The sequence below is a fragment of the Aedes albopictus genome, chromosome 1 (genome assembly GCF_035046485.1).
Source record: "Aedes albopictus strain Foshan chromosome 1, AalbF5, whole genome shotgun sequence".
NCBI classification, from domain to species: domain Eukaryota; kingdom Metazoa; phylum Arthropoda; class Insecta; order Diptera; family Culicidae; genus Aedes; species Aedes albopictus.
The window spans coordinates 282,397,518-282,529,925 of NC_085136.1; the positions used below are offsets into that span (position 1 = coordinate 282,397,518).

At 41.4% G+C, this 132,408-nt stretch overlaps 6 protein-coding genes across 50 annotated transcripts in view; 1 reads left to right on the forward strand and 5 right to left on the reverse strand.

Annotated features, from left to right (window-relative positions):
* Nucleotides 1-18,659, reverse strand: part of LOC109398458 (calcium-activated potassium channel slowpoke) — a gene marked incomplete at its 3' end in the record, with an annotated part of 197,830 nt that extends 179,171 nt beyond the window's left edge. For 6 of the 39 annotated variants that reach the window (XM_062846896.1, XM_062846895.1, XM_062846877.1 and 3 more), the window contains 1 exon segment: nt 18,449-18,656. 39 annotated transcript variants of the gene reach the window in all.
* Nucleotides 18,660-36,199: 17,540 nt separating this feature from the next.
* On the reverse strand, nt 36,200-36,882 carry LOC134285667 (transcription elongation factor 1 homolog). The gene is made up of 2 exons (XM_062846905.1): nt 36,789-36,882; nt 36,200-36,731 (listed from the first exon to the last, which is right to left on the reverse strand). The coding sequence occupies exon 2, from the start codon at nt 36,700-36,702 to the stop codon at nt 36,454-36,456; it is 249 nt and encodes an 82-aa protein (XP_062702889.1). The 5' UTR covers nt 36,703-36,731; nt 36,789-36,882; the 3' UTR covers nt 36,200-36,453.
* Nucleotides 36,883-36,930: 48 nt separating this feature from the next.
* On the forward strand, nt 36,931-62,040 carry LOC134285665 (bolA-like protein DDB_G0274169). 3 transcript variants are annotated; one of them, XM_062846903.1, is made up of 3 exons: nt 36,931-37,061; nt 61,494-61,738; nt 61,824-62,040. In XM_062846903.1, exons 1-3 carry the CDS (start codon nt 37,037-37,039, stop codon nt 61,971-61,973), a joined length of 420 nt encoding a protein of 139 aa, XP_062702887.1. In that variant the 5' UTR covers nt 36,931-37,036; the 3' UTR covers nt 61,974-62,040. The 3 variants fall into 3 exon arrangements, with proteins under 3 accessions (XP_062702887.1, XP_062702886.1, XP_062702888.1); XM_062846902.1 differs by having other exon boundaries at nt 36,936-37,061; nt 61,491-61,738; XM_062846904.1 differs by lacking the exon at nt 36,931-37,061 and adding an exon at nt 37,174-37,195.
* On the reverse strand, nt 62,005-75,124 carry LOC134285664 (set1/Ash2 histone methyltransferase complex subunit ASH2). Of its 2 annotated transcripts, XM_062846900.1 has the most exons (5): nt 74,848-75,124; nt 74,165-74,649; nt 62,857-63,246; nt 62,244-62,782; nt 62,005-62,181 (listed from the first exon to the last, which is right to left on the reverse strand). In XM_062846900.1, exons 1-5 carry the CDS (start codon nt 74,916-74,918, stop codon nt 62,077-62,079), a joined length of 1,590 nt encoding a protein of 529 aa, XP_062702884.1. In that variant the 5' UTR covers nt 74,919-75,124; the 3' UTR covers nt 62,005-62,076. The 2 variants fall into 2 exon arrangements, with proteins under 2 accessions (XP_062702884.1, XP_062702885.1); XM_062846901.1 differs by lacking the exons at nt 74,165-74,649; nt 74,848-75,124 and adding an exon at nt 63,312-63,785.
* A 14,631-nt stretch (nt 75,125-89,755) lies between these two features.
* Nucleotides 89,756-103,933, reverse strand: LOC134285668 (catenin alpha). 4 transcript variants are annotated; one of them, XM_062846908.1, is made up of 9 exons: nt 103,273-103,933; nt 102,296-103,194; nt 101,390-102,226; nt 100,660-100,732; nt 100,442-100,509; nt 100,195-100,376; nt 99,897-100,137; nt 99,698-99,814; nt 89,756-90,303 (listed from the first exon to the last, which is right to left on the reverse strand). In XM_062846908.1, the coding sequence occupies exons 1-9, from the start codon at nt 103,424-103,426 to the stop codon at nt 90,139-90,141; spliced, it is 2,736 nt and encodes a 911-aa protein (XP_062702892.1). In that variant the 5' UTR covers nt 103,427-103,933; the 3' UTR covers nt 89,756-90,138. The 4 variants fall into 4 exon arrangements, with proteins under 4 accessions (XP_062702892.1, XP_062702890.1, XP_062702893.1 ...); XM_062846906.1 differs by having other exon boundaries at nt 99,891-100,137; XM_062846909.1 differs by lacking the exon at nt 100,660-100,732 and adding an exon at nt 101,179-101,245.
* A 13,815-nt stretch (nt 103,934-117,748) lies between these two features.
* LOC134285670 (uncharacterized) lies at nt 117,749-121,554 on the reverse strand. The gene is made up of 3 exons (XM_062846910.1): nt 120,996-121,554; nt 120,864-120,934; nt 117,749-120,763 (listed from the first exon to the last, which is right to left on the reverse strand). Exon 3 carries the CDS (start codon nt 119,661-119,663, stop codon nt 117,759-117,761), a length of 1,905 nt encoding a protein of 634 aa, XP_062702894.1. The 5' UTR covers nt 119,664-120,763; nt 120,864-120,934; nt 120,996-121,554; the 3' UTR covers nt 117,749-117,758.
* Nucleotides 121,555-132,408: the final 10,854 nt, after the last annotated feature.

The window sequence follows — 132,408 nt, forward strand, 5'->3', positions numbered from 1 at the left end:
CTATGTGAGTCAACTAACACACAATTATCAAGGATAGAAAGACGAGGTAGGGTATTGGTTCCCTTATTAAGCATGTGGCTCCCATTTTCATCCTACGAAAAACAAAGGATTGAAGCGTTGTTTGTTTTGTTTCTTATTTTTGTATTTTTTGTTAGAAGTGAGCACCCATGAAAACAAAAAGAACGGAATCAATCGGTGCCGTAATCGCTTGTTTTCGAATAGGATGAATATGGGAGCGTGAGATTACTGATGGCACACATACCCTACATAACAAAAAAAAATCCCACAGCAGCCGCCGTAACCGAAAATCGAAGCTCTTGTTACCTTTCGTAGAGGCATAGCAAATAGCTGAAGCTTGAGATTTATCGCAGCAGGCGATAGTAGGTAGCGGAGCTATTAGGGTGAATAAGGTGGGTGGGGTGCCACAGCAATGCCTTCACTACACTACCAAAGTACAATGCCATTCCAGCTCGTCGTCAGCGGATTTTCCTTTCCATTCTCCGAGGGAGCTCGTCTCAGAAAACAGCGAAAAAATGGATGCACGCTGGCGATGGAAAGTAAGGTTATTTATCGATTAGCGATAAACCGATGGAAACAGAGCCATTTTCGTAACACTATGCAGCCATTCAAAAGACTTGTGAAAAACATGCACTAGGATAAATTCGATGGAAAATTTGCTTATTTGCAAGCTCACTAACAGGCACCATGCCCCCAACCAGCTCGAAATGAGGGCGTGAAAATGTTTGTTCACTCTTTTTTCTCCTCTGTAGCCTTCTACCAGACCTGTCATAATCGTTCCTACTTACAGACAGCTTAAACTTGCACTTTTACAAACGGAAAACACCGTTCGCACTTTTCCTTCCGAACATTTCGACCCTTGAAGAGCGCGACCCCGGAAAAGACTAATTTTCACTTGTTCCAGCAGGAAAAAATCACTGACATTTCAAGAGTTCTCCATTGTTTCACAGGAGGTCGAGGCAAAAACGGCAAACTCACCTCCACTCGCAAGTACAGCAATCACTCGTCTGTCCGATCCGAAGTTGCCCAACTTTCCGACACTTCCTGTGCTTTTATTTTATGCGATGGTTATGGCGCAGGGTTACACACAACCCCGATACGAATCGGAACTTGAGTGCGGAGTGCGAGAGGCTCACTCACCGATGCTCTCGCTCGCGCGCCGAGATTCCAGCTCCAAGATAGCGGGTGAGGAAAATTCGCGGACGACGAGACGAATTTGCTCTCCTCGCAAGGACCCACACGGTCGCAGTAGGTCAGTCAATTTCGTATGATGATGACTCTCCAACGCGGTTGCTTTGCTTTGCTCAGGTGTTGATCCTGGACCCGATATTGTTTCATATCACTGGCATCCATCACATCGTGTGCATAGTGTGCACAGGCATAACCCCAAATCAAAACGAGTGAATATTGGTGGCGGCCTCCCAACAATGGCAAAAGGGGAGAATCTCCATCGATTGAAGATGCTCTCTTCTCGGTTTTTCTGAACGCGCTTATCTGGCTGTGGGAAATTCGATCCGATACGGGAAAATCGCGTTTACTCACATCTGTTCTGGTGTGGACCCTCCGTCATGCTGCATCCATCTGATGCTCTCGCATCGACATCGGAATCTCCAAAGCTATTGTGGTGAACATGGAGAAACATGGGGAAATCCCATGACGAAGATAAAGGACAGTAGGATACATATTGGGACACGATAACATGACAACAGTTGAGTGTGGCTTCTCTGTATAGTCTGCTCTGCACTGTCGCTTGATTGTCACGTGGTTCAAGATGTATACGGATATGGGAAACAAAATTAATTAATGGTCCACTGCACGAATTTATGCTGGCCTGCTTACTCTCACAGAAAATTTGACGTTTGAGAGGTGCCGACACCGCTCAAACGTCAAATTTCGTGTGAGAGTAAGCAGGCCAGTATAAATTCGTGCAGTAATCCATTTGACCGACCCAAAAACCATGGATTGCTTTAGACAATAATTGTTTAGACAATAACTATTTGTGGACGATAAAACTGAATCGATGTGTATTGTTGACCCATTTGTGGCGCATGAGAAGCACATTATGTACTGTTCTGTACCTTACTGCACTGTTGAAGTTCAACTGCATAAGAATCCTGATACATAGGGTCTAGGACCATTTGGGCAGGAGCACCTATTTTGGGCACTTGCTCAGTCAATTTAAAACCGATTGACTTGATTTTTCAGACACGGTCAGATAAGCAAAGTATCTAGCCACGTTCAGAAATTCAAGTCAATCGGTTTGAAGTTGACTTAGTTATATGTAACAGCAAGTGCCCAAAATAGGTGCTCCTGCCCAAATAGTCCCAGACCATATATTCAATCTCGGCAAATAAACGCTTTTCGATTCTATTTTTGCTCCATTGCTGAGCAAGCTAAGTTTTAATTAAATTTTCCCTGAGAACCATGTCATAAAATATTACTAATTGAATCTTTGGTGTAGCTCTTAGTGTAACATCGACTGAAATTTAAGAGAATAAAATAAAATAAAACGGAAGCTGATTCAGTCATTGAACGGTTGAACGAACTTAGGCCTAGGCACTAATAGAAATATCTCGATTTAGTGAACCCTCGATTTTATGTACATTTTCCAATTGTATTTTTTTTAAAACTTGCAGTTTGTATTATGATAACTTGTAATACAGGATTCTTCAGCATTTTGTCACGCGGAGCACTTCATTTCAATTGTTTTGTGAAGCACCCATAGTAGCTCCAAAGCATACCTCATGACATACTTAGTTTTATAACTGATAATTGTAATTTATTCTTGATATTTTTGGTAGATGCCTCATACTATCTTGGCTGATTGAATTCCAAAATTTGTAGCAAATTCCATAAAAAGGACATTGTGATGCTTCGGCAGATTACTGCCAAGATGGGGTCTCCAGTTAGCCTAGTGGTGAAGGCTATGGATCGCCAATCCGAAGACGGGGTGTTCGATTCCCGTTCCGGTCGGGAAAATTTTCTTGACTCCCTGGGCAGGGCATTGTGTATCATTGTACTTGCCACACAATGTACAAATTCATGCAATGGCAGGCAAAGAAAGCCCTTCAATTAATAACTGTGGAAGTGCTCTAAGAACACTAATTTGAAGAGAGGCTGGCCAAGTTCCAAGGCGAACGTCGAGCCATAAAGAAGAAGAAGAAGAACGTGTGATTAATTATTTCCAGCGCTGTCATGGTAAAATCAACTTCAGCACCCATTCACCGGTACATTCCCATTAGACCTGTTCACTTTTTTTGACCTACCCGTGTCACATCAAATTATCAATCCACATGCAAAAAAAGGCTTCAGTCCAAAAATGAGCCAAATTGATAAAGGTTTAGAGGTGTACCAAATCGATTTTGTATTTTTTCGAGCATTTTCAGGAAAATGTACTTCAATATCCAGAAAATTGCCCCAAAAGGTACCGAAAATACCGTTAAAATATAGTTAGAACAATACTCTACAACTTTGCCGAAGACACTACGGTGTTTGAAGTGCGTATTTCAAAGTTATTCAACAATTTTCGTTAAAAAATCACGAAAAAATACAATATTTTTACGATTTTTCATGTAAAAGTCATGTAATTTTACATTGTTTTACGTGACTAATTTAATGAGCTATTGCCCCTATGTGTTACGAACATTTCGTCCATACATCATTTTAGTGTAGAAATTCGCTTTCATTGACTAATTATCAAAAGTTTGTCACGTTGATAACAAAAATTGTACAGAGTTACCAGCATAAAATAAAACAAAGTTACCCATGATTTAAACGCCATTCTTTGTCTCTCTGCATCAGTTTAAACACGGTGTACAACATTTAGAAGATGATATCTTTCGGAAAACTGACAGTTTTTTGATGACGTAATTCAAATCGTTCAGAGGCGATCTAGTACTCCACATCAATTTGATCATGGGAAGAACGATTAGAATGACGTCACATGTTTACATTCAAAATGTATGTTTACATAGGTTACTAGCCTGCCTTGTGATATTTATGCCGTGAGTTTAAATTTGGTGCAGATGGTTGAGCATGAGATTGTCGATTCGAAGATTCAAGGTTCGTGTCCTGGAATAGGATTTTTTTTTTGCGTCTCGATCCAGCTATAAGTTGATGAAACTACGCACTGTATCTCATTGCAATTTGGCATCATAGCATTGTTTCGAAACCGTAGAGTGCATAGTAAGAATGAAGTTTCCCTTCATCGTGTAGTTGTGATGAATTGTGGGTAGATAGATAACAAGTAAGCTCCACCTACAGTTGTCTAATGTTGCATCCAGAAGCAGTTCCATCATCGTATTGAATTGTTTTAGCTAAATTGATCATTATCAAACAGATGCTCAATATTTCGCCCAGCTGATCTCGTCGATACGATTTATTGTCAACAAGTATAAACTAAATATCTACCTATTCAAACACCGTAGTGTCTTCGGCAAAGTTGTAGAGTATTGTTCTAACTATATCCTAACGGTATCTCCGACATCTTTTCGGAGCAATTTTGTGAATTTCTGAATAAATTTCTGCGAAAACGGCTGAAAAAAACACAAAATTGATTTGATACACCTTTAAATGTTCATCAATTTGGCTCAATTCAGACCAAACATTTCAATAGGTCCTATCTGCATTTGAGAGGCTCTCTTTGATCACTTTCTCTTTCAATTATTGCAATGTAATGGTACACTTTTCAACTATTTTTGCAGTACAAATCAAAAGACGATTGTTTTGACCATCATTCAATGCAAGGAGACATTCATAATAGAAATAAACAGTTAAGATATCAACAAAAGAGAGGGAAACCAAAGAGAGCCTTTCTTCTGCAGATAGGACTCTTAGACATGTTTGGCCTGAATTTTGGACTGAAGACTTGGTTTTGCATGTGGATTGATAATTTGATGTGTCACGGAGAATCGGAGAAAAAAAGTTTCAAAGTGAACAGGTCTAATTCCCATGGATGATTTCCTGGAGGAATCTCTGAAGGAACCGGCTAAGCAATTCCTGAATGAACTGCTGGAACGACTTCTGAAGGAATCTATGGAACAACTTTTGAAAAAATTCCTGCTGAAATTTATGAAGTAGGTAATTCTAGAAAGACTAGTTTGGGAATGTACCATGCTACTGCAGCAATTGTCCTATCGCAATAAGGTTAATCTGTACTGGGTTCCTGGACATTGCGGAATAGAAGAAAATGAAAAAGCTGATCAGTTAGCAAAAATAGGGTCATCCATACAATTCATTGGGCCTGAGCCATTTTTTGGAATAGCTCCTTGTGCCCTAAAAATGGAATTAAGGAACATTGAAAAAACAAAAATAAAACTTATCTGGTCGAATACTTCAGATTGTCGTCAATCTAAACGATTCATAGAACCAGATGCATCTAAAACACTAAGGATAATGAACCTGAACAAACATGATTTAAGTATTTACACTGGACTAGTAACAGGCCACTGCCCTTGTAAATATTACTTAAGTATAAATGGGAAATTACAAGATATTGCGGATTTTTTGAAAAATTTCCACTCTGCGGTAGCCGCCGAGTTCTACCGCAGCTGTCAAAGTCCTACCGCAGCCCTGAAAATCATCATATCATTGAAACAGATGGTTTAATCAAAGTATGCTTGCAATGTGAATTGCTCTGGGATGCAACAACAAACAATCATCATCGGCGTCGTATCCAAGGCATCCTTGACCCGATTGATGATAACTTGGTGAAAATCAGTAGTCTGACAGCTGCGGTAGCTTCCTCAATCTTCCGTAAAACGGAAATTTTTCTCTAAATTAGCAATAACAAATGTCGTTTCTGTAAATTTGAGAGCGAAAGCTCTGAGCATTTATTGTGTGAGTGTGCTGCACTTTACCAAAAGCGCCGCGGTTATCTTGATAAGGGCTTGATGGAGCCTTGGGAAATCTGGGCCTCTCATCCCAAGCAGATATTGGATTTCATACGAAATGCAGTACCTGATTGGGAAACACGCCAATAGCTGTGAGGATGATCATTTCTCCATAGTGATGAGTCTTTTCAGTACAGCAAAAATAAGGAAAATGACACCACAATAGATCAAATTAACGGTCGCAGTGGTACTATGTCCCCATCAGGAGAAAAAAAAATTCTAGAAATATTGAAGAAGTCTCTAAAGATATTTCCTAAAGTATCACTGAAAAAAATCTAAAGCAAATCCTAATTGAATTCCAGAAATAATTTCTAAAAAAACATGTATATTTTAAGAATCCATAGATGAATAATTTAACCTCTTCAGATTTTTTTGGAGAAAATCGTGGAGAAATCCCCTAATAAAAATACTAAACATTTTTTAAATGAATTCCTGGGGGAAATCCTATAGGAATTGAGGAGAAAATACACAAATAGGCGGCTGAATTTCTGATTAAATCTCTGTGTGAATTTGCGTAGGAATGTCTTCCAGCCTTTCCATAAGAATTCTTATAAGAATCTCTGAAAGAATCTGTAGAAAAAATTATGAAGGAATCCTTGGAGGGTTTTATAAGACATTCTTAAGAACTCCTTGGATGAATTTCTGGAAGAGAAATGTTTTGAAGGAATATCTTAAGGAATGTGAAGAAATCTTTGAGGATTTTCTTGGTAATCTCTTGAAGAACTTCTGAAGCAATCCTTGGAGAAAATTCGTTAGAATGCTTCTGAGAATTTTTTTGAAAAATTTCTGAATTTCTTAGCCTTAATGTATCCGTGAATCGTATTCTAAAAAACCATAAGGTATTTTTGAGAAATTTCATGGCAGATTTTCAAGATGAATGCTTTGAAAAAGTCGCTGGTGGAGCTGCTAAAGAAATCCCTAGATTTTTTTTTTTTGACAGAAATTCGGATTAAAAAAATAAACCAGGAGCAATACCTAAAGCAAATGTCGGTGAACTTTTTGGAATGAATCATTGAAAAATGGTTTAAGAGAATGCTTAAAAGAATTTTCGAAGGATTTTTCGGAAAAAATCTAGAAAAGTCCAGAAAACAAAACAGGGTAAATCTCTGTAGGATTTTCTAAATAAATCTCTGGAGGAATTTCTGCAGAAACTCATACACAACTTTCTTATACAACTTTTTGCGAAACTTTTAGAGGCATCCCTAGTGGGATTTCTGAAGAAATCTTTGGAATAATTTCCAAAGTAACCCCATTATAAATTTCTGAAATAACTTTTGAAAAAAAAAAATCCGAAAAACTCTGGAATATATTCTAGCATCGCTGGAAGCTTAATTAAAGAAATCTCCGGTGAAATGTCTAAAGAAATTTCTGAAGGAAACTCTGAACGAACTTTTGAAAGCATCCCTGGAGGAATTTCTGCTCAAATTCATGGATACTTTTTTGAAAAAAAAAATAGAATGGGAATTTCATAAAAAAAATCATGCAGGATGCTTTGAAAGTAGCAAATAGCCGAACCTTTTAGGGAACGTTCAAAAAATTACGTCACGCTTTGAGGGGGATCGGGGGTTCAGTAAAGTGTGACGACCCATACAAAAATGTCAGAGGTCCCATACAAAAAGTGTGACATAGGGGGAGGGGGTTGAAAATGGACGATTTTTGCGTGGCGTAATTTATTGACGTTCCTTTAACAGATACACGTATTTCGACTTTTAACGTTCCCGAGCGTGTCGCTTCACGATTTGTTACTGTAGCAAAAGCTGAGCATAGACCACTCAGTTACTCACCATAAAATTCCAAACACTGAATTACACAGCGCAACATTTTTTTTGTCTCAAGAGCAAACTTATGTGTCTCCGAAGGATTTTGGGCCGCTGAACCCGAATCCGGGCTCAGATTTGCTCTAACACCTCACAATTTTGAGCTATACCTCAATTTATAGGGCAAAATATGCGATTTTGGACTTTTTTGACTGCAAGCCATAAAGCAAGGAAATATTTTTTTTAAGCAATCAAAAGGTTAATTGGTCAATTTACATCTAAATTAACGACACATGCAAAATATTTCGGTGTACCTAATCAAATTTGATAGATTTAAGCATTTTATGTGAGTATGAAAACTTGCATGCAACTTTTGGAGGGTGACTTGTATGGGAAATATCGTACCTAACATAAATCGCTTAAAACTATCAAATTCGATTTGATAAAACAAAATATTTTGCATGAGTCGTTAATTTAGATGTTAATTGACCAATTAACCTTTTGATTGTTTAAAAATAATATTTCCTTGCTTTATGGCTTGCAGTCAAAAAAGTCCAAAATCGCATATTTTGCCCTATAAATTGAGGTATAGCTCAAAATTGTGACGTGTTAGAGTAAATCTGAGCCCGGATTCGGATTCAGCGGCCCAAAATCCTTCGGAGACACATAAGTTTGCTCTTGAGACAGACAAAGGGTAAATTTTTGTTACGCTGTGTTATTAGTAAGGTACAAAACTAATTAAAAAAGTACTGCATGATCATTAAAAATATCGAAATTTGAAATACCGACGACAACTGCTTAAAGGTTTTCGTGTAGTGTTTGGCGTAGCAGTCTCTCGGGGATCACAAACAACTATACTTCCTGTGCAACTCTACTTCCATCATTACGATTTAACAAAATCGTCAAAATATCAGTTCAGTTACAACGATAGTGATCTGGAGTACTGGTCAGCATCAAGTCGTTGCCTGTCATTATCATCTTGACATTGATTAGCGTACAGTAATAAGGAAGGTGATGCCACATCAGTAGTCAACTGACATTGCGATACTCTGAGACTGAGTAGGTTCTCGAACCAGATGACTGAAAGGTCTAGTCCTGTCACGGTCGCCATGAGGTAAACCGGGCTTTGAATGAGTAAATCGCACAAAATCGTTGCAGGACTGAAATCAAGAAACAAGATGATCAATTCCTTTATGGATAGAGATATCGCTTCTTCTTTACGTATTCACTCGAATTAGAATGGACAGTTGAAAAAGTCATACTGGAACCTTAGTGAATCCAAAACAGTGTAAAAAATTGTCAGACAATAGAGGCATGAAACAAGCAATAAAGAATGCGCGGCGATTACTCTTTATCGCAACTGGTAAAAGATAATGACATGATCTCGAAAGTTTTTGTTGCAGACAAAACGAACGCATAATTTGATGCGTACTTTTCAACTAGTGAATAATCGATTACTAACCCAAAATCAAAACTGTTTGATGATAGATCTTCAAAGCGTTGTAGTGTTTACCGTCTCGAAGTTACCACTGGAAAATCTCAATGCAAGCCTTAAAAATCTCTATACTTTGGTGTATGGTTTTCATTCTATTCTGTACATGTTGGGACAAACCTATGTCGCATTAGGTGGATTGTCTCAACAAATGCAGGTTACGACATTGTCATTATTGTTGGTTGAATTTTGATTCAGTAATAAAAAAAAATGAAATAAAAAAAAAACAATTTGCAATACATCGTTAAGGACAAACGTCTTGAAATCCAGCTTCAGCAGTGCATCAGAACTTCAGACGCACAAATCTCGAGAAGCAAGCTTAACACAACAGAGCATTTTATTATACTCTTCTTGCTCACTTGTAAGAGGCTTTAAATGATAAGCTCAGGTGTACTGGTTTTGTTTACGAACCGTTTTGTGCCATTTTTTTTGTTTACGATCGTGAGTCGGTGCCAAAGTCGGCCATTTTGGAATTCTAACAAGTCTGTCCTTAACGCCGTACAATAAATATCGCCCCGAATGATCCATTAATAGGTTTCCTATAATCCATAAGAATTCTGGAAATCCATAAACAGTTCTGTGGATTCATATAAACTTTTCGAATTAATATTACAAAACTACATTCCGATAACATGTCATACCGTTATTATTCACGAAAATCACAAAACACGACTACCAATTTAATGGGCAATTTGATATAACTGGCGAAAGTAAATAATTACGTGAAGGTCACCTTTCATTAAATTTACTGAATTTCAAACGAATACCATACCATGTTCTTTGCAATCACTATTTTCCTCTATTATGGCTTCATTAGACACGCATCGCGAAACAACTGCTCCAATTTTCAAGTTTGGCTTTTCCTGCATGAACCAAGTGTTTGTTCCATTCCACCACTACAAAAAGGACTGGCGAACAGTTCCTCCTCCTCTCACATATTCCACAAGGTATACAATCGTTCCGTTCACAAAACACAACACTTTTACTTGTTTTTTTTTCACTTTTCATTAAACGTTGCATGGTAGCTTGCTTCCTTACGCTCCTACGGGAGCAACACGCGACGACACACATTGCAGCAGGTGATGGCCCCGTTTTACTGCCCTGCTTTTCGAGCATGCCCACACACAAACCACCACACAACACAAAACAGTTTCTTCCTCCGTGTGATAATTATTCATAACTTCCCGAACAGGAACACAGAACACGCTTCCCCATTATTGTTGGGGCCGTCCATTTCTTTTTGGGCTTCCTCTCAGCAGTTAGACTAGCTACTCTCAAAACTGAATGGACGAAAATTTTCCCGTTCGAACGGTTGCGTTTTTGAACAGCTATAACTTCTTTATTTGATATGTAAAATTTCCTTAAATTTTATCAGATAATAGAGACTACAATATATGTAATACATACCCGAAGCAACACACATGTCATAAAGAGCTAGGACAGCGCAGATTTTGGTTGTGTAGAAGTTAATTTGACGTTATTTTAGCGTTGTGTTGAAATAACGTCAAATTAACTTCTATACAACCAAAACTCTTATATGACATGCGTGTTGCTTGGGACGTATATATATTACGTACTAGCTTTCCCGGCAAACTTTGTCTTGCCAATCTTGTGGTGGATTGTCAGACTGCGCTCATTTAGCACCGCACTCTAGATTGATTTCATTTCGATCATGTTGATTTTCTTCCCAGATCATCAAAAATCAGCACTTTTTCAATTTTCTTACTGTTTTTGATGATTTTCGTAACTTTTACTATTTATAAACACAGCCACCATGAGTACGAATCAAACCATGCAAGAGTCATCCTGACCGGTTCACCCGTTCGTGAGTTTTGTTGCCTCAAAGGAACTTCAAACTCATTTTTATATATATAGATATGATCCATCCGCACTTTATAGCTAGTCAAGTTAGACGCCCTTAAACATGGAACAACACTCCAAATCAATTGCATCATACAGTCGAGTCTCCTATTAGACGTTGCCACCCACTTTACGCCCACTGCAATTTCCCAGCTATCTTGTAACCGATCAAGCTGATTTTTTGACTGTGATTATAGAGTATACTACAAGCTTGTCACATTCCAAAAATGAACTGAATTGGTTGGAAGACAACCTGGAAATTACGGTGGGTGTAAAGTGGCTGGCAGCGCCTTATAGGAGAGCCGACTGTACTTAATGAAATCCTTATTATTCCTATTTTCAGTAATTTTATATTCTTTTCATTATAATTTCGTGTATCGACTTTTCGGACCCTAGAACAGCATACCCAAAAACCTTATTTGCCTTATTAGCCTACAACTCATTCTACGAGCCTAATATCAAAACATGACAGTCGACAAGGTTGTAGCGTTAAGACTCACGCGTAAAATATATGAAAATTCATGAAATAGGGTATGTGTGCCCAGGCTTGTCCGCACTGAGCGCATGAAAATTCTGCTCTTTTGATTTACATTATCAAAACCATTGTATTTATGTAATCTTCCTATTTTACCTGATAGAAGGATGTTTGAATATCCTAAATGTCACTTTGAACTGTCAAAATATCGCACCGCAGTGCCGCACTGAGCGTGCAAAGAGAAATTCACTGGGGTGAATTCACCCGGGTGAAATTCTCTTTGCGCGCACAGTGTGGCACTGCGGTGTGGTTTTTTGACAGTTCGAAATGACATTTAGGATATTCAAACATCCTTCTATCAGGCAAAATAGGAAGATTACATAACTACGATGGTTTTGGTGGTGTAAATCAAAAGAGCAGAATTTTCATGCGTTCAGTGCGGACAAGCCTGTGTGTGCCATCAGTAATCTCACGATCCCATATTCATCCTAGTCGAAAACAAGCGATAACGGCACCGATTGATTCCGTTCTTTTTGTTTTCATGGGTGCTCATTTCTAACAAAAAATACAAAAATAAGAAACAAAAACAAACAGCGCTTTAATCCTTAGTTTTTCGTAGGATGAAAATGGGAGCCACATGCTTAGTAAGGGAACCAATACCCTATATTACAAATTGGATGGTCGGATGTTTTGAATTCCAAACAATTTTTAAAACACTAATACTCCATTGCCATTCGGATGTTCACATACATTATGGGCTGTTCATAAACCACGTGGACTTTTTGGACGGAGGGGGGTCTGTCCAAAGTCTACGCTCCATACAAGTTAGTTTCAAAATTTTTGTATGGACAAAAGTCTACGAGGGCGGAGGGGGGTCTAAGATGACCAAATTTTAGTCTACATAATATAAACGGTCAAATGTTTTCCCAAAGTAATGAATTAACGCTGAACTTTAGAGGGTTAATTTGTTTATGAAAATCAAGGCAACATTCATTTCTTGAAGAAATTCCTTGTTTCCGATATTCTTTCGGAACGGACTCTAAATACAAATCTTTCCAAGCAAACATTGGATTGGACAGAATAATACTCTTTAACGACATCCTCTAGTAATATTTCCAGAAAGTTCTACAAAATAGGTTTAGGTACGTAAACTTACTGAGCAAACTCCCGTGACCTTGCAAAAAACGTGCTTAGGAGTTATATTAAGATTTTTTTAGGGATTTACTCAGGCTTTTATCTGAAGCAGTTTCAAATTAAACATGCAATTATTTTGAGAAATCCATTTAAATTTCCTCTGACTTCTCTTTCCTGAAACTGTCTGAAAAATACTACACATAACAACATTGTGTTCAGTCAGACATTCCTCCAGGATTTCAATACGGAATTTCACTATGAATACCATTTTTTATAGACATTTCACAGAAAATCATGTCTACAGATTTTCAGGGACCATCTTCATTACCTTACTAGAAAGCACCACAAAAAAAGACAAAACTCCACAACAGTATCTTCAAAGAAATTTTAGGGAAATTCTTCCAAGAGCTCTGAAAATCCACCAATAAACTAAAGACTGGACTCGAAAAAAATGAGACGCTCAAAATAATGTATAACTTTTGATTGCGTTCACAAAAATAGCTGATTTTTTAACCAGGAATAGCATGTTATGTGTAGTTAATGCCCTAAAAATTTCATCAAAATCGGTTCAGTATTGGCGCAAATATTGTCGATACAATAAAATGTGATTTTGGAAATTTTGGGCTTCCATTTTAAAAATTGTTTATGCTATAACTTGGTTGTCAAAACATCTGAAAATTAGACTGTAAGTTCTTCAAGTGAGTCATAACAAGTGGTGAAAATTTCATTATAATCGGTTTAGTACTTTTTTTAACAATTCAAAAAACGGGGTTTTCAAATTTTGGGCACTTTTTAACATTTAAAAATCAGTGTGCATTATTTTTACTGTAGTATTGGCAACACTGTCCCGATTTTTTTTTTTGAAACTTTGACAGTGTAAAATCGTTGTGTTAATCTGTTCTCAGTGAAAATTTCAGCCATTTTGATTGAACATTTTAAAAGTTAGAGCAGTTTGAATGTCACTATACCAAAAACCACATCTGCTTATTGTGACATAGTGCTACATATATGGATATAACTTTTTAAAGGTCAAATCAAATTGAATGAAATTTTGACACAATACATCTACATACATACTTTTTGTACAAAAAAATTTTCATTGAAATCGGTTCAGTAATTTTGGCTCTACAGTTTTAGGTAAAAAATGTGATATTTTTAAAGTGTTTGTTTGGTCTAAGATTCTCAAATGGTAAGTCTTTTGTTTCGACCTGGGACGGGACGTGACAGCTCATTGGTACAAGCCCTCTTATTCTTTTTGTTACTGTTCATACGGGGGTTGCTCTAGTGTTGCCAACACTTTTCATATGCAAATCAATCAAAACTTGTTGACTAGTTTTATTTAGCATTCTACTTCAAAGAATGAGTTTGAAAACAATCTGATCTTCCTCGTTTGGATCTCACACACAGACTTCCATCCCTTGCCTGCAAACCTTCGGATTCATCGAAAATTAGTAAAAATGAAGCCCAGAATGATACACATCACTGCGCCCATAATGTATCGTTTTGCACTTCATTTCACCATGTCAAGTTCCGGATAAAAACAGCACAGAAAGTGAGAAAAACGATTAATGTTGTTAGTTATTAATTATCAATCATACGAGGTTTAAAAAACCCGTGACTACTAGCAACACGGCTAACTCAATAACAGAGTGCCCTCTTGTAAACGAACGTAACGCGGCGCAACGCTGCTTTTGTCAAATCAAACAATCAGAAGTGGTCTTTTTTGACAGGCAAATGGTTTCATATTTGCACTAGCACCTGACGGGTCCCGTCCCAGGTTTCGACGATATCTCCGCCAACCAGTGTACGCAAAATATGCCACCGCAAGCGAAAAATAGGCAACAAAGAAGGCACGGCAACAACGCTTTGTTTTTTCGTTAGCAGATAATGACAAAATCGCTCCCGAGTTTGTTCACAACAAAAACGGTAGGAATATTTGTCTCGTTCTATTCACATCGTGATTTTCGCATTGTTTTGCAACTGAAACTCGACTCTGAGGTTTGCGAGAGTCTTAATTCGTCCAAATGCTTATGAATTCGATGATGTGGGTCGAAAATTTCAGCAGAAAAGCCGGAATATCAGCAAACGCACGGCAAGCGATGTTTATTTTATTGCTCTCATCGCCTGACATGCGCTTGTTGCGGAGCGCCTTTGTTACCAACATGCACCGCTTAGGACAAAGCGTTTGTTTTTCGGCGTGATCCGTTTTACATACCCTGCCGCCAACACTTACCCGATTTTGATGAAATTTTTATGGTATTAGCTACACATAATGTACTATTCCTGGTCAAAAAATCAGCTATTTTTGTGCACGGAATCAAAAGTTATACATTATTCTTTGCGTCTCATTTTTTTCGAGTCCAGTCTTTATTCAGAGATCCCTCTGAAAATTATTCAAGACATACCATCAATTACAAAACAATCTCAAAGAGTTTCTACGATTTTTTAAGACTTCGAAAAACTTTGCAGGAACATTGCATACAACATATGTACTTGATATAATTATCGGTAATGTATATTTGTTTGTACGACTTTTAACTTATTAGTCTGAGATAATTTGCTCAGCATTGTAAATACAATGAACTAGAAAACCTAAATAACATGAGACACATATTTTTTTTTTAATTCCCTGACGATTCCAGCATTTTTCAAGTGAAATCTCTTGATAATTTCTCACATTTCTGCCTTTCTCGTACACCAAAGTGTACTGAAAGGCATTACGTTTACTCAAAAAACGAATTTTCGATAGAAGGCTTGGAGGGTCAAGTCACATACACCAATCAATGATGGCGGTATGGTATTCACGAGGGTGGATCATAAATCAAGATAGCTCTAAAAAAATGCATGATTTTGCCCGGAGTTCTTCACGGCGACCGGAACAATAAAGATGGCGGCCCAAAATCCAAGATGCCGGTTGTTTCATGGAGTTTAAGGCTATAAACATAAGTCAATATTGGTGTATTTCGACCAGAAAAACCAATATGGCGGTCTAAATCCAAGGTGGCAACCCGAAATTGAAGATGGCAGCATTTTAATGGAGTTTTTGGCTCTAAAACCATGCAATATGGGTATATTTGGAATGGCGGAGATGTGTGGAGTCCAAAAATGGCGAAAATAATATCCAAGATGGCGATCTAAAATCAAATATGGCGACTCAAAATTCAAGTTGGAGATTGTTTTTTTTGAGTTATGGGTATATTTGGTATGGGGAAGATGTCTGAAAATCGCGACCAGAATATTCAATATGGTGGTCTAATATCCAAGATGGCGACACACAATTCAAAATGAATCAAGAGCCAGATAAACTATATGATTTCTGGTGCAATAATATGGATTTTTTAACGGATGAAAGTTGGATTTTCATCAGCATGTCATTTGAGTTTTGTTGAGATGGGTTTTCGAAGACACGAGAAAGGCGCCATCACCGCTAGGTAGATTAATTAGGGATTTCTTTTTTCAAATAGTAGGCATCCTGCTTTAGCTTCTTACTAAAATTGGAAAAAATAAAATAATTTTTTTTCTGCTCCATGCACTAGTTTTCGAGTGAATATTCCTGAATCAGATGAACTGCGTATTTTGAGTACCAAGTGTGTTATGAACTTCTGAGAATTCCAATAAAGATTTCCATACTCTTCACGGCGTGTGTATGGGAAAAGTTTATAACAAAAAAATGGGCATCGTCAAACTTTTCGCTATTCAAAAATAGAGGCTTTCAGCTTTCATTTGCAGGGTCCCTCAAAAAAATCCACAGAGGGATCCCGAACAACTTTTTCAGAATACTGTTTTTCCCCATACAAAATGCACGGTTCCAAATTAATCCCTATTTCTACTTAACAAACATACCCAATTTTTGTATGAAAAAGTTCCCCCGATGAAATATTTCGATGTTGGGCTTGAATGAAAGCTGGTAGCGTCAACTTTCACGTAGCGTAAAAATTAGCGATGCCCATTTTTTTGTAATAAATTTGTTCTACCAGACACACCGTGTCTTTACTTTAATTTCTAAAAGGTCAATCAAATCTATCAGTCTTTTCACCAGAATATTAATTACAAGATTCTTCAAATTGCACTACGATTCACTTTAATTGCAATTACTCAACGTCAACAGCAGAGTCATGTTTGCGAAACTGATGCAAGTTTGTTAAATAAAATCGTTTCAATTTTTTTGAAGAATTAAGCTTTGAAATGCAAAGTTTGGGTACCTATACATATTCAACTTAAGTTCTTAAGGCAATCTGCTAAAATGTGTCAAGTTCGATATATAAATTAAGAAGTTATAGCTGCTAAAAACATACTTAGCCACTTTTTGATGAAAAAAGAACACTGAACTTTCAATTTTGAGAGTAGCTGTCTCTTGAGTCTTAAAATTCCACTGCACGAAATTTGACACAACACACCATACCGATGACGACGCATAGCACACTTTGTGTTCCTGTTTTTCCGAAACGTGCATCAAACTAACGACCCACCCGACACCTTTCCACACCTCCTGCCGGAAGGCAGACAGGGTGCGGGCTATGTGGAGCAGGACCTAGCAGAGCACAGGCTCTCGCATCGCTCTCAGGTCCTTTTGTGGCTCTCTCTTCGAGCCCGACCCGATTCTCTCGTGTACTCCCAAACTGTTCGCGCTGGCTAGCCCCAACTTTTGCTGCTGCTGCTGCTGTTCAACACTGTTCGGGTTCTTCAAAGGTCTCACCAGCCCTCTGTCCCCCACACTGCACTCCCGTACGCCACTTTTGCTCCACCAAGGGTCACAGTGTTCCAGAGAAGTACACTTTTGATGAAAAACTCAATAATTCTTCTGAATGAGGAGATATCAATGCGGTGCCATCGACTACTTGTTTTATGCATTTTTGATCTTGTAAAAGAGTTGTCACTTTTTTGTACCATTTTTTTAGCATTTCAGTTCAATTTTCGAAAGTAAAATGTTTTAACTGTAGATTTAAGCGAATAGAAAACATTACTGAAGAAGGACGTGTCGTAAGCTCACTTTATATCTGTTCAACGACCCTAAAAATTAGCAGCGTCTATTCACAACGTTTTTGAATTACAAGAAAATATGTTTTCAAAATTCTAGAATTGAAACTTATTAAAAAGGTACACTTGATGTTAAATGACTGAAAGAATTTTGAATTTTTGTTTTCCCTGAGGGCTAAAGCATTCAACGTTTGCAAAGCATTTGAACGTTCACTACATTTTGTTTTTAATTAAAAGTTGGTTTTATACCACTGTTCTTAAACAAAGTATGGACAACGTTGTCAAAAAGACTTATATGCTAGCTTATATGCGATACATGAGTTACTCAGATCCACAATTTGCACAACAATTTGCTTTCAAAAACCGAATCAGAAAACTTTTTTATGATGAAAATAGCACAAAACCTATAGCATGACGACCCTTTTACAAAGTGCACATTGAAAACCAGAAGACGATGACACTCTACTGAACTGTCCTTATAGAAGAAAAATCAACATTCACCAAAACTACACCTCCCCGAACCACTGCGCGACGGTTCAACTTTTCATCCATTAATCGAAGAAAAAGAACAAGACCACCAGTAGGGCAGAACAAAGGCGAAGAAGTGGAAAAATCCATTTTTCCCGGATTTTTCACTAAATCCGTCGGAAATTCCGCACTTTCAAACCGGAAAAGCGTAGCCCACCCGGCGGGGCACCGCAGAACGATGGAATCCACACGAATTTCGACCCGCCCGTGGCCAAAATCGGCCAGTGAAAATTTCACACACACACAATTTTCCCTTTTGGAGTGGCCCCACTCGAGCAGTCCCACGGGTGACACGGGAGCTCACGGAAAAACGTACCTTTCGGGACGAGATCACACACTATTCTGACCGAGGCAGCTCGCCCGAGTCGATAGAATTTTCCTTCCTTCGCGATGCCTTAGCAGAAAATGAGCGAATGCGTACGACTAGGGCGGCACTATGGAACGAAGCTGCGCGTCGGGCAGGGCTGGGCGGCTATTTTCGGGTGCGAATGTCACCGTTACCTGAGCCTCCCGCCGAATGTATGGCGTTATTTATAGACGACCACGCCGCGGCGTGTCTCGTCCGAGCGTTGTTTGATGTTTACGCGGCGACGGCAGTGCTGCATTCATGGGACAAGTTTATTGGCTCGCTGAAGCTTGTTGTTTCCATGTGCGGTGAAAAAAGCATTACTGAAACGATGAATGGAGGCGCATGGTATGTTGTACTATACTAGCACGAACGTGGAAGCATAACATGTGTGTAGGGGTGATCGGGGCAATATGGGCCACCTAAGGAAATCGTTCTAAAATGCACAGAAAAACTCAATAAATAATTATTATGCAATTCAGTATCATAATTTCTATTTTATACTACTCATTTTAGTATCATAATGACCAACTTTTCCGTACCGATTCATTATGCAACTGAAATGAGTTGTATAATGAAAAATAGTTGCATAATGTTCATTATGCAACTCATTTGAGTTGCATTATGAACATTATGCAACTCAAATGAGTTGTATAATGAAAAAAACATTGCATAAAATTTTGTATGGAACTCGTTGCAAAACTCGATATTTTCAGCACTCTTCGTATTTATCCAACTCGGCAAGCCTCGTTGGATAAATGTACGACTCGTGCTGGAAAAATCAACTTTTTGCAACTCGTTACATAAATATCTATTATGCAATTTAGTATCATAATTTACATTTTATATAACTCATTTTGATATCATAATGGCCAATTTTTCAGAACTGGCTCATTATACAACTGAAATGAGTTGCATAATGAAAAATAGTTGTATAATGTTCATAATGCAACTCATTTGAGTTGCATTATGAACATTATGTAACTCAAACGGGTTGCATTATGAAAAAAATCATTGCATAAAATTTTGTATGGAACTCGTTGCAAAACTCGATTTTTTAAGCACTCTTCGTATTTATCCAACTCGGCAAGCCTCGTTGGATAAATGTACGACTCGTGCTGAAAAAATCAACTTTTTGCAACTCGTTACATAAATATCTATTTGAATGTAATTGAACCATGCTTAGGAGTGTTTCCCTTCATATTGCGTCGATAAATTATGAAAACAACTTTTTGTTAATTGTTGGGAAATATTTTTGAAAACCATTGATTTGTTTGTGTTTCCCAGCTATACGGGGCAATATGAGCCACCATTTAAAACTTTTTTTGTTTTTTTAGACAATGTTTCGTAACAAATGAGAAATATAAAAATATGATTATTTAACAACAATTCAGTGTATTTTATACGAGTTCGATTGTTTTCGTTTCAAAATAATAAAGAAACATAAGCAAATTTTATCGCATTTTACTTTTAAACGCTACTTTTGATTCAACATAGGCACATGTTTCCATCACAGCCATGAATCCAAGAATGGCAACGCTGGCATTGGTTCCATCTCTCACACTCTGAGGATGAACGGGCGAAGAGAGACACGGGAGACACAGTAAGTGAGCACTTACAAATTACGTAGCATTTTTGGCCAATTTTCTGTACTCCCTCCCACCCGTAATTTGTTTTCCCATACCTAAAACATGGCTCGTAGCAATATCAAGAACTCCCCCCTCCCCCTCCAATGCTACGTCATTTATGGCCGTTGCCAAAGAGGATATCTTGGAGGTGTCTTGGTGGCGTTCAGGCTGCTATGTGACCAATTTTTTCGTTCCGATCGCCGCTTGTAACCTGAAACCAGCAATGAACCATGGTTCTGCAGATAATGTTTATATTTTGACAGCAAAATTTGGAGGTTAGGTTACAAAATAAAACCGATTACCGTTTTACCCCGCTGGTTCGACACGTTTTAATACGACACTTTCTAATTCGTACCCCGCTTATTCGACATATGTCGAATAAAAAGTGTTCAAATGTCACAGCGATGTACACTCTAAATGTAAAACAGTTTGATATTGGGCTTATACTCGCACCCGCAGCAGCTCCTCTTGCAGTCACTAATTCCGGAAGTTCTGATTTGGTGCTATTCGACATCCAAATTGGCTGGAGACCAACCGGAATGTACAGATGATGGCAACAATCGTAGAAAGAACAAGCTTTTTATTCGCAGCACCACAATATCTGTTGAAATTATGTTTCATAACAAATCCGGAAATCAAAACAAAAACAAAAATAGAGTTGCCAAATTTCAATGAGCATGGTGGTGTAGGGTGACCAGTTTGTCGAATTAAAAGTTTACCCCGGTTATTCGACAACAGTGGGTCGTATTAGCGGGGTAATACGGTGTGTTGGTCCGAACAGGTATGACCATATTGCCCCGTAGAGACTAGTTTCGGAAAATTCTTGTTTTATTGTAATTTCAGTTTCGAAAAAATGCAGGATTGTTCACAAACTGCTCAGTAATAGTAGGAGTATCAACTGTAATGGATTATTTACCTGGGCAGTAGTGAGTTATCTGTTAAAAGCTTATTTTGGAGTTTTGAATCTTATAACATTTTTGCGTTAGTAGCAAAAACACATTTTCATTATAATTTGCATTTCAGAATCGAATTTTGGTACGGTTTTTGCAGTGAGACATGATTGAAGCATTCTACAAAAGGTCCTAAGGCTTGAACAGAACAAAACTTGATAATAAGGCCAAATTCAGGGTGGCTCATATTGCCCCGTATGGTCATATTGTCCTTACTACCCCTACATATGAAACATTCCGGTTTTGGAACTTCATTGAACAATATTTCAGTGCTCCTGCTGTCGATTTTGATTCTTTTTACACTAGAATGAAGATAATTACCTATATTATTCTTATAGTCCTTAAAACTTTTTATATCTGTTTCGAGAAAGTAGCAAATTTCTTGGAGTTAATCCAATATTTGTCTTTTTTTTGCGATGGTGTCCCGTTACACACTACCTATTTTTTGATTTTTCTTGAAGTATAAATTTCCAATTTTCATCTAATCTAATCTAATCTAAGCCAGTACGAGAAAGCATCCTGGAAAGTAATCGCGTTAGATCACGCCCAATTGGGTTGTTTAGTCAATAAAATATTGCTATTTTCTATAGCCTAATCGAAAGAGCTCATTTTTCTGAGTATAACGTGATTTTATTGGATTCCAATACCTTTGTTTTGATTGTTAAATTAACAAAACAGTTTTATTTTCGTGGATAGAATGACAGTTTAATCGATAAAGTGACAGTTCGACCCGAACAAAAAATTTCCCCCATACAAACTTTAAATGCATTTTAAAAATAGTTCCCGGGCTCCAAAAATTATGAAATTTTGGATTTCGAATAATTTTTGGGCGCAGAATCCGATTATGAAATAATCTGAATACCCCTAAAGAACCCAATTACTTTTTTTGTGAATATTGAGGCTTACGGCATATCAAAGATATGACGCAAGCGTCAAAGCGGCCGGGCCTACTGCGTTGTATTTGCCGCAGAAATGATCTTTCGAATTAACTCGAATATTGAACAATATTTTTGTTCTTTTGTCGTAGTAATTCTCGAATCTACAGGGGAGGAAGAATGTATGGACATACCGTACCAAACGCTCCAGACATTATGTAGTTAAGAGTAATTGAAGATGTGAATGTTTATGTAAACATTATGAAATAGAATGTCATATAATGCATATTGGAAAGTTCTCACCCATTTCTTGAACAGCTTTTGTAGAAAATTCCTTTCTCCAGTTTTGAATAATCGGCACCTTCCTTGCAGAGTCTTGAGTCAGAGTTCCGTCTTTTTCTTATTCTTTCATTGATTCTATCATTGAGAAGTGAAATACACACACCAGTTCGGAAAAGTTCGTTCTTTTGCAAGACTCTACCGCTATTTCCCGATCGAATCACAGTTGGGCCAACAGCCCGCAATTCACATAATGGTCTCACTAAAATCTTCTAAAAGGCATAGTTTTGACTGGCGTCACCCATAATTCACTGAAACACTAATTGCAGTCCCGGCATATCGCCCTGTACTTGGGAAACGCGAAAAGTAAGGCGAATTCCGACAGCCTGATAGGAAAACTACAAACTACATTACGCGAATCAGAGTCGTAGCGTGGTCCCATGGCGCCCTTGGCAAATTATACGAGTATAAGAACGAACACATTTCGCATTTCAAAAATCTCACTAAGACTAGCACAATGACTAGAAAGGACATTTCATGTTCGTGATATTATTTAAGCGTATCGTCCTTGAACCACCGACGAACCGACGTGACAGCTAGAACAAATAAATTCAAATTTGTTGTCCGCGACGCCATGATGAAAAATAAGCGAACACTATCGCCACCTCTATAACGGCCCGCGATGGTTTGGTAGCTCGACACCGAACCCCCGTGTGTTCATATAAGAAACGGTTCGCGTCTGCGCTGATTTGACAGAAGCGATCGCTCGCTTCGGTGGTCGACCGTTAAATTTGGGGGGGACACTTTTGAATCACCACTGTCACGTCGGTTCGTCGGTGCTTGAACCCTCGAGCGTAGGGTTACCATCCGTCCTAATTTAGCAGGACATGTCCTGATTTTGGATAAATTCTGGCCAAAATTTCTTAACAAATCCGATGTGTTTTACTCATTTTCGAGAAAATACATGAAATGTCCTGATTTTCAATGCTGTGTAGGTGGGAGCCCTACTCGAGCGATCGCGCTGTTGTATTTTGTACAACACGTTGAAAAAATCTCGCTTTTTGTACTCAGTATTAGTGTGGTGCTGACGCTGACTAACCGCACGAGTTACGGAAGGTTAAGAAGTCAGTGGTTTTCAGCAATTCTCAAACGATCTATGTTATCAATTTTCGGTGATTAATTCAATTAGTTTTACCAAAATTTTCCTATGGGCTTCGTGGCCGAGCGGTTAGCGGCGTCAGTCGTTTAGGTGTCTCGTAAGCCTCGGAGTGTGGGTTCGATTCCCACTCCAGTCGGGGAAAACTTTTCGTCAAACGAAAAATTCTCCACTGGGCCACTGGGTGTTATATGTGTTGTCCGTTGCACAGTGGTCCACGAACCAGATTTACGAGGAGAGATGCATTCAACGCCTTCAAATGAGTTTTAGGCAAATATGGTCTTCTACAAAGTTGTCCCTAATAATAAGGCCCTCTTTAAGATGTGCATGAAAATTAGGGTGGTCCATATTTTCGAAGAAATTGGGAACCAAACTTTTTTATTTGCAAGAATAACTGTATACATTCTTCGGGAAAGTTGTAGATCTATCAATTTTGAGCAAGTTTGCTGAACACACTTTTTATGTAGCTTTAAAATTGACCGATCTAGAGGTATTTTTCTGAATAAGCTTAGGGTGGTTCAAGAAAAACCGGTTTTCTGGCGTTAACTTTTTTCAGTTTCGATTTTCCATCAAAGTAGCCCAAGAAACACTTGTAGAGCATTTGAAGACGAGTCGCTTCGTGCGCTGAGATGGTCGTTATCTCTTTTGGTTCAAAAGTTACAGGCATTTTTCTTAAAAAATCATAGTTTTTTTAAAGGGTTTTAGGACGGGTTGGGGCAAACATAAAATAGTTATTTATGCAACAAGTTGCAAAATGGTGATTTTTTCAGCACGAGTCATACATTTATCCAACGAGGCTTGCCGAGTTGGACAAATATGACGAGTGCTAAAAAATCGAGTTTTGCAACGAGTTGCATACAACATTTTTTGCAATTATAAAAAAAACCAATGGGTTGGATCATTTCTAGCTACACCACCATGTTGCAAGAGATACCACGTGTGAGCATCTTGGTGAGCATCCATGCCGCGCTGGAGCACGTTTTTCAATCAGGTAGGCTGTGCTACAGTTGGTTGTCAAAAGTTTTCAGGCAGCCGTTGGAAATCAGTGCGACAAATTTTCATGAAAGAATTTGGATTTTCCGGTAGTAGGTCAACTATAACAGTTTCTTCCGCTGCTCAATGAACGTGAAAGTACCAGTAGAATGTGGTCCCGGCGTAATGTTCCCTTAGAATTCTCAAGAATTTCACGGAAGCTTGACAAAAGTGTATACGAACAAAAGTGCCGAAAAGTGGTACTTTTCGGCACTTTTAAGGGTGCCGAAAAGTAGTACTTTTCGGCACACTTGTTTTAGTATCGAAAAATCTACCATTTTAGTGTTATTCTCGCGTGTGAAAAGTTAGATATTTTGATACTTAATTGCAAAAAATATCTTTTGCCCGCATTCAAAAGAAGAAATGTTGTTATAAAACATATCAAAAATTAGAGGGGTGTTATTTTTGTAACTCAAGTGAAAAATACTTGAAAAGTGCCTATTTTTTCTAGAAAATCATCAATATCTTTTGAACGGAATGACGTTGCAACATTTGAGTTACAAAAATAACACCCCTCTAATTTTTTGATATGTTTTATAACAACATTTCTTCTTTTGAATGCGGGCAAAAGATATGTTATATGTTTGCCCCCACTCATCATGAACCCTTTTTAAAAGAACTATGACTTTTTAAGGAAAACGCCTGTAATTTTTAAACCAAAAGAGATAACGACCATCTCAGCGCACGAAACGACGCGTCTTCAAATGCTCTACAAGTGTTTCTTGGGCTACTTTGATGGAAAATCGAAACTGAAAAAGTTAACGCCAGAAAACCGCCAGAACCCTAAGCTTATTCAGAAAAATACCTCTAGATCGGTCAATTTTAAAGCTACATAAAAAGTGTCTTAAGCAAACTTGCTCAAAATTGATAGATCTACAACTTTCCCGAAGAATGTATATAGTTTTTCTTGCAAATAAAAAAGTTTGATTCCCAATTTCTTTGAAAATATGGACCACCCTAATTTTCATGTATATTAAAAAGAGGGCTTAATTTTTTGGAACAACTTTGTAGAAGACCATATTAATCTAGAAAATCATTTGAAGGCGCTGAATGCATCTTTCCTCGTAAGTGTCTTTTTTATAACTCTACCAAAGGTTTTTTTTTCCGAAGTTTAATCAAAATGTTTCCCAGAAGATCTGTAAGAAAATTTTCTGTGATCATTAGACGAACCATGGACTCCATTCCTCCATACCAGGATGAATTTCTAAAGAAATCTCTATATGAGTTTTTGTTGGAATCTCTGGAAGATTTTCTGCTGGAATCACTGAATGCATTTATGCAAGAATGTCTGCAGAAATATCCGGGGGAATACTGCCCCCATTCGCACAACAGTCCCATGTGAATAGGAAACCCAGCAAACATGGGACTGTTATGCGAATAGGGGCAGAATACCTGATGAAAATTTAGGAGACATTTCAGCAAGAATTTTTAATTCATGTAGTAATTCTTGCAGGAGTTTCTGAAGTAGTTCGTGAAGAAATGCTTGGAAGATCGTTTCATCATGGAGAAATTTCTGAAGGAATTTCAAATTTAAAGATTTTCTAGAGAAATTCTCAGAAATATTTAGATAACATGGTACAATTTCGGAAGGAGTCAATGGAAGATTTGCTAAGCGAAATGAGAGATCTTTTCTTTCGGTAGAAGACTTTCTGCAGGAAACTTTGGTCGAATTTCTAAAGAAACGTTCAGAAGATTTACTTTAAAAAACCCTGGAAGATTTTCTTAAGGAATTCTCCCAGGCATTTCTGAAGGAATCCCTGGAGGGATTACTGAAACAATCTGTGCTGGATTTCCATGGTGGAATTACTATGGAAATCTATTGAAGAGTTTCTATATAATCCATAGATAAATTTTTGTTGGAATCTCTATAAGAATTTCCAAAGAAAACACTGGAAAACTTCTAAAGAAATTCATTGAAGATTTCCCAGAAGAAACACAGGAAAAAAATATGAAATAGACGTATTGAGAAAGAGAAGTATCAACCCATAGAAAAACTTTTGAAGGAATCTGTGGAGGAATTTCTGAAGATGTCCTTGAAGAAAATTTCCAAATTATTAACTGAAAATTTTTTTGAAAAAATAAATGCAGAAATTTCTTAAGAAAACCAAGGAAGATTATTTAATAGAATCCTTAGAGAAATATCACGAGGAATCCTTTGACTTATTTCTGAACAAATTCTTTCCTGAAAGCCTTCCTGGAGAAATTTTTAAAGGAACTCTTCAAGAAATTTCAAGAGGAATCTCTAGAAGCATTTTTGCTGGATTTTTTTTTTCAAGAATCCCTAAAGGAGTGTTTGTGAGAAAAATTTGAGAATTTTTGACGCACTCTATGAAAAGTAACAGCATGTTGAACTTTTTTTATGAGAGACCACCCCCTGTATATTGTATTGCTCTCTGATTTTTACAACAAAGGTAGGCTTTCGTGGACTTAATCTTCATTATTTATCTTTACTGTGATGTTTTTGGTATAAACATGAACAAATGATGTTCTCGATCATTCTATGGCCACCGGCATCTACGAAAGAGAAGTTAGAGAATGACCGATATGGAATAGATGGATAATAACTTAAAATGTGCCAAAATTGTCAATGTCTCTTATGTCACCTTGCAGAATAACGGCAGCATAACATAAAGTTTCCGGGTGTATGGCAGTATAGACGAGTGCACCGATGAACATTGAGTTCATCGAGCCTGAAATTTTTTGACAGCACAGTGGGGTCGACTCTCAACAACTTCTACTCAGAGATGCATCACCAAAATGCGCTCATAATTTTTTTCTTCGATTTCTTATATGAATTTTCTTTTAAACTGATGCTTATGCATGTAGTTAATGCCCTAGCCCATATTTTTACAACTTTATCGCGAAAACTAGATGCAATAAATTAAATAAATGTTCAGCTGGGTAGAAGTTGTTGAGAGTCGACCCCGCTGTGGTGTCAAAATTCGCGGCCCGAGTGAACTTTCCGCGAGCGGTGCACTCATCTATTCGAGAGATTCAAGAACTGGAGATTCCAAAAATTAAACAGGTTATATATCTGTGGTAAACCACCACAAGGGACATTTTTACCGAAATTTCTGGAAATCCATACAGGAGCTGCGCCAGGAATAGAAATTCCACTGGGATTTTTTCTCGCAGTGTCAGCGGGAATTCTACCGCATATTCCACCGAAAATTCATGTACAAATTTCACCATGAATTCTCGCTGAATCTCTGCCGTAAATTTTCGTGGGAATTCCACTGAGAATTATTTTCGAAATTTCTACAGGAATTTTACTTGAAATTTTTCAAGAAGTTCCACCAGAAATTTCGTTAGAAACTTCATCGAAAATTATTTTTACTGAAATTTCCTCCAGAAATTCCACCGAAAATTTCCATAGAAATTTCACTAAGAATTCCGAAAGGAGTTCCGCCGATATTGTTTGCGGGAACTCCACTAAAAATTATTCTACAAACTCAAACGGGAGTTCGACTAGTAATTCCACCGGGAATCCCTCTATGAATTCCAAAGAAAATTCCCGCAGGAGTTTCTTCAGGAAATTCAACAAGAAATTCTAAAGGAATTTCGCCGGTAATTCCATTAGGTCTGATCAAAAGAGGAAGTCTTGTAGGAGTTTCACCTCAAACATCTGCATGAGTGCCACCGAAAATTCCCACAGGAGTCCCATAAAAAATCCTCTAGCAATTCCAACGAGAATTCCTTCAAAAGAATCATCGGAAATTCCTCTCGTAGTTCCACCGGAAATTCTTCCGCCAGCAATTCCTTTGGAAGTTGCACTGGGAATTGTTCTTGAAGCATTCCGCTCTAGGGTTCCTCAGATAAATTCCACCGGAAGTGTCACTAAGAGCTCCGAAGTGCTAGGAATTCCAAAGAGAATTTCTCTAGGAGTTCCACTATTTTTTTTAGATCCACCAATTAATTTTCAAGGAGATCCTCCGAGAATTCCTGTAAGAGTTTAGCTGATACTCCTCCGCTAATATCCAGCTATTGTAGTGAGAGATTCATCTTCAATTCCTCCTGCAAATCCACCGGGAATCCCTCCAGAAGATCCGATGGAAACTACTCTAAGACTTCCACCGAGAATTCCTATAGAGAGTTCCACCGCAGATTACAGAAGGAATCTCTCTAGGAGTTCCACCAGGGATTCGTATAGGAGCTTCACAGAGAATTTCTCTATGAGTTTCACCAATTATTTCTCAAATTTCAACGGGGAAGTTCAGCAGGAATTCTTGTGTGAATTGTACCGGGAATGCTTCTCTACTCACCATTTCTCTAGATATTCTTCTAGTAGTTTCAAAGGGAATTTCTCCAAGAATTCTTGAAATAATTTCTCCTGGTTTTCCTGAAGGAAATTCTTTAGAAGATCCCGGGTACTCCTTGGAAAGTTCAGCCGAAAATTCCTTAAGCAGTTTCACCAGGAATTCCGTTTGAAGTTCCAAATAAAATTTCTTTAACAGTTCCACCGATTGTTTCTCTAGAAGTTCGACTGGAAAATACTGTATAAGTTCCGCAAGGAATTTCACCAGTTATAACTTTGGGAGTTCCACCCTAGATTCCCGCAGGAGTTCCATCGGGAGCTCCTCTATAAGTTTAACCAAATATTGGGTTCTCGAACTTTTCTAGCTTGCGATCCACATTTGATTGTAAAGAATTTGACAACCAACCAGTACGGATTTTCAAAACATTTTGGACTGAATGGCACACGCTATGTCTGAACTAGCTTTCGAGATTATAAAAATAGAATGTACATCGGGCTTCTTTCCACAGAATATCAAAATTCATGTTTTATATGCGGAAACTTTTAAAATAATATTTCATTTCATATTTCATCATCACATTTCATGCAATCATTCAGTGGGTCCAAAATTTCCACATTCTCCAAAAATTCCTCTATGAGTCCCAAAAGGAATTTCTCAAAAGATTTCTCCTAGTGTTTCTCAGGAAATTTTCTAAAGGAGTTTCAATAGGAATTCTTCTAACAGTTCTACCGAGAATTACTGTAAAGGTTTCACCAGAAATTCTCCTAGCGGTTGATTCGGATATTTTTGCCATAACTGCAACGACAATTTCGCTAGAAGTTCAACCGTGAATTCTTTCAGATGTACCAACGCAAATTCTCACAGTAGTGCTAATCATTTATCTAGGAGATCTACCACAAATTAGGGTAGGAGTTCCACCGGGAACATTTCTAAAAGTTTCACCAGAAGTTCATCTCGAAATTGCACAGAATATTGATCTTCCCGGGAGTTCCACTGAGACTTCATCCAAGGGTTTTATGGGGAATTCCTTCAGGAGTACCACTGAAAATTCCTCTGGGAGGTGTACTCTAATTTCTAGAGGACTGCTGAAGTACAGTGAAAGTTGCCATCAACGACGCAGCCGAGAGCACCATCGGGTACGTGGAACGAAATCGACGGAACGAATGGTTCGACGAAGAGTGCAGAACGGTTTTGGAGGAGACAAACGCAGCGCGGGCGGTAATGCTGCAGCAAGGGACCCGACAGAACGTAAAACGTTACAAACAGAAGCGGGAACACAGTGTAGAATTAGCTCTAAGTTAAAATACACATAAATAAAAACAAAAAAAAAAGAAGCGGGAACAGCAGAGCTGCCTCTTTCGGGAGAAAAAACGCCGCCTGGAAGAAGCGGAGTGCGAAGAAATGGAACTGCTGTGCCGTTCCCAAGAAACACGGAACTTCTACCAGAAGCTCAACGCATCCCGCAACGGCTTCGTACCGCGAGCCGAAATGTGCAGGGATAAAGATGGAGGCCTCTTGACGGACGGACGTGAGGTGATCGAAAGATGGAAGCAGCACTTCGATCAGCACCTGAACGGCGTGGAGGATGTAGGCACGAGAGACCACAATTATGAAGGTAACGGCTACGCCAATGGAGCAGAGGAAGAAAATGAGTTAACTTCCACGCTGAGGGAGGAAGTTAAGGATGCCATTCATCAGCTCAAAACCAACAAAGCAGCTGTTAAGGATGGTATCGCAGCTGAACTCATCAAGATGGGCCCAGAAAAGTTGGCCACCTACCTGCACCGGTTGATAGTCAGGATCTGGGAAACCGAACAGCTACCGGAGGAGTGAAAGGAAGGGGTAATCTGCCCCATTCACAAGAAAGGCGACCATTTGGAATGTGAGAACTTCGGAGTGATCACTATTTTAAATGCTGCTTACAAAATGCTACCTAGTTCATCTTTCGTCGCCTGTCACCTAAAACGAATGAGTTCATGGGAAGTTATCAAGCCGGCTTCATCGACGGCCGGTCGACAACGGATCAGATCTTCGCCGTACGGCAAACCTATAATAGTTAAAAATAGAAATGATATAAAAAAGCTGGTGCAATCATTATCCCAGTCGCCTGCAAAGGTCAGCATGATTGAGTAACTTATTTCTATTTGTGTGTCCAAAATTTTTTTAAATTATATGTTTTTGTTTTCCATCTTTTGTTTATTTTCGTTTTTCAATGGCTAATGATAATAATTTTTCACATGTGCACCTTGATGACTTCAATGAATCTTGCCCTGTAAACAAAGATAACATCAATCAATTGCGCATCCTGCAATGGAACATTCGGGGAATGAACGATCTTAGCAAATTTGATTGTATTCTTGAAACACTGGAGCACTGTAATCTACCAATCGATGTTATTGTCATAGGTGAGACTTGGCTTAAAAGTGAAAATGTTGCTTTGTATAATATACCCGGGTTTAATGTTGTCTTTTCGTGTAGAGAAAGTTCTAGTGGTGGATTAGCTGTATACGTTAGGAGTAACCTTCATTTTACTGTTCAGTGTAATGTACATATTGATGGTTTTCATCACATTTACGTTAATGTTTGTCAAAAGAATCGTATTTATGATATTCATTGTTTTTACCGTCCCCCATCATTCGATGTGAATAATTTTTTAGATATTTTGGAAAATGTATTGAATAATTGTAGCCCAAATAGATCTTGCTTTCTTGTTGGTGATGTCAATATACCTATGAATGTCTTTGGCAATAACGTGGTTGTAAAATACAGGTCACTTTTAGAATCGTATGGGTTTGCATGTTCCAACACTTTCCCTACAAGACCGATAAGTGCTAACTTACTAGATCACGCAGTCTGTAAAATGGATGATCTGTCACGTACTAGGAATGATACAATTTTTTCGGATCGCAGCGATCACTGCATGATCCTCACGTCCTTTAAATTGTTTGAGGAGAGACAAAAACAAACCCTTGTAAAAAAAATAGTTGATCACCAGAAAATTTCCAATGACTTTAAAACTTATTTGGATTCCTGTGAGGAAGTTCAGGATGCCAATCTATGCTTAGCTAACATCATATCCACCTATAAAACCTTGCATGATAAATACTCAAAAACTATAACTAAAAATATTAATACAAAAGGAAATTTTTGTCCATGGATGAATTTTAATCTATGGTATTTAATTAAAATTAAGAATAATTACATCAAACGTCTCAAAAGAAACCCCAATGATCGCCATCTTCAAGATTTGCTCAAACATGTTTCTAACAAAGTAATCGCAACGAAAAAAAGTTGTAAAACCTTGTATTATAAAAACCTACTAAATAATACTCCACATTCCAAGCTGTGGACACACATTAATCGAATATTTGGGAAAAGTTCCAAATCGAGCGAAATCACTCTCAAGGATAACGGTACGAAAATCAATAATAATCAACAAGTTTGTGAGATTTTCAATAAATATTTTTCCAGCATAGGTCAAGAGCTTGCCAGCCGCATCGTAGTTGATGTTTCTTCTGATCCATTATCCTGTTTGCAGCGAGTTTCCGGTTCTATTTTTCTAACTCCCGCATCCCCCAGCGAAGTGACATTACTCATTAACGATTTGGCTCCTAAGAAAAGTGGTGGTCCTGATTTTATCACAGCCGAAGTTGTTAAACAAAACTGTGTAAATTTTTCCCGAATCTTGGCACAGATTTTCAATAAGATTATAGATACAGGCACCTTTCCCGATTGCCTTAAAGTGGCTAGAGTGGTACCAATTTTTAAATCTGGCGATGCACATGATGTGAGCAACTACAGACCTATTTCAACGCTTTCCACATTTAACAAAATAATAGAAAAACTACTTATTAATAGACTTGTTCCGTTTTTGAATCAACATAAAGTACTATATAAATTCCAGTATGGATTTAGGCAGGGTAGTAGCACTGAAACGGCCATTTCTGAACTGCTTGATGATGTAATCAAGGGAATTGATAATAAACAGTTTGTAGGAGCTCTCTTTTTAGATCTTCGGAAGGCATTTGATACCTTAAATCACTCTATACTTTTAAAGAAACTTGAGGCTTACGGAATCCGTGGTATTGCCAACGATATAATTCGCAGCTATCTGTTAGATAGAAGGCAGTTCGTATCAATAGGTGAGACTGTTAGTTCCTTAAGGCCAATTACTGTAGGAGTGCCTCAAGGAAGCAATATTGGTCCATTATTATTTTTACTGTACATAAACGACCTAAGCAAGCTTTCACTAAAAGGTGTGCCTCGCCTATTCGCTGATGACACAGCACTTTTCTATCCGCGTCTCGAAATACAAGCAGTAGCAAACGACATGAATGATGATTTGAAGGTGTTAGCAAAATATTTGGCAACAAATTTACTTTCGTTGAATATATTGAAAACAAAATATATGGTCTTCCGTTCTCCTAGAAAAAGCGTTGACAATAATCTCGTAGTTTCTCTCAATTCATGCTCCATCGAACAAGTGCAGTCTTTTAAGTATCTAGGTTTATTTATGGATGCTACTTTGAGTTGGTCAGAACACATCAAACATGTAGAGAAAAAAGTCGCGTCGCTTTGTGGAATTTTGCGAAGAGTTAGTAGTTTCCTGCCTCTTAGCGTACTTCTTAAATTTTACTTTGCCCACATCCATTCAGTACTTACCTATTTAATAATAGCATGGGGTCGTGCCTCCAAGTCACACCTTAGGAGAATACAAACACTTCAGAATAGATGTCTTAAAATTATCTTCAGAAAACCTTTTTTGTTTCCCACTTTACAGCTTTACTCCGACAACTCACATAACATTTTACCTATAAATGGCCTTTGTGAACTGCAAACTGCAATTTTTGTACACGATACCCTTCATAGAAATGTTTTCCATCATAATGTTCAAATGCCATCTGTACCACATAGATACGTTTTAAGACGTCCTAATAATTTACATCAATGCAGAGTTTCAACCACGTTTGGTAAAAAACGAATTTCGATCATTGGGCCTATTAAGTACAACCAATTACCTGATGAAATTAAGCAAGTAACAAATCGTCATATCTTCAAAAGCAAGTTAAAGCACTTTTATAAATTGCGTCTCACCGACATTCTTGGTTGATTTATTTGCAACTCCTACCAGAAGCAAAATTTTGTTATTATTTGTTTTAGTTTAAGTACACAGTGGCTCCCTTAAAAGGAACAATATGTTCCACTGGGATGTCACGCCCCTCACTTTTTGTAATTAAAATAATTTACTTCTTCATTTCTTTTAGTTTTCTTTGTTTAATCTCAGCTCGTTTGTTTGTTATACTTTAGTTCAGTTTTTGTGTTGCCAGAAAAGAGCTGAGATAGTAGCGTCCACTACCAGGGGGCTCATTGACGAGTCCTTTGGTGTGGGGGATAGTGGCGGGTATAAAAAAAAAAAAAAAAAAAAAAAAAATCCTCCATAAGACATAAGAAAAAATCGAAATCTGTGTCAGCCTAATAGCAGAAAAAAATATGAATAATAGAATTGCTCTTCATTCGGAGTGAAGCATAAGTCAATATGAGCATATTATGAATGGTTAATTTTCTCTGAAAAATTGTGGCTTTATATGAGTTTGATTGATCAAAACTAAAGTGTCTCGAGTATACCAAAGTGGCGAATCCTTGTCGCTTTGACAGGTCTCCTGCTCGATTGGAACTATGGGGATGACACTAAATCGACTGTTCCAATTTTGACGTTTCTCCTCTTTGTTTTATCCAGGCTCGTCGTGGGTTCTTTAGGGGTACAGTAGACGTTCGGTAACTGCAACATGTTTACTTTTCACTTAGCGAATGAAATTCGATAACTGCAACAACTGACAGACGTCAAAGAGCTGTCAGTTGCTGCAGAATGCAGCGATAGTGCATTCGGAAAACATCGCACTGCATCAAAAGTGCATGCGAAAAACATCGCATCGCTGTTGACATTTCATTTTGACGGATAGCGGTGCGATAACTGCAAAATTGTTGCACTTAGCGGACTTGCAGTTAAAAAGCATTGCAGTTAAAGCGTTTGCACCGATCGAACGTCTATTGTATCCAGATTATTGCATAATCGGAATCTCCGTCCAAAAATTAGTCGAAATCCAAAATTTCATCATTTTTGGCGCCCGGGAACTATTTTTAAAATGCATTTAAAGTTTGTATGGGGAAAATTTTTTGTTCGGGGCGAACTGTCACTTTATCGATTGAACTGTCATTCTATCCACGGAAATTAAAACTGTTTTGTTTATTTGATCATCAAAATAAAGGAATTGGATCGCATTAAATTCACCTTATACTCAGAAAAATGAGCTCTTTCGATTAGGCTAAAGAAAATGGCAATATTTAATTCGCTAAACAACCCAATTATCCCGTGAACAGTAATCACAGAATATTACATACTTTTTAAATCTTGGGACACCCTAATGTACAGTAAATTGTGTATTGTGTATTGCATATTCAAAGGCGCAATATGAATGGATGCGATGTTTTTTAGGACACTGAAAAAAAATCTATAGTCACAATATGAATAAACCTTACTCAGATGAACCAAACCATGTTTTTATTTATTGTGCGTTTAGCACTACAGTAAATCTGGTTTTCTATACATTGCACTTCCGACGTAATGTTTAACGCATAGGAAAGGCAGCGGAAGTCAATGAAGTTTTATCGGAAACCAATTTAGTGCTAACGCCACAATATCTGTTTTATTGATGTTTCTCGGTGAGCCAATAAAACATCAATAAAACAGATAAAAAACAGTGATTAACACATCCAATAAAAACCATTCTTTGCTAAGTTAGACAATGTCAGACCACACAGAAAGACTTGAATGCTTGAATGTTTCAGCTTAGTTATTTTCTACTGAGTTCTCAACATTTTGCCTAAATCGATACGCACGATAATGCCATTTCTAAAAGTTTTTCATACCTTGACGAATGAAAGGAATTTTGGCCAGAAATGCATTAATCGATTTACTGAGCCAAACAAGCTCGAGTATTGAATTTGTGCAGTTTTAGATGTTTGGCATTAGCAGCAAGCACTATTCGTACCTAGGAGTAGGAGGTACAGTTCTAGACCGCTGTAAAGAGGGTTACCTCCTACCCGTTCGTTATAAAAACACAGAGCTAGGCTTATGGATAATCAATGATTCTAATGCCGTTTTTCTTTTTTAACCTGGGTTGGAACTGGATTGGCGGAAAATGTGTAAACAAACAACGTCAAACAAACTTTAGTACAAGCGAAACCGAAATCGGGTTGGGGTTGAAACTGTGATCTGATCCAGTTCCAACCCAGGTTGGAACTGGATAATAAAGAAAAACGGCTAAGACAAGATATTAAGGGGAAAATTTTGCAATGGTCGAGAGCTGTCCTGGCTACGACCTTGCGACAGTTGGGGGCGGGGATTGATGATTAATTTGATATGTACTTAAGAAAGCTGTAGAGACCTCTACAACACCCCTCATTATTTTAATTATAAAATGTTTTTCAGCTTTGAATCATTCAAAACATTGTCAGCATTAAATAGAAACAAATCAATCCTCAGGCTTGCGCTTACTACTCTAATTTATTTCTCAAAATAAATCTTGAAATTTTCACACGCTTAAATACTAAATGCTCATATTTCATTTAGTAAAATTCAGCAAATCGTTTGTTAAATCTACTGCTTGTGTCCATAAGTGATCTAACTTTAGTAGTTATTAGTGATAAATATCCCGATGCTTATTACACACCCTAATACATATGCCTGGCCCTAGTTTTCCCGGTACAAAGCTCTTCCAGAAGCGCCCCCAGCCGGTGATTTAGTTGGCACTCTCGCACGCGTCCACCCAATCGTTGTACACGTCGACCGGTTCCGACAGGAAGTTTATCGACGTCTGGTAGTCCTCCATGCACACCCGACAGGTTATGCGCGCCGAGTTCCGACTCTTGTCCATCTTCACTTCGCAGGACTTTTCGTGGTTGCAGAAGGGGCAATTGAACTGCTGGTCCAGGGGTTCGATATTCTTGCGCTTCGGCGGGGGCTTTCTCTTCGACTTTCGACGTCCCATGGTGGTGCGCGGATTTCCTGGTTTAGTTGCTGTAACGAGGTAAATTTCAGTAAAACTTACCGAAAAAATATGTTGTTTGTTTATACCTCTACGCTGCGACGCGCTCCGGTGATGATGGCCGCTCACCGCGATTAGAAATTTTGACAGAACGCACAGTTGGTCCGTCCGTTGAATGGTTGTCTGAAAGCTAACTGTTAAAGCTAAACGAGCTAAACGATCAAAGCGAGGAAAAATACCGATTTGTTTACGATTCGCAGTGCACATAACAATCCAGCAATCGCATTTTTCCAGTTTGAAGTTTAAATTGTTATTAATTTTAGTGCTTCGTCGGATTATGAATATAATTCCCAGCCTACGAGGTGAGATTAGCCATATGCAACCGAAAACTGTTTTGGTTCTAGTGGATATTTGTGATTTTTAAAAACAAAATATAGCAAACTCGTCAAATTTACACTCCGAGAAATTTACCCGTCTTGTTTACCTGAAATCATAGGTAATCGTCGTTCATTCTGTTTTTCACATAAGAGTTAACTATGTAGGTAGGTATCGAGGTTAGAGATCTCGACTCAAATGCGAGTAGGTATAGTGGTAATCACGTTCAAATGTATGCGTGTCTCTTTTGTAGGTGTAGTTGTGAAACTTGAGGGAAAATATATGCACTCTTACCCCGGTTGTTAGTTTTATCATAATTTAGCCGTTTTACCCAAATTAATTGGGTAATATTTTCATATGCAATCTGAATAGCCTTTGAATTGGCGTGCATTTTTGTGTACACTCAGAAATAAAAGTATACACGGAATTACTATTATTTATGCATTTTGTATCCGCATCTCTCTCACTCTCTTTCTGTTTTCATGCTATCTGGTGCTTCGCCTGGGTTGACGAAACACTTCTCTTCAACCCAGGCTAAACGGCAGATAGCATGAAAACAGAAAGAGAGTGAGAGAGATGCGGATACAAAATGCATAAATAATAGTAATTCCGTGTATACTTTTATTTCTGAGTGTATGGAAAAATTCAAGCTAGTGTACGTGTGTTGAAATGTCACTTATCTCTAGACTTTTCATTTGATTTGCACGGTGTGTCACCTCATTCGAGTCGCGATTTCTCACCTCGATATGGTCGGCGTTCAGTCAGAGTGGACTACGCGATTTTTCGGGCAGGTAAAGATAAGCTGAAGAATTCGTTACACACTTAAAAAAAGTACCGTATTCAGCTGTTCTATTTTCGGTAAAAGTTCAGATTACCGAATTTTCAGCAAAACACAACTACTGAAGTTCGGCAAAAAATTACCAAACGTTCAGTAAACTCTACTTAAGCATCGATAATGTTTACCGAACTTTTACCGAAAATAGAACAGCCGAACAAGCAACTCTAAAATTAACTTAACTTTTCGACGTTATTTTCATGCATATGAGTCATTACATAAAAGAATAATAGTATTTCTGAAAATAATGATAGAGATTTGAAATGTCTAGTGCTTGCAGGGTGTACTCGAAATTATTGAAAAACGGATGGCCCGGTCTGACTTAACGCCGACCAAGACGCCGACGCAATAGATAGGTACAGTCAACTTTCGCTCGTTGCACTAAGCTCTTAGCCCAGTTAGTGAAAGACTTTCACTAGGTGGGCTGAGTTTTGAGCTGTCAAATAATCTTTAACAATAGAGATTCAGGGCTACCAACCTTGACAAATCGTGCTTCACGTCAAAAAGTGACGTTTGACTTCGTTTTAACTGGGCTATAGCCCACCTAACGGGCGCCCAGTTAAAACGTAACCCACCTAAACGTAGCCCAACGACCGAAAGTTGACTGTAGTTTCAGGGGGAATCTATGTATCTGAATATTCCGATATGGATTTTTAGATTTTTTTAAACTAAAAACTTTGATTTTGAATAAAAAGTTGTGGGCTTTTATAGTATCTTTCAGAAGAAAATCCCACAGAGTTGTGGGTATGCATGTACCTATGCAAATAATATGTAATTCGAATGTGGAAAAATACTTTTGTTCACCAAAATCTTTGCCGTAATGCTGGTTTTACTCAAACTATTTACGCAGTGTAGTGTCTACCTAATGGTTGTGTGCATAGGATATCTACCTACATGAAATACTATTCATGACAATACCTAAATGGTATGATTCATTATGTCTACCTAAGGTAGTATAAACACCGACGAACCGACGTGACAGCTGGAACAAATAAATTCAAATTTGTTGTCCGCGACGCCATGATGAAAAATAGCCAAACACTATCGCCACCTCTATAACGGCTCGCGATGATTTGATAGCTCGACATCGAACCCCCGTGTGTTCATATAGGAAACGGTTCGCGTCTGCGCTGATTTGACAGAAGCGATCGCTCGCTTCGGTGGTCGACCGTTAAATTTGGGGGGGGGACACTTTTGAATCACCACTGTCACGTCGGTTCGTCGGTGGTATAAATACGGGTGGTCATTGGACCACACAGCAGATACGGCACAAGCCTTGGACTTGTCAACATCTTTATTATTCTTCTGTCGAAGAATATAAAAGTGGCGACGAGGATCAAGGAACGTGTAATTTCTTTTGAGTTATTCCGAAATTATTCCCTTTTGGTTTTCAGGTTGTTGTAATAACAAATTGTTATTTTTGTGAAGAATGGAATTGTTCTTTTATTGTAGAATTACCATTAGGTTGTGAACAGAATATTCTTTTTTGGCTGATGTTGCTTTGACGAAATTGTCTTTCTGTTTTGGTAATAACGAAATGTTATTTTTTGTGGTGAACGAAATTGTTCTTTTGTGGCGGAATTGTCATATGTTATGTTTTGGTGAATGGATTTGTGTTATTTGTACTTTTTTGGTAAAGTTCCCGATGTTGGGATAGCGAAATCGTCTAAAGTTCCTTTAGAGAACTCATCAAGAAGATTCAGCAATGAATGCGTCTAGGAGTTTCATCGTGAATTTTATTTTCAGAAGATCTCTTAGGAAGATTTCGACAGGAGTACCTTCAGAGATAACTCCAGGAGTTCCTTCAGAAATTATTTCAGGATTCCGGGATGCCTCCTAGAGATACATCAAAGATTAGGGATCTTTCCAAGAATTCCAACAAGGGATTTCTCCTGGCGTTCTGTAGGGATCGCTCAAGGAGATACTTCAGAGATCACTCCAGGAGTTTCATCAACGGTTCCTACAGGAATTCCTTCGAGAATCCCTCCTGAAATTCCTTCGAGGTTTCATCTTCGGGATGCCGCATAGAAATTTTTCAGGATTTCTTTTAGGGATTTCTCTATGAGTTCTTTTAGATATTCCTTCCTACAGAAGTTCCTCCAGGGATAATTCCAGAAGTTCCTTCGAGGATTCAGGCCCTATAGTTGATTTTTCAAGGATTGCTCCAGAAGATCTTTCGGTGATCTTTCCAATCTTTCTTATAGTTCTAGGAGGATTCAGGGATGTCTCTTTGTGTTTATTAGGAATCATTCAGAAGTTTCCTCGACTATTCCAATAGGAATTCGCTCAGGTATCCTTCCAGAAGTCCCTTCAGAGATTCCTTCAGGAGGATTCTGGGATGCCTCCTGGAGATCTATCAAGAATTCCGTAAGAAGTTCCCTCAGGAAATTCCCGCAGATAGTCTTAAAAAGGCTGTCCGTTAGTGCGATTCCTCCTGGAATTCTTTCAGGAGTTCCTCAAGGAATTTTAAACAACAACTCCTCCTGAAACTCCTTCGGGGGAATCGCTCTCCGGAATTTCTCCTCTCCGGGGATTCCTCTTGAAATTCTTCCCAGGGGTTCCTCATTAAATTCTTCTGGGAATTCTTTCGAGGATTCCTCTTGGAATTCTTTCTAGGATTCCTCCTACAGGGTGCGGCAGGAAAAAATGCGAAAAGTTCAAGGCACTATTACACGCTAAATATGGGATATATATGACTATTTTTTCATGACAGTGTATCAGTCAATGTCTATATTCTAGCACTGAAAAATAAAAATGAACATATTTGATGTTTAACATGTGATAATGTAGGCCTAATAAGCGGATATCAATAAACTGCGCGCCCAATGGTCATTAAACAAAATGACTATAACAGTAACAAAATTAGCTCAAATTCGATGAACAACCAGACCACACTGATCCAGAGCCATGTAGTTTCACATACCAGATGAAATAAGTACATATATTTGATGATATTGTAGAGAAAATCAAAAATTTTGTTTTATCAGATGCGAAATTTAGCGACCTGTGCGATTTTCTGCGGTTTGAAAATTCTGGTTGTCTTCATCTTCAGGCGCCGCCCTGTAAAGGTTAGTGACCAAAATGGGAAATTTTTTAATTAACTTTTCAGAAAACTAGCCTATTATAGATCATGGAACGTTGAAACATAGATTGGTTAATGTGAAATGGACGAAAATGAGGTTTGAAGTTGAAAAACACTTTCGCATTTTTTCCTGCCGCATACTGTAGAAATCCTCAGGGTTGGTCAACTCTGAGGAGAATTCAATGAGTAGTGCATTTTTCTTTTACACAGCACCCACAGCTTACTTGATGTGATTCGCTCTACCAATCATCGTTCTCACTTAACAATGCTCTTTTGTGAAATCTCACCCGCGAGAAAGTGTAGTACATTCTCTTACACTTTTCCAGTAAAGAGCTATCAAGCAACAGTATGGTTGAACAAAAAAAAAACAGCTTTCGGAAATACTACACGCTACTTTAAAATCGGTAGCCCTGGTTAGAACGAATATGAGTCAGAAAGACTTCGAGAGACGTCTTAACAGGTCAGAGGCGTTTATTGAACTAAATCATGAGCAATAGCAAATGGCTTACATGGGCGGAAATACAAATATGAACAAGGTTGCCAGTCAGGTTAAAGCTAATTGAATGAATCAAGGTTATTATAACAAGGTAGATGTTTGGTATGCTACATAATATAACATCCTCTTTTCTCTTTAAAAATGAATCACTGATCAAGTACAAAATGTTTTAGCTTGCTGGGAATTTTTCTTTCACGCTTCGGCCTGGTACCACCAGAGATGGTAAGAGTTGCGTTGATGGTTGGCGGCACGTTTAGCAACGGTGGTGCTGGTGGTTCAGGTTGAACATCTTCCGAAGGTCCACGCTGTTCTGAATCCTTCGGATCGGCTACAGTAGATGATTCTTGACATAGTGTTGTTTGCCTCGGACTAGCCAAAGCCAAATCGACAACTGGTACGATAGCACGAGACTCTTCGAGCTTCCGGTTGAGACGCTTGTTGAAAAATAGGGCACGTTTCAGGTTCCTTACGCGGTTTGATATGCACCAAATCTCGACGGTAGCTTGAACCGCCGGTGTTGACAACATACGAACGATCGTTGAGTTTGTGATCTACCACTGCCGATGTCCAAGTTTTAGAGTTTTCAGGATGTAGCTGCACTAGTACCGGATCTCCTGTTTGTAGCGTAAGCAATTCTCGAGTTTTCCTGTCATAGTAGTATTTCGTCCTCTTTCTTCTTTCCGCAATAGCCTTCCGTGACATTGGGAATATACTTCTCCACTACAGCCGGAACTCCACAGCGAGTATTATGTTTCCAGTTCAAAACCGAATTAGCGACATTTTTTCTTTGACTTCCGCTGCTTTTGCCTTGCGTTAAACACAATGTCGGAAGTGGGGCGCTGTATTGTACACCTGGTGCTCTATACAGCGCCCCACTTCCGACATTGTGTTTAACGCAAGGCAAAAGCAGCGGAAGTCGAAGAAAAAATGTCGCTAATTCGGTTTTGAACTGGAAACATAATGCTTCGAGAGAAGAGTCGATTGACCGGACTACTGCAACAGAGTGTACCAAAGATTCTCGCCAGTGTCTTCAGCCTTCAGGATCAAACGTTTCATGGTCTTAACCGCCGCTTTCGCTTTCCCGTTAGCTTGTTGATGATTGAGGGCGGATGTGGAATGCTCAAAATTCCCGGGCTCCAAAATTTATGAAAATTTGGATTTCGGCTCAGTTTGACATGCAAATTCAGAATATCGAATTATCTAAACACCGTTAAAGAAGCCAATTGCGGGCTACCATGTCGAGAGAAGTTGACTCGGCAGGTCTCAACTGTACTTTTGCCTGACAGATCCTTCAGTATATCCAATTCCACGAAGTAGGAATAATGGTCCACTGTCACAAGAAAGTTTCGTTTCCTTCCTGCATAGTCAGCAAAAAACACATCCATTGAGACAACTTGCCATGGGTAAATGGGAATCGCATGGGTTTGCATTGGTGGTTTTGGCTGACTAGGAGCGTATTTTGCACAAATTTGACACTCTTTGATGACATCGATGATTTGCGAGGACATGCCAGGCCAGAATACGTTTTCTCGTGCCAACTTCAAGGTCGATTGTATTCCATTATGGCTGACATGTACCCGATCTACCATAGATCGCTGAATAGAATGGGGTATGACGATTCGATCATTCCTGAAGATAAGACCGTCCTGCGTCGAAAGATCCCCGCGGTACTTGAAATATATCTTGGTATTAGCTGGAACACGCCCGATCACCCTTGGCCAGCCGTTCCGAATGTAGTCCAACACGTTCTGCAAGGCAGCGTCTTGAGATGTTGCTTCGACAATGTTCGCCAGACAGCTATCGGAAACGCTGAGGTAGCTCGACAAATCCACTTTCTCCAGCTAACGGAACACACGAAAGATGTTCAACTTGTTGTAGGTCTTGAGCTCATCGTCGTCAAATAGGACTCGGGATAGGGCATCAGCCACAACGTTTTGTTTGCCAGTCACATATTGAATTTCGAGGTTGTACCGTTGAAGGTTCAATAACATGTGCTGTAATCGTTTTGGGCGGTTAACAATGGCTTATATGGGCGGAAATACAAATACAGTATGACCCATAAAAAAATGCGACATTCCATTTTTTTGCGGTATTTGATGATTTTTACTAAAATAACCCTAATGAATTAAACTTTTTTGGATTAGGATACAATAAGGAGGTCATTGTCATACAGGATCTCTAAAATTTTTGTCAAAATATTCATTGGTTACGTATATGGGATACCTTATAATTGTTAACAATTTCTAAATAAAATCAAGTTTTCCTCTAATTTTCAGAGCAAAATGAACTAAGATAGAAACTTTTAAACACATGAGAACAATGAAGAAATATGTACTCTTTAATACGCCCATGTTTGAAAAATATTTTAAAAATAATTTCAAATGTTTAGGAAACAAAAACTAAAAAAGGTGCTACATATTAAAAACCATATTTAAGATAAATTAATAAAAAACTAAACACTGTTTAAACATTTTTCAAAACAATTTTTTGTCGATAAAGGCATATAAACCTACCTTTATGATAGGTGCAAATACTAAGTACTTAAAAACAATTTCATGCTCAAAACATTATATTTTCTAAAAATTATCATTTGTCAAATAATTCAATCTCCAGAAAATGTCTCTTAATTTATAAGTAAATATTTTTTTCGTTCTTGTCCGACGAACCAACGAACTCCTGAAGACCTTATCCAGCCATAAAAGTACTATTTTGAAAATAAAATTTGATTGAATGTGATTGAAAGCAATTGAAAGAAAATGATATCCTTAAAAAACGGCCTCTGGCGCGTGGACGATTTCGACATCCATATGTTCAACGTTATATTTCCAAACGTAAGTGCATGAAATCAGTTTATGTCCCTTTGCCATTATCAGATTAGTGTACAGTCGTAGTGTAGGCTGAGTGTGTGTTTGTTGGGAGAGCGGAAATACGTTGTGTGCTTTGGTGGTATGCGGCGGGAAATTGAAAGCATACAGAAAGCAGAATGCGACGACTGGTGGTTCTTGTGGGAGATGCTTAGAGAGAGCAGTGGTGTGGTATTTTGAACAATAAGTTGTTTATTTCGGGTTCCGATAATTTTATCGTTCAATGCTAGTAAGTATGACGTCAATAATAGCTATTCGTTTCAGCGGTGTTCAGGTGAAATAAGGTAATTGATCAATTAAATTCTATTTTAAATTATATGACACTTGGGATTTTGGGGGGGGGGGTAGCCTAAGGAAGTTAAATGAACTGGTTTCCGGGCAAATGTTCGTGGGGTGGCCAGACTTTGTCACGAGAAAGCAACCATTGTGTTGTTTTCCGAAGGTCTCCAGTGAATTTAGCTTACCCTGCTACAACAAACCATCAGGTAGATCATTCCCTTCGGGTTTGACTCTGCAGCCATAGGTAATCCTTGCGCTGATGGTGGGTACACAATCATCATCATCATCTTTGCCATTATCAGATTAGTGGCTCTACTATACTATCCAATAGATACATGCAAGGTTAATCAGTTCGAAGTAGGGGAACGATGACTTTGAAAACTGTCGCATTTTTTTATGGGTCATACTGTATGAACAAGGTTGCCAGTCAGGTTAAAGCTAATTGAATGAATCAAGGTTATTATAACAAGGTAGATGTTTGGTATGCTACATAATATAACAAGAACCCTTGTCAAAACTATGGTGACTGGATGAAAGGGCCCTGAGCATCGATTCCATTTCGGTCTGATGGAGGATCATCCGAGTCAATTCGAATCACGGACTCACGGCACGGAGTCTCCAGTTAGCCAAGTGGTTAAGGCTATGGATCACCAATTCGGAGACGGCGGGTTCGATTCCCGTTCCGGTCAGTTGGGCTGCACTTGACGTTGCTTTTTTTCCTCTTCGCGAGTCTCGTCTCAGCGCCTACCCAACTAACATTTATTGTGAATGTAAACGTCAACAAAGCGTCCTCAATACGGCTTGATGCTGAGTTACTGTGTTGTACATATGGACGGAAGCGTCTATGCAAGCCCTATACCAATGAGTCTGGCGAACTTAATCCACATGTATATGCTGTGCGAGCAGCTTCTATGCCACGAAATCATAGCTCTTTTCTCGGCTCCTATGTAACCACTAATTGAATAACATCTTGAGAAGGCGCTTTTTCAGCCTTTTCGCAGTTGTTAAATAATAGTTATACGGCATCCCCAAATTAAACGATTATATATAATTAGGTTATGGATACCGTGACGCAATACATGTGGAGCTGGAATTATCACTTTTAAAATTGAATAATTAAAGCACTTACCGGTACTTGGAATTGAACTCCCGATCTCCGTATCCACTGGTCCCGATGATGTCCTCGCTGCCACATTGCTATATATAAATAACCTAGAAAATATCCCGTTTTGTTTTACTCCAGACAAGGCTTCATAATTGTGCCACAAGAAACCTTATCCAACTTCATCTTGCTGCAAAAGCTTGTGAAACGTCAAACGCAATAATGTTTACATTGAACAAGCTGTGTGGTTGCGCCAACATATTCTTCTTCCCAGCTTCTAGCTGAAAGAGTGTTCTTCAAACGGCTACGAAGCGCTGCTGTTTTGTGTTTTGGCAACATTACAAAATGTACTGTATAAAAGCAGCTGTTGTAGTGGCTGGGACTCTTACTCGATTTGCACATCTTCCGGCATTGAATTAAAGTGCAATAAAAGCAACCCAAATAATTTCACAGCACAGAGATGGATAGCTGTAACGAATTTGTGTAGTAGCTATATATCCCGCTTAAAGTTTGTTTTGACAATAATGTTTACATCCGACAAGCCAACAGTTTCTTTATTACAGCTTCTAGCCGTAATGAAATCGCATAACGGCCTTTAAAGCGATGCTGGTTTGGGGATTTGTCAGTATAACGAATTGAACTGTATAGTAGCAGCTGTTTGTTAGTAGGGACTCCTATTCGATGTGTTCAAGTTTTTACATCTTCCGGGAAATCTCCCGGAGTTGGAATAGAGTGGAGAGTAAAGGCAGCCCCAGTGACAAGCAATGGATTTCTGAAAACCGAGTTTGGTAGCTGTATGGTGCTTGTTTTGCAGTCGTGTATTAGCTTATGATTAATATTTGACTAGCTTTCCTTTTATTCAGCGTTGACTGCTTTTACTCGATGGTTACACAACAGAAAGTAAATGACTGAAGCTTATAGCGCTGAAAATGTTAGTTGGGTAGAAGAATTCCTTTTGATGTTATTCCTGCGGGTCTTTTTTTGGGATTTCTGCAGGAGCTTTCGCTCATCGAGATCTTCCCTCGATTTCTTTCAGAAGTTTTGCAGGCTTTATTTCTTAGTTGTCTCGAGGCCTTTTTGCTCTGATCCTCCTGAGATTTTTAGAGATTTTCCAGTAATTACTCCCATAGTTCTTCCCGGAATCCCTACCTTAAATTGTCCAGGATTCTGGGTGCATCTTTTAGGATCTCTCTATATTAGATATTTGATAAAATTCAGGTGGAAACATGAGTGGAAATCTGAAAACCTGAAATCTAGGAAATCTGAAAATCTCCTAGAGGCGAAATCATTAGAGAAACTGCGCAAAATTTCACAAAAATCCCTTTATAGACTGTTGAGAAGCCATTCCGAAAATTGTAATTGTAATTGTAATTGCTCAGTCCACACCCAGGCCGACAACTGTCAGCCCATCTGCTTGTAGGCAGATGTGGACCTACTAAGCCTCCCTCGTTAACATGTCCTACACCGAATTAGCACACCGGGATCTTCCACAGGCAGGCGCTGGCGTTACCAGTCCCAACAAGTGTCAGATACATTAAATAGATGGGGTAGAGGATATAGGAAGATGTAGGAATAGGATGGGAAGAGGTAGAAAATGAAGAGATAGTAGAGAGGTTTCGATTTTGTTGCTGAAACGAGAAAAAGAAAGAATGATAAAGAACATTAGCGATATGTTCATAGATTGTGATTTGGTCGATAATTTCTCATCTATTTTGTTTCCATATCGTTACATCGGTGACCATTTTCATCGCCTTTCTAGTTTTTGTTAGGGCCATCTCGCGTTTTTTCGTCATGTCCTCTTTGCCGGTTGGCGACGTTCGGGATGTAAGTAGAAAAGCATGCATTTAATATGATTAGTACGACAGTAATTGTGATTGCTCAGTACTTCCAGCCCATTTGTCCGCAGTACATATCAGGCATCCCGTTTTAACAAGTCCTACACAGAATTAGAAACCCGGATCTCCCACAGACAGTCCTAACTAGTGTCAGATAAGTTCAATTGAGGATAGGAAGCGGCGAAATGAGAAGACAGTAGAGAAGGTTTGGTACATTGGTAGCTTTGTTCATGTGATGTTTGTCTGTCGTAGGTGTTTAACTCTCTACCCCAAATTTAATACCGGAAAAATATCTGATCAGATGTATAGTTTGGCAATTCTATGTCCATACATCTTTTATCAAGAAGGAATAATGTTGTTTACTGTTATAAAATAATTCAGTTAAAGGGCAGCTAATGCATTGTTATTCAGAATAAACCTACAGAAAATGTCCCAATAAAAAGTTAACACTAGTTCAACTAACTACACAAACTAAAAAGTGTTATTATATTTTACCAATGATTTCATCCTAATCTTGACCCTAACATAGTTATGCGCTTAGCGGACAATGACCAAAAATAGTCCTAATCTTGACCTTAACATAGTTATGCGCTTAGTTGGACAATGACCAAAAATAGTGTTTTTTCGACAATAGTCACATACTATGCCCTACGACATTGACGATTCTATTGTCTATGGCTCACCTATTTAGCGCCACCCAGCAGGGACTTGGTCTGGTACCCAATTCAGTATATCCGCTCCACGTAATGTACCGTACCTCTTTCGATTTGTGATATATTACGCGGAACATTACTCTCTTCATTCGGATAGCGGCTACCCATTGGATTAAAAACCTCCATCAAACATGAAGCGATTAATCGGAGACTGAAGACTCTATACCAAATTTGGCTCAAAGACAGGTAATCAGTGAAGTCAGTTTTTCTCGTTTGTCAGAGACGATTGATACGTATTAAGACAAACTTTCCACTGCATCTGCCAGCAATAATCGGTGATCGATCAACATTTCGAGTACCTACCCCAATTTACACAAGAATGCCAAGGATCACCGCTCATGCTTTACAATACAGTTGGAAAAACTAGAGCAACACCTGGCCACAATGATGCATAAAGCACTAAAGCGGACCGGAAGTGTCGGTGAGCCAGCCCCACCACTGTTGAGAAGCCATTCCGAAAATCCACTAAGAAACATTTCTGAAATAAATTTGGATAAATTTTGGAGGGATCTTCGTAAGAAATCAAGTGCAAAACTCTGGAAGCATATTGAGAAAACCTCTGGAAGAAATCCCAACAGGTACTCCTGCAGAGACCCCGTGGAAAACTCCTGAAGAAATCCTGAGCGGAACTCTGGTAGAAATCCCAAAAACAACTCTCAGAAGTCCTAGGTATCAGGTATCAGAAGGCCGGCTCCAGAGGCACGTTATCCTCCATTTGGGACATTTGTGCCATCGCCAAAATAACAGCCTATTTCATCATCTACCTGAGGGAAAAGGAAGGAAAAAGGATTTGGATGGGGATAGGGACAGGTAGGGAAATAGGAAAAATACCCTGGAAGAGGGTACTAACGCACAAGCGTACCACAATGGGTTCAAACAGCGCCCTGAAAAGGGCACTGTAATAACGCATAAAGCGAAAGAGAGCCTATAGCTCTTTACCACAGCGGGTTAAGAACAACAGAATATCCTGAAGATTCAGGTTTCTGAAGTCAGTTTCACTTAATAAGTGTTTACCGAATACTCGGAAACGCAGTTGCGCGAAAACTGGACAGTTACATATCAAATGATACGAAGTTCCATAATCGGATTCACAGCTATCACAGGCAAATGAATCAGCTTGCTGAATATTCGCCATGTGATAGCTGAGTCGGCAGTGGCCAGTCAATGCTTTGACCAGCATGCTGCAATTCTGCTTAGACAGATTAGTTAGATACTTCGCCACCCGTAGAGATGGCTCAGCACTATACAATTTGGTTTGACGACATGACTCCAAACTATTCCAATATTGTCTGTGTTGAGTGACAGCCCAGGTGTGAATCTGAAGCTTAATCCAACACTTTGATATCGGAATAGCTGGCTCAGGGCCAATGAAGTCATGTGATGCTCCAGAGCGAGCTAACTCATCAGCCAATTCATTTCCAGCGATGGAAGAATGACCAGGTACCCATAGAAGGTGAACAGCGTTTGCTGAATTCAGCTCCTCGATTTGAGTTCGACAAGCGATAACTATCTTCGACCTGGAGTTGGCCGAAGCAAGTGCTTTAATAGCAGCCTGGCTATCTGAACAGAAGTATATTACTTTGCCCATTACGTGCTGCTGAAGTGCTATTGCACTCCGCACATAAGAGCAAAGATTTCGGCCTGAAAAACGGTACAGTGTCTACCAAGTGAATAAGACTGATACAGTCTTAGCTCACGAGAATAAACACCAGCACCTGCTCGACCTTCGAGAAGGGAGCCATCAGTGTAACATACGATGCCGTCTGAAATACTTCTTTCCAGATAACCAGATGTCCACTCTTCCCGGGAAGGGAATTTCGTGGAAAATGTCCTATATGGAAAATTACAAGCAATTGTAAGATCACTTGGAGCAAGGACAATTTTGTCCCAATTCACCAAAAGTGGAAACAACGAGGTGTGTGTTGAACTGCGGTTCACAGGAGTTTCCTCTAGTAGACCGAGTACCCGTAACCGGTAAGTGCAAGAAAGGGCTTCTTGTTTGAGATGAATGTGTAGTGGGGCAACGTCAAAGAGAACTTCTAGCGCTGCCGTAGGAGTTGAAGAGAACGCTCCAGACATCGCCATTAAGCACATCCTTTGGAGATGGCCTAATTTTGATTGGACCGTTCTCACTTCACCCTTTTGCCACCACACAAGACATCCATAAGCCAATATTGGCCGAACCACAGTTGTGTAAATCAATTTGATATACTTGGGTTTTAGACCCCAAGTTGTACCAAAAGTACGCCGGCATTGCCCGAAGGCCATACAAGCTTTCTTGATTCTGAACTCAATGTGAGGTGTCCAGGAAAGCTTGGAATCAAGAATGACTCCAACGTACTTTACCTGTTCAGTCACATCGATTTCAGAATCAAAGAGACGCAAAGGTCGAACGCCATTACGGTTTCGCCTTTCCGTGAAAAGAACAATAGATGTTTTACTCGGATTAACCGAAAGGCCATATTGGCGACACCAACCCTCAACTACCTGAAGGGCGTTTTGCATCAGGTCGAAAAGGGTGCTGATGCACATACCAACTAACAATGTTAGGTAGTCGTCGGCAAAACCATAAGTAGGAAAACCGCAATTATTGAGTTGCCTCAATAGCGTATCTGCTACGAGATTCCACAAAAGCGGTGATAAGACTCCCCCTTGGGGGCATCCACAAACACTCAATTTCCTAATCCCTGCAAGACGCAATGTCGAGAAGAGATATCGGTTTTTGAGCATTTGGTGAATCCAATTGGAAATCATTGGAGATATACCATGACTCCGTGCGGCTTCCAATATGGCATCGAAAGGCACGTTGTCAAAGGCACCCTCGATATCTAAGAAAACACCCAAACAAGATTGCTTTTGAGCGAATGCTTTCTCGATATCGTAAACAACCTTGTGTAAAAGAGTCACAGCGGACTTACCAGATTGGTAGGCATGTTGGTTCACATGAAGAGGCACGTTGGCCAGATGAACATCACGGATATGATGATCCACAATGCGTTCTAAGCATTTCAGAAGAAAAGAGGTCAAACTGATAGGTCTGAAACTCTTTGCTTCTTCATACGACGCACGACCCACTTTCGGAATAAATTTTACAGTAATATCCCTCCAGGATTTGGGAATATACCCTGTAGCAAAACTGCAAACAAGTAGTTTTTTCAAAACATGTTTGAAATAATCAAATCCCTTCTGAAGCAAAATAGGATAAATCCCATCTGCCCCAGGAGATTTGAAAGGAGCAAAGCTATTAAGAGCCCACTCAATCGATTCTATAGTTACAATACTCCGAGCCGAAGCTAAAGAATCATAACTACAAGAAAAGACATCAGGATCATCCGAAGATGTAATATCCACACATCCAGGGAAGTGTGTGCTGAATAAGCATTCCAGAACTTCCTCATCAGAGGAAGTCAGATCGCCATTTGGCAAACGAAGTTCGTTCACCCGGAAATCCTTAGATTTCGCAAGGATTTTGTTTAACCGACTGACTTCACTCAAGCTGGAAACATTTGTACAAAGGTTTTTCCAGCCGGATCGTTCAGCAGACCGGAGAGCTTTCCTGTAGGCCTTGCGAGCCGACCTGAAAGCCTCCGAACCAGCCGAACGTCGTCTGTTCCAACTCTTTCTACATTGTTTCCTGAGTTTCGCCAGATCAGAGTTCCACCAAGGGGTTCCTCTTGTGATCTTCACAGACCGTAGAGGGCATGCTTCTTCAAAAGCTTCCATGATGAAGGTCGTTGTATTATCAACGGCATCATCTAAATCACTTGGAGTGTCAATGGATGGTGAATATCCATGAAATTTGGCTGCAACCAAATCAGTATAAAGATCCCAGTTTGTTGACCGAGGATTCCTGAAACGCAATGTTTGCGAAGTAACATTTAAATGTTCAAAAAAGATATAGCGATGGTCAGATAAAGATTCTTCATCTGACACATGCCAATTGGTCAGCTCGTGACTAATTCTGCTAGAGCAAAGCGTTATATCTAACACTTCCTCTCTAGCAGATACCATGAAGGTTGGGCGGTTGCCTATGTTAAGTAATGCAAGATCTGTACTACTTAAGTACTCCATCAAACTGGAGCCTCTCAAGTTAATGTCTGAGCTGCCCCAGATGATATGGTGAGCATTAGCATCACTGCCAACAATTAGCGGAAGGCCTTTTGAAGTGCAGTATGCGATGACTTGTTTGAAAGCATCCGTAGGGGATGGTTCATCATGTGGTAAATACACAGAACAATAGACGTATTTCCTGTTGAGGTTTCCAACAGATACATCAATTGTGATAGCACATACATCTCTGGTGGTTAGTTCAGAGATGAGTGTAGCAACTATTGCGTTGTTGACAAGCACACAGGCTCGAGGCATGACACGCGAGTTTGCCATTTCATGTTTACTGAAAGTGGCAAACACCGGGTTCACAAGGTTTCCTAGATAGAAATTTCCCTTACGATAGTAAGGTTCTTGTACCAAGGCCACTTGGGCTGTACCATTTTGCATAAGTCTGCAAAGATTGATCGTTGCTGTTCTTTTATGCTGAAGATTGATCTGAGCTATCCTAACCGTAGCCACTACCCAAACTAGGTAAGATTAAACTCTTCGCAACAGCAGCACAACAAAGAACAGCAACAATAAAACCAAATCGGTATCGATTGGAAAACGCCAAAGGCGAGGATACACAGAATACACTGTGTAAATCGCATAATGCGAAACCATATAGGTGAAAATTAAAACTAATTAACAACATCTTCATAATCCCGCCCTTATTTAGCCTCAAGTGAGACTAAAGAAGGGCAGCTGATTGTCTCGGAGAAACACAAGGTCCACTGCACCATTGCTCCGGTTAGCGCAGTAAGGGCTACATACTGTGGAGGGCGCCCTGGTACTCCACAGGCTCCGTTAGCGGTTAGGTTTTTATTAGACCCCCCTAGCCATTCATTCCTAGGCACGGTAAGCATACTTACCACCGGAACAGGCGGTCCGTAGTGTTATTCTTAGCCAATTGAGACAATCGCTACCGACACTACACAGCTATCTAGGCTGATCGAGAAAAGAAGTTAATATTGATGATCAACTTCATACGGACTCGAACAGCCGAAAAATTTCGGCAGTTTTTCTCGTTTGTCAGAGACGATTGATACGTATTAAGACAAACTTTCCACTGCATCTGCCAGCAATAATCGGTGATCGATCAACATTTCGAGTACCTACCCCAATTTACACAAGAATGCCAAGGATCACCGCTCATGCTTTACAATACAGTTGGAAAAACTAGAGCAACACCTGGCCACAATGATGCATAAAGCACTAAAGCGGACCGGAAGTGTCGGTGAGCCAGCCCCACCACTGTTGAGAAGCCATTCCGAAAATCCACTAAGAAACATTTCTGAAATAAATTTGGATAAATTTTGGAGGGATCTTCGTAAGAAATCAAGTGCAAAACTCTGGAAGCATATTGAGAAAACCTCTGGAAGAAATCCCCACAGGTACTCCTGCAGAGACCCCGTGGAAAACTCCTGAAGAAATCCTGAGCGGAACTCTGGTAGAAATCCCAAAAACAACTCTCAGAAGTCCTAGAAGAAACTCCGAAAAAAATCTCGAAAGGAATTCTAGGAGCGAATTTGAGCAAAGCAAAGCAAAGCAAAGCAAAGATAACCGTACACATCGTAGTTGCTACTCCGTGATTGACCAGAACAATCGAAGTTGCACAGAGAGCCAATGAATGTGAAAGCTTGGGACTAGCTAACCATTCTCAATGTGCACAATTCGAGAGTTCAGCTATTTAAAGTCAATAACGGCGCTGGCCACGTCCTTACGGTCATCAGGAAAGGGAAGGAATGTTAGTTCGACAACCGTTGCTACTAGAAACCGTGGAATCCACAGCATCCCCACAGTTGTCACGGGAAGGAATGGTGGTTAGTAGGGTAGGGTAAGGTGTGGATCTAGGAGCCACCTCTGTTAGGTGATATGATCCACTAGTTATATGGAAATACACGTCGCGGTCTTCATCACTGTTCCGTACCGGAAGGGATTCATGTCGCAAAACTAATCAGCACCAAATCTGAATTCTTAGATCATAACTTTCTGTTAAGTCCTTTTCAAATATTATCCTAGCTTTACGTCCTTTTCAAATGTAATTCCAATGTTTTTAGAACGCGCACACCTTCCTACTCACTCACTCACATGTAAATTGTAAACAATGAGTGAGAGCGCTGATCGCCAGTCTGCCAGTTTGACAGTTAGGCCAGGTAGCACCAATATGACAGCAGGCGACCGTAAGCACTAACCACGAAAGCTCCTGAAAGTTCTGGATGCACGCTAACTGGAAGATACCCGAAAGTTCAAGAAGTACCCCAAATGGGTATAAATAGCGCAGTGCAACCAGACCGGAGTCAGTTTTATTCCAACCGCGAATATAATCGTACCAAAGTGTAAAAGTAAAGTGAAAGTAGTAGTGTTTCTATTCCAAGTCCAAGTGCTAAGACCAAGTGAAGTGTTCAAGTGTCCAGTAAGGAAATCGTCCCGCACGTTCAAGAAGTCTTTCCATTCCAACGGTTTCCTTACTTCCCAAGTACGAACCATATACAGTCCACTGCCAAGAAGAGAGTCGTCCACCAAGTCTACGAAGTTCCTCCTATCCAGCGATCTCTCTTCTCCAATTCCACCAGCCAGTGTGGAACATAATTTGTTCCTTCGAGCCGGATCTCGACCCATCGATTCCAGTTCCTGAAGTTTCAACGTTCCTGTCTTCGAGTGAAGTGAAACACTACAGTTACAGTTTCAGTGAAGTGCAATTCCAAAATGCCACCAGTGCAGTACTCTCCGATCAAGCCTGTCAATAAGAACAATCCCGTGGTCAATCCTGAGATGATTCCCAATCCAGGAACCGTCTCGGATCCAGCAGGAGTAACAAACCCAGCAGTTTTGCCAATTTCAACGGGAGTTTCGAATCCAGTGGAAGCGATGAATCCTGTAGTGCCTGTAGTGCCAAATCCTCCTTCGAATGCAGGCCAATCAAGCAGTGAATCATCTTTCCATGGATTTCATTGGCAGGAGCAAGTAGACCGCGGTACCATGACTAAGCTGAACGGACTTTTCCGCCAACGAAGCCAGGTCGAGCAGAAGGTGGTTCGCATCCAGTTCACCTTGCGAGACCAAAGACACCTGAGTCTGGCTCAGCTCAACGTCATTACCGGCAAACTTGCAGCAGCGTACGAAGAATTTAGCAGGTTCCACAGCGAGATCATGGCCCTGATTCCCGACGACGCAAAAGACGAACAAGAGGAGATCTACACCGCTTTCGAGGATCGTCACGATGCAGCGTCCACCGTAGTCCAGGAGATGATTATAGCTCTCAACCGCAACACTCCTCCAGCCGTCGCCACACCGCACGTAGTGGTCCAGCAGCAACCCCTGAAAGTTCCGATTCCCACATTCGACGGGACTTACTCCAGCTGGCCTAAGTTCAAGGCAATTTTCCAAGACCTAATGGAAAATTCTGCCGACTCTGACGCAATAAAACTGTATCATCTGGACAAGGCCCTAGTTGGAGCTGCTGCTGGTTCGCTCGACGCCAAAATCATCAACGAAGGCAACTACGAGCAAGCTTGGAGAGTGTTGAGCGACCGCTATGAAAACCAACGGCTCATCGTCGAAAGTCACCTACGAGGCCTGCTCAACCTGAAGAACATATCCAGCGAATCATCCAAGGAGCTGCGCTGTTTACTCGACGAGGCAACCGGACATGTGGAGAGCCTGCGATATCTCAAGCAAGAACTCACCGGCGTGTCTGAGCATCTAGTCGTGTACCTCATCACCGCTGCTCTCGACAAGGCTACTCGGAAGGCTTGGGAATCCACTGTAAAAAGCACCGAACTGCCGAAGTACACTCCAACTATCGCATTCCTGAAGTCTCGTTGCCAAGTCCTGGAGAACTTCGAGTTGTCACAGGTTCCAGCTTCGCCAGTTCTCAAACCGAAGCCCACGCAGTCGTCTCTCAAGCTGCCGCTCCAGAAGAGCAACGCAGCCGTGTGTTCAAATCCAAGTGACACTTCCTGCGATTTTTGCTCCGATCACCACTTCAACTACCAGTGCTCGGCATTGAAACAGCTCACCACAGCTCAAAGAGCAGAGAAGATTCGATCCATCGGTCTTTGTTTCAATTGCCTCCGTAAGGGCCATCAGTCGAAGCACTGCCCTTCGGCCAAAACGTGCCGGAAATGCAGTAAGAAGCACCATACCTTGTTGCATGCTGATTCCAAACTAGCCAACACTCAGGACGTCCAAGACAACGTTCTCGATCCGAAGTCAGTACACGACATGAGTGTTTCTGCTCTTAACTCTCCAACTCTGAAAACAAGCCCATCTGTGTCGACGATCTGTTCATGCAGTAAAGCAGCACTTCGAGCAGCACAGGAAACCAAAACTGTTCTGTTATCCACTGCCGTGGTCCACGCTATCGACAAGAATGGCAATCCGTATCCATGCCGAGTATTGCTGGATAGTGGATCGCAGGTAAACTTCGTAACCGAAACCATGGCCAATCTCTTGAGATTAACAAAAACGAAAGCCGACGTCCCTATCACTGGAATCAATGCTCGTCAAAGCATCGCCCGTGAGAAGGTTTCAGTTTCTTTCCACTCCAGGCTCACCGAGTTTCAAGCTACTATTGAATGCTTGGTGACCCCCAAGGTGACACCGTTCGTACCCTCTACACGACTGGACGTCAGCGACTGGGATGTACCAGACACCATTCATCTTGCGGATCCAACATTCCACATTCCCGACAAGATCGATCTACTCATCGGAGGAGAACTGTTCTTTGACATCCTCAAGCATCACCGCATCGATTTGGGCGACAACCTACCCATTCTTCGTGCTACCAGCCTCGGATGGATAGTGACGGGAACTATCACTGCTCCAGCAACACCTGAGTCGTCAGTTCGTCACTCAAACATTGCAATTGTAGAAAACGTTGAAGTGCTTGAGAATGATCCGTCAATTTCCAGTAGTTTACCAACGAACAAAATCTACGAGGACCAGTCTGTGTCGACGCATTCTCGAAATTCAATAGATCGATTTGACTTTCGACATCCTTTCAAACAGACTGCGGATCAACTTGATAACCGGCGTGGTCCAGCACTGTCAGGATCCATAATGTTGGAGAACCGATTCAATCGCGATCCAAGTTTGCGGGACAGATGCTTCAATCGTTTTCCTGAATGTTATTCCTGTGAATGTCGTCGCCGCCTCGATAAAGCTTACAACTTACAACATCAAGCCGCGTTCTGCATGCCCCACCATGCAGTTCTATCTCCAACATGCTCCAGCTACAATCGAGAATCCTTCGATACAGGTGTGAAGTCGCAGTCTGCTATACAGCCCTTGAACGAAGTTTTGATGCTCGCCAACGAAGACGAAGAATCTGATTTCCAGGTTACGACCCAGGAAGACTTTGAAGTCGATTACGCATCTCCTGAAGCTGAACCTGAGGAAAATCTCATTACCCACAACCCCCGATTGCGATCCGTGAATGCACACAGTGAATGCCAGGAACAAACATGGAATTCCGCTTTATACGAATCTTTACAGCATACGTCGCCAGAGCAAAGAGAGAAACATCTGCCACTCTACGATGACATCGTGAAGAAAATGCTCAAGGTTCTCGCTAAGTATGAAGATGCCGAGGACAATCGTTTTCCTATCACCAACACAACGACCCAATCGTCAGTCTTATCCCAGACAGGTATGGAAAAGCATGAGTATTCTGAGGTTCAGCGCCCCTCTGTTCCACTCGAAACCTTTTCACCAGTTGGCATAATGGCTGAGCCCTCAATCCAACACACTTGGAAAGTCATGCCCAATAGTGAAGAGCTACTAGACAACGAATCTCAACAAAGGTGGATAGATCTCCGAAGTGCTATACCTCAGTTGAAGCCTGTCCAAGTACCCAGTAGCGTGCTGTTTCCCAATGCGATGGTCTACGAGATACAAGAATTAAATGACATGGCAGTCACCGCCGAGGTCACCGCCTACGGATCAATTCTTCAGCTACACAAAGCGGATGTTTTAACCGAGTTACGCTTCGAAAACAGCAAGGAGCCCAAGGTTGTTCATCTGGACGGATACTCAGTTCCCCGAACAAGGTTCATCGCTCCTAACTGCAAGAAGAAATCTCCAGAGGACCAACCTTCAACAGACTGGAATGCTTGCTGCCATCTCGCCCGGTCTATCGCTGTCTTCGTCTACGACCACCAAAAAGTTTTGAGACTACGATGCCTCAACCGGGGGGAGTATGTTCCGTACCGGAAGGGATTCATGTCGCAAAACTAATCAGCACCAAATCTGAATTCTTAGATCATAACTTTCTGTTAAGCCCTTTTCAAATATTATCCTAGCTTTACGTCCTTTTCAAATGTAATTCCAATGTTTTTAGAACGCGCACACCTTCCTACTCACTCACTCACATGTAAATTGTAAACAATGAGTGAGAGCGCTGATCGCCAGTCTGCCAGTTTGACAGTTAGGCCAGGTAGCACCAATATGACAGCAGGCGACCGTAAGCACTAACCACGAAAGCTCCTGAAAGTTCTAGATGCACGCTAACTGGAAGATACCCGAAAGTTCAAGAAGTACCCCAAATGGGTATAAATAGCGCAGTGCAACCAGACCGGAGTCAGTTTTATTCCAACCGCGAATATAATCGTACCAAAGTGTAAAAGTAAAGTGAAAGTAGTATTGCCCGTTGTGAAGATTTATAGATTCCGACGCAAATAAATGATTAAGCTCATTTTCAGCGTAGGTGCGTCAAAAATGTTTGTTTACAATGCAAAACTATCTCCAAATGTGTGCCTAACAACACAGCGTAAAATATTCACCAGGACGCCGTCTGGTTTTATATCTGTGGGCCCACGCAAGAAAAATCCACGCAACTAATTTTCGCGCAGGAGTCTAAACAGGTGGAATCTCCGCAATAGTGTTTCTATTCCAAGTCCAAGTGCTAAGACCAAGTGAAGTGTTCAAGTGTCCAGTAAGGAAATCGTCCCGCACGTTCAAGAAGTCTTTCCATTCCAACGGTTTCCTTACTTCCCAAGTACGAACCATATACAGTCCACTGCCAAGAAGAGAGTCGTCCACCAAGTCTACGAAGTTCCTCCTATCCAGCGATCTCTCTTCTCCAATTCCACCAGCCAGTGTGGAACAATCACGATTATGATTTATTTGATCACGATGACCACTGATCCCGGATTTCGTGCTCGCGTTTCCATCGCCCTACCGTGGAAACCGACTGATCTACGATTATTGTAGCGCGATTCTGAACCCGGATTTTTCACTCGCACTTCCATCGCCCTACCGAGAAAACCGACTGACCAACGAATATTGTAGCGCGATTCTGATCCCGGATTTTTCACTCGCACCCCCATCACTCTTACCTGAAAATTGTCTGCCATTCGAAAATTCTCAAGCTAATCTGATTCCGCATTCCACACTCGCGCTTGCATGGCTCTACCGAGAAAACCGACTGACCAACGAATATTGTAGCGCGATTCTGAACCCGGATTTTTCACTCGCACTTCCATCGCCCTACCGTGGAAACCGACTGACCAACGAATATTGTAGCGCGATTCTGATCCCGGATTTTTCACTCGCACTTCCATCGCCCTACCGAGAAAACCGACTGACCAACGAATATTGTAGCGCGATTCTGAACCCGGATTTTTCACTCGCACTTCCATCGCCCTACCGTGGAAACCGACTGACCAACGAATATTGTAGCGCGATTCTGATCCCGGATTTTTCACTCGCACTTCCATCACTCTTACCTGAAAATTGTCAGCCATTCGAAAATTCTCAAGCTAATCTGATTCCGCATTCCACACTATCGCTTGCATGGCTCTACCGAGAAAACCGACTGACCAACGAATATTGTAGCGCGATTCTGATCCCGGATTTTTCACTCGCACCCCCATCACTCTTACCTGAAAATTGTCTGCCATTCGAAAATTCTCAAGCTAATCTGATTCCGCATTCCACACTCGCGCTTGCATGGCTCTACCGAGAAAACCGACTGACCAACGAATATTGTAGCGCGATTCTGAACCCGGATTTTTCACTCGCACTTCCATCGCCCTACCGTGGAAACCGACTGACCAACGAATATTGTAGCGCGATTCTGATCCCGGATTTTTCACTCGCGCTTGCATGGCTCTACCGAGAAAACCGACTGACCAACGAATATTGTAGCGCGATTCTGATCCCGGATTTTTCACTCGCACTTCCATCGCCCTATCGAGAAAACCGACTGACTGCTGAATTCTAGGAGCGAATTTGAGAAAAAAAAACTTTGGAAAGAATCTTGGTTGAAAATTCTGAAAAATGATATATACCTGCGCATTCCATGCGTTCGATGTAAACCGACATTCGAGTCGGTAGATTTCGGGTAGATAGCCGATGCTCTGATCGGTTGGGCCAAAGGGCTCGAGAGAGCAAACTAATAAAGGAGACATCAGTCTAATCTGAACCATCAACCTGACCAGTTCGCTTAGCGCATCTTACCAACCGCAAATCACACTACCCCGTTTCGAGTTCCTATAACGTGTCGTTGAGTTCCACCGGGTCGGTCTGTTTCGTTTAAGAAACCGCTAACAGAAAAAAAAAACTCCAGCAAATCCCGAGGAAAAACAAAAATCTGGCAATTTCAAGGAAGAACTTCGAAAGATTTAGTGGGAAGAGTACTTTGAGAAACTGCGAAAGAATTTACACAAGGAATTTCGATGGAAACCCAAGGATGAATCTTGGAAGGAATTCAAGGAAGAATCTTGGATAGAATTCCAGGAGAAATTCTCTGAGTATTTTCGGAAGGAATTGATACATTCAACTCTGAACGAATTCATATTCCCTAAAATATTTCTTGAGACGTTCCAAGTTATTGCAACGTCTTAACTGGAATAAAAAGCCTGTTTCTCAGCTTAGTGTTCTATGAACACTTCACCAGTTATTATCTGAGAGTTTCCTCTGTCAATTATCAGTTTACATGTGTATATCATGTGACAGGCACGGAGATACTCTATGCCCAAGAAAGTCAAATAAATTTGCATAACGAAAAGGTTCTGAACCGAGCAGGAATCGAACCTCAGCATGTTGTTGCTGCCATAAACTCTTATTAGATCAATTTAATACCTTCTCGGTTATTGACGAATTTCATCACTTCCAGCAGCTTTCCCCTCGAGAACTCTGATAACATTGGTCGGTAGCAACGCGCTTCGCACAATGGCAACGACCGCATCTGCACACGAGAAACCTATCGAGACAGCCATACACGAAGGGCTTACGGCAAAATTGACCCCGGTGCACCTGGAGGTAGTGAACGAGTCCTACATGCACAACGTACCCAAGGGATCGGAAACGCACTTCAAGGTCCTGGTGGTATCCGGCCAATTCGATGGGCTGCCACTGATCAAGGTTTGTGTTATTAACCACATTATATGTTTCTAAGTTCTATGCTATAAAATGTACAAAATTAATGGTTTCAAATTTCCCCCAACAGCGCCATCGTTTGGTGAACGAAATCGTCAAGGAAAAACTGGCCGGAAACTTTGTGCATGCCCTCTCAATCGAAGCCAAAACACCCGCCCAGTGGAACGAATCGTACAAGTTGGAACCCAGCCCTAACTGTCGTGGAGGTTTCGGGAAATGAACGTTCGGAATGAAATAAATTTATCTGGATATGTAGTTTGTTAAATACTTACGGGCTAGTGAAACGATGAGATGTTTTATTTATACGGTCGGTGTAGATCGGACTAAAGGCTATACGTATCCAGACGCAGTTTGCCATCATTTTCGGTGAAGTACATCATATCGGCCATGGTTTGCTCGCAGATCATCTCCTCGACGCGTCCTTGCATCTGTTGGATAAGAAAATCATGTTAATAACCGTGCAAGAATCATGTGACAATCGACAACTTACGGCTTTGCACTTGAACTGTTCCTCCACTTCGGGATGTTTGAAGTTGGGTCCAAAATTTACGCTGATCGTTGCACTCTTATGAACCGATATGGCCGGATAGTACGCTCCGCCATACATATCCGTGAAGGCTTCGCCCTGGCAGATTCCATTTTTGAAGAAATATATCTTACTCCCTGGCAGCACTTTCAGCGACTTGAGCGTTTCCGTTACCTTATCCTTCTCCTCGTAGTACAGGTGGCTCTTGAACTTGACCAACGGTCGATCCTTGAATGTGTTCGGAATGTGCCCGGCGGGGTTCGCCTCCGGAAGCACTATCATGAAACCGAGCGTATCTCCGACTCCATAGCCATCGCTGTAGTGCTTTCCGTGCGATTCGTGGAAGCGTGTTCCTTTCCGGGATCGCCAAGAGTAGCCAAATTTGTCGTAACCGAGCGGAGCCTGCAGGTTGGCGTATTCCTGGCCCCAACCGAGCCGACAGGCAGATCCTTCGGGCATCTCCTCGACCGTTGCCTCCCAGTACCAACTGCCGCGGGTGACGTCTGCAAAAAATATCGGTAAAATGCGTAACGGTGGAAGATATTTCGTATGAGATGCCCCTCGAGACCCTACTTACAGTGTGTACACCGGGCCATACAGTATCCCTTGTCTCCGGTAACGGCCAACCGATCGTCGGACACCTTCAGCTGTGGAGCCCGGTCGTGCAATGCTATCAGGACCGCATTCGGCGACAGGACCCGGTACAACCAGCCAGGAATAGGTTTGCCAGCCCAGTCGGCACTTTCGTCAAACTCCTGTCGGAACGGCGCGTGTGGATCCGGTTCGGCCAAGATATACCGGTAGCCGTCCTTGTTGAAGGGATGTTCCAGCGGATACCCATGGGCAGGGAGCTTTACCAGCGCTAGTTCCGTGCCGACGCGGCTTTTCTTACCCAGAGCCCCACCCTGGTCACTGTTGGGGAACTTTCGCTTCTGCTGCCGGCCGGCCTTGGCCAAATTTTGTGTGCCTGAAATCAGAAGGAGAAAATAGAATGATTAGATGGGAAGACCCACACACACATCGGTTACATACTGTCATCCATTGCCGTCTGTTCGCTGCAGATAAGGTTCGATTACCCAAATTGGGTACTTCCTGCACGCTTCTTCTCCTTTTTCTGTACAAATTCGCTTATCAAAGTGCACACACGACTTTCGTGGTTGCGTCAGAATTATCCAGAACGTTTGAATAAACGTTCTATAACATGTAGGTAGCTATACAGACCACCGATGTGCGGTGCGGTGCGAACGCACTTGTGCTCTCACTGTAATCAACCACCGGAACAAACTCGGCTTGTTGCGGACGTGTCGTATTTCCCGTCCAACTCTTCCCGATTCAGCTATGTATCACACTTCCCTGGTTTCTTTTATTCCAATTGGAATTGGAACTGTATGCTCGAGCGCCTCCTAAAGGTAACGAATGCATACAACAAAACAGATTGCAGAATAATAAAACGCAATAATTATTATGGGAACTCTAGCCGAACTGAATGTTGAATATTCCCGATCAGCCAGTGAGTAGATAGAAGTTTTACTGCCGCGCCTCTGTTACCCCCACTTCGGTTCGTTCGGCTCTGACTCGGTTCGGTGTGGCACACTGCACACTCAAACTCAGCTGTGATTATCAGAGGCAGTTCAAGGGCAGGAATAATTATGCATGCTTTGAAAATTATTTTCAAAATATAATAATAGCATAATCATATTTCAATAATAATAATAATAATTTTAAAACGGCATTATTATGGCAGAGAAATAAGAAAAAAATAATCTTCAACCACTCCCTAAAATAATAAGACTCCCTAAACTAAACAATAAGAGTCATGTGACCCTTTTACGTACGTGAATGCTTTGAACCGCCTCTGATTTCTCTCGCGTTCGTGTGCGCCTCTCCGTTTTTATCTGCATGCGAGAGTTTTTATGAATCAACACAGACGTTTTCCATCATCAAAACACAAAACGCACGCGACAAGTTGATGATGATGATCAAAATTATACACGCCAAAAAAATCTTATTGAACGATTGGTTGCTAAAAACATTTAATAAAGTAGTAGAAGATTACTTAACTTCAAGTGATATTCACAAACGAAGCGGCGCTTTCTGATAAATAAAATGCATATTAAATTAAATATTTAATTTAATAAAATAATTTACAATACAATTTAATTATTTATCATACAATGCTTATGCATGACACACAGTGAATGGATTAATTTGAGTGTGTAAAGAGCAACGATAAAAAAGAAAGAGAGACCCGCATAGACAAATACAGTTTGTGGTAATCTCCACACAGTATGTCTCCTTTATATGTTACTGTTACTGTACCATGAACAGGTGCTTTTCTGTTGAAACTATGAAATTTGAAGCATTCGATCGCCAAGAACGGTCTTCTTAACCCATACCAAACTGTAACAATATGTCATACTGTGCAGAAATTGTCGAATTATATAGGCTAATCCAGATGACCTCCAATTGTAGAGGCGCTTGGTGAGATAAGGAGAAAATCGTTTGTTTACATAAAAAATCCAAGAGCTCCTCAAATTAATCACATAAATTGTTCGTAAGTATCTACCGGATCTAAGCGCATCCGAAAGAGGAGTAAATTTTCTTTCCAAAAAGTGCTCGTTTGTTTCTCTACGATGCGGAATTCGATATGAAAAAGTGAAAAAAGTGCACTTTGCCTATGCTGCGCCATGTGAAATTTTGGCGGAGTCACGTTTTTCATAGCGTTCTCATACCTGCCACCAGATGCGGAGGGATCGTTAGCTTCCGTTGGATTTACCTATAGTGATGCAAAATCAGGAGACATGGTGGCAATATAGAATGACCTTTTCTCATACGGTTTATGATTTTATTTGCGCAACACACTTACACATGTGCATTATATTGTATGCAACTTGAAATCAACAGTTTGTCAAATAGTAGCTTTCGTTAGTATCTGTACCGCCATCGAACTTTGCAGTTTGCATTAAAAAAACAAAACAGAACAAAATTTCCGCCCGCGACCTGATAGTCAACAACAAACGGAAAGCTTGCCTCGGTTAACAGTTCGAAGCGCTTGCAGCGGTCTGGATGAAACATGGGTAAGTTTTGCTATTAAATTTGTTTTTTTTTTTGTGCTAGGTATATCTCAATGGATGCAAATTGTTTTACAGAATTCGCGAACCTGAAATCAGCTGGAGGCTCGGCTGGAGGAACCTGTTCCGGCCTGACTGCGACTGCGAGCAGTTCCGCACAAAAGGAGTAGCGAAGGATTTCCCGTGCTGCGGGCGGAAACTGAGTTCTCTTGCGATTGGAAATTCGCCCCCACCGGAGGAAGATCCACAGCTAGTTTTAATCGTCAGACGTACTATCTAGCCCAGCATAGGGCGCTGAATTCGTGAATAAAAAAATGAAAGCCAAATCGCTTTTTTTTAATTTTAATCGGTTCAAATATAGCAGAACCACATATCATAAGCTTAAAATACCATGAAAGACCATTAATCAATAATATCCCATACAGTGCACGGGTTTCTTCTAGAATTATTGTAAAACTGTTTTCCAACCATTTGCTATGCAGTAAATTGTCCGAAAAACAGGATAGTATCTTGACCATATCCTTTACTGTATTGCGTAAAATTTGTTAGGGAAAATGAGCAATTTTTTATGGTAACCAATCTTAACTGCCTATTCCACATACTGTAATTTGGCGGACTACAATTTGTCAAACTGGCAAATCTGTACATGGTATGGTTATCTTACTGTTATCTCTGACAGTCTGAGAAATGGTTGAATGTCAATTGCTAATAGTCATCTACAGTATGAGAAATGTTGAATTTACAGTTTGTGATTATGCGGGAAAGCAGTTGAAAGAGTCGCACTTGTTAACCCGGCACCCAAAAACAAAACAACACAGGCATGTGTGTACGATTCACACACTAGACCGGGCCACATTTGTATTACGAAGAAAAAGAGAAGAATAACCTGTGAAAGATTCAGCTCAAATGGTTAAAAGCTTAGCTGACGCAAATGAGTTTAAATTTGTATGGAATTTTCTGGCCAAATATAGGGTAAGAAATCTAATTTTGAACTAGTCAAATTGTAATTTGACCATCTCGAAATTTATTAAAATGACATACTTTATAAGGACATACAGGGTATTGGTTCCCTTATTAAGCATATGGCTCCATGAAAATGAGAGCATGAGATTACTGATGGCACACATACCCTAGTCCATTTTACGAGCCGATTTTATGAATGAATTTTGACAGGAGGTAGCGTCCAATAACCCGTGAAAATTAATTTCATCATCAACATTGTTGTCACTTCGTAAAATGGCTCATTGTCCCGGAAAAGGTGGTAAACGACTTTCTGTAATAGAATCTGACAGCATTGGCTTTAAAACCACTGAATGATACGTTTTCTTCATTCAAAATAAGCAAATGAAAAATCACTGTGATTTCACCCATTCCACCCCCCCCCCCCCTTGCTTAAGAAGATTATTCGAAGATGTTCTCATTGTGGCTCAATGGATGTATGAATTAAAACCTTTGTATACTCAGAAGTTGTTTACATAGCACTTAGTATTTTACATTAATTAATCGTGACATGGTTGCAATTATGATGAAAGTACCAACAATCCACGGAAAAACGGAAATTTGTGTAGCTTCGGCATATTTTCCGGGAGATGTGGATGATGTACCTCCACCGGAAGTAGCAGCTTTTGTCTCTTATTGCAGAAAGCTAAATAAAGCTTTCATCATTGGTTGTGATGCAAATGCTCATCATACGATATGGGCTAGCACAGACATTAATAGTAGAGGAGAACACCTCTTAGATTTCATTTCAAGAAATGAAATCGATTTATGTAACAGAGGCGATGAACCTATCTTTACAAACGCTGTTAGACAGGAAGTTTTGGATTTGGCATTGTGTAGCCCTACACTCTCGGAAAAAAATCAAAAATTGGCATGTGTCAGAGGAAATTTCTTTATCTGATCGCAAGCATATACTGTTTGAATATGAGGCTGGCTGTCAACTTATAGAAACTACTAGAAATCCCAGGAAGACTTACTGGGAGATCTACACCTCAAAACTTTTATCGCGAATGGATAACTTAAATGCCATTTCAAATTCTCGTCATGAGCTTGCAGAAAGCGCTTCGACACTTTCGAGCATAATCAAACAGGCTTTTCATGACAGTTTGTGCACCAAAGAAACGCTCTTCGAATAGAGATGTTCCTTAGTGGAACAGTAATTTGCAAAAACTGCGACAAAAAACCCGGAAGCTATTTAACCGGGCTAAAAGAACATAACAGTGGGAAAAATACAAAGAGTCCCTCACAAATTATAACAGAAAAATTCGAAGGTCGAAGAGGATAAATTGGAGGCACACATGTGAAAACATTGAAAGTACTCCGATTGTTGCTAGAAGTCCTCGCAAAAGATCATTCAATAGGTCTTGGAACTCTCAAAAAAGACGGTTCTTTTACAAAGAGCTCCGAAGAAATCTTAGAAACAATGATGAAAACACACTTTCCGTGTGCTATTGTTGCTTTCACTGACAACCAGAATACATCTGTATCGCAAACTGAGGCCAATGAAACCAGGATATATATTTATGAAGATGGGTTACAAGGCACCATTCTGGCCGATCAAATTGTTACTGAACAAAAGGTTAAATGGGCAATTGATTCCTTTGAACCCTTCAAAGTGCCGGGTAGGGATGGAATGTTTCCTGTACTGCTGCAGAAGGGTAAAGAAATCTTAACACCTATCCTAACCAAGTTGTTCCGATTAAGCTTATTATTAAGCCATATCCTTACAGCTTGGAGAAAAGTGCGAGTCACTTTTATCCCAAAGGCAAATAAGAAGCATAAATCATCACCAAAATCCTTCAGACCCATAAGTTTATCGTCGGTTGAAAATAATGGAAAAATACTAGGCGAGTATATCAAATCGTCATATTTGACAAAAATCCCATTGAGCAAAAATCAATTTGCATATTGTCGTCGCGGTTTAAACCCGAAGTTTTCTCACACCCGACAATCGATTTTTCTCAAAATCTATAGGTGAAACCTAACGTCGGACTAGTGCGCTGGACAGCGGACCTGGCCCTCTATTCAACGCACTGTGCCCGATGTACGTCCGACACACGGTTTAGGAGAAACATCGATTTTCGCGTGTCAGAAATTACGATTTTCAACTACACGAACAATATCGAGAGAGCAAATCTTCAGTAACAGCACTTCATAATCTGCTTACAAAATTGGAAAGATCCTTTGAAGCAAAGGAGATTTCACTTGCTGCGTTTCTTGATATTGAAGAAGCGTTCGATAATACGTCTTAGGATTCAATGAGGAATGCTATATCAAGACGTGGTTTTGACAGATGCATTGTTGATTGGATTGGAGAAATGTTATCAAAAAGAGAAATATCATTTAACCTTGGCAGCTCATGTATTACCGTTAGAGCAGTAAAAGGGTGCCCACAAGAAGGTGTACTATCACCTCTATTGTGGTCTTTGATAATTGATGATCTTCTCAAAAAACTGGAAGCACAAGGCTTCGAAATAATTGGCTTCGCTAAAGACATAGTCATAATTGTTCGTGGTTAATATGACAACGTTATCACTAACAGAATGCAAACTGCCTTAAATTTAGTCTCCTCGTGGTGCGATAAGGAAGGATTGAACATAAATCCTTCTAAAACCACGATCGTGCCGTTTACATAACGGAGAAAATTATCAATTACTAACTTAAAACTGAAAGGAACTGTTTTGTAACTTTCAAAAACAGTCAAATATCTTGGAGTTTATCTTGACTGCAAACTAAATTGGTATTTACACCTTGAGCATGTAGTTGGTAAAGCTACAAGTGCTCTATGGATCAACAAAAAAAACTTTTGGTAAAAAGTGGGGATTGAAACCGAAAATGATCCACTGGATTTACTCGGCAATTGTGAGACCCAGAGTTACCTATGCATCACTGGTCTGGTGGCCTAAAACAAATGAAAGATTAGCACAGAAAAAACTGGAAAAACTTCAAACATTAGCTACTCTTTCAATTATTGTCTATCCGGTTGGAATCAAGACCGACATTCAATCAAAAATTGCCATTTTCTTGGTCCACAAGTGTCGCAACTGTTTCGCATCTAGTGCGCTGTGTTGCTGACGACAACGGGAAGGATGCGCACTACTTTTGACATGATTAAAAAGCGTCGCGAGTTGGGTCGCGTCGCGACTTGATTGTGCGAAGTCCGGTTTGGTGGCGGCCCGATAATACTGGTGCAATGCGAAGTACACCATCTAAAGCGCTTGACACTTTACTTACTTCATCTACTTCCGCTGCATCAATTTGTTCAATTAGAAGCTGTAAAGAGTGCAGTGAAGCTCAAAAGAACCACACAACTTTTTGATGGTGTCCTGAGAGGGCATCTCAGTGTTCTGAAAACAATTAGTATCGGCTCTCTAATCGTAAATAATAGTGATTGGATGAGCAAAAGATACAATTTTGAACGCTATTTTGAAGTGAATAATCCTGGGCGAAATCTGTGGACAAATGGTGGCCCAGAACTATACCCAGGATCAATCGTATTTTATACTGATGGATCGAAATTGAACGACCAAGTAAGCGCAGGAGTGACTGGCCCCGGGATCAACATATCGATTCCTATGGGCAAATGACCTACAGTTTTTCAAGCTGAAATCCAGGCGATTTTAGAATGCAGTAATATCTGCTTACGCAGAAACTACAGACATTCAACAATTTGCATGATGTCTGATAGCCATGCAGCTCTAAATGCTTTGAAATCAGCAACATGCACTTCTAAAGGGGAGTGTATTCAGTCACTTCAACAGTTAACTTGCCGTAATCAGGTAAAGCTATTTTGGGTTCCAGGGCACTGTGGAATTGAAGGAAATGAACAAGCCGATATGTTAGCAAGACTTGGATCGTCTCATCAATTCATAGGGCCTGAACCATGGAGTTTAAAACATGGGAGCATGAGAAAATAAAATCCAACTGGGAAAACACCACTATTGCGAGGCAGTCGAAACGTTTCATAAAGCCGGACGTTTCAAGCACTCGTAAAATTCTAGAACTTTCTAAAAAAGAACTGGCCTTCTAACAGGTCATTGTCCGAGCCGGTATCATCTGAAGCTAATTGGAAAACTTCAAGATGATGTATGTCGCTTTTGCGGCATAGATACAGAAGACTCGGAGCATTTGTTGTGCCGTTGCCCGGCAATTGGGTTTTTAGATTTAGAAAAATGTATTGTTTTTTCGATTTTATACGAAAGAGCATCTTTTTTTGAGCCACTATGATTTTTTTTCAGATTTTAAGAACTTTATTTTGGTGCCTAAAATCAATTTTAAAGAGATTTTTTGAAATCACCTTTTGACAGCTGAGCAACTGCTTGACAGCTCCGCCCAGTACAAAATGCGACGAGGGGTGATCCGACAAATCGCTCCCATACAAACTTCAAAATGATTTTTAAATAGGTTGCCGGGCACCAAAATTCACGAAAATTTGGATTTCGGCTCAGTTTGGCATGCAGATTCCGAATATGGAATTATCTCAACACTGCTAAAGAAGCCAATTGCAGCTCAAAGAATTAGTTTCTTCGACAAGGGGCTGATAGAACCCGTTGACACAGACAAACAGACGTAACACTTGCGAAATTTTCATCGACCACGCTTTTAACGATCATTTTAAATTTTCATAGTTGTGGCTTTCACAACCAGAGGCGTGCGCATCGTTTTTCTATGCGTTTGACGTTTCACACTAGCGCCTTCTGTTGACGATATTGCACAACACAGTGATTCGTGCAACTTTTCCACCAGGTGATGGTAGTGTGAACTGGGCGATGGATTTCCATGAAAATCGTTCAAGGTGTTACGTCTGTTTGTCTGTGCCGTTGATGTCTGGAGAACAAACGCCAATGCGGTAGTACAGTTCATCCGAAGTGTGGCACCGTGTTGGGATTATGCTTACAGTCAAGGTTTGATTATTGCTAACTCCAATGGTGATACGTCCACTTGACATAGCTAAACTGAACTGGGGCATTTGTCACAATAGATCTAAAAACAGGTCGCAGTGACTTATATACTCAACAAGGAATAAGCATTTTACATAGAAATGAAAAATAACCGACACCTTCCACCTTGTTAAGGATGAGAATCCAACAGATATTTTTCAGAAAATGGTAATTTTGATTATTTGCTAATGATGAAATTCAAAACATTAAAAACGAAAAAAAAATCTAGCAAAGATAGTATGAGCAATCTGAACAAGGCTAGTATCAAACAACTCAAAACGTATTTTCATTTAGGGAATCGCGCCACTTGGGCGGTGGCTTCTATATTCGTCTGTTTTCCACTATAACTCAGTCAAATTTGAACCAATTGACACAACTTTTGGAATGTGGTGAGATAGGTATAGTATCTACCCGTGTACAACATTTCATGTCAATTGGTTCAAAATTGACTGAGTTATAGTGGAAAACAGACGAATATAGAAGCCACCGCCCAAGTGGCGCGATACCCTAGTAAAATTTTAATCTGTAGAACAGGTCAGTCTGATGGTCAAGGGACGCCTCTGTAAGGTATACCCACTTTGGTATACCGTAAATACCATGCACCAAGGAACAAGTTGTAGCTTAAGTTTGTCAGCCATCTATTATTACGTAACGCTAATATCTACATTTTCCAATTATGACAATCTGACACGCTGGTTTTGTTCGCTTTTTTTCGTTCTGGAGAAAAGTGCTGTTTCAGTTTTGTATAATATGCGTTTCTCATTCGAGCCTTATACAAGGTGTCTAAGACAAAATAGAATTCCCTGATTTTTCCAGGAGGGAATTTTGAAAGTTTTTATTCAACAAATAGCCCAAATTTTACAAAACTTGTATCCCAAAAAAAAAACTCCTTCGCTAGTAAAACCAAAAAGAATATTACTTTTTTTCAGAGTTCTTTTAGCTCAATTGTGCTTTGACACTTGCACCTGAAATTTCTTGCAAAAAGAAATGACATCCTAACACATTGAAAAATCAATTAGAAAGTTTTCCAGAGTCCAATCAGTAATTTCACAAACCGCAACATCGTTAAATGCCATGCACAGTTTTGAAACTGAGCTTGGATGTCTATTCTCTGCGCTGAATTCTTCATCAAATTTCTACCACAATTTCTCATTTAAATTCTTTTACAGTTTCTCGCAAAGTTCTTCCCACGAGTTCTTCGATGAATTTATCATGCATCCATTCAGAGGTTTATTGGCTCCCACAAATAGTTCGTTCCGAAAATAATTCGGTGTTCTTTCGGGATTTCTGAGAGTTGATCCTAGCATTTCTTGCAAAGATTTTCCCGATATGCTCCAATTTCTCGCTGGATTCCTCCCGGAGATCCTTCCTAAATTTATGCAAAGTTCCATCAGGAATTTCTGCTAATGGTTTATCGAGATAACTTTTCAACAGTTTATCTCGGATTTTTTGCAGAATTTCTTCCGGAGATTTCCAGAGGGGTTTCAAAGATTTCTCTCTGATCTCTCCGTGGGATTTCTCCTACAGGTTTTAACAGTTCCTCCTTGAATGTCCCTAATATTTTCTCGCGGGATTACTCCCACAACTATTTTTCGAGATATATCAGATTTTGTCAGGATATCTTCTTAAGTTCTTCACGAGATTTTTTGAATAAGTCTGCGGAGTTTCTCGTAAAGATTTAATCTGTATTCCTTCTGTTATTTCTTCGGGAATGTTTTACAATGAATTAAAGGAATCCCAGAACTAGCACCAAGGATCTTGGGACATCTGGAAAAATCTGAACAAAAAGCAATAGCTCCAGAAGAAAATCCGAAAGAAAAAAAAATACCCTGACCTGTTGATTAGGCAAATAAAAGTGCCGGGAGAACTCCAAGAGAAATCTCAGGTGAAACTTTAAAAGAAACGCCGCGCGAATCTTTGGTAAATATCCCAGCAGCAGCTTCTGTAGAAATCTAGAGAGAAAGTCTAGAAAAAAGCTCACGGAAATTTCCTAAAGACATTACAGTAGAAACTTCGGAAGAAATCCTGTAAATTCGTGTAAAACTCCTTGAATATTTCTCTTGAATCTCTTGGGAACTATTCAAGAGGAATTCCGATAAAAACTCTAGGAGGAATTCCGCGACAACATCTGCGTTATATTCTGAGAGCAACTCTTGTGAAGATGTCAGGATAAATCTTGGCAGTAATCCCAGAAAATGTCTTTGTGAAAAACGCAGGAGGAACTCCGTAAAAATCCCACGAGGGACTGCGTTGCCATGATGTGCAGCATAGTTGTCCCATGTGGCTCTACCCCATTTGGCATAACGCCGTTTGGCATAAAGGTCATTTGGCATAATGGATATTTGGGATAATGCCGTTTGGCAAAATACGAAGAACAGCCTTCTTGGAAAGAATATGCATAATCCTTGTTATGCCAAATGGCCGTTATGCCAAATGGGGTAGAGCCGTCGCATGTTAATAAGGATTCCCATAGAATATGGGACAACTATGCTGCAGTTTGGGAACAATAGCGGGAAAGCTCTGGCAATAGTGCTAGAAAGAAATTCTGCAGGATCCGCGTGAAATGGTCCACGATAAATTATTCGAAATTAAAGAATTCTGGAACATTCTCAAGGAAGAATCCCGGTAATATTGTTGGAAAAATTCTGAAAGGAATCCGGAAGAATCTCTGGAATGAATACCAAGAAAAACAACGTGAAAAGTCGGAGGGAGTCTCGTGAGGCATTCTAAAAGGTATTTCTAAATGAGTTCCTGAACAAACTCTGACGGAATTTCTGGAAAAATCCCTGTAGTGGAATGTCTTACCAAGCTACCTATTTTTTTCCTAGCAAATCCTAACTCATACTGTCCGAATCTCAAACCCAAAATCACTTACCTTGTGCAGTGGCCTCATCGTAATTTGGCTTGATCTGTGTCAAATCCTGCGTCACCAGTCCGTACATTTGCCCATCGGCTGTTTCCTCATAGGCAAACACCGTATTGATGTCCTTCAGCAGAGTCCTCTGCACCGTGGCGTACCAGGACTGGGTCGAACGCCGGCTCATTGTCGTCATCGACTCCCAGTAGTGGTCCATGAAAGGAATAATGTCCCTATCCTTGCTGAACAGCATCTTCGGTTTGCCCTCCTTGACCGACGTCTGCTGCAGATTGGCAATGGCCGTCATGCACATCTGCGGGATCGTGGCCTGGGTCTTCCGGAAGCTTTCCAGGCCCGTTACGGAACAGTTCTTACAGACGAACACATAGTTCATGATAAACGGTACCAAGCGGCCCAGCTGAAATCCGATACATGATTCGTGGAACCAACGGCAGCACGTTACACACAGCAGTTCCACAATGTTGAGATTCCTTTCCTTTCCGCTGAGAAAGGTGTAAACAGAGAGTGAGAGTAGAAAGAATGCGACAGTGAGAGTGAGTATCATTATGCTATGATAGTAAACAATTTTAATTTGAGGTTATGTCACAAATAGTTTAGCCTAATATTATTTTCAATATTTTAAGGAAGAATTTCAATTATAATAAGTTTTTATAGTTCTCTGTATTTCAATGTATACTTACCAATAACAATTACCGAGTTTGTCCTCGGTTTTAGGCGAATTTTTGCCAGATTTAGAATCGCCATCATCCATGCTCAAATAACTATATTTTCAACCACGATAAACGAACAAAACCACAAAATATCACGCACAAACAACCAACGGCACTTTAAATATAAAACTAAACACAAAACATAAAGAACTTTAATTCAATTTAAATTTCTTTTACGGAAAAATCAATGCCCGACGACGCGATCGGGACAAAGCCATCAGCGGCAGGGTTGCCAAATTTAAATCTGTATTTTGGCCTTCCAAAAATCTGTATCATCTGTATGACTACTTTTTCCGAAAATCTGTATGAAATCTGTATTATTTTACGGAAAATCTGTATGAAATTCTGTAAGTTTTTGAAAAATCTGTATAATCTGCATCCTTTACCAAAAATCTGTAATATTGGTATACAGAATTCTATAAATGATAAGCTGCGAAAAAATCTGTATAATTACAGAAAAATCTGTATATTTGGCATCCCTGATCAGCGGACCAAGCCAATCTGTGCGGGGAGCATAAAATTTGCGTTTATTGATTTTATGCTGCGGTCTTCTGTCACTGTCGTCACTGTCAGTAAATATTTGTCAGAGACTTGGAACGCTCGGAACAGAAATTCCAAGACAGGGGCGTATTCATTGCACGATGCCCCGACTTGGCATTTTAGCAGAAAAAAAAAATATCATTATAGCGCATTTAGTTCACCACTGGACTATCGCACTAGTTTTCACGAGTGCGAAAACGCTAATAAAAGTGCGCGATTGCATCAAATCAACTCGGTGTCTTCAGAGCACTTGTTCTCCATAGATTGAAGAAATAGTGCGCCGAAGACATCAACCTGATTTGATGCAATCTCGCACTTTTATTTACGTTTTCGCACTTATAATGTCGCAGTTCGCAGTCCAGTAGTGAACTAAATGCGGTATACATCCAGGGGAACGTTCAAAATACAAGGTCCATCATTTGGGGGAGGGTAGTCTAGAAAAGTGTGACAGTACGTGTATTAGGTATAGGAAAATAGCGTGACAGAGGGGGGAATAACGATGGACGTAATAAATGAACCTTCCCCAGGGGGAATACCTAACACTTCCTTTGCTAACCGTAAAAATCCACATTTATCCGTTGTTACGAACGCGACGCGTGAAGTACATTAATTTCTAACAACTAGAGCACACTAATTCCAATCATTTCCTACATCTAGCATTAAGCAAATCGCTTATAATAATCTAGCGCAAAAGCTTGTATAATAATTGTAGAGGTAACCTTTTGTGAATCGTGTTGGTCACATATTCATGATAACCAGTGTAAATTGCAATATGCCAAATCAATTAGATCGAATTGAAAACGAGCGACCTTTCACACAACGTTGTATACGATATGCTACGATAGCGCAGCATCGAGGATGACTGATCAAGAACGGAACAAACTGCGCGTGCGTAGTAATCGATTAGCCCGGAACGCATACTCATAGCATACATGGGGATGAATCATTCTAATTCATATTAGAAACTGATATCATATTCAAGTATGTTCACGGTTTCACAGCGTAAATGCGCAAGCGCGGTATGGAATTTCACCATCGGATTTAATGTTGCGCAATCGGATAGCACTTACACATAAGCATGATTTATAATTACGCAACATTGTGAAATTCATGGAACTAGAATACAAGCTACGCCATTTGTAATTGTTAGTTCCAGACATGCACCGGTAGGATATAAAATTGTAATCAACTATCTATGCTCACAACTAACGTAAAGTCAAGAACACAACCCCAATGTATTGTAATGGTCAAAGTACTAGGAAAGGTTTTGATCAGGGATTAATTATTTGTTAGCAAAACTTGTAAGCAAAACTTGTTTGAAAGATTCATTGCAGGATTGTTTGTATACAAGTTAGAATTTTGATGAATCATGAGTTAATTAATGATGTAAAGAGGGTGAGCATAGTTTCTGGACGATACACATATAATTAATATGCTTTACGTAGGAATCAGGAAAAAACATGTAAAAAGAGGGTGCGAATAATGTCTGGACGATAGTATAAAAAGCGATCGAACAATAAAGACGGTAGCAGTTTTGCCTTGTACGTCACAAGCTACAGAACGCTCATTCACTTGCTACTCGAAATCCTTCTTACCAAGCACTTTGAGAAGCTTAATCTTTTCTAATCCCTCCTATTACCCAAGCCTTCGAATGCGAAAGGAGTTGGCTGGAGCTTGATTGGAAAATTTAAGTCTTTGAAAAGAGTTACTTAGTATTTAGAATCGAGGAGTCTAAATCATACTGAACCGATCAAACTTTTTCCACTCTGGCACGCTACGGTTCCGAATGCGAGTAACTTTGGCAAGAGTCTGAAAAGGCCAGTTTGACACCGATTCAAGTGTGGGCAAGCATTTATTTTCTCACTCTGGTACGCCACGGTTCCGAATGCGAGTAACTTTGGCATGAGTCTAGAAAAAATATAAATGCATTGCGATCAACTTTTCCTCATCCGACTAAGTCACGTCTTCGAATGCGAAAGAATTTGACCGGATCTAGGAAGGCCAGTTGATTGCTCCCATATTCGATTTGGACCAATCGATTTTAATTATCTACCACTCAATCCTCCGAGTATCAGTAAGTAGTTTCGGTCGTCGACAGTTTATTCAGTGCGTTTCTCTTGCCTGTTGATCGGCACACGCGGAATCGAATACCGTCTCCCTTCGCAACGGTACCGTGCATCTGATGTGGTGTGATTACCATCATCGTCGTCGTCGTCGTCGCCAAGTGATCGTCGCGGCAGCTGACAGAAACACCACACGGAGTGTAAGTGCCCCGTCGTCAACATCCGTTGCGGATTTTCCGGTTAGAAAAGGATATGTCCAGTAGAGTATATCACCATATAGGGTATTGGTTCCCTTCTTAAGCATGTGGCTCCCATTTTCATCCTACGAAAAACAAAGGAATGAAGTGCTGTTTGTTTTGTTTCTTATTTTTGTATTTTTTGTTAGAAGTAAGCACCCATAAAAACAAAAAGAACGGAATCAATCGGTGCCGTAATCGCTTGTTTTCGAATAGGATGAATATGGGAGCGTGAGATTAATGATGGAACACATACCCTATCACCCTTCTCTCTCAAGCAGCAGCAGAAGATACCCATTTTTTTTCATTTCAACGGGAACGTTTCCATGTGAAAACGTTTGCTCCAAAACTGTTGGCAGGAAGTGGGGCTTGAAACCAAAAATGATAATGTGGATTTATACTGCCATAATTCGCCCAAAAGTGACGTATGCTTCGTTTGTCTGGTGGCCAAACACAAAAGAGGCTACCACGCAATCAAAGCTTGCGAAAGTTCAACGTCTTGCGTCTAGTCTTGCGTCCATTGCTGTTACAGGAGCGATGCGAAACACTCCATCAAAAGCTTTAGATGCGATTCTCAATCTGCTACCTTTGCACGAGTACGTGCAATTAGAAGCAGAAAAGGAATTGCTGAGACTTGAACCAGTTGAAAAGTTTATGCCAGGTGATCTTGTAGGTCACCTGAGCTTTTCACAATACTTCCAAAATAGGCCAGTAATGAAAATGATTAAAGACTGGATGAAACCTGTGGAGAACCATGATGTTCCTTACAAGTTGCACTAAACAACTCGTGCAGATCGGGAAGTCGGAGGTCCCACTGTTCGTCAAGGATCAATCAAATTCTATACAGATGGCTCAAAAGTTGGAATAAAAACGGGAGCAGGAATCTACGACCCTGGAATACAAATTTAAGTGGCCATGGGACACTATCCTACGGTGTTTCAAGCAGAGATTCTTGCTATTTTGAAATGTGCAAATATCTGCCTTGAGAGAAAATACAGATATGCAAACATTTGTATTTTCTCAGATAGTCAAGCTGCATTAAAAACATTGTGTGCTTACAAATGTGGCCCATATAGCCGAGGCGGTAAACGCACGGGTATTCAGCATGACCATGCTGAGGGTGACGGGTTCGATTCCCGGTCGGTCCAGGATCTTTTCGTAAAGGAAATTTCCTTGACTTCCTTGGGCATAGAGTATCTTCGTGCCTGCCACACGATATACACATGCAAAATGGTCATTGGCAGAGGAAGCTCTCAGTTAATAACTGTGGAAGTGCTCATAGAACACTAAGCTGAGAAGCAGGCTTTGTCCCAGTGAGGACGTTACGCCAAGAAGAGGAGAGGAGGAGCTTACAAATGTACTTCAAAGCTTGTCTGGGAATGCATTCTTTCACTGCGCAGGCTGTGCCAAGGGAATTCAGTAAACTTATACTGGGTTCCAGGCAAGGTTCCAGGTCACTATGGCATTGCAGGGAATGAAATGGCAGACGAGCTTGATAAAAGTGGTTCCAATTTACAGTTTGCTGGCCCAGAACCATTCTGCGGTATATCAAACTGTACAATAAAACTATACCTGAAATGCTGGGCTGAGCAGAAGGTGATATCCAATTGGATGGATGTCAAAAATTGCAATCAGTCAAAACGATTTATAACACCATAAATGCTTATAAAACCAAAAAGTTCTTAGAGCTCAACAAGAGAGCTCTATGTACATACACTGGCCTAGTAACTGGACACTGCCCGAGCAGGTGTATCACTTGAAAAATATTCAAAGCCATATTCAGAGTGATATCTGTCGTTTCTGTAATAGGGAACATGAAACCTCGGTGTCGTGACCGCAGCAGCTTTTCTTGTACCACTTCACCGGCCGCAGTAAGGAAACTCTTCAAAACCGCTGTTCCAGACAGACGGCAGTCTGCTGCTTCCCGATCGGTCCGTCGTTTACCGCATTCGTCAATCAACTGATCCGAGCGCGCGATGCTTGCTGTTTTGTAGTTTGCGCTTTCTTCAGTTTTCCCTTCGTTTTTGACGATCGCTCTACTGATGTAGCATTGGGCGGTTCTACTTCAGAGTAATACAGTATAAATTTGAATATCGATATTTTGTTCTACACCCAATCTCTAATCCTACACTCGGAACATCTGCTTTGCAGTTGCTTTATACACGCGCAGGCAAAGATTTCTAAATAGTGGTTGCTTGCAACCCAGTGAGATCTGGTCTGCAGAACCTGGGAAGGTCTTGGAGTTTATCAATTCCATTGCACAAGACTGGGAGACGACGCGTCGTGGCAGTAGCTGATTACTTGACACATGGTTATTAACTGGCTAGATGCGAATATCAAAACGGTACATATGTACCACAAAAGTTCAGCCTATTGTACGCAGTGGCTGGGAGGAAAAAAAATGAGAAAACAAATCAATCCTTGGAGAAAAAAGAGAAAAAATGATGACGTCAGATATATAGACACTACTAGCTGTCCCCGGCAAACTTTGTTTCGCCTACTGCGTTTTTTTGACGTTTCAAGTCCCTAGCCAAGCCCAAGTCCTCGTTCAAAATGTACGAAAATCCAATTTCCAAAAACTTTTAATTTTCCCTTATGTTTTATGCCTCATAAACCTTCCTTGGGTGAAAACTAACAGAACAAAACTCAGACGACCCAAATCGGACCCTCCGTTCGCGAGTTATGCGCGGTCCCACGTATGCCACTGCATTTTTATATATAGACACTCATACGCGCCAACTTGTGACGTAGTTGGGGGGGCGAGGCATCTCAAAATCAACCAAATTCGTAAAATTTCGACGAGTTCATCTAGTTTAGGCATATTTACGTGAAAACTAGTGCATTGAGCTAAAAAAAGATGAATTTTGTCCAATTTTGGAGAGCTTCGCCCCCCCAACTACGTCACAAGTTGGCGCCTATGTAGACACTATATATTCCATAGACTCGCGGAGGCGAAGACAACTGTAGCCAAACGAACTGTCAGTTCGTGTAGCCAAACGAGCATGACGTCACGATTTCAATAGCGATAATGGATTACGTGGCGTCATATTTGCTCGGTACACGTTGAAATTATCATTTTGAATTATCATTTTTTTTTTTCAATTTCGAAGATAGCAACGCCAACGGGTGGGAGATTTCTTTTAGTTCTACCAAAAATAGTTCCATCATAATTTTGTTGACTAATAATTACGCTTTTTTATTTCGTATATTGTATAAGTATATGCGTGTCATGTATGTTTGAATGTGCAGTATTCTTTTAAAAGTTGATTCTTTGCAATACATTTTCATTATTTCATAACATCACTGATCTTTGTGTAACACTATCGTAATGCTATGTTCAGACTACGCTCGAATAACATGTTATTCACCGTTTTGGTGATATTCACCCAATAACATGTTTTTCAACGTGATATTCCCATACATTTTTGACAGCCGAATATCACCTTTTTGAACATGTTATTCGCGAATAACATGATACAACTGCTCGAATTTGCTGCTCGAATGTCGAATTTCTGGCAACCCTGCGGAAATTTGACAGAAATGTCGTTTGGAAAGTTTGTTTTTGTTGTTGTTTTCCTTGACCGAAAAGGAATCAGGAAGATTGTGCTCCGAAAGTAGTATTTTTTTTTTTTGCAAAATTCTTCCGCTGCGGTTATTCCGCAAAATCGGAAAGAGCCGGTGATGTTCGCTATGACTTACGTGGATTATTCTACGCATTCGATCAGGAACTACCTAGGGAACTACTGCAAATATACATCCAGAGATTCTTCTTGTGATTGCTCTAGCAAGTCTAGAAAGAGCATCTGTGAATTTCTCCAGAAGGAACTCCTGGAAGAATCCCCGGAGGGAACTCGTGGAGGAATCCCCAGAGAAATTCCCAAATTAAACCTGTGGAGGTATCCCCCGAGGAAACTCCTAGTTCGAATACAAAAAAACTTCGGACAGAATTCTCAGAAGAAACTTCTAGAGGATTTTTTGAAGAGTAGGATTCCTTTATGAATTTCTTTAAAAATTCCTTCAAAGATTTCTTAAGGAGTTCCTTCAGAAATTCAATCGAGGATTTCTTTAAGAATTCATTTGAGGTATCCTTAAGAAATTCCTTCAAGGATTCCTCCAGGAGTTCCTTCAAGGATTCCTCCAGGAATTCCTTCGAGGATTCCTCCAGGAATTCCTTCGAGGATTCCTCCAGGAATTCCTTCAAGCATTTCTCAAGGAGTTCCTTCAAGGATTCCTCCAAGAATCCGTTCAAGGATTCCTCCATGAATTCTTTCAAGGATTCCTCCTGGCATTCCTTCAAAGTTTTTTTGTTTTAGGAATTCCTTAAAGGATTCTTCCAGGAATTTCTTCAGGAATTCTTTCAGGAATTTCATGAAGGATTCCTTCAAAAATTTCTTCAATGATTCCTCTAAGATTTTTTCAAGGATTCCTTCACGAATTTCTCCAAGGATTCCTAGAAGTATTTCTTCGATTATTCCTCCAGGTATTTATTCAGGGGTTGCTTAAGGATTTCTTTCAAGGTTTCCTTCAGTATTTCCTTCAAAGATTCCTTCAGGAATTCCATCAAGGTTTTCTTTGGGAATGTCCTCAAAGATTCCATTAGAAATTCATTCCAGTGTTTCTTCAAGGATTCCATCAGGTATTTCTTTAAGGATTCTTTCGGGAATTCCTTCAAGGATTGCCTTAAAAATTTCGCCAATGATTCCTGCAGGAATTCCTTCAATAAACCCTGCAGAAACTGTACCAGGGATACCTGCAGGAATGTCTACAAGAATTTCTTTAACCGTTGTGTCGCCAGCAAAAAAACATCCGTAGAATGCCGGCAGGGTACCCGGGTACCCACGAAACTGAAATGATAATATCTCCGTAAATTCCATCAAGGAATTCTTCAAGATTCCTTCAGGAATTGCTTCAGATATCCCATCAAGAAGCTATCCATGAATGCTTTCGAAAATTCCATCACGAATTTCAACCAGGAATTCCTTCCAGGATTCCTCCAGGAATTGCATCGAGGATTTCCCAAGGAATTTCTGCAAGGATTCATCTAGAAATTCTTTCACGGATTTCTACAAGAATTCCTTATTTTTTTCGTTCGAAGATTTCTCCAGGAATTCCATTAAGGACTTCTGCAGGAATTCTTTCAAGGATTCCTCCAGAAATTCCTTCTATGATTCCTCCAGGAATTCCTTCACAAATTACTGCCGAAATTTCTTCAAAGATTCCTCCAGGAATTGATCCAAAGATTTCTTCAGGAATTCCTTCACGAATTCCTCGAGGAATTTCTTCAAGGATATCTCGAGACACTCCTTCAAGGAGTTCTCCAGGAAATCCTTCAAGGTTTCCTCCAGGAACTCCTCCAAGGATTCCTCCAAGAAATCCTCTAAGGATTCTTCCCTAAATTCTTTCCAGGATTTTTCCAATAATTCCTTGGGGGATATTTTCAGGAATTGCTTCGGTGATTCCTCCAGGAATTCCTTTAAGGATTTCTCCAGGAATTGCTGCAAGGATTCCTCCAGGAATGCTTTCAATGATTTCTACAGGAATTCCTGCAAGGATTCCTCCTGAAATGCTTTCAAAAATTTCTCCAGGAATTCCTTCGAGGATTTCTCCAGGAATTCCTTTGAGGATTTATCCAGGAATTCCTGTAAAATTTCTTCCAGGAATTCCTGCAAGGATTTCTCCAGAAATTCTTTCAAAAATTTCTCCAGGAATTCCTTCAAGGATTCCTTCAATAATCCCTTCAAGGATTCCTCCAATAGTTCCCTCAAAGATTTCTCCTGGAATTCCTTCGAAGATTTTTTCAGGAATTATGAATTATGAATGAATTCCAGGAAGAATCCTTGAAAGAATTCCTGTAGAAAACCTTGAAGAAATTCCTGCAGAAATCTTCGAAGTAATTCCTGGAGAAATCCTCGAAGAAACATTAGGAGAAAATTTTGAAAGCATTTCTGGAGCAATCCTTGCAGGAATTCCAGAAAAAAACTTTTTTCAATATTTTTTTCTTAAAATTTGACTTATTTTGTGATAATCACCCATACAACATTTTTTTTGTAGTAGTCATTTTTTTATTTATCACATTTGAAAAAATCGAACTCCGTCCTTTGAAGCAATTCCTGGAGAAATCCTTAAAGGAATTTCTTGAGGAAATTTTAAACGAATTCCTGGCGGAATCTTAGAAGGAATTTCTGGAGCAATCCTTGAAAGAATTCCTGTAGAAATCCTCGAAGGAATTCCTAGAGGAATCCTTGGAGGAATTCATGGAGAAATCTTCGAATGATTTCCTGAAGAAAACTGTGAAGGAATTCCTGGAGAAATCCTTGAAGGAGCTCCTCAAGAAATCCTCGAAGGAATTCCTGAAGGAATCCTTGAAGGAATTTCTGGAGAAATCTTTGAAGGAATTCCTGGAGGAATCCGTGAAGGAATTCCTGTAGAAATCCTTTAAATAATTGGAGAAATTCTCGTAAGAATTCCTGGAAAAATTCTTGAAAGAATTCCTGAAGAAATACTCCAAAGAATTCCTGCAGAAATTCTGGAAGAATTTTCTGGAGGAATCCTTGAAAGATTTCCTGGAGAAATCTTTGAAGCAATTCCTGGAGGAATCCTTTCAGAAATTTCTGGGGAAATCCCCGCTGGAATTCCTGGAGGAATCTCTGAAGGAATTTATGGAGGAATCCTAGAAAGAATTTCTGGAGGAATTCTTGAAGGAATTCCTGAAGAAATTTTTGAATGAGTTCCTGGAAAAATCTTTAAGGGAATTCCTGGAGGAGACCTTGAAAGTATTGCTTGAGGAATCTTTAAAGGAATTCCTGCAGAAATCCTATATGAAATTCCTGGAGGAATCCTTGAAGGAATTTCTGGAGGAATCCTTGAAAGAATTCCTGTAGAAATCCTCGAAGGAATTCCTGGAGAAATCCTTGAAGGAATTCCTAAAGAAATCCTCGGAGGAATTCCTGGAGGAATCCTCGGAGGAATTCCTGGAGGAATCCTTGATAAAATTCCTAAAGAAATCCTCAAAGGAATTCCTGAAGGAATCCTGGAAGGAATTTCTGGAGGAATACTGGAAGGAATTTCTGGAGGAACACTTGAACGAATTCCTGGAGAAATCTTTGAAGGAATTGCTGTAGAAATCCTTGAAAGAATTCGGAATCCTTGCAGGAATTCCTGGAGAAATCCTCGGAGGAATTCCTGGAGGAATCCTCGAAGCAATTCCTGAAGATATACTCCAAGGAATTTCTCGATGAATCCTAGAAGGATTTCTTGACGAAATCTTTGGCGGAGTTTTTCTGGGGAAATCCTTGAAATAATTCCTGGAGGAATCTTGCAGGAATTCCTTGGGAAATCCTCGATGGAATTCCTGAAGGAATCCTGGAAGGAATTTCTGGAGGAATACTTGAACGAATTCCTGGAGGAATCTTAGAAGGAATTTCTGGAGGAATCCTTGAAGAAATTCCTGTAGAAATCATTGAAAGAATTCCTGGAGGAATCCTTGCAGCAATTCCTGGAGAAATCCTCAAAGGAATTCCTGGAGGAATCACCGAAGCAATTTCTGAAAATATCCTTCAAGGAATTACTGGAAAAATCCTGGAAGGTATTTAGGGAAGAATCCTTAGAGGATTTCTTGGAGGTATCCTTGTTGGAGTTCCTGGAGGAAACCTTGAAGGATTTCCTGGAGAACTCCTTGAAAGAATTCCTGGAAGAATCCTTGAAGGAGTGTCTCGAGATATCCTTGAAGGTAGTCCTCGAGGAATTCGTTAAGGAATTCCTGAAGAAATCTTTGGAGCAATTCCTGGAGGAATCTTTGAAGGAATTTCGGCAGTAATATGTGAAGGAATTCCTGGAGGAATCATAGAAGGGATTTCTGGAGGAATGCTTGAAAGAATTCCTGCAGAAGTGCTTACTGGAATTCCTGGAGAAATCTTCGAATGAAAAAAAAATTAAGGAATTCTTGTAGAAATCCGTGAAAGAATTTCTAGATGAATCCTTGCAGAAATTCCTTGGGAAATCCTCGATGGAATTCCAGGAGGAATCCTGGAAGGAATTCCTGGTTGAAATTCGTGAAGGAATTTTCGAAAGCATTCATGGATAACTTTTTGATGGGATATCTGAAGCAATTCCTGAAGGAATCTTGAAGAATTCCTTGAAGGCATGCTTGAAGGAATTCCTGAAGAAATCCTTGAAGGAATTCCTGAAGCAATCCTTGAATGAATTTCTGAAGGAATCATTGAAAGAATTCCTGAAGGAATCCATGGAGGAATTTCTGAAAGAATCCTTGAAGGAATTCCTGAAGAAGTCCTTGAAGGAATTCCTGAAGGAATCCTCAAAGGAAATCCTAATGCAATCCTTGAAGGTACTTCTGATGCAATCCCTTAAGGAATTCCTGAATGGCACCTTTAAGGAATTTTTGAAAGATATTTGAATAAATTCCTGAAGGAAGCCTTGAAGGAATTCCTGAAGCAATCCTTGAAAGAATTTCTGAACGAATCATTAAAAGGATTCCTGAAGGAATCCATGGAGGATTTTCTGAAAGAATCCTTAAAGGAATTCCTGAAGAAGTCCTTGAAGGAATTCTTTAAAGAATTCTTGAAAGAATCCTTGAAGGAATCCTCAAAGGAAATCCTAATGTAATCCTTGAAGGTACTCCTGATGCAATCCCTGAAGGAATTCCTGAATGGCACCTTTAAGGAATTTTTGAAAGATATTTGAATAAATTCCTGAAGGAAGCCTTGAAGGAATTCCTGCAGGAATCCTTGAAAGAATTCTTGAAGGAATCCTTGAAGGAATCCCTCAAGGAATCCTTGAAGAAATTCCAGAAGACATCCTTGGAGGAATTCCTGAAGGATTCCTCAGAGGAAATCCTGAAGGAATCTTTGAAGAAACTGCTGATGCAATCCCTGAAGGAACTCCTGAAGGAATCCTTGAAGAAATTTGTGAATGATCTTTGAAGGAATTCCCGAAGGAATTTTTGAAGAAATTCTTGATGGATTCTCCGAAGAATCTTTTGAAGGAAGAAGTTTCTGAAGGAAACCCCTGGAGGAATCTCCAGAGGGAATCCCTGGAGGAATCTCCAGAGGGAATCCCTGGAGGAATCTCCAGAGGGAACCCCTGGAGGAATCTCCAGAGGGAACCCCTGGAGGAATCTCCAGAGGGAACCCCTGGAGGAATCTCCAGAGGGAACCCCTGGAGGAATCTCCAGAGGGAACCCCTGGAGGAATCTCCAGAGGGAACCCCTGGAGGAATCTCCAGAGGGAACCCCTGGAGGAATCTCCAGAGGGAACCCCTGGAGGAATCTCCAGAGGGAACCCCTGGAGGAATCTCCAGAGGGAACCCCTGGAGGAATCTCCAGAGGGAACCCCTGGAGGAATCTCCAGAGGGAACCCCTGGAGGAATCTCCAGAGGGAACCCCTGGAGGAATCTCCAGAGGGAACCCCTGGAGGAATCTCCAGAGGGAACCCCTGGAGGAATCTCCAGAGGGAACCCCTGGAGGAATCTCCAGAGGGAACCCCTGGAGGAATCTCCAGAGGGAACCCCTGGAGGAATCTCCAGAGGGAACCCCTGGAGGAATCTCCAGAGGGAACCCCTGGAGGAATCTCCAGAGAGAACCCCTGGAGGAATCTCCAGAGGGAACCCCTGGAGGAATCTCCAGAGGGAACCCCTGGAGGAATCTCCAGAGGGAACCCCTGGAGGAATCTCCAGAGGGAACCCCTGGAGGAATCTCCAGAGGGAACCCCTGGAGGAATCTCCAGAGGGAACCCCTGGAGGAATCTCCAGAGGGAACCCCTGGAGGAATCTCCAGAGGGAACCCCTGGAGGAATCTCCAGAGGGAACCCCTGGAGGAATCTCCAGAGGGAATCCCTGGAGGAATCTCCAGAGGGAACCCCTGGAGGAATCTCCAGAGGGAACCCCTGGAGGAATCTCCAGAGGGAACCCCTGGAGGAATCTCCAGAGGGAACCCCTGGAGGAATCTCCAGAGGGAACCCCTGGAGGAATCTCCAGAGGGAACCCCTGGAGGAATGTCCAGAGGGAACCCCTGGAGGAATCTCCAGAGGGAACCCCTGGAGGAATCTCCAGAGGGAACCCCTGGAGGAATCTCCAGAGGGAACCCCTGGAGGAATCTCCAGAGGGAACCCCTGGAGGAATCTCCAGAGGGAACCCCTGGAGGAATCTCCAGAGGGAACCCCTGGAGGAATCTCCAGAGGGAACCCCTGGAGGAATCTCCAGAGGGAACCCCTGGAGGAATCTCCAGAGGGAACCCCTGGAGGAATCTCCAGAGGGAACCCCTGGAGGAATCTCCAGAGGGAACCCCTGGAAGAATCCCTGGAGGAATCTCCTGGAGGAATCGCCGGAGGGAATTCCTGGAGGAATCCCCGGAGGAAAATTTTGGAGGATTCCCCGGAGAGAACTCCTTAAGGAATCTGGGGAAACCTGCTGAGGGAACTTGTTGAGGAATTCCCGGAAGCAATTACAGTAGGAATCCCCGGAGGGAACTCCTGGACGAACCCCCGAAAAGTAGCTCCTGGAGGGAACCATGGCAAGGATTGCTGGAAAAATCTCCGAAAGGAATTTATTAAGGAATCTCCGGGGGGAACTGATGGATAAATCTTCAGAGAAAATTCCTGGAGACAAGACCGGAAGGATTTCCTCCCGTAAGGTATTCCTTGAAAAATCCCTGGATGGGATTCCTGGGAGAATAGCGGAATTTATTTCTAGAATCCCAAAAGAGTACTCCGAAAGGAATCTGGAGTACTCTCTTGGGATTCTAGAAATAAATTCCGGTGTTCTCCCAGGAATCCCATCCAGGGATTTTTCAAGGAATACCTTACGGGAGGAAATCCTTCCGGTCTTGTCTCCAAGAATTTCCTCTGGAGATTTATCCATCAGTTCCTCCGGAGTTCCTTAATAAATTCCTTTCGTAGGACTCTTCTGATGGGAAGGAATCTCTGAAAGAAATTCCCATAGTGATTCCCTGTAGGATTACCAAAAGGAAACAGCCGGAGGATTTGCCAGATAGAATTCGCGGAGAAATTGTTCAAGAGATTCCTTGCGTAATCTCCACAGGGAATTTTCGGAGCAACAACGAACGTTCCTTGAAGGATTCTCCAGAGTGAAGCCAGAGGAAGCATATAAAAAAGAACTCATGCAGAATATGGACTCCGGCAGCTTGATTTGGAGCTTCAAACGGAATCTTTGGAATTTCTTCCTGGATTCAAATTTCCCGACAGTAGCAGATACATTCAACCTCGCATTCAACATTCTTGGCGTCTCCTGTTTAAAACCGGGCAGGAGTTAAATCTCCGGCAAAATGTTGACGTTGTTGTTCTGGCAGCTGGTGAACTCTGCAGTGTAGATTCCAGGCTACGTTCAGGATTCCAAAATCAGCAACTCCATACCAAATCATTCCAAAACTAATTGCACTAATGTACGAAATCGTGGAATAAAACAAAATAGAAATGAAAAAGACGAAGAATTGTAAACATGTTTACATCTGAATATATCTGAATATCACCTGTCAAGCAATATCACTTACCTGCCAGTGTGAACGATTATGTTACTCGCGAATATCACGTACCGAATAACATGTTATTCAATCGTAGTCTGAACAAGGCATAAAATAGTCAATCGAGTCAAGTCGAAGCGACATCAGTTTCAAATCATTTCAAATTCGCACTCCGTTTTACCAGTAGGCAAACTGTTTGAGCTTTTCCATATATCCGTTTGGTTTACCAACATCGATTAAGATTTTTTTTTATATTTGCATTACATCAGGAGATAAATTCGGCAAATGTTCAACGGTAAAAGTTTTCCATTTTTAGTACAGATCGTCATTTATAACATCCAGTGAATACTATTTCCGATACATATTATTTCCTTTAGTTCTAGAATACTGATCTATACTTGCAAAAACGCTGAATTTGATAGAAATGCATATTTGTATAGTTTGAAAAATAAATATAATGATGAAATTTCATAAAATCATAAAATAGCAGCTCGTTCCATTAAAAATTGGGGTTTAAATGTTCGAATACACCGAAAAATGCGTTGCGCTCCGTTACCTTACAACCTTTTTAATGCGATATTTTTCTCAGTCATTTAACGTCTTTGTTCGCCATACATTAATAAAAAATATATAGATTTTAATAGTGTCAAAAATAATAAATAAAAAATTTATTTGGAATAAATTTCTATTCTATATGACTTTCGCTAATCCCTTCGCCGGTAGTGGTGCTAGTGCAAGTAACGTAGGCGTATAAACTCATACAAAATCACTATTGAATAGATAGTTGTATCCTTGTGTGTGTCTTTTAGTTCAATAATTGCATTGCAACGCAACCGTGGCGGTAGCTGCCCTGCTGTGGTAGTGCAGTCGCAGAAATAGAGAGGAGATTTCGATTGCGATGATAGGGAATTTACCTCACCACGGTACACGCTTAAACGGCATCCGTTGGGCTCTGGAATTCCGAAAGTGCATGTACCGGATTCTGGGCCTTCTTCTGGGAAGCTCGTCGAACCTTGGCACGAACCTCTTCGGGTTTTTCCGGACGGACGAGGGGTTTCTTTTCCGGTGCTTTCATTTTCCAAACCACTATCGGAGACTGTGAATGGGGCGAAAAAGAGCGGATAGGGTACCATGTGAGATGTGCGTTATGTAGAACGAGCGATTTCAATTTGAAATAACAGTTGAGGAAGATATTTTTAATATTTAAGATATTTTACATATTACTAAATGAATTGTGAAATATTGGCAGGCTTCAGCCGGTAGTGATGAACACGTGTATGATTCGGTGTAAGTAAAATGTTATTTATAGTCCACGTAAAAACTTACCTTAACTAATCTACATACCTGCAACCTGATTAGTAATCGAATTATGTAAATCAGTTTTTCTCATAGAAAAGTCGGCTGCAATTACACATTTTTCAGGCGGAATGGGTAACACAAAAGAACCAGAAGCGTCGATTTTATGTTGATTGTCAAAACAGAAGCCAAGCCAACAAAAAAAAAGGATCAGCGTATGGAACCTTATTACGTAGAACTGCATGTAGATTTGCAATGATTTATACCAGAACAATCCATCGTCAAGAATGTAGGGTGTGGACGCCTCTGCCTCACTATGAATTCAAGCGAATAAATTAGCTGGGAGTCACTATTGCATCTTTCGATAGAGGTTCCGGGAAAAAGAGTAGACTGCAAAGAGCACATTTTCATACGTCTATTCTCGACAGAAACTGGGATCAAACCGAGGGGCAAATCACTAGCGCATTTTCAATTCAGTCTGGCGTATTGACATACGCATTGGCGCATTTTGTTACGCATTGACCGTATTAAGGTACGCATTTCTAAAATTGAACAACACCTGTCAAAATTTTACAGCATGCACTTTTCAACGCATTGATAAAATTGTTCGTATTTTCATACGCATTGACAAAAAAACTTGCATTTTTCTACGCCTTGATAGAAAACACGCATTTTTCTACGCATTGATAGAAAACACGCATTTTTATGCGCATTGGTGGAATGCTCGCATTTTTATACGCATTGATAAATAACACGCATTTTCTTACGCATTGGCGTATTTTTCAACAAATTGTGTATGTATTAAATTTCCAAAAATTCGTCATGCATTCCTGTGCATTTTTCAACGCATTGGACATTTTGGCGCATTTTTCAACGCATTGGAGCATTTTGTAACGCATTTTCATCAAAACGCATTTTCGATTCAGTTGTTTTGGAAGTGATCCGCCCCTCGGATCAAACTAGGTAGATTCGTAGCTCATCAAGAAATGCAATAGAAATGAGCTTGTGTGTCTGTTGTTCAGTATGGGAAACGTGTCATGGAAAGAGCCAGGTTCATGATTCGAGATAAACTTTTCACAAAATCCAGTCACTTTTTGAGATTCGTGGATGATATGGAAGAAAAGTTACAAATGGTGGTGTGATTGTTAAATTTCTCAAAACTACTAGGAGTTAGCTCTGAAATGAGAAGTTTTCTGCAAACGTAAAACCTGAAGTTCATGTGGTATCCTGATATAAGTGTGTGAGAGCCAGTGAGTGCGACGAGTCAGTCAACATCAGGGTCGGTAATTATCCATAGTGTGTTGCTCCTAGTTAAAGTGCCTTTTGATGGTTTAGAATACCGATCGAGTGATATCAATCTTGATGTAGGATATAGAATATCACAGTTCATAGGCACAAACATGCTGATTCCTGAAAAATGAGCAAATTGGAACAGAAAAATTGCAGAAAATCTGAACTTTAATCATTGTTCTATTTGTTTAATTGAGTTTAATTATGTTTTTCCAGAATTCAACGTCACTACAATATTTAAATTTTTTCAGAGATTTGATTTACCATTCTGATGAGAAAAAATAATCCGATTTTAAGAAAAAGGGAAAACACTCTAAATTTCAGACTGTTTTGAAGCTAATGCCACAGATGTTGGGTCCATACAACTGTAAAGGCCTGGGTATCTAGCATGATCATGCTGGGGTTGACGGGTTCAACTCCCGGTCGGTCCAGGAACTTTTCGTGAAGGTAATTTTCTTGATATCTTTGGGCATAGAGTATTCTCACAGACAAACAGACGTAACACTCGCGAAATTTGAATCAACCACGCTTTTAACGATCATTTTAAATTTTCATTATTGTGGCTTTCACAACCAGAGGCGCGCGCATCGTTTTTCTATGCGTTTGGCGTTTCACACTAGCGCCTTCTGTTGACTATATGGCACAACACAGTGATTCGTGCAACTTTTCCACCAGGTGATGGTAGTGTGAACTGGGTGATGGATTTCCATGGAAATCGTTCAAGGTGTTACGTCTGTTTGTCTGTGGTATCTTTGTGCCTGCTACACGACATATACATGCAAAATGGTCATTGATAGAGGATGGTCTCAGTTAATAACTGTGAAAGTTCTTAGAGAACACTAAGCTGAGAAACAGACTTTGTCCTAGTGAGGACGTTACGCCAAGAAGAAGATCGCAGATGTTAGGCAAAAGTGCTTCGATAAACGGATTTACCTACATCTCACAGGAAGTCCTGAAGCAGGATGGTAAATGTCAGGCCAGGGATGGTAGTGGAGCCTCGTAGCCGTGCGGTTAGGGTCACCAAGCTTATAATCGCACCATGCTATGGGGTGAGGGTTCGATTCCCGCTTCGGGCGTTGCAACTTTTCGTGAGAATAGTTTCTTCCCCGTTTCCACTGGTGCATGCTCCGTTGTCCGTTGTCTAATGTTAAGTTTAAAACAGTCTGTACAGCCGAAAGCTGAAGACGTTGTCCGTGTCTTTTTTAAATGTCATAAAAATGACTGCACTTAATCGGAAATGTTAATCGGCGACATCATTGATTATCCAGAACTAATCAACGTTATGAACTGGCGCTGCGTATGAATTGAAATGTGCACCGAAAGTGGTGTAATGGAAACCGAGTTGCTGCTGTTGCCCCTCGGAGAAATGGACTTGAACAATGTAGTACAAAGGAATGCATTCATGAATGGCATTGTAAACTGGGTAGGCTGACCAGATTTGTCCCGTTTAAATACGGGACACATTTTGGAAATACAATAAAAAGAAAATCAATGCCCAAAAACAGAACTGGATGCTGTTTATAATGCTATTTCAACTAGAAAGAACTAATAAATCAGTCAAAAATATAAACAATGTTCATGTGGCGAGCATTTGAAAATTGAGTTGTCCCGTTAAATACGGGACGGATGGTCAGCCTAAAACTGGGACACCGTGATGCTGAAGCCACAGACAAACAGACGTATCATTTGCAACAAAGTGCGATTAAAATCATCGTCACAAAAGCATAATCGCCCAATGCTAATTACGCTGTATTTCGCAAATCCACTGAGTAGAAGGCGGCAGTGATCAAACGTCAAACATGAGCAAAAACGATGCGAGCGCCATGAGCGAGAGATTTGCGAACTACAGGATATTTGAATATTCGTGCACTGACAGTTCAGCGGGCTTGTTTACATGGACTTAGTCTCTGGCGGAGATCCGGCAAAACTGTTTTTCGATACAATTTCAGTAAAACGGTAATTAGACGATTGGTTTTGTACTAGTAGAGATGAATATAATCGATATTTCCGTATCATAATGGTTTCGGGACGGAAAACGTAAATTTAATTTTCGCCGCTCGTTAAAAAATCTAACACCTTGTAAACAAGCTCGCTGAACTGTCAGACAAAGTGAGGTTAGATCAGGTGCTTGCAGTACCCTATAGTGAATGGCATTGGCGTTCTGCATTGTGGAGTGAAGATGACCTGCGAAACATCTCTCTAAGGAAAGAAGATGTCACGTCTACCGTTTCTGAAAGCTTCGAAAAGAAAGTCAAGAGTGATACTGGACCTAGTTAGTGATCTTTGTGAACCAATGAACACGGTTACACCTGGAGGGCGGCGATATTTCCTCACCTTTATTGACGATTTTAGCCGCTTTTCAACGATGTACCTGTTGCGAGAGAAGCCAGAGACATTTGAAGCGCAGAAAGATGTTGTGCAGTATACGAAAACCCAGTTTATCAGATTACCCAGAATACTCAGATCGGACAAAGGTGGTGAGTACTGCAGTAGTCAAGAAGTTTCTGACAAGCAGCAGTTCACCGTGGCTTATACGCCGCAACAAAACGGCGTTGCTGAAAGGAAAAATCCTTCGTTAGTTGAAATGGCACGGTGGATGATGACACTGGACAGCTGACCGGACTATTGCTATTCTGTATAAGCTGTCAGTACATACCTACTGCAAATCACCTCCAGAATATTCTGTCGACGAAATCTGTTCAAAATACACTATTTGAAATTTGGCCAAAACAGGAACCAAGCCGGATTTTGGACCACTGAAAATTTTTGAATCGCAAGCATACGTTTTCATACCCCAGCAGAAACGGAAGAAGCTCGAGCCCAAGTCAGTCCAAGATGACCTTTGTTTCAAGTTTCCAAGATGACAAGGCGTTTCATTGGTACAAAATCTAACAAGATCGTGGTCAGCCGAGATGCACGGTTTTTGATGACAAGCACGACTGCAGCGGAGAATTCTGGAGAAGTTCTCAAGAAGGAAAACGATGCTGCAAAGTTTTTTTTTCTACCGCCGATACCGCAGAGCAGAAGAAATCCAGGCACCAGCTCTACCTGATGACAATGTGAAGATGAATCAGCTGATATTTACCGTTGATGATTGCCAAATCATTGAGGTTATGAATATCCTGCAGAAGGAGTTGACTGCTGAAACACCAAGAGGATCGACTCTTGAAACGTAAGGTGTGGCAGCTCAGCAGTTTTCTGCGAATGGAAAAATGGTTGATCAATCGTCCAGTGAACCACATACGTTTCAAGAAGCCATCAGTGATCCGGAGAAAGAATTCTGTAAGGCATCAGTGGAGGACGAGCTCAAGGCACTGAAGCAAACCGGTATTTGGGAGCTTACGACGTTACCCGCTAGGAAGAAAACCATTGGTGCGCTATGGATTTTTAAGACGAAAGAGGACCACTCTGAGAGACTCAAGGTCCGCGTGATAGCTCTCCTTCGTGAAAATGTCCAATACAAACACAATATATTGTATTGTTACATTACAATACATTCGCAATACATTTCACTGTAGATAAATACCATACAGAAGACAATATAAAAAAAATATAACGTATGAAAATGCACCAAAAAATGTGTTGTAAATAAACATATTACAATCAACAGAAGTTCAATCAGGTTTCCTTCCAGAAGTCTCTTCAGAGATTCTTTCATAGATACCTCCTTGTGATCCATCAAGAATTCCGGTTGAAGTTCCTTCAGGAACTTTTGCAGGAGGTCTTTATAAATTAGTCTAGGAGTTCCTGCAGGGATTAATTCTGTAGTTCCTTTAGGAATTCATACATGAGCTCTTAGTTCTAAATTAGTCCAGGACTTCTTTCAGAGATTTCTTCAGAAGTTTCAGCTATTCTAGCAGATGTTTCTTCAGAGATTCCTTCTGAATTTCTTCAGGGATTAGAAAAAAGAAGTTCTTTCAGAAATCTTTCGAGGAGTTCTTTCAGATAATCTTACAGGAGGATCCAAGGATACCTCCAGGAGAATTCAGGGATTCCCCCAGAAGTTTATTCAGTGATTCCTATAACAGCTCCTTCTAAGATACTTTCAAGATATCCTTAGGGGATTCCTCGAGAAGTTCCATTAGAGATTCTTTCAATAGTTCTTCCAGGGATCGCTCCTGGGATTCTTTCAGAGATTTTTCCACGAGGACTCACGGATGCCTCTAGGAGTAACATCAGAGATTTCTCCAGAAGCTGATTCAGGAATTCCTACAGCAGTTCCTTTAGGGAATCTTGTAGGAGTTCCTTCAATAATTTCCTTATGATTATAATCAGGCATATCTTCAGAATATTCTTGAAGGATCTTTCATGGAGTTTCAACAATAATTCTTACAGAATTTCCTTCTAGAATTCCTACAGGATTAGTTTCGAAGATTCCTCTGTGACAATCCTTTGCGGATACCTCCTGCAAATTCTTCCCCATACCCGGAAAGATTCCCTTTTGGGAGATTCACTGAAAATCCTTCGATGATGCTTCCTAGATTTTCTATCAGAGTTTCCTCCTAGACTTTCTTCGAGGATTCCTTCTGAAATTCTTTCGGGAATTTCTCCTGATATTCCGTCGTGGATTCCTTCTGGAATTAATTCGGAGCCTCCTCATGGAATCCCTCCGGGGTTTCCTCCTTGACTTCCTTCGGGGATTCCTCCTGGACTTCCTTCGGGGATTCCTCCTGGAATGTTTCCGAGTTTTTTCAGACTCTAGTTTAATTTAAAAACACTTCATTAATACTTCACTTTTGCAAAAGAAAATAAAAAATGAATAACTCTTTTAAAGAAAAACTAGAATATTAAACTCTTACGACACATTACAAACCCATGGAAACTTGATGTTGCAGAAAGTTTAGAAATTTACAAACAAAACAATAAAAAACTACTTAACAAGGATCAGGGTAATGGGTACACGTGGCTGTTTAAATTTTTACCTAACACACACAAAACATTACACAATACACAAAACACAAATTGACTACCTACCGAATCGGCAGGAAAAAATAACACAACAAACACCAATTGACTACCTACCAAATCGGTAGGAATTTTCCTAGCTTTAGGTATCTTATTGACACCCTGTTTTCTAACAGGTAGATACACCCCCTTTTTACCCTGCTTTTTACAAATCTGTACCTACAATTTTTGTTCCTACAATTTTGTACCTACATTTTTCTACCTACACTTTTACCCACACACGTACCCACACATACACTCCTAGTATAAATACCACAACGAATGCGAGGTTTTCTTCAGTCGAGCACTTGACACTGAAGAAGTCTGTAAGTCACAGACGAAATAGGCCTATCTGTCCGAAGATAAGCACAGTAGTAGAATTAAAAGGAATTTGCTCGTCCTTTCTAGTTTTTCTTTAAAAGAGTTATTCATTTTTTATTTTCTTTTGCAAAAGTGAAGTATTAATGAAGTGTTTTTAAATTAAACTAGAGTCTGAAGTAACAAGTTCTACTAAAAGCTCTAAAGTAATAGTAAAATGTTTCCGAGGATTTTATCTGGAAATCATTCGGGGATTTCTCCTATAATTCCTTCTGGGATTCCTCCTGGAATTCTTTCGGAAGATTTCTCCGGATATTCTGGAGTGGATTTCTCCTGGAATATCTGTAATAATTCCCCATAGAATTCGTTCGGATTTGACATGGATTTCCCATGAAATTCCTCCTAGAGCTTCTTCGGGGATTCCTCCTGGATTTTCTTTGGGAGATATCTCCTGAACTTCCTATGGGAAAGCCGCTTAGAATTCCTTCGGGGTTTCCTCTTGAAAATCCTTCGACTATTCCGCTTGGAAATCCTTTGGAGATTCTTTTCAGAATTCTTTCAGGGCTTCCCCCCTGGATTTCTCCTTTAATGTCTTCGGGAATTTCTTCTGATATTCCTTCAGGTCGGGTATTTTTTGGGATTCCACCTTGAATTCCTTCGCAGATTCCTACTGCAATTCTTTAAAAGATTTCTCCCAGAATTCTTTCGGAGATTCCTCCTAGAATTCTTTCGGGGATTCCTTTTGGGATACCTACGGAGATTCCTCCTGAAGTTCCTTCGAGGGTATCCTATGGAATTCCTTCGAGGATTCCTCCTGCAATTTCTTCGGAAATTCCTACTGCTACTCCGTCGGGGAATCCTCCTTGACTTTCTATGGGAATTCATCCTGGAATTTCTTCGGAAATTCCTCCTAAAATTCCTTCAGAATTTCCTTTTGGTATTCTTTTGGTGATTTCTCTTTGTATTTATTCGGAGATTCATGCAGGAATTCCTTCGTGGATCCTTCATGGAATTCCTCATAGAATTTTTCAGGGGGTTCCTCCCAGAATTCCTTCGATGATTTCTCCTACAGTTCCTTCGGAAATTCCTCCTGGAACTCGTTCGGGGATTCCTCTTGGAATTCATTTGTGGATTCCGCCTGGAGTTCCTCCGGGCGTTCCGAGAGTTCTTGGAATTCCTTCGAAGATTCCTCCCGGTGGTTCACCCTGGGGTTCCTGCAGCGGTTTCTCTTGTAATTTCTTCGGGGATTCCTCCTAATAATCCGTCGGAGATTTCTCCTGGAATTTCTTCGGGATTTCCTCTTTGAATTCCTTTGATGGTTCCTCTTTGAATTTCTTCGGAGATTTCTTTTAAAATTCCTTCAGGGAATTCCACCGGGGATTCCTCATGGAATTCCTCCTAGAATTCCTTCTGGGATTCCTGCTGCAATTCTTTCGGGGATTCCTGCTGGAATCCCTTCTAGGATTTACCCTGGATATTTTTCGTTGATTCCACCTAAAAATCCTTTGTGGATTTTTTCGAATTCCCTTGGAAATTCTTACTGGAATTCTTTCGAGGATTCCTGCTGGAAATCCTTTGGGGATTCCTTCTGAAATTTCTTTGGAGATTCCTGCTGGAATTCGCTTGGAATCACTGCTTGATTTTTTTGCGAAATCCTCCTGAAACTCTTCCTGGATTTCCTTCTGAAATCCCTCAAAAATTCCAATTACGGATTTCTTCAGAAGATTGTGCAGGAATCTCTTTAAGAGAAATTATTCTACCACGAAGGATTCCTGCAGAAGATCTTTCAGGGTTCCATACATCGGTTCTCGCAGAGACTATTCCAGAAGTTTCTTCATGGATTCCTCCAGTAGTTTTTTTAAGGATCCTCCTGAAATTCCTTCGGAGATTCTTCACTGAAATCATTCGGGGATTCCTTAGTGTTAATAGTGCGACCTAATTTTCAAATTTGATAGCTTTTAAAGATTCTAAGGAAACAAAACACAAATTGTAGCAAAATCGATATTTTGCCCTGCATTTGCAATGGAATAATGCAACATGGGCATCGTTGCTGCTCTATTTATATGATGCATATTAAATTAAACAGAATTATCAAATTGTCATCGTCTGACAGCTTGCCGCGACTGCTGTATACCCTAAAAATATTCAGAATCATACACTTACACCGAATCAACATATTAAAATCTAACAAACGTTAGGAAAAGTATTGAAAAACATAAGGAAAAAGCTAAAAATGAAAAATTATAGTGTTATTCTTTGTACTGCTACTTCTATCTACGGGTTACGATGGCGGTTGTTGCTGTCTGTTCGGTGTCGTGTAGGGGTATGTGAAAATCATATTAAAAGAAAGTTTTTCGAGATAGATACATCCAGATTTCGAATGGTGGGGAAACGATAGAGCGAGCATAGGCAGATATGTACAGAGACGAGAATTTTCTTGTGACAACACCGAGAGAGATAGAACAACTTACGTAATTCTGGAGAAACAGGATTCAACGTTCCCATTTGTTAATGGAGGTGGGAAATAGAAGAAGGTTAGTGTTGTTAGTTTCGATTATACAACCAGTGGGAATCCGAGGTGGAAGAAAATCTACGAATCTAGAGGAGGAACAGCGCGACGGCGAACTCCGGCAGACACTTACCGAAACGGTACCCTGGCGAGTATATTTGGTAGACGCAACGTAGGAGTATTTGACCGTGTAGACCACGGCGTTCATTAGATTCTTAGCCGCCTGGATGAGCGAGGTGGCACTGTCCAGCTGCAAGGGAGGAAGAAAACGCAAACGTCAACGGTAGATTATATCGTTCAACTAAAGAAAATGGAACAAATTTTACAATTACCCCTGATACAATCAGCTCACCGCTGATGTTCTGTACGTCAGCTTTGACCTTTGAGGTGATTTGTATCTGATGGCAGTAGAGGGCGATACGCTGCAGGTACGCCAGCAGATCCTTCTTGGTGGAGCTTTCCGGACACTGGTCGGCGATCTCCCGCGTCAGCTTGTCCAGCTTGGTGCCCGCTTCGGAGATCTTCTTGGCAGCGTTGATCACGTCCATGGTGGTCTTCAGCGGACCACGACCGCTGTAATAGAATGATTGTTAGTCGAAAGGTTTCATAACGTCCCTTCTGGGAACTAACCGTGTAAAGTCCGTCATTTCCATCATGATCATACACATGTGCTTGGCCAGATAGATGATATCGTTGCCGGTGTCGTCCCACTTGGCCACCTCGGAATCGAACGTCAGCTTTTCGCGACGGAACAACTCTACCTGCTGCATGATCTTCTGTTTGTCCTCTTCATTCATCTTACGCATGGCTTCCTGTAATTTTCGATTAGTTCAAGTGAGAAATTGTGCTTTCGAAAGGGCTCTCCGCACAAACTTACTCTTGCAGTGGTAATTCCGCTGATGTCCGGGTACTCATCTATTGTTTGATCGCCAGTGTGTGCGCTCGCTAAACACGAAGGAAATATAAACGTTACTAAGTACTCCTTACGTATGTATCGAAATAGGTAAGTACTGGACTAGGACCTTCTACCAAATACCATCTACCAAAGCTACCATGCCTAACTAATAAAACATAACAAAAACACACAATCCTTACATCTACTTCTGGTCTCTACGGTCATGTCTTCCACGGGTTCAAACTCGGTATCGGTATCCAGCTCGTCGGAGCTCTACAGGATGGCGGTGATCGTGATTGAGGGGACATTCAACAACGAACGCACACCCCCAGGGCAGGGGTTTGGTTTTGATGGCGATGATGTTGTTGTTGGTGATGATTTTAAGGGGTGTTGTTGTGACGGGACAAATGAAAACATAAAACAGCGAACGCACAAGACGGACAGTAGGGTATGGAAAGAAAAAAAGAATACAGATAGTTTTAGAAATTATTTTACAAACACACAGCGGATGGGAAGGTTGAGGTGTGGATTACTACAAAATGTGGTAGACGTCTATGACACGAATTTGTACATTTTTCCCGGATGATAGGATCTGGTTACTAATTGAAGAATATCAACTGACATTACTAGATAGCAAGACACACAAACAATGAAACGGGTGGATAGATTCATGCTCGAAGGGTCCAGCTCCAGTTTGGGACCGCTCGAGAGAGCCTTACATTTGCTTCTAGTTTCCAGTGTGTACTGCTCGTCTTCAATGTCTTCCGGATCGAGATCTTCTTCATCCTTCGTGTTGGCGCGATATTGCAAGGGAGAAATTCGTGTTATTTCATATTTTTGTGGTTTCCTGATTCCCCTTGAATCATGAATCAATCTCGCTAGCATCGTTTACCTCGATAGTCCCCAAACCACACAAAACAAAGTACTTACCCTGTTCATAAGTACGGCCCGGCGAATTTCCCGCACTCCATCGTACACCAAGCGACTGGCATCGATAAAGTCGTTCTCGTCCACGTCCTTGGGCGAATTGGACGACAACGCATCGACGGCCACATCCACACGTTGGGCAAACTTGGACATGACCTGATCCCGCAAGACCTTGACCGCTTCCAGCACCCGGTTGGTGTAGATGCACGGCTCGTAGTTGTCCATTTCCGCTTCGACGACGTTGCAAACCCGCGCCGACCGTCCCTGGATGGCACCGGCCGTGTTCCGCAAATCCAGCGCATCGCCTTCCTGCAGAGCTAGGACGCATTTGTTGACGTCCTCCAGAATGTGGTTCTCCGACACGGCCAGGAAGTCGTCGATGGTCGTAATGTCATCGACCGCCTCCGTCAGAATGCGGACCTGATTTTCCCAGGCCTGCCGATAGGCTTCCATGTTTTCCTGGGCGACCTTGGAGTTGGGCCGCGCACACAGGATCAGCGCAGCGTTGATGACCTGCGGGCACAGGGTTTCGATCTGAGCTGCCGCATACCGGACCATCTTGACGCCATCTTCATTGTTGGACATGCTGCACACCAGATTGGCCACCTCGACCAACTTTTCCGCATGTTTCGTGAACGTTTCCGCACGCTCGTGAACCTTCTTTTCGTTTCCGGAACGGGCCGCATCGATCAGGTCCAGCAGGGGCATGTTGGTTTCTAGGAACGAATCCGAAACATGATCCACAACGGCCTTACGCAGCTGGCGTCGAAGATCCTTCGTCTTGCGATACATCTGACCGATGGCGCTCTTCAGTTGCGGAGTGCATTCCTTGGTACCCATCTGTAAAAATACATGGAAAGATCAAATATTGTTGATTTTACGATCGATTTTTCCGCCTCTAATACTTACATTCGACATATACTCCGACAGCAGATCCTGCAGCGCTTGCCGAACGGCATTGCACTCGGCCACAATCCGTTCTCGCCGTTCATCTCTGGTGCAGTCTGCATCGGCCATCAGTGCAGCGGCACTGATAATACTCTCAAGACGTTCCTCCAACGATGGCCGGGAACGAACCTCGTTGTACGCCAACGGATCCATAATGATTCCTTCGTCGAAATCATCCAAAGCAGCGGCCAATTCGCCCGCTCCCACGTAGATATCCTGTGGAGACGTCGCCTTGCCCTGGGCGACATCGCTGATCGTGTTAACTGCCTCGCAGACTTGTTTCAAAATGTGATCGCGATTGACCTTGGCCAGATCCAGCTCCGGATGACGAACGTAAACTTTGGAAGCTGTTAGCAGCATAGTGGAATGCTTCTTCAATACAGCTCGAGCCGCTGCCAAATCATCCCTCAGCTGAGGATCCTTCAGTTCCTGCTGCCTCTTGGCGGCCTGTTTGATAAGCTCGTTGGCGTTCCTTCCGAACTGTCGCATATTGTTCATCAGCTCGTCCTGTGAGGATGCATTCCTCAACTTGTCCAAATCGTCCTCAACGACGTGCAGAGATTTCAACAGCAAGTGCACATCAACCATGTCAGCCAGAATCAGCAAACGTGTGACGGCCGACAGCAAATTCCTCGCCGCTCGGACCATATTGCCTCGCTTGAGTGAACTGCACGGATCTTCGGAAAACTCCCGAGCGGCAATACTCATCGCAGAGCCCGTCTTGCGCACCTCATCCACGGCCGACAGCATTTCCTGTGTAATGTCCGGATTTTCGTAGGCAATTTGCTCTCCACGTTCGATGAAAATGTCCGTTGCCTTCTCGACGGCAGCCACCAGCGCACTGGCGCGCTTTGATTTACCTAAAATTGATATTGTTAATCACTCGAGAAGCATCAACTCCGAATGAGCTCTCACATCATAAGAACCACCTCACTTACCTTTCTTCTTCTTGCTGGGTCCCTTTGTGTTGACCAAGGTCGTCACCTGCAGCACCAACGGTTCCAGCGTTTTCTCCACCGACATCGTACGAATCTCGAGATTTTTCGGATCCCACTTTAGGGCCACTTGGCCAAAATCCGACAGGGTGCCCATTTTGTTCCCTTGCCCTTCGACTTTCCCTGTATCTTCCGCACTACTGCACCCTACCCGACGACTGATGAGTCACCAAATCGCAATGATTCTCACCCCGCCCGCCGCACTTCAGCACCCAATATCGATCCACACCGCACACAGTCAGCCCCGCAGAGGAAACGAAGTGGACTGTGTTTTGGTAAACAAATCACCAACACACACGCACACAATACTCCGCGATACCCGAAATGCACCACCTGGGCCCGTGCGATCCAGTTAGCCCGCAGCGAAAAGGAAGAAAATTAGGAAGCCCACCAAACAGCAAATTTTCAATTCACTTTTTCCCACCCGAAAAACGCTTTCCCCGATGGAATTTCACTTGCACCACTTTTTCCGACACTTTATGCACAGTTCGACGCGGTTTTTGATCACTTTCGAGCGAAAATTCGGGCAAAATTTTGAAAAAATTACGAGGGTGTGACAGCTTTTGCTGTCTGGATTTTTGATCACTTTTACTTCGATTGTTTTCCGAGATTCCATACGGGCGGCTGGAATTCCAAAATCGGGCGGCTGGAAGAAAACTGCGCTGTCAAGCGCAACGCTAAAAAAGCTCGCGTCGAAGCGTTTCCAAGCGTTTCAGTAGGTCTGTGCCGGCGATAAAAAAAAAGTTTCAAACTAAGAACTAGGGGTTCATTCAAATATTACGTAACGCAAAGAAAGATTTTGAAATTTTGTATGAAGCGTAACACAGCGCTAGACCCCCTCCCTCCCCTCATAGCGTTACGTAATATTTGGATGAACCCTAGGGGTGCACATAATCAAAAAAAAAAGTCAATAGGAAGTAATCAGCTGCGTTTTTGCTAGAGTGCCGGTAGAGGCGCTTTTCTGATAAATGCGGTAAACGTGATAACAGTGTAAACAAGCAGAAAAGTTTGCCTAGAAGTTTGCGCTACGGAATCGTAGATGGCGCTCGTGTTCCACGTGTTTTTCACATACACTGAACGGCGGCTTGCGGTGAAAATTACTATTCTGAGGGTCAATTTAAATGCACAACGCCACTATATTTGTGCAGACTGAATTTCGTTTCAATTCAACAGAATTATGTTTTCAATTTTACCATGGGCTCGATTTTCAATTAAAAAAAGTTTCTATTGGCAACCGGATTCGAACCAAGAACCTTGACATCACCAGGCTCGCACGCTACCACTCAGCTATCGAACCAGTTGATGTGAGAAAAAACAAAACGCACACAAGAAGCGTTGGTTGGTCGATGATCATGTTTTGCCATGGTAAATTTAAAAACATTTTTATGCTTGTCATTACTGCAAGCCGCCTTTCAGTGTATACAGCGGCGCCGCCTGCACCTATCCACTCGGAAACATCATGCGCAGCACGGGTGGAAAATGCTAGTCAGAAAAAAAGAAGTAAACAGCTTGCAATTTGTATGGTGGCGTAATAAATTCTCTATTACTGTAATGAATCCGGAAGAAACGCGTAGGCATAATGATTTTGTTTCTAATTTGCAACTTTTTGCCCCAGGGTACAAATCGCTGCGATGCGGAACAAGTGCAAGCCAGCGATTTGTCCATACAAGAAAAATGATTTTACTTTTAATGTGGTGGCGCCATCTCTGAGAAAAACAAGCTTTGATTTCTTACTATTGGCTTTCAAGGGCAAAACAAAACATACTGTTACTCATCTTTGTTTCGGTAGCGCAACTACCGAACTGATGATGTTTACCTTTTTTACATACCTATCAACATAATCTGTTGGGGGAATTATTTTATTTTTCCTACTTACAACCCACATCCGACAATTTTTTTAAGTGGGAATGGTAGAACTTTCAATTCCCTCGGTCGCACGTACATTAGTTTTGCATTTTGTTCCACCATTTCCGTGAAAAATGAGATCCGGCTTGTGCAAGTGAGGAGTTGAGGTTAGAATTGTAGGATATTCTAGGTTAGATTTGCTATCCACTTCGCCTGAACGATTTTCAGACCCATAAATATCGTACTTCTAATTAGTTTTCACTGCCGTAAAAAATACTGTATGCTCAGAATAAACAGTTATACCTTCGGATCACACTCATTTACTCGTAAATCTCAATCTGACTGTAAAAATAATGAATTTCTTTCCAATGTTTTGAAACCCCGAACGAATTTGACATTGCTTTCGGGAAGCATCATCACGACGACGACAACACTCCCAAGCGGTCGAATCGTCGTTTTGGGGGCGAATTGCCTGGATTCGCTGGTGGTAGGGTAAAAAATATAATTTGGAAATGTATATAATTTGGACATGCACGTCGATGTATGCCTTGTTCCGGAGAGCTAATAAAAGTAGATACTTCTCAATATCAAATATTGGATCAAATAGACCCTATTCTGATGACTTACGTTGAAAATACGCTTAACAATTAGCCTCAAACACAATGACAACGGCAAAACGAAACGGAACGGAACGGCAAATTTCCAATGTATGGAGCTCCGTGCAGTTGCTCACAATGAGTGCGCAACGGCGTCAACGGCATTGTACTAAAACCTCGACTAAAACGCACTTTTTTTCAAAAATCTGGAAAATGCAGAACGGCAGAAACGGCAGAGAAGAACCAAAACATTGATTTTTCTTCTTTTTACCGTATTTTATGATTCGTGGGCAAGTTCGTGGGCTATGTTTACGTCAGAAGGAAGATCTAATTTTATGGTTAATCAATCAGAAATCTTTCAGGTTATCTACGGGTTCTCATCCAGAAAGAACTTCGAAAATAATATTACCAAATCATTCTTCAGGGAATATTTAAAGAATTCCTCCTGCAGTTCGTTCCTGGGCTCCTTCCGGGGTTTCTTCAGAAATTCCGGGTTTCTGCAGTGAAGAACAAAACATTTTTCCGAGTTTCATCTATGTTGGGAATATCAATTTCCTATCCCTTGTACTGGCAACCCCATCGGCCGACCCCTCGACAGTGAGCTGTCAACCACCGGAAATCAATAATACTTTGTCATTCCAAAAGTGTATCTACAAGAGAAAACATGTCTATCATTAAACCTCATTGAATTCGCTAGTTATCGGTTTTCTCTTAATTCGATTCCGCTACCACTGTCCGAATTCCCATTAGGTTATGGGCCCCGTGGATTCGCGAGTGCCGGGATCGAGTGTTTTTGCGTAGAAATGGAAAGAGAAGGTGAAATCGCGCGTGTTCCGCAGTTCGACGGTACGAACTACCCTTCGTGGAAGTTCCGTATGCAGGTGGTGCTAGAAGAGCACGAACTCGCCGAGTGCATAGAGACGGAGCTGGAAGAAGTGGATGATTACGTCGTGAAGCCGGAAGACACGAACGCGGTGAAGGGTGAAAAGGAGAAGGCGGCGGAAAAACGCAGAAAGAGAGATCGTCGCTGCAAGTCGCTCCTGATTGCTCGAATTCACGATAGCCAGCTCGAGTACATTCAGGACAAACCGACGCCGAGGGCGATCTGGCTTGCGCTGCAAAGAATTTTCGAGCGCAAGAGCATCGCGAGTCGGCTACACCTGAAAAAGAAGCTGTTGTCATTGCGTCACGACGGCGGCTGCCTGCAGGACCATTTTCTTGTGTTCGATCGAGTTGTGCGGGACTACAAAGCAACCGGTGCGGTGCTTGAAGACATTGACATAGTATGTCATTTGTTGTTGACGCTCGGGTCAGAATACGCGACGGTAGTGACGGCACTAGAAACAATGCCAGAAGAAAATTTGTCTCTCGACTTTGTGCGGTGCCGCTTATTGGATGAAGAAATAAAGCGGAAGAGTGCTGGTATTGATTCGGCAATGCCGAGAAGTGATGATGCCGCTTTCGCCGGTGCGAGTGCCGGGAAACAACAGAAGAAGAAGTGGAAGTGCTTTGGCTGTCACAAAGAAGGCCATAAAATTTCCGAATGCCCTGAGAAGAAAAACAAAAAGAGTGTTACAGTGAAAAACAGTGCGCATTATGGAAAGCGAGATGGAAAGGGCGAAGATGGTGTGTGTTTCGTGGTCGGTACGCAGGGATCCTCAACGCAACGAGTCAACTGGATCATCGATTCGGGATCATCGGAACACTTGACGAACGACCGGAGTCTGTTCGAGTGTTTGTCGCCGATGGAAGAGCCGATGAAGATTGCAGTTGCAAAGGAGGGTGAGTGCATTACGGCGATGCACCACGGCGAAGTGAAACTGACGTCCATCGTAAACGGTGAGTCCATTCCAATTACCCTTAAAAATGTCCTCTACATCCCGGAGGCAAGAGTGAATTTGCTCTCTGTGCGTAAGATGGAAACAGCTGGGTTGAAGATTATGTTCGCTGATAGGAAAGTGCGCGTTGAGCAAGGCTCGAGACTGATCGCGGTCGGATCGCGGCGCGGAAAACTGTATGAAATGAACTTTCGCCGAAAAAGTGAGAATGCAGTAAAATCGTCGTATTTTTGCGGTCGGGTCCCTAAAGAGCTTGAACTGTGGCATCGGCGGTATGGCCACTTGAGTGCCAAGAACTTGTCAGTGCTTATTCGAAACGATATGGTTTCCGGACTAGATGCCGGAACCGGGAAAAAGACTGATGTAACCGTATGTGATTCGTGCATCGCCGGGAAGCAGACTCGTGAACCGTTTTCCGCGCGCGAGGGCAGACAGTCCAAAGAAGTTTTGGAACTGGTTCACTCGGACGTCTGCGGGCCAGTGACGCCGGTGGGCATAAACGGGGAGAAGTATTTCGTCTCGTTTATTGACGACTGCAGCCGGTTCACTGTCATCTTTCTGATGCGTTCGAAGGACCAAGTCGCCGAAAAATTTCGAGAATACGAGGCGATCGCGAGTGCTAAGTTTGGCAGAGGGATATCCCGTTTCCGTTGCGATAATGGAGGGGAGTATAAAAGTCGAGCCTTCACTGACTTTTGTAAGCAAAAGGGGATCGTGATTGAGTGGACAGTGCCCTACACGCCAGAGCAAAATGGCACAAGTGAACGTATGAATAGAACGCTGGTTGAGAAGACGCGTTCTATGCTCGAAGACAGTGGTGTGAATAAGCGACTATGGGGTCCGGCAGTCCAAACCGCAGCGTTCTTGGCCAATCGTAGCCCCGCGAGTGCGATTGACTCTAAAAAGACTCCGTTTGAAATTTGGAATGGGCAAAAGCCAGACGTGAAGAGGCTTCGAGTGTTCGGCGCGGATGTGTACGTTCACATACCGAAAGAGTGTCGGAAGAAACTCGACGCGAAATCGTGGCGTGGAACATTCGTCGGGTATACCACAAACGGCTACCGGATTTGGAATCCTGTACGCAAGGAAATCGTTACCGCTCGGGACGTGATATTCGTGGAAGAAAAGGATCACAGTGTTCAACAAGTGAATGAAGATTCGGGAAACGACAAGCTTTGGATTCCGCGACTGGAAACCGACGACGAGGGTGCTCAGGATGATCAGCCAGAAGAAGATTCGGAAGTCGAAGAAACTGAGGAGGATAATTTTGATAGTGCCGACGAGCAGTTGGACGAACCTGCTGTGGAAGACGGAGTAGCTGATGAAGGACGAAGGCCTCAACGGCGGAGGGATGTTCCAAGGTGGCATGCGGATTACGAGCTCGACTATACTGGATTCGCTCTGAATGCTACTAGTTTCGTCGAGAATCTACCTGCTTCGCTGGCTGAAATGAGGAAGCGAGAGGATTGGCCGCATTGGGAGCAAGCTGTTCGCGAGGAAATGGACTCCTTAACCAAGAACGACACCTGGACGATGGCGAAGCTACCAGAAGGAAGGAAGCCGATTTCCTGTAAATGGGTGTTTAAAGTTAAACGATCCAATGATGGTGGAGCTGATCGCTACAAGGCGCGCCTAGTGGCGCGGGGCTTTTCGCAGAGACATGGCTTTGATTATTCAGAGACATACTCTCCGGTTGCCAAACTGGACACCATAAGAGCAGTTTTGGCAGTAGCGAACCAGGAGAGATGGCACATCCACCAAATGGATGTGCGCACCGCGTTCCTGAATGGAAAGATTACAGAAGAGATTTATATGACGCCTCCAGAGGGATACAAGCACAACAGCGGTTTGGTATGTCGCCTCAACCGTGCCCTTTATGGATTAAAACAGTCGTCTAGAGCTTGGAATCAGCGGTTCGATCAGTTCATGCAGGAGTTGGGATACAGAAGGAGCACTAACGATCCGTGCTTGTATGTGAAGGGATCCGGCAGTACATTGATAGTTCTCATCTTGTACGTCGACGATATCCTTGTTGCATCTCCCAATCTAGCGCTGGTGAAGGAAGTGAAACGTCGTTTCGTCGAGGAATTTGAAATGTCAGATGTTGGCGAGGTGAAGAACTTCCTGGGGATGAAGGTGGAACGTGACATCGAAGAACGAACACTAAAAATCAGCCAGCGGGGATTCTTGGAAAATCTACTTCGTCGATTCAACATGCAGGATTGCAAGCCCATCTCGACGCCGATAGAATGTCGGCTGCGTCTTGAACGAGGAAAACCAGGAGAACAGACGGATAAACCCTATCGTGAACTGGTCGGGTGTTTGATGTACGTGGCGTTAACATCACGACCCGATCTGTGTGTCGCAGCAAATTACTTTAGCCAGTTCCAGAGTTGCCCAACAGAACAGCACTGGATACATCTGAAGAGAGTATTGCGATATGTACGTGGGACGCTTGACCTCGGGCTGGTCTATAAGGGAAACGACGGAGCTCCGCCGTTAGAAGCTTACGCAGACGCGGACTGGGCGAACGACTTGATGGACAGGAAGTCGTTGTCGGGGTACGTTTTTCGGATTTTCGGGAATACCGTTTGTTGGCTGACCCGGAAACAGTCGACAATTTCTCTGTCCTCCACTGAGGCAGAACTTGTTTCGCTGAGTACAGCAGTTTGTCAAGGAACGTGGCTAATGCGAACGATGGAAGATCTGGGAATCCGAATGAGCAGTCCAATCAAGTACTTCGAGGACAACCAATCTACGATACGTGTTGCAGAAGACGAACGTGGAGTAGGGCGACTAAAACACGTCGATGTGAAGCATATGTTCGTGCGGAACGAGATTCAACAAGGACGTGTTGTTCTGGAGTACGTGCCAACGGCCGAGCAGCTGGCCGACATAATGACCAAAGGTTTGCCAGCCGGGGCTTTCCAGAAACATCGAGCGAACCTAGGATTGATGGGTTCCGTAAATTGAGCGGGGGTGTTGGGAATATCAATTTCCTATCCCTTGTACTGGCAACCCCATCGGCCGACCCCTCGACAGTGAGCTGTCAACCACCGGAAATCAATAATACTTTGTCATTCCAAAAGTGTATCTACAAGAGAAAACATGTCTATCATTAAACCTCATTGAATTCGCTAGTTATCGGTTTTCTCTTAATTCGATTCCGCTACCACTGTCCGAATTCCCATTAATCTAGTGGATCCTTCCCTGATTTAGCAGAGTTTCTTACCGGATTCGTCAAGGATTTCCTTTCGGTATTTTTCCAGTAAATACATACGGGAATCTAATGTGTTTTTTCCTTGATTTCTTCAGTAGACTCTTCAGGACTGCCTTCCAAAATTCCCCCAGGACCTCATTCCCGGATATCTCGATAAATTCCGCATTCCTACAGGAATTCTACCCGGGATAACTCCAGTTCTTGGGGCAAGACACTGTGCTGGAGAGTACATTTTCCTTCACAGAGTTGCTCAGAATTTTTCCGGATTGCTCCCGTTTTGCTTGAGTATTGCCTGATACTATCGCAAAAACAAAACAATATTGCCCGATATCCCGCTTTTCTAGCAGTTTTAGGGGTGTTTTTCGACAAATTTCGTCGATCATTGGTAAAAAGAGTTACTCAGAATTTCTCAGAGTTACTCTCGTTCGCACAGTGTCTTGCCCCTAGCTCCAGTTATTGTTTCCAAGATTTTCCCAAGGCATCCTTCCGGGATTCCTCTAGGTGATCCCTCCGGTATTTCCATGAGATTCTTCCAAGAAATCCTCCCAGGATTCTTTCCAAGATTTTTCCAAAACATTCTTCTGAGATTCCTTCAAATTTTCCCTCCGAAATTCCATGAAGTCCTTCCAGGATTTTCTCCTGGGAATCTTCAAAGATTTCATCTCGAGATTTCTCCAGGAGTTCCTCTCGAGTTTCCTCCAGGTAGTTCTCCCGAGATTCCTTCAGGAATTCCTCCCAAGATTTTTCCCGGATTTTTCCTCCCAGGATTCTTCCAGGAATTTCTACCATGGTTCCTCCGGAAATTCCTCCCGGGATTCCTTAAGAAACTCCTTCAGGGATTCCTTCATATTCTTTCCGAGATTCCTTCAGGAATTCCTTCCGCGATTCCTTCAGGAATTCCTTCCGAATTTCTTCAACAATCCCATCCAGTATTCATTTCCGGGATTGCTTCAGGCGAGGCTTCAGGAATGCTTTCCGGCATTCCTTCAGGAATTCTTTCCGTGATGCCATAAAGAATTCCTTCTGGAATTCCCTCCGGGATACCTTCAGGAATTGCTTCCGAGATACCTTCAAGAATTCCTTCCGAGATTCCTTCAGGAGTTCTTTTCGAGATTCCTTCAGATTTTCCTTCTAGGATTCCTTCCAAGAATTCCTTCCGTGATTCCTTCAGGAATTCCTCCCGGGATTCTTTCAAAATTTCCTTCAGGGATTCCTTCAATATTTCCTTCCAGGATTCCTTCCGAGATTCTTTCAGGAAATAATTACGAATTTCTTCAACAATTTGTAGCCTCTCGGCTGCTCAGGGGGGGAAAAAGGTGGGAATTTTGCCGATCTCAGGGTCGTCTCATTAATTAGTACCGCCTCTATCACTGCATCACCAGTCACTTACCTTCGGTGTGGGAGTTTATCTGTTATTTTCCCTGACAGCTGAATGGTAAACAGACCATTAGAAGGACCGAAGCGAAATGAATCAAGGTGAAGTCAAATTTTATAGCAACTTATCGAGCAGTAGGGTTGAAGACCACTTGTGGGTACGGAAAAGAAAGTGGTGTATATACAAGCAGGGAGTGCGTTGGCTAAATAAGGCTAAAGGCCAATTGAGCTTACATATCTAGGTTTTATTGACCCATTTTAGGGACGATTTGGGTGTTGTTGAGAGACGGTTACATGGTACTTGCCGTTTTGATCTGGCGGTCGTTGCCGATCGTTGTGGATCCACGGGTGACTCGGGGAGGAATGGCTATCTCCAATGGAACACCAGGGCCATTCACAGTTAGGCCTTGGCCGGACCTGGGCCTGGGCGGTGGTGGCGGCGATAGGCGGTTTGGACGGTTGCAGGGATGGGTCCCCTCACAGCGGTGTAGCGTTGTACCTTGCTGGGTGGACTAGGGCCCGCCAGCTGGGCTACGGTTGATCCTGGGCCGATCGATGGCCTTGGAATCGTTGGGGATGACCAACGTAAACCCACGCCGGGGTGTTGGCTGGTGCCGATGAAGTGGCAGTGGATTCTCTTTCCGCGGGACTCACACGGTGATGGCGAGTGCTTGGTTGAAGATGGCCGCCGAACTATCCCAATGGCCGACCTCCAAAATGGCGCAACGGGGTGGCACTTTCGTTGCACGTTTGCAAGGGTGAACCGGCGTTACCGGCGTTTGTTCTCTCGGCCGCTGACCAAGTGTCCTGGCGTTCACTGGTGGTGAAAAGAAATCCTCCGGGCTTAGCCACAGGAGTGTGGGTGAAAAGAAAAGGCCCGAATCTGGACCTAATCCATGTGATTAGTACCATTCCGTCTCTCATATATACATAACACCTTTTTTTACAAATGTTCAGTTTAGCATTAGATTTCATACAAATTGATTTACCTTTTCTTCTTGCTTCTCCTTATACAGCGGTGTAGTTTTAGGTTTTCACTTGAACTCGAATCTGTCAAAATCTATTTAACAAATTTTTCATTTAAAAACTAACAAATTAACTATAGGATATCTTCTACTAACCGTACTAATACTTTTCTAACACTAACTCTTCAAACTTTTAGATTTAACCACAAAAAGCACTAACTACTTAAATATACACCACGCGGTTTCTATAAAAAACTTTAGTTGGGACACTCTAGCGCGCACTACTGGTTTCTCCGAGAGTCGGACGGCAAAGAGGATGAATCCCCTTGATTCGGTAGTATCTACCCCGGCCTATCCAATAAGAAGTCCGACGAAGGGCCGAAGTTTGACAGTGACACTTCGTCGTGTCTGTCACCCACTATGCGCAGGGTCTTTATTAGGTCAACACAAGTCGTAACGCCTTATGTTTTTGCTCAAACCACAGTCCGGACCGTACCAGGGAGAGCGATTGAGACGTGTACTAATTAATTGTAGATGACGTTGTCGAATCTTTTATTTTTGAGTATAGACAGCGGGGTTTACGCCACCAGTAAGGCTCTCTATTTGTTTTGTAGGTAAAGGAATGGGTAAAAGGGGCTTACTGGCAGGTCATGGAAAGACATGGGAAACTTACGGCAGAGCCGGCAAGCTATAAATTGGGACCAACGGTTACAAATACCCCTCCATCCCAGTGAAAAAAATGAATGAAACCATTCATTTTTACTAAGCATGGGGTTCTCCATTGAAACAAAAACAAATCAACATAAAATTGATTTTGATTTTTCAAAATTAATTATGTTGTACTAATATTCGGCAACACTGCCAACGCGTTACTCTTTTCCATTAATGGTAGATTTGCGTTACGATGTCTTTAACCAACACACAAGCACAAGAACTGTCAAACGAAAATAGAAAACAACCAAAACAAAACTGAACGAGAAATGTGAAATACAACACAATCGATACGGTCGTGATTATCGTGAAAAGCGGTGATGAATATTAAAGGTAGGTAGTGAAAACTATCTCTACTTGGTTGTGAATGGGTTCCTTTTCTGCGTGTTCCTCTTATAGAGTGCGCGCGACTAACAGGAGCTGCTGGAAATATCAGTTATGGTACCTTTGTTTATTTTGTTTTACAGCCTGTTTCGAGGAGCAATCAAAGAAGGGAGCTATTCAAGGCGAAAACACCGGTAAGTAAAATTAGAAAATTGAACTACGTATTTGAATGAAATGTTCTGGCTTGCGATTGTAGTGACTAATGTTTTGATTTGTTACAGGTGTAACTAAATGATGTTCAGCTTCGGCCGCAGCTAAACGGAAGGAAAGTTTTTGATACGTATCGTTAAAATGTTAAGCTAATGAATGCTCTTGTATTTTGGGTTTTCTTTTCAGTTTTCCCCGGGTTTCAGGTCAGCAGCGGAGAAAACGCCGATGGATTTCCCATTTCCATCCGCCAGCTCGTAAGCAGAGGTACCTACACGAGCAACCACAGTGCACGGAAGGTAGCACGGACCCAACTTGGCATTGTAATTGTGGGCGGCGGAAGATTGGCGAAAGTTGCGTTTATAAACTTTCTGCCCTACCGTGTACACAGGTGCGAATGTTTTGTGACGTAGATTGTAAAGTTTTGAATTTTTGTCGAATTGTTTTTTCAGGTTTTTAAGGACGAGTTCGTGAATAAAGTCATCGATTTGAAGTTTCTTTTCGATTCTTTCTCCATCCGAAAGTTCTGTGGTGTCACGATCGACACGGTGTTCATCTCCTCGGCTCACAATTTCGTGGCCGAACAAAATCCTATACGGACTGAAACCGGTGGATCCATGGGGAGTGTTGTTAAGGACATATTCTATTTCGGAAACTCTGGTGTCCCATAGTTTCTGGTTTGACCTAGCGTAGGTTCTTATACACGCATTGATGGTGCGATTAAGGCGCTCCACGGGGTTGGATTGGCTGTGATGCCGTGGGTTTGTCCAGTGCTGCACCTGAAACTTTTGCAGAAGTTCTTTGAAATCAGAAGACAGAAACGTGGACGCATTATCGGATATGAGGAATTCTGGCGTGGAATACCGCCGAAACCAGCAGTTTTCCAGTATTTCGCAAACTTGGGGTGCTGTTATCTTCCGTACTGGGACGAGTAAACAGAATTTGGAAAAAATGTCCATTATTACGAGTAAATGCGCTTTCCCGGTTTTGCTCCTGGGTAGGGATTGAATGAAATCGACGGCCACGATCTGGAACGGTTTAGTGGCCAATCTTGGGTTGCCAACTACCGGATTTTGCGAACGATTTGGCGGTTTGCTCTCAAGGCACGCCGAGCATTTCCGAATATGTGAACGTACATCCTGTCCTAAATTTGGCCAATAGTATTTTTTCTTCACTTTCGCTATGGTTTTATCAGACCCTAGGTGAAGGGCATCATCGTGCTCTTCGACCAGTATGTTTTCTCGCATATCTTTGGGTACACAGACTTTCCACTCAAAGTGGTAGTCTAGAGCGTCTCCTTGAGTCGAAACAAATTTCTTCAGGGTCCCGTTCTCCACCCTAAAGTCCTTGTACTTTTCAGGTTCCTCAAGTACCTTATTGAACATTCTAGCATACCAATCGTCCCCCTGTCTATGTAGCGATAGAACTTCAACGGCCCTTGACAAGGTATCAGGCACCACGTTGTCGATGCCGCGGCGGTGCTTGATGACCATATCGTGGCGTTGGAGTTCTATGCTCCATCGACAGAGACGAGAAGAGGTGCGCCAGCTACTCCTAAGGATGTACGTGAGGGCTGAAGCATCGGTTATGACCGTGAACTTTGATCCCTCTACATAACATCGAAATTTCTCGACGGATTTCAGGACAGCGAGTGCTTCCTTCTCCGTGGCGCAGTAACGTTGTTCTGGGCCAGTTAATTTCTGTGAGTAGTAGGAAATGGGTTGCTCTATCCCGTCTACGTCTTGCGTAAGGACACCGGCGATGGCCGTGTCACTGGCATCGCAGTGGATACAAAACGGCTTGTTGAAGTTAGGGTTTGTGAGTAATGGGGCACTAATCAGTAGTTCTTTAATCGCTACGAAAGACTTCTCGGCCGATTCGTTCCATCGGACGGATTTGGGCTTATCCTTCAGCAGGTCGGTAAGGGCCCGGACTACCTCGCTATAGTTGGCTATAAAGCGTCGGTAGTAGTTACACATACCAAGAAAACGCCGTAAGGCGCGAATGCTGGTGGGGCGTTCAATATTCACGATTGCTTCCACCCGATCGGGGTTGGGTTTCAGGCCCGTGTTGGTCAAAATATATCCCAGGTAGGGAAGTTCCGAGACGCAAAATCGAGATTTTTGTAAATTTATCGACAAATTTGCTCTATTAAGCCGAGCTGCCACTTCTCTGAGCAACATGAGGTGCTCTTCGAACGACTCGCTTAGGACGATTATGTCGTCCAGATACACAAAGACTTTTGGTTCTAGTTCACCCGCACCCAGGACACGGTCCATTAGCCGGGACAGCGTAGCGGGGCTATTTACCAACCCAAAAGGCATGCGGGTGAACTGGAACAATCCACGGCCTAGAACGGAAAAAGCGGTGAATTTCTTGGACTTGGGATGGAGCGGAATTTGTAAAAATGCCTTTGACAAATCGATTGTCGAAATATATTTACACGGTCCTACTCTGCTGAGAATCCTATCGGCGTGAGGCAACGGGTAAGAATCCCGCAAGGTTCGCTCGTTTAACTTGCGAGCATCGAGGCATAATCGTACAGTGTCGTCCGGCTTGTCTACAGGGACTAATCTCAACGCCCAATGGCTGTATGAGCGCTCAATTATGCCCGCTTCGAGCATATTGTCCAGCTCTTGGTTAATTTGCTCCTGACGTTTCGGGGACGTAGGGAAAGGGTTTATACGGACCGGTGCCAACTGTTTAGTCTCATCGGTCAACTCAATGCGGTGGGTAATTAGAGGCGTAGTGTCTAACTGACCCTCGACAGCTACTTTGAACAGGCTCTTGACCTCTTCCAGTTCGCATAGCTGTGCTTCTGTTAGAGGCCTGTCCTCCGGGGCGAGTTCTAATTCTTCTGCGGCTACTTTTTGGACCGCAGGAACGATTCCGAAAGAATTCCAAAAATCGGTCCCTAACAGTAGACGTCTTTTTAGCTGTGGAACGACTAAAGTAGAAATAAGCTTGGTTTGCCCATTAAAGTTCATTGGGAGATTAACATACCCCGTTACCTCCAGCTTCTGTCCACTGGCCGTGACCAGGTCCACATTCGCCGGGAAAATTTTCAGTTTACAGGACTTGATGAGTTTCAAAGAGCCTATTCCCAAAATGCTTCGGTGTGCTCCGCTATCGAGAAGGCCTACTATGGGAATATCGAAAACGGAAATTTGAACAAACGGACGGTTGTCGTCTTCCACCCGAACGAAAAGTTCTTCGAGATGGGATTCGGTGGGTTCATCGTATTCGGAGGGTTGAACTTGGTTGTAACCTGATTGAGAAAGCTGGACTTTAATTGGGGTTGTAGAGGGATTTTCGGAATTAGTGTGACTGCTCTGCCCTCTCAGGCAGTCTACCGAAAGTTTTTTTCGCAGTAGGGACAATTTTTGGTTTCCACCTCGTGTAACCCACACCTGAGACAAAATTTGTATCTATATTGGGTACACTCTGAATGGTGATGGCCTTGTCTTCGACAATTGAAACAGGTTCCTTCTGTAGGAGGGACATATCTATCTAACCACGCCGAGTTTGTTCTAGGGTTATCGGTTTTCTTTTGTTCTGGCTTAGCACTTTTAGGATTTTCGCGCGGCGGTTTCTTCGGGGTTCGATCTTCATCCGAGGCCTCTTTGGACGAGCGGTAAAAACTTCGGGATTTGAACGTTTTGTTTTGATCTTCGACTGTATGTTTAGGTTTTCTTGGCGGTTCACGGCTTACTTCATTCACCTGAGTTCTATTTCGCGTCGCATTTTGATCCTGAGTGTTTGGGGCGTATTTGTACCAGTAGGTAGCATCTAGCTGCCTCCCAAACCTTTTCAGGTCCGCTAAATTATCAATGTTCGACGCGACCGCGTGACCCTTATAGTCCGACCGAAGGTTACGATTGATAATTTCGAACTTCTTCCCTTCCGAAATCGGCTTCGTGAGGGAGTTGAATATCTTCTGCATTTCTGAGAAGTAGTCCGTAAAACGCTCTTTGGGCCCTTGCTTTCGCGATATAGCTTTAATCTCGGTCACGTGATCGTGATCGGGACTAAGAAACTCACGTTTGAGTTCCGCTACGAGTTCGTTCCAATTGGCGAAGTCTTCGTTTTCCACGCCCGACATATACCACGATTTGGCCTGATCTTTGAACAGGTAAATTGCGGATCGAAACAATTCGCGCTTTGACACGTTCTCCGATTTGGCGTAAAACTCGACCTCTCTGAGGAACTTCATGAGATTCTGACCATTGTCTTTACCGTCATACCGGATATTCCACTCGGAAACCGGCCTGTACTTCTGCGATACGCGACGACTACGATTCTTCCTGCGGTTTGACACCGGAGGATCCGACGACGAGGTAGAGCTTTCTGAATCGGACTCCGCAACTGAATCCGATGTCTCCGCCTGCTGACTAGGCTTCGACTTCGACTTTTTGCTCAATGAGAATTTACGAATGACTTTTTCCGAACGACTCGCGTTTGGGCTCTCGACTTGGCGTTGCCTTCCATAGGCATCCGGAGGGAAGCCGAAAGGATATAACGCGGAGAGCGCTCCCGTGAGTGCTCCTAAATCTACCCCGGGTGTCTGCTTCACCGATAGCAGTTCGCGACGTTTTGAATGATTCGAAGGACCAGCGGCTCCTTCGGCGGCTAACGAATCTTCACTGTCCTCCTTAGAAGATTCCTGCACCCCCCGCTCTACGTTTTTGGAACCTTTCTGGCCTGTCTTCTTCGCCTTATTTGAAATATTCTCATTGTCCTCTGAACCCTGCCTCATACTCGTAACAGAGCGAGCGATTTCTTGCAACACCTCCTGTCTAACAGTTTCTAATGGAGAAAAAATCGAAAAATGAGTGTTCATCAGTCCTCGTATCGCTCCAACGAGCTCATCGCAGTCGGACAAGTCTTCGTCTGACTCAGCATATTCCTGAGCGCGGCGAACACGGGCAAAGTAATGAACCAACCGTGACTTCAAACTATCTTTCAGTCCTTCAAACCGTACCACATTTTCGAGATAACTTCGAATTTGGTTAACATTCGCATCTATCACTTTAATTTCCGCATCTACTGACACTTTGCACCTAAGAAAATCGATGTCAATGTTGGGCATATCCTTCTCTTCCTTCAGCCGATCCCTAAGCCTTCGCTGGATGGCCGATCTAGACTCGGTGGATTCAAACTGTACTGCTCTGATCGCTAATTCGTGTTCAATTTCATGCTTTTCCAAATGATGAACCATCAAACGCTTGTATTGTATTTCAAATTCCACATCCATGTTGTTCAATCAACTTGTTCGTTTGGAGAACGAAATTGTCAAAACAAAAGTTGTTTACCTCCTTCTGCTAAGGGTGGTGAAAGTTTGACGATAGCTAATATTTTTCGTTGGGCGCCAATTTGTAGCCTCTCGGCTGCTCAGGGGGGGAAAAAGGTGGGAATTTTGCCGATCTCAGGGTCGTCTCATTAATTAGTACCGCCTCTATCACTGCATCACCAGTCACTTACCTTCGGTGTGGGAGTTTATCTGTTATTTTCCCTGACAGCTGAATGGTAAACAGACCATTAGAAGGACCGAAGCGAAATGAATCAAGGTGAAGTCAAATTTTATAGCAACTTATCGAGCAGTAGGGTTGAAGACCACTTGTGGGTACGGAAAAGAAAGTGGTGTATATACAAGCAGGGAGTGCGTTGGCTAAATAAGGCTAAAGGCCAATTGAGCTTACATATCTAGGTTTTATTGACCCATTTTAGGGACGATTTGGGTGTTGTTGAGAGACGGTTACATGGTACTTGCCGTTTTGATCTGGCGGTCGTTGCCGATCGTTGTGGATCCACGGGTGACTCGGGGAGGAATGGCTATCTCCAATGGAACACCAGGGCCATTCACAGTTAGGCCTTGGCCGGACCTGGGCCTGGGCGGTGGTGGCGGCGATAGGCGGTTTGGACGGTTGCAGGGATGGGTCCCCTCACAGCGGTGTAGCGTTGTACCTTGCTGGGTGGACTAGGGCCCGCCAGCTGGGCTACGGTTGATCCTGGGCCGATCGATGGCCTTGGAATCGTTGGGGATGACCAACGTAAACCCACGCCGGGGTGTTGGCTGGTGCCGATGAAGTGGCAGTGGATTCTCTTTCCGCGGGACTCACACGGTGATGGCGAGTGCTTGGTTGAAGATGGCCGCCGAACTATCCCAATGGCCGACCTCCAAAATGGCGCAACGGGGTGGCACTTTCGTTGCACGTTTGCAAGGGTGAACCGGCGTTACCGGCGTTTGTTCTCTCGGCCGCTGACCAAGTGTCCTGGCGTTCACTGGTGGTGAAAAGAAATCCTCCGGGCTTAGCCACAGGAGTGTGGGTGAAAAGAAAAGGCCCGAATCTGGACCTAATCCATGTGATTAGTACCATTCCGTCTCTCATATATACATAACACCTTTTTTTACAAATGTTCAGTTTAGCATTAGATTTCATACAAATTGATTTACCTTTTCTTCTTGCTTCTCCTTATACAGCGGTGTAGTTTTAGGTTTTCACTTGAACTCGAATCTGTCAAAATCTATTTAACAAATTTTTCATTTAAAAACTAACAAATTAACTATAGGATATCTTCTACTAACCGTACTAATACTTTTCTAACACTAACTCTTCAAACTTTTAGATTTAACCACAAAAAGCACTAACTACTTAAATATACACCACGCGGTTTCTATAAAAAACTTTAGTTGGGACACTCTAGCGCGCACTACTGGTTTCTCCGAGAGTCGGACGGCAAAGAGGATGAATCCCCTTGATTCGGTAGTATCTACCCCGGCCTATCCAATAAGAAGTCCGACGAAGGGCCGAAGTTTGACAGTGACACTTCGTCGTGTCTGTCACCCACTATGCGCAGGGTCTTTATTAGGTCAACACAAGTCGTAACGCCTTATGTTTTTGCTCAAACCACAGTCCGGACCGTACCAGGGAGAGCGATTGAGACGTGTACTAATTAATTGTAGATGACGTTGTCGAATCTTTTATTTTTGAGTATAGACAGCGGGGTTTACGCCACCAGTAAGGCTCTCTATTTGTTTTGTAGGTAAAGGAATGGGTAAAAGGGGCTTACTGGCAGGTCATGGAAAGACATGGGAAACTTACGGCAGAGCCGGCAAGCTATAAATTGGGACCAACGGTTACAAATTTCTTCCAGTATTCCTTTCCGGGATTTTTTCAGGAATTCCTACCAGGACTCCATCAGGATTTCTTCCCAGGAATTCTTCAGAAACTCCTTCCGGGATTTCTTTAGGAATTCCTTCCAAGGTTCCTTCAGGAATTCCTCCCATGATTTCTTCAGGAATTCTTCCCAGGAATCTTACAGAAATTCCTCCCAGGAATTCGTTCCGAATATCTTCAACAATTCCTTCCAGTATTACTTTCCGGGATACCTTCAGGAATTCCTTCCGGGATTCCTTCGAAAATTCGTTCCGAGATTCCTTCAGGAATTCCTTCCGAGATTCATTCAGGAATTCCATCCGGGATTGCTTCAGAAATTCTCCCGAATTTCTTCAATAATTCCATTCAGTATTCATTTCCGGGATTCCTTCAGGAATTCCTTCCGGCATTCCTTCAGGAATTCCTTCCGAGATTCCTTCAGGAATTCTTTTCATGATTCCATATTCTTTCAGGAACTCCTTCCGGGATACCTTCAGGAATTCCTTAAGAGATATATTCACGAATTCCTTCCGGGATACCTTCAGGAATTCCTCCGGGATACCTTCCAAGATTCCTTCAGGTTTTCCATCTGGGATTCCTTCAGGAATTCCTCCCGGGATTCCTTCAGAAACTCCTTCAGCTATTCCTTCAAAATTTCCTTCAGGGATTCCTTCAAAGTTTTCTTCCAGGATTCCTTCCGAGATTCTTTCAGGAATTCTTTCCGAGAATCATTCAGCAATTCCTTTCCGGGATTCTTTCAGGAATTCCTTCCGAGAATCCTTCAGCAATTCCTTTCAAGATTCCTTCAGGAATTCCTACCGGGATTCCATCAGGAATTATTCCCAGGAATCCTTCAGGAATTCCTCCCAGGAATCCTTCAGGAATTCCTCCGGGATTTCTTCTGGTATTTCTTCCAAGATTCCTTCAGGAAGTCTTTCCGAGATTCCTTCAGGTTTTCCTTCAGGAATTCCTTCCGTGATTCCTTCAGGAATTCCTTCCGTGATTCCTTCAGGAATTCCTAGCGGGATTCCATCAGGAATTCTTTCCAGGAATTTCATCCAAGATTCCTTCAGGAATTCGTTCTGGGATTCCTTCAGGAATTCCTCCCAAGATTCCTTCAGAAAATCCTTCCAGTAATTCATTCCGAATATCTTCAACAATTCCTTCCAGTATTCCTTTCCGGGATTTCTTCAGGGATTCCTTCCGATATTCATTCAGGAATTCCATCCGGGATTGCTTCAGAAATTCCTTCCGAATTATTTCAACAATTTCATACAGAATTAATTTCCGGGATTCCTTCAGGAATTCGTTCCGGCATTCCTTCAGAAATTCCTTCCAAAATTCCCTCAGGAATTCCTTCCGAGATTCCTTCTGAAATTCTTCCCGAGATTCCATCTTTCAGGAATTCGTTCCGGGATTCCTTCAGTTATTCCTTCCGAAAATCCTTCAAGAATTCTTCCCGAGATCCCTTCAGTAATACCTCCCTGGAATCCATCAGGAATTCCATCATGGATTCTTTAAGGAATTCGTTCCGGGAATCCTTCAGGAATTCCTCTCGGGAATCCTTCTGGAATTCCTCCCAGGAATCCTTGAGAAATTCTTCCCAGGAATCCTTCAAAAATTCGTTCCAGGAATTCCTTCCGGGATTCCTTCGGGGTTTTCTTCAGGAGTTTGTTCTGGGGTTCCTTCAGGAGTCCCTTCTGAGGTTCCTCCAGGAGCTAGAGTATAGTAGTATAGTAGAAGGAACTCCTGAAGGAATTCCGGGGGAACTCCTGGTGGAATCCCAGAGAAAACTCCTGCAGGAATCCTGGAAGGAACTTCTGGAGGAATCTCGGAAGGAACTTCTGGGGGAATCTCGGAAGGAGGGAATCTCGGAAGGAGGAATCCCAGAAATAACCCCTAGGAATGTCTCATAGCGGTCACCTGGAAAAACCTCAGAATGAATTCCAGGTGAAATAACCGAATGCGAATTTGCACGGTTGTATTTTTTAAACAGAACATATCAAAATAAAAACAAAAAAGCATTCATTTACACAAGAGTTTTCCGTTCTCATTGTGGGCTGGGAACGGCAAAACGGAACGGCACAACCAAGGAGAATACATTTTACTAAGGTGGCGCAGATAAACATTGCAAACCACTGGTTGTCTCTTCCACTCTTGTGGTGTTCTTATGCAACTAAAATAGTGACGTCACTATTTTAGTTGCATAAGAACACCAGAAGAGTGGAAGAGACAACCAGTGGTTTGCAATGTTTATCTGCGCCACCTTAATAAAATGTATTCTCCTTGCGGCACAACGGCAACGGCAGTTTTAGTACATTCCGTGCTTGCCGTTCCTGCCGTTCCGTTCCGTTTTGCCGTTGTCATTGTGTTTGGCCCTTTGAATTTACTTCAAAATTTATTATCGAAAATGTAAAGTATTTCACTAAAATCCCTCAAATGCACAGGTATGCAAGACGACATACACGTCATAGTCACATACAATATCTAGATTGAGCTTGAGATTGAGTTCTAGATTGAGTTTAAATAAGGGCGAAAGTAACATGAGAGAATTCTCTTTATCGACTCTCTCTTTTGCAAATTAAAGTAAATAACAAGATGCAAATTCATTCGAACTTTTTTACACTTAGACGCTAGATTGCATCGCAACCTTGGGGCAAGACACTGTGCTGGAGAGTACATTTTCCTTCACAGAGTTGCTCAGAATTTTTCCGGATTGCTCCCGTTTTGCTTGAGTATTGCCTGATACTATCGCAAAAACAAAACAATATTGCCCGATATCCCGCTTTTCTAGCAGTTTTAGGGGTGTTTTTCGACAAATTTCGTCGATCATTGGTAAAAAGAGTTACTCAGAATTTCTCAGAGTTACTCTCGTTCGCACAGTGTCTTGCCCCTAGATCGCAACCTAGCGATTTATGACCTAAAAGTGCAACCATACTTGCATCTTGTCACTTTAATTTGAAGAAGCGAGAGTCGATGAAAAGAACTCTCTCATGTTACTTTCGCCCTTATTTAAACTCAATCTGTTGCTGGAACTTTTTACTATTTAACTTATTTCGAATTTTCTCACTATTCCTTCGTTTTTCGAGTTCGTGTAAAGTACAATTCAGTAACAAATTTTGAAAACGACGTATAATCAATGCTAAACCATTGATTATACGTCGTTTTCAAAATTTGATACTGAATTCCAATTAGAATACCAAGCTTGATCGTATTATTCAATAAAAGCGAGATTTCGTTTTTAATTTTAGGACCCTATTATCAACCTATTATCACAGACAATCAGACGTAACATTTCGAACATTTTTCGATTTAAATTATAGTCACGGAAACATCGAGAGAAACATATTCGCCCAATGCTAAAAGGACTTTGTTTGGCCGACCACCAACTAGGTGGCGGTAGTGAGCAAACGTCAAACTCGAACAAAAACGATGCGAGTGCCACGGTTGGGCAGTTGGCCAAGTATCAAATTTTGAAAAAGACCGTTAAATCGGTGTACGATGGGAATTGTCAGAGTGTTACGTCTGTTTGTCTGTGCTATTATCAAAGATACATACTCATACAACATCGTTGCTATTATCTTCGTCACTGGGTCATACACGATTTTTTGTTTCCAGTTCAAAACCGAATTAGCGACATTTTTTCTTTTATTGTCGGGCCGCCACCAAACCGGACTTCGCGTCGCGACGCGACCCAACTCACGACGCGACCCAACTCGCGACGTTTTTTAATCATGTCAAAAGTAGTGCGCATCCTTCTCGTTGTTATCAGCAACACAGCGCACTAGATGCGAAACAGTTGCGACACTTGTGGATCAAGAAAATAGCTATTTTTGATTGAATGTCGGTCTTGATTTCAACCGGATAGACAATACTTGCGCTGCTTTTGCCGTGCGTTAAACACAATAGGGCACTGCATTGTTTTGATTTTGTATGGGATTTTGACGTTTCTTGGCCTTGTTGTTTACAAAATTGCTGTAAGAGTGAAAGAGAAGGAGAGAATTTCATGCAGTTCCCTATGTCGGAAGTGCACGGAACCGCCAAACTACCAAAATTGAGTTCTTTTGACGCAATTCCATAGTTCGGCCCAATAAGCCAAAATTTGAGTAAATCGATTAAACTCACGCTAGGTAGATTGTCTTTACACGCTAACCCTCAGTTACCCAGATTGGTGTCAAAGCGACCCAGATTGAGCAAAACTGCAGTTACTCTAATCTGAGTAAAGGCACCTTTACTCAAATCTGGGTTACTGATGCTAGTGGCAAAATCTGGGTAACCGGTACCCAGCTCCTCCGGGGCCTTGATTTTATTGATTTATTTCCAATTTAGATTTTTTATAAAAAGTTTCCAATTCCCATGTGCTGTTTACTTACCTGATGCAGAAAAACAGTTCTCCGGCAGAATTTCACTGTTTTTCCGTCATTTATCCTCATATTTGTCGTGGAAACATCCATAATTTCCAGCGTTCTCCTGACCGCTGCCATATCCTCAAGCCGGAAAGTGACAAAGTGCCGATTACCCAGATCTGTACCCAGATTCAAGAAATCTGGGTTTTCGGGTTACCCGGATTTTGACAACTGCTAACAACATGAAAATCCGGGTAGAATCGACCCAGGCGAAGGGTAGTTTCAGGTTAGGGTGTACCCCCAGCTAAAAAATATACTCAAGAGTAGGTAAATTTAACCTAAGACCCCCCTTATTCAACTCAATTTTGAGTAAACCGACATTTACCCAAAATTGGATTACCGTATTACCCCGCTAATACGACACCGACTGTTGTCGTATAACCGGGGTAAACTTTTAATTCGACAAACTGGTCACCCTACACCACCATGCTCATTGAAATTTGGCAACTCTATTTTTGTTTTTGTTTTGATTTCCGGATTTGTTATGAAACATAATTTCATCAAATATTGCGGTGGCGCGAATGAAAAGCTCGTTCTCTCTACGATTGTTGCCATCCTTAGTTCATTCCGGTTGGTCTCCAGTCGGTTTGGATGTTGAATAGCACCAACTCAGAACTTCCGAAATTTGCGGCTGCAAGAGGAGTTGCTGCGGGTGCGAGTATAAGCGCAATATCAAACTGTTGTGCATTTACAGTGTACATCGCTGTGACATTTGAACACTTTTTTAATTCGACATGTGTCGTATAAGCGGGGCACGAAATAAAAAGTGTCGTACTAAAACGTGTCGAACCAAAGAGGTAAGACGGTATTGGGGTCAAGGACCCTCTTTGGGTAGATGCATCTCTGTTTGTTTTTGACAACATCGGTGAGCCAGAGAGGGAAAACAACAAAAACAAACAGAAATGCATCTACCCAAAGGGGGTCCTTGACCCCAATAAGCCAATTTTGGGTAAATGTCGATTTACTCAAAATTAAGTTGAATGAGAGGGGGTCTTAGGTTGAATTTACCTTCTCTTGAGTATGTTTTTTAGCTGGGGATAAAGGCAACCTACCTAGCGTGAGTTTAATCGAATTACACAAATTTTGGCTTATTGGGCCGAACTATGAAATTGCGTCAAAAGAACTCAATTTTGTAGTTTGGCGGTTCCGTGTATTGTACACCTGGTGTTCTATACAGCGCCCCACTTTTCGACATAGTGTATAACGCAAGGCAAAAGCAGCGGAAGCTCGAGCGGAAGTAAAAGAAAAAATGTCGCTAATTCGGTTTTGAACTGGAAACACAATACGCAAGTTGCTATTTTCCCACCACAATCTACAAACCGCGCACAGATGGTCACTCTATTTTTATTATTTTGACGTTTCTCCTCTTCCAGTTTTCAGTCACAGGTTTCCACTCGACCGACTCCGTGCTCGGCTGTTTCTGTCAGTCTTCGGTGGCCAGCGCACAAAGAAGGACGGTCCGTGTGTGTGGTGTGTTGCATGCATGCAGTAGCAGTAGCAGCAGAGTGTTGAGTGATTTTATGTGCAGGGGAGAGGGCAGTGAAGTGAAAAAGATTTCGGTGCAAAAGTAGTGGGAGCGTTCGTCACACCATCGTTATTTCACTGGTGCTGGAATTTGGAACCGTGTAATTAAGGTAAGTACGAGAATAATTCGCGGATGGCACTACCAACCAATCGATTGGGGAAAATACCCTTCATGGCAAAACTGGTTTGTGTTATGTTGCACAGCCCCATCAGCGAAGGGAGTTACCCAAAATCAGGAAATCGATAACAGATTGGAACCTACCTGCTCTCTGGTTGTTCAAGCAGATGGCGGAATGATGTCCGCCTAGCTTGTTAATCAATGAGTAATAATCTGTAATCAATTTTGTTCGCAATTAGAAAGTTTGCTTTTGTCATCAATTTGGGCGACGAGTGACTAATTAGAGAGGGGCGTAGCGCTGCTCGGTGGCACTCGCAAAGGGAGTGTTGCCAAAGATTTTGCGATTTTTTTTATTGAAAAAAAAATGTAAGCTGTCGGAACAACCTTTTTTGCCGTTTCAGAGAGATTTTTTTTAATTGTTTTTATTGTTTTGGCAACAATATTCTCCCAAAACTTCTGTCTTAGTACGTAAAACGAAATCGACACTGATTTTTTATTTGAGCCTAACTGACATTTTCGAGTTCTCTTCATCGATCCTCTCTTTGTGTTATCACGGAATGTGTATTGAGTTTTCCAAAGATTTTTAGGTTGAAATGCGAAGAAGACGACTACATGTTGCTATAGAAACAAAAAGAATAATGATTTTGTTTGTTTTGATCAAGTTAAGCGAAAGAGAGAGTCGACGAAGAGAAATCGATCAAGTCAGTTAGGCCCTTATGAAAAATCATTGTCGAAATGCTATCCTATTACAGAATTTATCAGAAGGGGCATTGTTGCGATCATGGTTGAGGTACCAACCACTAGGGGTAAAACTGAGATCGCTGTGGCTTCAGCTTACCTTCCTGGTGAGGTTCCTAAGGTACCTCTTCCTGAGGTCATTTCTGGAGCTCGATTTGAATAGGTCGTATGTGCTTTTGTCGATATAAAAATCGATCAGTTTATTTTAGTCATTGTAGCAATATGACAGATATTTTGCAAACTTTTGATGATGGAACAGAAAGCCTGTTTTGTTAGGATTTTGCTGTATGTATCAACTTTGTTCAATTTCAACGGTTCTCGCTATACTAAGCGAATCCAACTGATCGAATTTTTAATCGACAAAAGCACATACGACCTATTCAAGTCGAGCTCCAGATTTGTTCAATCAATTCTATAAAGAAAACAACAAATCGTTAATCATTGTCTGTCACACGGTTTGGGCTTTGGGGTAGTACGGATATTAAAAGTCGAGGTGACTCACTATTAGAGTATGTATCTATCTTCCAACTATTTAATAGACATTTGCAGTAATGGTGATAAACCTACTTTCTCAAATGCAATCAGACAAGAGGTCTTTTGAATCTAACCCTGTGCAATGCTGCAATCTTTGACAAGGTCACATACTGGCACGTGTCAGATGAGATTTCTCTATCTGATCATAAACACATTATCTTCAATTGGAGTGGTGGAGATTATTCTGGCACCGCATTTAGAAATCCCAGGAAGACAAACTGGGATCAATATGTAGAATTGTTGAACTCACTTTTATTTACAATGGTGATGAAAGTATCATCAATTCCTTTAACAGAAGTTGTCCCACCATACAATCGTCTTCTACTAGAGACGTGCCATGGTGGAACTTTAAACTGGATCGCCTTAGAAAATGTTTTCGTAAAATGAGCGTAAATTGAGCGAAACAAACGGGAGATTGGACTCAGTACAGGAAAGTCCTGACTAAATACAACAACGAAATATAAAAATCTAAAAGAAAATCTTGGGTGCTGACATGTGAAAACATAAACAATACTCCTGTAGTTGCAAGACTACAAAAAAAAAATCAAAATTGCAAAAGATCATGCAAATGAATTGGGAAATCTGAAGCGTGAAACTTTTAATTGAATGATGGAAATCCATTTTCCAGGTTCGGTTCTAAGTGTGGATTCCAATGATACTATATCGCTGGAAGTTGAAGGGTGTCCTAGTATAAACTCTTCGGAGTCAAATATTTAGTACAGTAAACACCGCTTCAGATTAAGCTGACGAAAACTTCACGAAGGCCAGAGTAGAAAATGCAATTAGATCTTTTCATCCTTTTAAATCTGAGTTGATAGGATATTTTCAGCATTGATACAAAACGAAGAAGTGGTGTTGGTTCCATCACTAATTGAAATGTTCAAGACTAGTTTGAGATTGAATTATGCTCCATCAAAATAGAGACTTTTAAAAGTTATGTTTAAACCAAACCGAGGAAAGCGAGACAAGACGCATCCGGAAGTATATAGGCCAAATACTCTTCAGTGTTATTGAAGCTTATGGAAAAATTTTGAAGGTTTTTATCAATTCTTACTTAAAAAAGCATCACCATATCTGACTTCCAGTTCGCTTATCAATCTGGTAAGTCAAACTTAGACCAATGTATCATACATTGGATTTATACTGTGCTTGCAAAAAAGGAAATCACCTCTGAGCTGGGAAGTTCTTCTATAACAGTAAGGGCAACGAAGGGTTGCCCTCAAGGAGGAGTCTTCTCACCATTAATATGGTCCTTAGTTGTAGACGATCTTCTAAGAAGCTTCAAGAAAATAGGTTTCGAAGTTGTGGGCTTCATAGTGAGAGGAAAGTATGATGAAACTGTTTCGGAGAGAATGAAAAGGGCCCTAAACTATACACATTCATGGTGTATTAAGGGGGGCCTTAGCATGAACCGGTCAAAAGTCGGAATTGTTCCTTTTACTAGGAGAAGGAAGATCAACCTAAGAGCTTTTAGGCTTGGAGGAATACAAATTCGTGCTAGTGATCGAGTCAAATACCTACTTAGGTTTGATTCTGGATGCCAAACTGAACTGGAATGCTCAAACTATTGGCAGAAAGTGGGGTTTGAAACTAAAAATGATAATGTGGATTTATACTGCCATAATCCATCCAAAAGTGACGTATGCTTCGTTTGTTTGGTGGCCAACGCCAAAGACAGATAAAGAGCCTACACTCCATCAAAGCTTGCAATAATTCAACGTCTTGCGTCCATTACTATCACAGGAGTAATGCGCAGCACTCCATCAAAAGCTTTAGATGCGATTCTCAATCTGCTACCTTTGTACGAGTACGAGTAGAATTAGAAGCAGAAAAGCAATTGCTGAGACTTAAACGAGTTGAAAAGTTTATGCCAGATGATCTTGTAGGTCACCTGAGAATTTCACAATACTTCCAAAAAAGACCAATAATGAAAATGTGATAAATTGATGAAACCTGTAGAGAACCATGATGTTCCCTGCAAGTTGCACGAAACAACTCGCGCAGAATGGAAAGTTTGAGGTCCCACTGTTCGCCAATGATTATTCAAATTCTACACAGATGGCTCAAATGCTGGAATACAAACGGGTGCAGGAATCTACGGCCCTGGAATAAACATTTCTGTGGCGATGGGACACTGTCCTACGGTGTTTCAAGCAGAGATTCTTGCTATTTTGAAATGCGCTAATATTTGCCTTGAGGGAAAATACAAATATGCAAATGTTTGTATTTTCTCCGATAGTCAAGCTGCATAAAAAGCATTGTGCGCCTTCAAATGCACTTCATAGGTTGACACTGCCCGAGCACGTATCACTTGAAAAATATTGACCAGATTCAAAATGTTATCTGTCGTTTCTGTAATATGGAACGTGAAACCTTGGAACATCTGCTTTGCAGTTGTGATGCTTTATACAGGCGCAGGTAAAGATTTCTTCAGCAGTATTTCTAGCAAGACGGCGATTTTAATAAGATACTGAAAATTCCATGCGGACGCGCATGAATCTTAGTTCTTCACGCCATTTTTCTCGGTATTCCTTCTTAAATTCTGTTTTAAGTTTAAATTTAAATTAATGGGATTCCTCCTGCGTTTTGCAAAAGGTATATTTGCGTGGTATTTCCACCCGGATTTATCCCGAGATCTCCACAAGAGTTTATCTAATGATATATCGCAATTGTGGCCGTGCAGTTTCTTCTGGAGTTTTTCTCGGGATTCCTGTTGAAGATTTTTCGCGATTCTTTCCGGTGTTTCTCTTGGTACTTCCCCAGGAGATCTTCCCATGGTTTTTCCCACAGTTGCTACATGAGTTATTCCTAGGGGCAAGACACTGTGCAAACGAGAGCAACTCTGAGAGATTCTGAGTTACTCTTTTTATCAATGATCGGCGAAATTTGAAACTGCTATTTTTATTTAGCACACGCAACACTTTGCAGTTTGACATTGGTGCCAGATCACATTACACTTTGGCATAAACGGGAGAAATTCTGAGGAACTGTGAGGAATTCTGAACAACACCTCCAACACAGATCTGCTCTCGTTAGATCTGTCTTGCCCCTAGAGTTATTCCTCTGATTTCTTTTAGAGATCATCCAAGGATTTTTGAAGGAGTATTCCCGAATTTTCTACAGGAGCTTGTTACAAAAATACAACATGAAATCCTACAATTACTAGGGCCCCATGTTGGACGCGTTACAAAAATATATTATAATTATTATTACAAAGGATTGATATGTTGCGACACATAGAACCTTACAAATGCACAAATAAGATACATTACCAATTAACACAGTACAACACAAAACACAAATGTGCCCTGTTATGCAGATGGATAACACCTTTCGACCACAAACATCTTGGAATTGTATTTATTTTATTTGGCAGTTCGCTTTTTTGTTGACAGTTACTGCTGCTGCTTTCATAGCTTGTATCTGTCCAGGAAAACTAATCCTTGTAGGGCACCCGATTCGGTTTTTATTATTAGAGTTCTATAACTTGAAGTCCGTGTCAGGGGATGGTTTACATCTCTT

What these genes read in the sequence shown, in the direction of transcription:
- LOC134285664 (XM_062846900.1), bottom strand. Translation starts at nt 74,918, where the DNA reads ATGGATGATGGCGATTCTAAATCTGGCAAAAATTCGCCTAAAACCGAG. An exon ending in AAACTCGGTAATTGTTATTG is followed by an intron (nt 74,650 to 74,847) that starts GTAAGTATACAT and finishes CACCTTTCTCAG; the next exon opens with CGGAAAGGAAAGGAATCTCA. An exon ending in TATGGCCCGGTGTACACACT is followed by an intron (nt 62,783 to 62,856) that starts GTAAGTAGGGTC and finishes TATTTTTTGCAG; the next exon opens with ACGTCACCCGCGGCAGTTGG.
- LOC134285665 (XM_062846902.1), top strand. Translation starts at nt 37,037, where the DNA reads ATGAATATAATTCCCAGCCTACGAG. An exon ending in TATAATTCCCAGCCTACGAG is followed by an intron (nt 37,062 to 61,490) that starts GTGAGATTAGCC and finishes CATCACTTCCAG; the next exon opens with CAGCTTTCCCCTCGAGAACT. An exon ending in ATGGGCTGCCACTGATCAAG is followed by an intron (nt 61,739 to 61,823) that starts GTTTGTGTTATT and finishes TTCCCCCAACAG; the next exon opens with CGCCATCGTTTGGTGAACGA.
- LOC134285667 (XM_062846905.1), bottom strand. Translation starts at nt 36,702, where the DNA reads ATGGGACGTCGAAAGTCGAAGAGAAAGCCCCCGCCGAAGCGCAAGAAT.
- LOC134285668 (XM_062846906.1), bottom strand. Translation starts at nt 103,426, where the DNA reads ATGGGCACCCTGTCGGATTTTGGCCAAGTGGCCCTAAAGTGGGATCCG. An exon ending in GCGGAATTACCACTGCAAGA is followed by an intron (nt 100,377 to 100,441) that starts GTAAGTTTGTGC and finishes CGAAAATTACAG; the next exon opens with GAAGCCATGCGTAAGATGAA. An exon ending in GAAATGACGGACTTTACACG is followed by an intron (nt 100,138 to 100,194) that starts GTTAGTTCCCAG and finishes ATTCTATTACAG; the next exon opens with CGGTCGTGGTCCGCTGAAGA.
- LOC134285670 (XM_062846910.1), bottom strand. Translation starts at nt 119,663, where the DNA reads ATGGATGTGGAATTTGAAATACAATACAAGCGTTTGATGGTTCATCAT.